We start from the raw sequence: 144,179 nt of genomic DNA, 5'->3' as shown, positions 1-144,179 counted from the left end.
GACCCAATCATTAATTATCAATGACATTTTTTCGACTTAAACAACTGTTATTTTATCGATTCTCTTATAATTTTATATTTATTAAACTACTTATTTTTTGTAAATATCAAATGAGAAATTTGTTAAATTCTGGATACTAATTACGGTTTTGGGTTTGAGTCTATAATAAAATAATGACATAATTAATTCCTACAAGACGACAGATGCATAGTAGTGTTTGTATAAGCAGTTAATGTCTTGTCTAAATTTTAAAAGACAAAAGGTTAAATTATCTATTACTAATAAAAATATAGAATATTTCCACCTATTGTTGTATGTTTCAAACATATATTATACAGGTATATATGAATTGGTTAGAAACAAAAGACATTTTCTACTTTATTAAAAGTTATTTATTTTATACAATATAAATACAATTAATTTATCATTATTTCATTAAGTTGTATTAAATATTGTATTATTATAACTTGAATTGTTGCTGGCATGAGTTTCTAATATAATAAATATTACTTTTAATCTGTTAAAAGACCGTTCTAGTAGCAAAATTTGACCGTAAAAACATGCTTTCGTACTTCCCATTTTCCTCAGCTCTCGTTAGCCGTAGAAACATGATTTATACAAAGATTATGTTAATATTGTATACCTAATTATAATTATATTAGTTATTATTGCATAATTATCTCACATAATAGAGGTGCTATTCATGAATCATGTTGTAGATTATGCTTAATTTAATTGTTGTAATTTGACCTTGATTGTTATTTTCCTAATGAAATAGTAACATGATTTTGTCTGAACAACCCAAAACTTTCCTAGAATTAACATAAAGTTTAAAAATAAAAAATAATTTTTATTATCAAATTTATTGAAAGAGAACATTAATATGTGAAAGATTGAGATTGACAGAAAAAAAAATGCACAATTTAAATTAAATTTAATGAAGGAAAGCAAGGCAAATAATTAACAAGTCATACCGACTCAACTCAGTTCAATATGGTCTATGGACCATGATTATGGCTCGGGTTGAACACATTATTGGGTTGAAGATTATAGCATGTATGTAGGCTGGTATATTAACCTTGATTGTATTGTAACTAACTTAAATATTTTTATGAACAATTTGGCAGTTATTGGCAATAATCCATTGTTCAAGGTCAGTCTTTTAAATGTTTATGTAACAATATAAATCTAGCTAAAATTAAAATTGGACAGTAGTTTTGTTTCTAAAAGGTTATCAAAAGAACAAACATTATCATAAAATATTGTGCAGCAATAAATTGCATTGTCCTATGTAAGCATGTAGCAATATTTAACCTGAACAATAATTTTTACAATTACATTAAAAGAATTAAAATACAACAAAATATCAAAAAGGAAAGTACCAACTAGACAAAAAAAAAAAAAATCTAGAACTGCATTTTAGCTTGAATTAGATTTTTTTTAATTTATTTAATTTTGAATTCATATTGGTTATATTATACAATAAATTATATAATATTATACTTAATAGTAAACATGTTCAATTTCATCTAAGAAAAAATATGTTAATTTTAATATTGAGTAACAGAATTACATACAACATTGTATTATTTTTGTTTTGATTTACATAATATAATAGTTATAATAGTTTAATAAAATAAATGCTGTCAATTCAGCAATAATAACAGTCTTTTTGTGCTTTTTCTTGATAGAATAAAAAAAAAAAAAAAATACAATACAACACAGAAATAATTCAAGACTAATTAATATTAAATTCTACTATAAAAAAGTGTTTTGAAATATTAAATAGTTTTTGGAATAATAATCCTAGTTAATAATTTTTATGGTTGCAATATTCACTTATTCACATTATTTAAAAAAAAAAAACGATGTAAAATACATATTAATATACAAAGAAATGTCTCAATACAAAGGTAAATAATTAAAGAAAATGTTTAACTTTTCAATGTCTTATATCTCTCCTTTTGATTCTTAATATATATTATTATAGGCACGAGGCATCTAAAAATCTATGAAAGTCTTGCTTCAAATTCAATTTTAATACTACAAATTATTCTGGAAAAAATGTGAAACACTATTTCTGAATATTTTATTCTGAAAATTAATTAAGATATCATAATCATTATAAATACAAACAAAAAATATAAAACAATTTAAAAATGCACATTAATACAAAAATTAAACATGATATTGTAATACTGAAAAAAATATTTATTAACTAGGATCAAGATTATCACAAAAGTAAATATACACTAACAAAATGAGAGCATAATAATAATAAATTAGACTAGATAGGTATTAAATAATACTATATAATATTAATACATTTTGTAGTTTGTATGTTAAGCCCAGGAACTTAATTTATAAGAATATTTTTTCTCTATGTAAAATTTTAACTCAATTATCATTTGATTAAAAATAATTGTTTCCTAAATATTATTTTTACTAACATTTAGACAAATATATACTATAAATATTATTGTATATTACTGGACTAGAATGGGAAAAAATATTTTAAAATTTATATAACTTAAGTAATTTACTACTGGTAACCATAATATTTCTTACTTATGGCTATATTATAATAATTATTACATTTTTTTTATATTATGATAATTAAATAAACATTGTTCATGAATATTTTGAATCAGAAATAATTTAGTAGTGAAAAATAAAAACAATTTTATGTTTTAAGTAATTAAGTCATAGAAGAATGCCGTATCTGTTTTTGTGGTCTTTGTTAATATGAGCGTAATATTGAAAATTAAAATTTAGTTTTATTAGTTTTAATATAACTATGAATTTATTTTTTATCAAATATAAAAGTTACAACATAGTTTGAAGTGTTATTATGGTACTTGTTTTTAAACCTTAAAAATTTAAAATATTAAAATAATGAGACAATGTTGTTATATTATATTTTTGTGTCATGTAGTTTTTTTTATTTCTAAATTTTTAAAATCGAAATATTGAAAAATTGCACACAATTTTAATAACTTTTAAGTTTGATAATAAGGCAATTAACTACAATATTGAAACTATTAAAGCTAAACACATATTTTTGAATTTTTTCTTTATATATTGGATTATTAAATATAATACATAATAGTCATTGATTATTGTTAAATACTTATATTTTTTTTTAAATACCACATGTAATAAATTATTCTTATTTGAATAAGTGTTAATTATATAAAGAACTTTCTGAAGATAAAATGTAATCGCCCAATGAAAATTATTTCAATGTGTATGTTAAGATGTAATTAGTGTTTTATTATACAGTTTTGCATAGATAATGTAATTAATTAGCCAATCTTACATTTTAAGTCATCTATGATTTAAGAATAAGTGCAAAAAAAAATTTAGAATGAATAATACAACTACAGATCATAAAAAATAAAAATATAAGTTATAAATCTTATGATTTTTTGTGTTCCTGGACTTGTAAACTGATAAAAATAGGATAGTATATAGGTAAGGTAGAATTATAAATAATAATAATAATATTAATAAATAGTTATATAGTGAAATTAATATTACTTGTGAGAATTTGATTTTGTACAATCAAATTGTTTCACCCTATCTGGTATACTAGCTCTTTCAACTGGCACACAATCATAGAGTTCATCTAAACTGTTGATGAAATGTATCTTGTTACCAAATTTTGAGCTTACAAATGGTTTGATCATTAATACAAGTGTTTTTAACCAAAACGTTGGATGAACCAAGTACAAAAACTTCAAATTTTTCCTTAATTTTCTATCAATCATTTTGTAACAACGTTTCAGCCAAGAGAAACCTGGAACACAATCCTTTGAAGTACCCCCTTGCAGATATACCAGAACATAGTCTTCTGTAACTAATTGATCCAATGTTGAAACTACATATGCAAATAGATTATTCATAACATAATTGTAGTCTACACGATCACGATGCGGTAAATAGCATGCACTAAATACAATAATAGCATTGTGTGAACCAGTTGTCATGTAACCACCATGTGATAGTACACATTTATAAGGCTCAATTACTTTCATATCAATCTTACTAACAACACCAGTTACCGTACAAGATTTCCAATTGCGCTCATCTTTGAGTTCTTCTTCAGCTGTTAATTCAGGTATTGATTTAGTTCCAAGGTCCACATTCAAGAATCTGTCAGTATTATCACTGAATTCACTACCAGAACTTGATTCATAATCATAATCATTAGCTTTATTATTGATAGGTATCAATCGACGTCTCCGTGATGGAAGATTAATGGATAATGGATTGTCACGTGTCAAATGAACACTTTGTAGATTATTTGTTAAAAAAGCACATTCTTCTTCTTGCATTTTAGAATGTTCACAAGAAGTATTACTAAATGACAATGAATGGTTTATGTCTAAATGTGTTTTACTTGTCATTTGAGAATCAACTGCATAGGTATGGCACAGCAAATCTGGTTGAGAAATATCCTCCATATTGTAATTTATTGATTGGCTGCTCTCAATGTCCTTTTCATTGTCCATAGTGTATGTATTTTACACGACTGAAACCAAACCATTCTTCATTAAATTCCATTTTGTTTTGTTATTATTTTATTTTTATATTTTGCTCCACTGAAAAATTTAATTGAACTCAATTGACAACGGGGATAGACAAATTAATGAAATATGTAACAAATGATTTATATATACATAATTATCTTTAATGGCAACCACTTTGTTGCATTTTTAACTAATTTCTAATTTTATAAATAATGTGCATTATATGTGATACGTTAAATACAAGTGTTATATTATATTTATCAAGTAAACTAAATGGACTTGGAATTAATACCTTAAATTTTTGAATAATTATATCATGTTTATACTAAGTAAAAATTGACATTTTGTAGTTTGTAACACTTTAGGAAACTGAATAAGACCTATAAACCTAAAATATTATAAATATAATTTAAATGCAAATAACTTTTAAAATTTTTAATTACTGTACATGTATTAATATATATTGTAGGCTAATAATAAATCACTAAATTGTTTGGTTTTTATTTGAGTTTGTAAAATTATTTAAAATAAATAATTTAATCTATCTATTTATATTTATACTAAGAATTATGTGTACTAGGGACTGGCTCCGGGTGGTTGTTTTATCATATATTTTTTGTGTCAAATAATTGCTTAATTAATAATCTACTAAATAATCACTGGGTAGAAGGTACTTTTAATTGTTAAATTTGTTTCTTAATAGTTTTATTATATTAAGTGGAAAATACCTTAATTGTACCAAATATATTATGTTTATAATTATTATTATTAAAATTATCAGTATGTATACAAAAACTATTGTAAGTAATTTAAATATGTTTAAACTACCATTGCAAGTATCATTATTTATTAGTAACCAACACTCGTAAAACATAATACTTCAGAGAATAAATATATATTAATTTGACAACAACTTAACTCTAAAACCTGATATTACCACAAGTTTTAATTTGACCTTTAAACATTTATTTTATTACTTAATAAAGATAGCTAACAAAGAAATCAAAATTAAAAAATTAAACTCAAAATTTAATATAATATTTTTATTTATTTATTATGTTCTACATTTTAATACAATTCTTACAAATGTTTCCAATTTATTTTATAATATATTATACAAAAAAATTAATAATAATAATATATAATATATAAATTAGCGGTTTTGTAAATGTAAAACCATAAAATTTAATTTTATAATATAATGATATAACTGTAGGTCTAAATAACAATTTTAAATTACAATGGTTGTTTATGTTGTAGTTTTTCAATAACCCATTCTATAGCTTGTCTTCCTTTTGCTGCATTGCCTGAAATTTTACTGGTAAGTATATTTTCTATATATCCACTACATGGTAAGCCTTCTACAGTGACATAAGCTGTTTGTTTGAGTAAAGTTTTTTGTGGATCATCAGGATGTGGCTTATAGGTGAGCTTTTCTCGTACTATGACAAATGGTCCCAATGATAAGTTTTGACTATCTAACTTTAACTGCCGACGATCTCGATTAACTTTAGAATACTCACTGGCATAAAATGTACTTATTGGACCCATTAATGCACATGCCCAATTTGGCAATGTCCATCTAGTAGTAACTAACCGATGTGAATGAAGTTCTCCATTAATTACTTGCCGATCAATAACATCTATGCCAAGGACAGCAGTGTTCATTGGATTTGGATACTTGTTCCAAGCTGCTTGAACCACTGTCTCCCATGGATAATTAAATGTGTGTTGAACAGTCCAGATTTTCATGATGAAGAAAGATCACAGGTATCAGCTTTTGCAATTTTGCCTAAATTAAATCACACCAATGTCTTTTGATGTAAAAAAAAATATTTAAGATAAAAAGTAAGTAATTATTTTATTAAAAAAAAAATGCAGATCATTAATGTGTCTAAATTATTTAGGTATAGTAAATACCTATGTATTCTTAATTAATTAAAAGAAATAATCAATACATTTCTTATGAGTTATGATTCATGGATTAATTACAATAAATAAGCATAGAGTGATTATTTAAATATGAAACCAGTCAATAATTAATATAGCTTAACTTTTATTAAATTAAAACATGAATGAATATAAATTGTTTAATAAATTAGCAACATAAAAAATATATTGTAATATTTTCTAATAATAACTTTGGAATATCATTCAAAAACCAAAAGTCAAAAGTTAATGCTCTATGAGTAAATTATAGTGTGGACTTGTCAGAACTTCTATAAAGCAGACAATTTTAAATAAGTATATATAATAAATTCTTCTAAAAATTATTGACAGATTCATGTAGTTGCGAATAAAATAATTACGCTATATATATATTAAGTATAATTTAAAACAATGTAAAAGTATTACCAATACTTTAAATTACATACATATATAACAAGAAATAATGTAGCTTATTTATTGTAATCTTTAGTAAATACATGCATTTATTAATAGTCAGGGTCACTTCAAGAAATATTTTACAAGCAAATTACACATTGTTTGCTCAAATAACCCCCTTGTCACTTTAAATTTTAAAAATAACAAATATTTTTGTCAATTTCAAATAGCCAGATCTAAAGTAAGTAATTTTTTTACTGAGCTCGAAACTGGATATTTTTCCCTTATAAATCTCAACCAATTTTAATTTTCATCACTAATGTATAATAAATAAAATCTTAAGATGCTAACATAATTCATATACCTAGGCATGGATTCCAGGTTTTTAAAATACCATACTATTAAAAAACCAATTAGTTGAAATAATAATAATTATTATTAATTAGGTTTATCTTCCAATATTGTTATGTTAAAAACATTGAACTTGAAAGTATACAAATACAGTCTTCAATATTTTATTGAGTTCATTTCCTATGGGGCAATATAATTATGCTCCACTAATATAGATCATTAAAGATAATAAAATGTTCATTAAAATTATATAAATAATAAGAAAACTTTAACTAAGTGAATTTATTTAAATACAGATTTAAATAGGTGCATAGAAACTAATACAATTGTTATTAAAACTTTAAAATTAAAAGATTAAAATCTTGTTCAAAAATATATATATTTTTTTTAATTAACATAATTATTTTTCTATGTATATAACTAACTAAAAATTGAGCTAAAAACAGATATTAAAAATAATTAGGTCTTAGGATTATGGATTTTAGATTAACATATTATAAAGTCATGCAAATTGTATAATCCACATTATTTGAGACATAAATCAAACTTCACGACCGACTATTATGTATGTCGATTGTTGAGACGTATTCTGTTTGAATTATCAAATAAATATAACTATATACATTTAAATTGACTAAACTGTGATAAGTAATTACCAGAACTCAAAATAATTTAATACCATATAGAAACAAGTAACTAAGTAAACTATTAAGTTTATACTGACTACCTAGGTCAATTTATTGGATTTATAAAGCAATATTTATAAAAGTCTAATCAACTAATTAACCTGTAATCACTAATTCATTAATGGTAGGTATAATATGAAAAAATTTAAATAATCTCCAGAAAAGTATTATTTTATTTCAAACACCTTTAGGCTTCTTTAATATTTTAAATAGACTATATAATTTTAGTTAATATTATTACATATATTTATAAACATATAATATGCAATGAAATATTGTATGCTTTCAGTCAATGACCATAAAAGAGTTTTATGATATTTTATCAAAATCTTAGTTCAGAGATCATATAAATAAAAAAAATGATATTAATGTGTCAATTAAAAAATAGAATAATTTAAAAATAAAACCAGAGATGACATATTACTAACTAATGTATGTTAATATGATTATATTACTATTAAATGGGTTAGACCAGTGTTTCCCAACTGGTGTTCCACGGAACCTAAGAGTTCATCAGCTGGTGCCAAGGTTTCTGTGAGAAATTTGGGAAAATATAAATAAATTAATAATATTTTTTATTTAAATTATGATTTGAACATAGAAAAACTCCAAAAATCATATGGGGGTTCCACAAAACGTTCAAGCTCATGCAAAGGTTCCGCGAGTAAAAGAAATTGAGAAACACTGGGTTAGATAGTTGTTGCGATGAATGCTAATGTAGAAAATGTACATTATTTTAATTATTGTGCCACACTACTAAAATACCACTGACATCGAATAAAGGTTTTAGAAAACGTCTTTAGAACAATGTTAGAGTTTTTGTTCGGAAACAAAATAATAATATAGTTAAGTATGTAAATAATAGTGTTATTATTAAGTACTATACAAGTACGTAGATGATCTTTCAGCTCACCTGGTACGTGTTTATAATATTATGGTCGGGCAAATGATGCTTGGACGTAATGATTTGAGTTTGTCGCAACGAAGGTGTATACGTTTGTATAAATACAATACGTATTTTAATATTATTTCATCGTCGAGCTTGTTCAACAACCGGTCAATAACACTCAGCAAGAGCGACGTAACAACTAAATGACACTAAGATATATCACAGACACCGGACGTATGCGCACCGTCGAAGACCAAATATGTATCAGCACACAGCACTCAATTGAACGTCGTAACCCGTAAGTAGATTCTCCCTAAAGACTATAGGAGATGAGAACCCATCGGAAAAAGAAAAGAGAAAGACGGAAGGGTCGAATATCGCCCCTGTAGAGGTGCCGTGGTGGGCAGATTATGTGAAAATGCAGTACAACCTTGGAAGAAAAACGTAAACGTGCTAATCTCCGATATCGATTTCGTCAAAAAACTACAAGGTGATTTCACGACTGTGTACTGCCCGCTTATCAACAGCCTAGACCAATTTAAATATCGTCAGTGTCCTGTGATATGAACAGCTGATACAATATGGGTGAGACCAATAGACCTTATAAGACCACGATGTAGAGAAGAGAAGGTGATAACACTCGGCTTGGTCAGGAGGAAAAAAGTGGCTTATTTTTCGACAGCAATTTTGTAGTTCAAATAATATCCACAGGGAACGTCACAAGCTTCGGAGGCCGGTTGTTTGAATAATTATTCAATAATAGCATTATAGCCACTATGCAATTGTGCATTAAATCTTAATGAATAAATAAATAAATTTTGTTTTGAAATGAAAAATACCCGTGTGCCTATGCATATTTATATAGTGTATATTTATATATATTCTTACTTTATTATATTTACTTTTGATTCAATACTTATACCTTATATTATGGGTACCTCATCTAATAAATATTTCTAAAATAATGTTACAATATTACAATAATGTATAATATAAAAAATAATATACATAAAAGTAAATAGTTATCATATAATATTTAATAAGTAGTTACAACATTGACTGTTCTGATAATTTTTTTTGTTTTTTGTTTTTTTGTCTAGTTGAATTTCCTTTATTGCACGCAAAGTGCATTCGGCATTAAGTATAAAATATTATTATACTTTGAGTATTTTTAGTTTTACTTATATACTAATAATATGTTTGTTTTTAATTTAAATTTTAAATGTTTCATTTGTCTCAATTGTGTACAATGTCCATGTGTATATAACATTTTAAAGTAAATGTTTATTATTCATGTAATTATGAGTGTTGTGACTAAGTGACTTATAAGTTATATCCTGATTTGGGTAGTATTTTTTACAAATGATGCAAATATAAATAATAAACTAGATTTATTACCAACATAAACAAGTGTGTTATTTAATTAAAATTATAATTATATCTTAATCAGTTGATAAAAATTAAAAACATAAAACTTAAACTTAGATATGTTATAGGAATTTTACAATAAAGAAAAATTAGTATACATTTTTACAAAAGTTTAAAATTTAATTAACATGTAGGTACATAATAGTTATTTATTATTTATAGTAACTATAATTAATAAATTAAAAAAAATTTTAATCAATTAAGTGTTTATCTTAAATTAAGCTAAAAGTTATAAAAGTATTGTATAATTAATACTACAATATAATATTATTAATAATTTTTATTCTAAATTATAATATTTAAAATAATAATATTAGTATCTTAAAAATTACTTAAAATGTAATGATTGTATGCACAAATTTATCATAGTATAAATTATTAGTACCATATAATAATATATTATTGTGAAACTATTTAGTAATTATCTACTTCAAATTTAAAAATAATCATATAATTTTTTTTTGTGCCTATTGTGGTCTTTGTACCTTTGGAGCTTGACACAATGTTATAATTTTTCCTTCACTTCCACTAGGATATCCTGATTTACAGCCTGATACAAAACATTTATTTGGCATTTTTAATTAGTGAATTTACTTATTAAACTTTTGAAAAAAATATAAATTATTGTTCAATAACTCAAAAGTCAATAACAAACGTTTAAATGGACAGTCATAGTTCTTACAAAAAATCAAATAAATTTGAAACAATATAGGGAGATGATTTTTATTTTAAACACTGTTTGTTATGACTGGAGTTTGGAAGTCTATATATTTATTTTATTAAATTGGTGCCTATATATAACATTTTTCTTTATTTCAACTTGCTAGTATGATAGAATCATATTTCATATAAATTATGAAATTTAGACAATAATATTAAATATTATTAATTATTATTAAATTTCATATTTTATTATATTAAATGCATTAAAATAGTAAATGTGACCGGCCTTCGAGTAATGTGGCGGTACCTGGCGGTATTTATGTTAACTAAATTTGTGTTGTCAAAAATCGTGCTGCTTTTTTCATGAAGTGTTATCATCTTCTCTTCTCTACCTTGAGGGAGACCCGGGACAATCTATATAACAAAAGTATAGAAAAAATGAATTATCTTTGGTTTCAGTCGAAGAAATTGGTTATTGAGGGTCGTGAATAGGGTTATGTGAGTTATCACTGTTCGTTTTACCCGCAATTTTATTCTACCATTTCCATAATCTTTTGTAACTATTGAGATTTAGATTTGGAATTGAGAGTATTTGTCATTTGAATACTTAAAACAGTCAAAACGGATATAATAGTAATATTCTTATTCTATGGTCAATTGAAGCTTAGTGTACTTGAGAGTTAAGAAAAGTGCAGAACAGCGTCAACAATAATCATTTAATCAAACTAATGTTGTGAAAATATAAATTAATTATTATTATTTTTTATTTTCTATTTAGTGCAATATACGGTTTGATATCTCTTACATTTTTTCGTAGTAGTTACAAAGACTTGTATTATAAAAACCGTCCAAAATATTAATTTTAAAGTTCTTGTCATACTGTTATGGCTCCTAGAGGTAGAAAGCCAAAAGTAAAAAATGAACAAGAATCCACAGTGTTTGAAAAAAATCGTTATATCATTTTACCAGGTAAGCTCTCCAGTTTGGTTGTTTAAATGTATTAATAATTCTATTAATGGTACAAGTAATATATGTATTTGTATTAGATGCTTTAACAAATGATAAAACTGCTGATCGACAATTGATAAAACTGCGTCATCCACAAACTAGTGAATTGGCTATTTTTGTGTATTCTGAAAATGATAAGACTCTGGCACAAATGCGATCTTTACCATTTAGTCATAGGTATATTTATATTTTAATTTTCTTTGTCTTCAATTTTCAATTAATTATAAAATTATTTTTACAGATCATTTTTTAAAGGTAATAAAGTCATTCCTATTGATAGGATTGATTTTGTAACATTAGTTGATCCTCTGTTTCTTTTTCTACCATATTTTATCAAAGTAAGTATTACTCTATAGCTTGTAACAGATATTTTCCATTAAAGCTATATTATTTTTATTTCGGTTCTTAAAGTTTAAACACTGATAAAATTGTAAACAGTTTAAGATTATTTAATAAATAATAATATTAAAATCCACATCACAATAAAGTAGCAACATTTAGATATTCATACCTTTTTAATTTAGATGAAAATAAAGTGTAATTAGAATTTCTTTATTGTCTAGTTTTTAATAGCACTATAATTTGAAAAGTTGATCAATTTCTTAATACTTTATGGCTTAATGTTTTTATACCATTGTACACCTGGTATGAATCTGTTATTTATTTTTATATTTCCACCTGCTTTTAATGATTTTACATATAAATTCAGGTTTTTAATTTTCAAGTAAGCCAGTGACCCGCTTTATTTACATGCACTTAAAATCTGTTATCTAGCCTTTTACCTGACTAGGGAAGTTATATTAAGAAATTGAGTGATATTTTTTTTGACAATTGTTATTAATTTTTTTTTTATTTTTATTATTATTATTGTTAATATTATGGTTTTTAGTGTTCTTCCATGTTCTGTCCCTTGGATCAAATTTTAGTGGATGAACATCTTCCGGAATTAAATAATCTTCTAATGAAATTATCGGAATTGGCAAATTTAAAACAAATTGCTACAAAAAAAGGTATAAACTATTGATTGGAGTATATTTTCAATACTATTTTTGTTAGATTTATTAATATTAAAACATTTTTTATAGAAGTTGGAGATTTAATTCTATGGCAATATAATGAAAATAATACATTAGAATGGCTTACACCTAAAATAAATAAAGTAGCAAAAGTTTTAATTACTCAACAAATAAATGTCAATCAAAACGCAGCCATTTCATCCTCATTTAAACTGAGTGAAACAAGCATAAACTCAACTGACGGTAAAATATTTCCATTAGAGTAATAAAAAGTACTAAAACTTTTAGTTTATGAATTAAAAAAAAATAAAAATACTTTATCAGGTTCTACATTAACTAGCCAAAGTATCTTCTGTTTCAAAGGAGTCCCTTAATTATATAAAATATAATTTTTTAATATTATTGATACTACTATACCTATATTAATGGTTTTGTCATTTAATTATTTTGAGAGTTTATGAGTTATAATGTAAAAAATAAATCATTTTCACAGTTATGTTTTTGATACAGAACAATACAAAAGATATGCATACGATATAATCTCGGAATATTTACATATTGATATTCAAAAATCATTATTAAAACATCTCGGGCTTCCAGAAATAGTAGAATGTAATAAACGTAAAGCTGATGAAAATAGTGATGTAAATAAAAGAACAAAATTCATTAAAGTTGATTATGAAGAAATGCCTCATAAAGTTGAAAAGGTTAATAGTTATTTTGTATTAAATTTTTTTTATTTTATATATTTATGTGTATATTATTCTTGTTAATTTTTATTCTTTTTAGACTATTACTCCTAAGTTAACTGCTAAAGACAAAGCATTAAAAAAAGCTGCTACAGGAACAAAATCAATATCATCGTTTTTTAAAAAAAGTATATAAATGTATGTCTATGAATGAAATATGATTAGTATAACTTTTTTCTTGTTAAAGGCAGATTGCTATACTATTTTGTATTGTATGTAAATTAAAAATAAATAGTTTTCTATTATTTATATACATAATATTTGTAAAATTAATTGATGTCATTTAAAATAAATTCAATATTTTAATTTATTTTATATTTATTTTTGAATTCATTTAAAATTTGTAGTTCTCAATTTAGTATTAGTCATGAAATAATAAACAAAACTTCATATTATATTTGGGTAGTTTGATGAAATATATAAAAAAAAATTTAAGGCTTAAAGCATCACTAATGATTAACCCTATCTGATAAAAAGTATTAAAATTATTAACCAATCTATAAATATTAATTTAATACATTTGAAATATTATTAATGTTATATAACAAAATGTTATTACAGTTATAATATAACCTAGACATATTTATCTTACACTCTAAAATATAAAAACTTATTAGTTTAGCTGATCAAGAACCTTCTGTAATCCCTCTGACTTCATCGTTTTCTAATGTATTAGGATCGTGTCTAATTTTGGAAACATGGATTTTCTTATTTGACACACAAACGGAATAATGATAATGTTGATATAAAACTATAAATAAATAAAATTATCAAAACATGAAATTTAAAAACTATTTAAATTTTAATTCGACATACTTGACATGTTTTGGAATTGTTCATCAGGCACGTATAAACTTTTACTTGTGCTAATTGTTTTTGATATGATGTCCGCAATTTTTTCATTATTCTCTAAATCACCACCAGACTGAACAGATCGATAAATGAGTTGTGTATACATCAAGGATAGATCGTTATTAATTTTTTAAACATATTTCTTGTATTTTTACTCACAGAAATCACAGCCCCATCCATCGTCATGATTAAATAACCCATTTGATCAGGAATCCTTTCCATCTCTGTTAATTGTTTGTGATTACACTATGCAACTATAAATCCAAATCCCTAATATCAAAAATATTATAAACACAAAGAAATTATAATCTAAAAATTCTAAACTATTAATTGTATTGTCTATATTATATCAGCCTTGCCACGGACTAAAGATATATCTGAGGACCGTACTATCACAAAAAAGTATTTTTGATACTAAGTGATAAGGAACTCTGTTGGATTGCATTCAATTACTTTTCGGGCTGTTACAAACCAGGCTTAATACAAATTTTATTTTTTAATTTAAATTTATAACTATTTTTGAAATTGATAAAATTCGTTTATAAACAATTATCTGAACATTATAATATGTATGTTATCGATCATGATAATTAGTAGTTAGACAAAATTTTATGTAAAATATTGTTATTTCATTAGAATATCAGATGGACACTTATTTCTGTTTTTCCTAACAATATTATATACCAAAGTATTATGTATAATATTGTCAATATTATATATTACAACTGATGTCAGAGGGTCATTCACCAAATATGTTCATCGCTCATACCACTTTAGATACCGAACCATAAATTTAATGATTTTTTAGTTATGTGTTGTTGACAGTTGTTTTTTTGTTTATCTGGTATTAGTCATCGTTAATAAATATCTAAAAATGTAATCATATTTTGTTTTTAAAAGCATTTAAAGTTCAAACAAACAGCGTGTAATTAACTTTAAATCTTTGTGTTTAAAACATAACACAGCGGAAGGACCAAAACAATCAAGTCGCTTGTCTATAGATCAAATTTTTAATCATACTGTGGTTTACGTTTACGACAACTGGCAAAGTATCGAGTGGCAAGCATATAATATGTAATAAGTATCAACTGGGCCAAAAACGTTGAAAAGAGTACTACATGTAATCATATACGGGCCAGATCAAAAACTTATAGAAAAAAAAAATATTTTACACAAATTTTTAGTAACTATCACTGACAAAGTACATAATATTATGTATACCACTATATTTATATATAATATATATATATATTTTACATATATGGACAAAATAAAATTTGTATTTTTTTATTGTTTTTTTCCTATAGTTCTGATGGCCACGGGCTACGTGTTAGCGCTTTTAACATGCCTGTTTTTTTAACTTGCTTTTACCTGCGTACGTTGCAATTCGCCAGCCCATAGACAATATTTTATGTTTATGCGCCAGCCGGTTCAAGGTTATTAAAAGTGGTTACGGTATAAGATCTATGTATATACCAGTCTATTTACCATCATTATCTCAATACAACTATCCCGTTTAGATATACCACGAGTTAACTATGGTGATTGGTGATTATATATTTATTATATACCTAGAGTGAACAGTGTGCACTGCTTTATTTCGACTATTTCGAGATTCGAGACAACACTACAAACATAGAACTAGCGTTTAATGTCCACCGTCCGGGTTTTTCTATAATATTAGACTAGCCGCCGGGTTTTAAACAGTAATTATAATTTGTTAATACTTGAGATACTTTTTTATTTTCAAATAGTTTAGTTTAGTGATTTTGTTTAATATTAAGACTAGGTAATATTATAACATACTTTTTTATAGATTTATATTAAAAAATAACTAGGTTACATCGTATATTAGAAAAGCAATCAGGTATTTAAGGTATTTACATAGCACATTTAATAATTATACTCACCTTGTATATTTCACATTATGTTAGATTTAAATGTTTGAAATCTTAATCCATCATTTTTATTAAAAATGTTATAGTTACATTAAATTACTATCTATTTATCAAGTTATTAGGTATACTTAGCTTAGATGAAGTAATTAAAAATAAAATGTTGCACTAATTATAATTCATGTAAACTATTTTTTTTAACGTTGCTTTAATTTTAATAATATTTCACATAATAGTATTGTTTGGTGACTTGTAGGTACTAAATACTGTGATTAATTGTCTATTATTTTTATTTTACAGTTCTTCAGTATCAACACTTTAATATGGCGATTCAACTTGATTCTGTTAAATCAGCTATTAAAGATTCATTACATGATGAGTCTAAACCTTGGTGTAAATTTTTCAGTTGGGCTGAAGCACAAACAGGAGTCAGTAGATTGAATTTATTTATTGGTAAGAACTTCAAGATAAACCATTATGTGCTTTTTACCAAGAGTCATTAAAATAATTAGAGGGAGTAATTTGTTTACAAATTGCTATATTTATTATTTAATTACTATCTGTACAGGTCTTTATTTTGACCAACTCACCTGTAGGGTGTATTTGAAACATTTTATGCTCCTATCTTATTAACTATTTGTGGAAATATATTTATTTTTTAGTATTTCATATATTTATATGTTTTTTACTTATTCAGAATTTTTAGATTGTACAATTGTCAATCAATATTAGTTTAATTTGTTACTTGAATAATTAAATGATGTTTCATATATTTCAACCACACCAATGTTTAATATGTTAAAAATTGTATGTTTAAACAATTTATTTTAAACAAAACCCCATTCATATTCAACTAAAATAAATAATGAAACAATATTTTTAACTAATTATCAACAAAAGTCAAGACAAAAAATGAAAAGTAAAAACTATATACCTACCACGGGGTTAATTTTATTTTAAATCCATAAATAATTTATTTAAAACTATATGTCCCACTGTACAATGTTAAACTGATGAAAACAATACCAATTTACATATAGTTAAAATTATCCAATATAACAGCTAACAATAAGTAATAAACTTCATACTTTTAATTTTGACACCAATAATCAGTTAGTCAATTAATGTACTCATAACCCTTTTAGTTTGTTGTAATTGTTATAATATTAAACAATTATAAATATGCTATTGGATTTTTTTTTTAAATAAAAGAAAATAATATTGTTTGTTATTCAAACATTCATAAAAAGGCAATGTCCATATTTTTATAGCTTATAGAATCATAAACTACTCAGCTAATTTTGACTAAAATTTCAGAGATTGTTCTTTAAGATATCAGAAAAATTTAAAAAATAGTTTTAATCATGTTCAAAATTTAACCAAATGCTATATTCAATACACAATGGACAGATTACCCATCATGATTGAATTAGTTTACAAAGCAAAAGTATACCAATTACGATATGCTTGTAAATTGAGGTACTCTGTACTATATTTGTTTTGTTTTTTTCTCGGCCAAAGTCTGGTTAGATAGTCTTAAATCAATAAACAATGCTTATATCACTGAATTTATGAGTAAATCATCAGTTATCTTTATCATATAATATAATTAGTGTTGATTTATGTATAAAATATTACTTATATTTAATATTAATATTGAGTTTCTGTATTTATACTAATAAATATTAGGTAAGGAATATGATTAATCATTGATTAATTTATTGATATGTCTATCATAGGTACTTAAAATAATATTTATTATTGAAAATTGATTTGATAAAATCTTAATGTTTTATAAATATTACTTATTACATATTTTATAGAATTTGGTTTTGGCTTAAAATGTAACATTCAACTAAATTTATATCTACTTTACAATAAATAAAATTAAAAACGCAAATTTTCTTTTTAATACAATTTAACAATTTGTTGTATTTAATGAATCAATAAAAATGCTTTTTAGTAGATAAGTTAACTTTTTTATTTGCCGTTAAATTGATAATAATTACATAAAGTAAATATTTTGCTACATTGCAATTTAAAACTGTTAACTAATAGATTTTTTAATTTCAAAATTATTTTCCTATTTACTAAGAATATTATTATTCATCATAATTCACTTGATTTTTATAACAAGTTATAAAATAAAACATATTAAACTTTTCGATATTTATTATATAAATAATAATATAAATTACAACAGTTAAAAATACTCAAAAAGAAAAATATTTGTTTTTGTTATTAAATACTTTGCTGAAATTATTAAAATAATATTTATTTGTAGGTTTGGCAGTGTTTCTTGTATTCTACTTAATAATTGGGTATGGAACCTTATTGTTAAGTAATTTAATTGGCTTCTTATACCCGGCATATGCATCAATTAAAGCAGTTGAATCTAGTGGAAAAGATGATGACACAAAATGGTTGACATACTGGGTGGTATTTTCATTTATTACTCTTATTGAATTTCCAGCTGCTATTTTACTTAATTGGATACCATTTTATTCTTTAATCAAAGTAAGTTTATGACATTATGACATATAAATATACTAAGGAATGAGAAGTTTAAAATAATTCTTATTGTTATAGAATTATAGAACTCATTTCAATTTTGTGGAATTTAATTTTATTTTACTGTATGGTACAATAATATTCATTCGACCACATCAGTTATTAACTATTTTTTCTTTAATAAACTAATAATTAGAAAAAATATCTGTTAAGTAAATCATTACAATTGTATAATTTCATTTTTAGACAATATTTTTTGTATGGTGTTTTATACCAATTAGCAATAATGGTTCTGTGGTTGTATATAATAGATTTATACGCCCATACTTTTTAAAACATCAAGGGAATATTGATCAAGCAATGAATGATCTTACTAAAAAAGGTACAGTAATAGCTTTTTATTTATTTATAGATTTATATTTTTTTTACGTTTATACGAATAATTAATTATTATTTTATAACTTAACTATTTTTTCCTTATTAGTAATTAATTCAACATTTAATTAATATATTTTTATACTTATGTAGAATGTGTTTAAGTTTTTTTATACTGTAGGCAATAATAAAGTTAATATTAAAATGTTTATAAGCATATACATTTACCCGAAAAATTCTGAGGGGCTGAAGCCCACCCAAGCCCCCCTCTAGTTACGCCTATGATTAAATTGTTGAATAACTTCTACGAAATATTCTTAATTAAATATTTTTAATAATTATGATTATTAATGGTATTTATTTTACAGTATTAACTTAATTTTTCTTTTATTCTTATTATTTTATGGTTAAAATATATCCAGAGATCTATAACTATATGGCCTTATTTAATTAGTACAAGATACAATTCATATTAGCAAATTAGCATTCAAATTACTTGTTTCTTGTATGGAATAGAATAGAGTATTTTTTAGACTGTTATTTTCACTTTCAATTTAATAAACATAATGGTAAAATAAACTATTAAAAAAATAATTTCTACATTTTTCACCTTAAATTTATAATTTATAACTATTACTTTTCTGTATTTTTACGTGGATGGTAAACATAGTATTTATCATTATAAGTTATTTTATATTTAAAGTAGATTAATATATTATGAATACATTTTTTTTTTATAGCTACTGAAGCAGCGTTTGAAAAATTAGTCACTGAAAAAATCAATTAAATAAAATAATTAGGTTTGGGCTTAAATTTGTTGAACATTATAAAGATTTTCATCAGTAAAATTGAAAAGGGTAAGCATCTATAATATGAAATATTAAACTAAAAAACATTTTGCTTTTAGTGATAAATAATAAGTATAAACTACATTATTGGTGTTTGGTTTTTTTATATACAAATAAAATCTACTATTTTGTATAATGCCATAATATTGGTATGTAGAATTTCTAATAGTCTCAGTCACTTCTGAGTTTAGAATAAATGATAATTTTAATGCTCTTCAATCCAAATGTTTGATATTTTTTAACTTAATTCATAAGAGTTATCATTATGTAAGTATTTTTTAAGATTATAAATTAAGAAGTTAAAATGTTTGGATAAAATTAATCTATTTTATATTTTATACATATTTCAACTATTAACATAATTAAATTTTTAAATATAAAATTAAACCTTTTAAGTAGGAATCTTCTTAATCCTATATTATTTTAATTGCATTCTTAACATTTAATTAAAAATACAGAACATATAATATCTATATAGTTTATGTATACATGTATTTTTTGGGGAAATAATGCACAAGCGATTTCTATGGCATTGTTGATTTAACCGTAAAAAAAATATACATATATTAGTGTTTTTAGTTGAATTCTGAAATTCATTAATCTTTAGTAAACATTTTAAACTATTAGATTACATGGTGGCAACAAAAATGTGCGCGAACAAAACGAGTGTTATATGGTCGAGTGGGCATTCTTATTCTGAATAGACTATAGTTGCTTATTTTACACTTTTTGCCACCATGCTATACTAGAAAGTCAAATTCAAGTTAAAATAATGATTGATAAATTATTTCATTGCACTGACTAAGATATTTTAATCCGTATTGTATTGGTATCTATAATGTAAAGTTAATGTTGTCGCAGCATTTGAAAATATAAAGTATAAGTGTTGCAGCGTACTACAGATACTTTTTCCAATTAATTATCATTTAGGGACACAAAAAATATGATTTATTCAACTCTTCTACCTTACTCAATTACAGGAGAGATGGAACAGGGAACCAAACTACGTCAAATATTGTAACTTGCTTTGGTGATGTTTGACGACCATCACCAACTATTACAAAAGAGAGTATTATTAATATTAGTATTTTGAAATAATAAAATCTAATATTTATTATACACTCAATTTTGCATTTAGTTTCAGTGTTTTTTCTTTACTTCTCACATAACACCAATTTTAACCAATAAACAACTCAACAACTAAAATCATTAAAATCTGTGTCAGTGTTATTTAATCTATAGGAAAAAATTATAAATTGTTCACTTGCACCTATTCATTTTTAATTTAAATTTTATTATTTATACATAAAAAAAATATTTTTATAACTTATAATTTTAATATAACAATTACTTGTATCATATAATTTTACTTAATTGTCATTAATAATAACATATAAATTAAAACTTATTAAAATCCCGTCACTCTTACAACACTCAGAATAATATTATTAAAGAATAACTTGAAATTAGTAAGGTAATAATTTACCCTACTCACTTGCTTAGAGTTAAAGAGACTTGAGTACATTATTGAAATTACAAAGAGTAGTGATAGTCCTAGTTTGATTTATTTTGAATGGAATGTTGAGTGTCGAGATTTCTATACTTGAATCAATTAATAAATTAATACATTTTTAAATATTTTAATTACTAATTATTTTGATACTAATAAAAACTTAAAAGTTGTTCAGATATTGCTTACACTGTTGTATTTAGAAGATATTTTAGTTAAAAGATTTTGGTTTGAATTGCATTCTCAGGAGGTCTTACTTGGGATGGGCATAATATACTGCTTTTTATGATAACAAATATTATACAAGTTATGTCCAGAAAGTAATTTCCATTGGCAATAAAAATAAAAATTATAATAATTTTACATGAAGTACAAATATTAAGCTATTTTTCAACATAGTACCACCATTATTTAAGCACATATTATAACGGGCTATTAATTGTTGTATTCCTTCACCTCATTTTCTTTGTTGAAGTTTTGGCCATCAAGAAATGATTTCATATGTAAAGAAAGTTGAAAATCACTAGGTGCCAGGTCTGGGCTGTAGGGAGATGATCAAACTAGGTTAAGCATATAGAGAAGTTAAATAATTAACACTAATACTTATAGCTACATTTAAAAAACTGTATGGTGCAATACAGAATAAGTGGCAAAGTATGCGTAGCCGCTGTATTGTTTTCATCCACAATAATCCCCACCCACCTAACTTCTTAAAAATTTTACATGGAAACAGTTAAATCATACCCCCTACAACTCAAACATAATGACTTTCAACCCCCTCCCCTCCCCCCAAAAAAACTCATTTCAATTCAATATCTTCTAGCTAATATATTTAATGTAAATATAATGGATGATATGCTAAGTATTAATCACTTGTTATATTCAGTCAGGCACGTATACAAAAATAATTTGGGGGGGGGGGCTTTACAAAATTTAGAAATACAAATTGTGCCACAACATAATAAAATAATTTTTTCCACATTGCTCGAAAATATTATGGGGGGGGGGTGAAACCCCAAACACCCTGTATACGTGTCTGTATTCAATCATTATTATTATTTATAGTCATCTTCAATTCATTATTAATATAATGTATTAAAAATTATAAACCTTTAAAAATATATACTATTACACTTCACGCCTTAACATATTACTTTTGTTTGATTTATAACTTAATTATAATTTCATAAAATTAACATTGTTGTATGTACTTGATGTCTCAATAATAAAATTATTTTAATTTTCAGGTACAAACCACTACAAACCAGAACTAATTTTATTTTCAATCTTTTATCATCAATTTTTATTAAAATACTACAACAACTGTTTAAACAATCAGTATAAAGTATCATTATATTATATTTTTTAAATTTCATTAAGTTTTCTATTACTGTAAAATATAATTTCATAAGTGTTAATAAAATATTTTTAAACCTTTCTTGTTAGTTGTTTTCATTTTTAAATGAAATGTATTATAATAAATAAGTTGATTATGTTTTAAATTAATTATGGTTCTAATTATTAGTATGGAGTATTTTTAAATATAAAATTATAATAATTATAATAGTCATAGTTTAGGGTACCTAATATTTAGACTTTTTTAGGAAATGTCATAAGTTCTATTTAGAACATAAAAAAACATAAAATTATGAAATTATTTATTATTTTTTCAACTATTGATAACATCAAAAACTATTATTTTATTGCTTAGTTCTAACACAAAGTATAATACCATTGTTGCTTTTATTATAATAACATTATGGTATTGGTCTTTAACTTACATTGAAGAACCTTATTGATCTATTATCTAACTCATAATTTTTCATTTATTTAAATTGTAAAATTATAATCTGAACAATTTATAACATATTTCTTATTGGTAGTAAAAAACTTCATTCTAAAACCTTTTGAAGCCTTTAATATGCATTTCTATGGCAAGTATTATTACTAGAGTCCAAATTTATATTCTGTTAAAAGTTTGAAATTGTATGTTTATATGCAACTAAAATTGGTGAAATATTCAGAAAATATTGATAATAGTAACTAGTAAGTAAAAAAAAAAAATATGGAATATCCTTTAATATAATCCAATATAACAGAAATATGCTAAAATATTCTATAATATGTACCATAAACTAAAATATTCTGAAATATTCTCTGAAGTCAAAATATGCACTAATATGCAAAAAAGCTTTTTGACAGATTCTACAGGTTATGAAATGCTAACAATTCTTACTCCCATCCAACAGCATACACTTGTTAAAAATATGTTTTTGCATACAAATCCGGACTAATTATTACTAATATTTATAATAAATGCAAGTATACACAAGCATGTGATATATTTAATATTTTATTTAATTATTTTATTTATACAAGTCTAATATTTTTAGACCTAAGTTAATTAATATTTATTTTAAAAATTTAAAAATACTGTACACATATTATATTTTCGTATAACTAACAAAAATATAACGGAAATCCAGTATAGCAGTATAGTTCGGTACCTATTATAATGAACAATTTATGTTACTTTTATTATAATTACGATATACTATTTTTTTTTTTAGTTTTGTTTAGATTGACATGCTTATAAATTAAATAAAGTTCATTGTTTATTAAAATGTATTTAGTTACAAATAAATTTTGATATTGTTGTTTTAATATGTTGTAATAAAGTATATGATTTTAAATGAAAATAAGAAAATATAAATAAATATAATAATATAATGTCTATAAACATTTTTAAATTTATAAAATAAATATTAATTGTATAAAATATTTGGTATTTTCGGACTTTTTGTCTGTCACTAAAAATGTACTCGAATTTTTTGTCCAACTATAAAAACTGAATCCGGATTTTGTGTCCAATTTTTTTTAAAACGGGACTTTTTGACCGATTATATCTAAATATATTGCAATTACTGGAAAACTATTCAAATTCATCTAATCAAATAATTTAAACAAATGTATTTAATTAATAATTATTATAAAAAAAACATAAGAATTACATATTTTGTACGCTATTTTTTTGACGTCATTTGAGAGTACCTGGGTGTGTGGTACTGTAGTTGCATCCCTTAGAAGGATCTTATAAGACCATTTCCAATATCTTCATTTCACTAAATCCCCCAATGTCAAAAAGCCAAAAAGCTTATATAATTAAATTTTAAGTGAACGACCAGTCCCCAAGCAGTAAGCTTAGAATATAGATATTTTAAAGCTATAAACCTTCAAATATCATAAAGTATTCAACTTTTTTAAGTGTGGCAGACCACACAAATCGTGATTCGTTATGAATATCAGAGTATCATACTCTTAGAAATTAAGAAATCTTTTTATTTATAGATAGCATGAATTATATAAGAAAGTTTACGACTTTTACATATTAAAAATACTATGATAACTAACTATATAGTTGGTAAAATACTAAATAATGATAAATGATAACACAGTTAATCATAAATTTGTAATTTTAATTTGTAGGTTATGATTTTAAAGTTAATGTTTTGTTTTGAAGTTTGAAATGTGAATTATTTGTGATTTAATAATTTTATATTTTATATTCATTTTTTCGATTGATACATTCATATTTCATATCAGGAAATAATAATAATATTTGAATATAATACATAGCCAGCCATTAATATTAAATTATATCGTAAGATGTTTATATCCAGGTATGGACTTCAAATATTAAGTAAGTTAGGACTTCGTACTAAAAGTTTAGCTGGAGTATATCCATCTTCATTAAAATTATGTGCACCGGTTACTAGTGCAAGTCGATATTATTGTATTAAATCAGAGGGTTCTTTGGATACATTAAATTATGAACAAAGTACATCAAAACTCTTTGATAATATTGATTATGATTCAATTACTGGTGGTGATGAAGAAACGTTATCAAAATTAAAACGTTTAATCCTAGAGATTGATTTACTGTATGAAAGTGGTGAACAAGTACCTAGCAACCTTAGAATAGATCAATGGCAAAACTTATTACAATTAAGTAGCCGGTCATCCCGAATGAAACAATTAAGATACTTGTTTTTAATAGAAAAAAAAAAAGAAAATCGTATTGTGCGCAAATTAGAAAAAAGAGCTGAGCGTTTAGAACGATATGAAAATGAACCAAAAAATGATCACATTGAGTATGGTTTAATGAGAAATAGTATGTTTCATAGAATTTATGAAAAACAAATGAATTCTCTTTATAATTACCGCTTATGTGAAGCTATGTTGTATGGACAAGACATTTTAATTGATTGTAGTTATGATGGACATATGTCACTGAAAGAACAAACAAATTGTGCTAAGCAACTACTGTTAATGTGGTCTTACAATCGTACACATAAGGATCCTTTTAATATAATATTTTGTAATGTTAATAAAGAAAGTACAGTATTTAAAGGTTTATCTAAGACAATACCAACTATTGATGACCCAACATTCCCTTTAAATTATACAAAACAAAGTTATTTAGATCTATATCCAAGAGAGAAGCTTGTGTATTTGACTCCACATTGTAATAAAGAGCTTAAAGAATATAATTATGATGATGTATATATCATAGGTGAGGTTTACAACAATAAAATTAATTTTTAATTAAATAATAATATAATTATGTTAATGCTTAATATTTTAAGGTGCAATGGTTGATAAGATGAAAGTTGAGCCTTTATCATTAGCTAAGGGTAAACGAGATAAAATAAGAATGGCCAAATTACCACTTGATTTATATTTAGATTGGAAACAAGGAACTAAAAATTTAACCATTAATCAAGTATGTGAACTATTAACTTGTTATTCTAAATTAAGATATAATTACTATAAGAATTTGGAAGAGTGTTTGATGTTTAATTCACTAAACATTCATAATTTTTGTATAAATTATATAATATAAATAATATTCATTATTTATTTCAGGTTACATAGAAGATAATAATATTAATTTTTTAATATTATGACTAATGAATGTATAATATTTATTTTTAGATGATTATGATTATGGCAGACTTAAAAATTAATAATAATTGGGTTGAAGCCTTAAAACATATACCTAGAAGAAAACTTTTAGAAGTTGATGCTTACCAAAGAGGACAAATTGGAAATAATCAAAAAATATCAGCAAAAAAAATTAGAGAAGATTTTAGAAGAAATTCTGTGTACAATTTATTAATAAAAAAGTAGTTATATACATAATACATTTATAGATATTTATTTAAATAATTAAATTAATTTACATTGGATAAATTTAAAATTTGACCAATTCATAATTTATTTTTTTTTTAATGTACTTACAGTTTGATATACATTAATACATTATATTGGTGTATCAGTGGTACAATTTATAGTATTATAAAGGCTGTTGATTGTTTCAATTATTTCAAATTTTCTGAATATTGAATTCATTAAATATTTTAGATTTAAATAACTTTATGTTATTAAATATACTCTATATTTTGTTTATATCTATTTTGGAGGTTTTCTCCAAATAATAAAAGTAAAAATAAATCATTTTTACTATTTATTGTTTTAAAATATGTGATATAAGAACATGTTATGTATAAAACATTTTAAGTGCTATTACTTTTTAGTTATTATATACATTACACATCAATAAAATTATAAAATACTCATACTTAAAATTTAATAAAAATAATATAGGTTTCCAAAAATCTAACAATCAATCAATCACAAATCAAAGTTAATTACATTTTGATAGTCTCACTATTTAGTATTTAAAAAAAATGTATTCAATTATAAATATAAAATAAACATAATAATTAGTAAAATTACATGAAGTACATATTACATGAACTAATGTATTGTTACTTAATAATTTCATATGAGGTAACAGTACATAATATTTATGGTAACTAAAATGATAATATGACAAAAACATAATAAATAATTTAACAAATTTTAATAAACTAATAAAAAACACAACTATTGCAGACTATAATAAGATATAGTTTCAGTTTTCATATATAATAATATAGTCTTGGGAAATTTTTATCATTCATTAATAACATATTTTAAAATATACAACATTTTTATTACAAATTAACAATAGTTTATACTATTCTTCGAGATTAATTTAATTCATAAAAAATGTCATTATAATTGGTATTTATTTACATAGAACTAAATATTATTCAGTACTACACAATATAGTTTAGACAATTGTTCCTAGAGTTAGTTACATTTAATAATAAAAGATTATCAACTGTAAATTTAGAATCATTATCCAAATAGTTTATTGTTATCTACTATCCATATTTCTGTGAGATTTTACTTTGATTATTAAGCCATTGAGCATTAATTGTCCTGTGATTATTAACAATTAATACATAGTATATAACATGCAAGTGTTTTGGTTTTAAAAAAAATTGTATGGTTAACTGATGAACAATTTTCATATTAATAACTTTAAAATACACAAAAAAAAAAAAAAATAATAGTACCTAGTTAAATTTAATCGAAGATAAAATATTTCACTAATATATTCAAAACAATACACACGTTTATAATAATGACTAGATGTGTAGAGAAAGGCACTATAATTATATGAGCATTAACTGAATTTTATTTTAATTAAACAACTGCATTGATAACCGCTTTGAGTCTTTTAGTAATATGTCCCTGAACATGTTTTTGTAAATGATCCCGACGGTAAAATGCTTTTCCACACTCTACGCAGACATGTGCTTTTTCTCCAGAATGAACAATATAATGTCGAGCTAAATGTTCATTACGCTTGAAGGTCTTTGGGCATGCTGCACAGGTGTATGGTCTCTGATCACTATGACTTAATTGATGTCTATCTAAGTGCTCTTTTCGTTTCAAACCAGCTCCACATTCCATACATATAAATCTACGCTCTACCTAAACTTAAAATATTGATTAAAACATACAATATGATAGTTGAATACTCTATTTAGGCTTTTTACCTTATGGTTGGCTAAGTGATGTTCCAAAACTGTTTTATCAGTATATGCCATTAAGCATTCAGAGCAGCAATATAGCCGAGAACCATCAGGTGATGTAACTATTCTAACATCACCTAGACCTTGTCTTCTTTTTCCTTCTTGTGGAGGAGATAACTATTAAAAAAATGTTACATATTTAAATTAATTCTTGAATTCAACAAAATAAATTGGATTCAAAACAAGAATTATTTTTAATTAAAATTTGAAATTTATTTTACTATATTACCTTAAGAAATTCTCTCAGACTAGTCAAGTATTCAGCAACTTTGTTGCCAGACTGTACAGCAGCAAAACCTTCCCATTGACCAAGTCTTTCTTGTTCTTCTATTGTTAAAGGGTCAGTCATAGTAGATACATCTACTGATATCCTAGTTTTAACTTCTAGAACCTGTGAGCGACTAGAATTTTTATAATAATTTGGTTTTGAAGGTAACTGTGTTTCTATAAACCTATAATTGTCATAAAACTCATTCTTCTCATGATTTTTAAAAAAATCCACATTACCATTGAAATGAGTATCTAATTTTAACGGGTTTTGAAGATCTAAATGCCTAGGATCAAATATGTTACTTGATTGATACCTAAAAAATGATAGTTTATATATTTTGATTTCATATCCTTCATAGGTAAAATTAGAATTTGTTCGTTATTACCTGACATCATTAACCATTTGTGGAAAAACAATGCGGTCAACAATAGTTGGAGTCGTTGGGTGGTGAAAACGTGGTGAATAATTTTTATTTGTTGGATTAGAAAAATGATTTTGGTGCATTGTGTTTAATGAAAGGATTTTATATTGATTCAAATAATTAATAATTGTAAGGAATCATTACATTTTACATAGCTAGTCTAAACTGTGAAACTTAACAAAAATATTGAGCCAAAAAATTAAAGAAATTTTGATTCTAATATTAATTATTCTTTTATACTAATATAAACAATAACAATTGTTATTAAAAGTAAATCATAGAAAATCATTAAAAATTAAAAAACTAGTATCAAATACAGACTATGAAATTTAACAATAAGAATTTACACATAAATGAAAATAAATAAATAATAATAAAATACCAAAATCATATTATATAATTTTAGTTACAATTTTTGTGTTATTATATTTAAATTTTTTTTTAAATATAAAGTATATTTATTAAATAAAAATTAATAAAAAACGATAATCGTATTATACAACTGATGTTTTATTTTACTGATAAGAGAACAACAGTAATGGCGGTATATGGTGTGTGTTGAGTTACCGATGTCATACTCTCCAATATACAATATTACAATGGTTTTTATTCAAATTTGAATATTACATATTATATTACAAAATCTAAGATATGTAACTAACTAATAACTATTTATTTTTTTATATTTGTCGATAAATCTTATTAATTATCTATAGGAATAATTAAATAATTAACATTTATTGAAATATTGTTTATTGTTTAAAAAAAAAACCTAGATATTTTATTAAAGAATTCATGCATGTATTAAAAATTAAAATCGGACACTTAATCTGAAGTATGTTTATTGGCCGAAAAATAAATATACTGCGATCCCGGATCCTCTTAATATACCGAGTGTTCTTGGGAACAGGGCGCACTTTAGCATTCATTATCCAGTAAATATGTTTCAATTCTGTTTTCGGGACGTTAATTAGACTATTGGATCATATATTTCTACGACATAAAATTTGTTTAACACATATATTTTGCGCACATAATTTTCATTTTTTTTTTTTTATGGCAACTATTTTGAATCACATTATCAAATTACTCAATTTTTTACAAGTAATTTTGATTTATTAATTTGGGTATCATTTTAAAAAAATGCATTAAATTTGAATTTTTTTTTTATTTGTATTAAATTTGTAATTTTTTCGTTCTAAAAATTATAACACATTAATACATTATATATACATTTATATATTAAAGTAATAAATTATTTGCTATTTTTGAGTTATTATTACACATTACTAAAAAATGAATTATAAAACTATGTTTTCAGAAAATAAATTACTATAAATCTCTATTTTTTTAACAAAACTACATTTTTATTCAGAATATTAAATTATAAATTAATAAATAGGTTAAAAATAACTTAATTACCTTTATGGATCGACTGCAAGCTATAACCCGATTCTTCATGTAGTAACTATTAGGTATATAACACTATAAACTATTAATTTGATATTTACGAGTAAATAGTCATGGTTTATAATTTCAGTTTAAATTGTTTTAAAATTGATCGATTAGTATAAGTAAATACAATTTCTGAATTTAAATCTTATCCAAGTCATTTTTACTCCCAATCCGCCCCTGGTAAATACTACCACTACTATTTTTAACTTTTTCGACAACTTAAGGTGAATTCGATGAAAACGTATTTACGACTCATAGTAATATTTATCCTAAAATTGCGAAAATAGATGATAGTATGATGTTTCAATGTAAAAATAAAGAAGCTTGTATTGAGTTATTTTTTTTGCTATACGAGATCGTTTTGTATTGCTTTCGATAATTTCATTTGAATTTAAACAATCTTTTTCCTGGCTATCCAAGATGTATTCAAGAATGAAGTTTTAGTACAGTTATGTTTTTATAATTTAAACCAGTGTATTTGGTGAAAATTTCAGGAGTTTGGTTTGGTTGTAAAATATAAAGAAGATAAAAACTTCAGTTTGGATGAAAAATGATTGCTGCATATGTATTTCTTCCCACCAATATGGTAAAAAAAGATAACTTTTTTTTTTTTTGAACGGGATTTTTGTTAGGTACACGTAGATTTAAGTTAACTTCTAATAGCGATGTCAATACTATATTACTATTCAATTCATTAAGAGCTTTTGAAGAATTCTAGGACATTTTGGTGTAATGGTGCAATAATATTTCGATTCCACTTACAAAACGCAACATATAAATCTATTTTAACAGACAAGATAACTCGCTATAACAGAATACGGGCGTCATTTATTTGGGTTAGAAATTAACAGATCGTTAAGGCGAATTTATAAATTATTGAATAATTTTATATTTGTATTTACTACCACGTCTACAACTCTATATTATTGTTATATCGTTTAGACTGATCGTTAATAACTATTTTTAAGTGTCAAAACCTATTTACAATTATAGATAGTGAACAATAATATGTTAGTGGCTTGGTGTGGTGCGATCGTACACTCAACTGCGGAAACGCTCTGAGTGTACGTATCGGCCGGTGTTGCTAGCTCCCGGATGGGTTACCATTTTAGTGACAAATCCTTGCCACGCATACAAAAAAACGTGTTTCAACCTACCGTTCCTCTCCCCCCCCACTACACATGAATAAAAAACCATCCAATGGCCTTTGTTGCCGCGGATTAATTAATAAAAAATAATTTGTTAGGTTGTACTAAGACGGAGACAAGACTGGCATATATTTAAAAATATTTAGTCCTACATAATATACTATACGTATTAATAAAATATATAAAATTATAGTCATTTTATAAAAATTAAAAATTAAAATGTATAGTCTAAATTGACAATTGTATAAAATGATTTGACTTCGCTCAATAAATAGTTTTACAACAAAAAGTATTCATACCAGTTGGTAGTTAGAGTTAACTGAGAATCCTACTTAATAGTCTCTAAAAATGGGAAGGAAAACGTATATATAAAGTCTGTATAAATTTCATAAATATCTAAGCTCGCCCAAACAATGTATTAGATACATTAATCGCAACTAGTATGCAGCCTTTCATTTGGGCGAAATTTACACGAAACCCTAGCTAATTTATCGGCTGCATACTGTTTGCAGTCATGGATGATTTTTGAAATAAGCACATATAACAGTTGCGGTCGGTACAATTGTGGGTAATGTCTAAGTTGAAGTCACAGCAAAGACTGAGCTTTTACACTGATAATAAAATAAATAAAAAATTTAGAATTGAAATTATATATTAGTAGTAACTAGTATGATATTATAATGAGTATCTAAAAAATGTAATTTGAAATTTGAAGCTGACAGCTTTTAAGTAGTCCAATCTGGAAATGTTGTTGGTATGTACCATGCTTTTATATTGGATTTAACTTTAGAGCTATTAAATACCATTTGATGTAAGTTTATACTATATTATAATGTACTGCAGAGTAATCTTAAATGATTATTAACCGTCACCGTAGTTTGTTAACTGAAGTCGATCACTGTTGTTTTTGAAACATAAAAATACTATACATTTAAGAAATATTTATATATTTTTGTGCTTTTATCACACTATTGAGTTATAAAAGCGCAAACAGTAACCGCAATTAGTAGGTAACCTTTTAATTGGTTGACCGCAACTAGTACGTAATTTTTGATTTTGACCGCAACTAGTAAACACCGAAATGAAAACCGTCTCAGAATATGGTACAATTCGTTTAGTGCAGGGGTCGGCAACCTGTGGCTCTTTCGATCTAAAGTTGCGGCTCTTCAGTTACAAAAAAAAATATTTTATGTTCAAAAACAATATTTTATAATATAAAAAAATGTATATTGTTTTTGATGCTTTTGAAAATATGAAATAATACACAACAAAAATAATTTGATAGTGCCCGCATGGAGCACAGTCTATCATTGTAACATGTTTATTATAGACTATAGTCCTGTTATACATGCTGTTAAAACCGACAATCGCGACGCTATCTACAACTAATTAGTCATACGTCGTTACGCCAAGTTAACAATGCGAACAAGAAGCTCAAAAGAATACGATGTCGTTTGGAATACTGGCAATTTTCGGGTCAACATATACGTGTGAACAAGTGTTCTCTTGCGTGAATACAATAAAGTAAGAAGCCAACTAACAAATAAAAATTTAGAGTCGTGCTTGAAAAGCACGACTCATAACTACAAGGTATAAGCCAGATCTAAAAGAACTTTGAAAAGACATGTAAAGCCAATGCTCTCATTGATGTAATTCTCTATTATTAAAAAAGGTTTTTTTTATTATATATTTATTATTATTATTAATTAATTGTATTATTATTATGGCTATTCAAATTTAAAAAAAAAATTACGAACATTTTTAGTGGCTCTAAAATCTGGAAAATGTTGTACATTGTTACATTTGGCTCTTCCGTCAAAAAAGGTTGCCGACCCCTGGTTTAGTACGACACCCGCCAATTTTTTTCAACGTGTGAACCGTGTACAAAATATGATAATTATAGAACATTAGAACCAACAATGTGGCAAAGGGGTTTAATAATAAATTTAAAAACATTAAAAAAATTAGATATTTAAAATCTATATTCGTATTTCATATTGAGTATTTACAGATTTCAATAAATCTGCAGTGACAGTATTGATAAAAAAAAAAAAAATTAAAATTTGTCAAAGAAAACTAATAATTATGAGAATATGTATTATAATGAATTTAAATTTAATAACGATAATGACATTTTCCTTTTTTTTAGATAATTAGCATTTTAAAATAAATAATTATAAGTACTAAAATTTCAATTTTATATTTTTTTTAAATAATAAGTGATTGTGAAAATAGTTCTAATATATTATTGAAATTTAAAATTTAAAAGAAATAGTGACGATTGAATATTAAAACATAAAGAATTATGTAAGTATATTATATTTTTATATAGTTCAGTTATATCAATTAAAATTATTTTAAGTACAGTGGACCAAACGTCCTATGGTTAAATAACGCTTAACTACAGGGGACCAAATGTCCTTTCATAATAATTGACGGGGACGAAACGTTCGTTTACTGATTGCACAATATTGTAATTTTTAGTTTTATATATTATTATCTTTATTATTAAAAAAGTTTTGAAAATTATATAGTTTTCATGCATTTTGTCAAATAAATACTATGACAACCAAACTATAAACAGTATAAACAATTAACAGTTAATATGACTATATAATATTACCTATTGTAAAATAAATAATTATTTTTTTCCGTAATTTTAAAATGGATAGAAAGAGAGTACAGATTTCAGATGAAGAGCACACATTACAAAATAAAGAAAAAATAAGAGAAAAAAACAAGAGAAAATATGAAGAGTATGTGTATAATTTTTTATTCAGAATTATTATATTAGTTATCGCCACATAAATAGTAAATATTATACGTATATTAAATTTAATATTTATATCTATGATTATTACATTATTAATTACGAATTTACGAATGCTACGATGTAGAGAAGTTACAATGTCTTGAGTCTTCTCTACATCAGTCTCCTGTTAATCATGATTAATTAAATTTTACATAATAATATAACGATATTATGAACCCCGTAAACAACATTCTGGCAGTATATAGTTATATACTATTTTTTTTTATAGCACTACGATATCAATATACACTTTCTTAGTTTCTTATCAAGTATTCAAATATCAATCATGAATAATTATAATAATATTATGTCCAAACTCCAAAATGAACCTAGTAACGGTTTTAATAATAATAAATAATAAATTTACCTTATCGTTCTTGATTCTCGATCTTGATCTTTCCATTGTGGCTAGTAGAATATATTTATTGTAGTCTATAAATGATAATATGATTTATGAAATGACGTTTGTTTTTCCACAAGTTAATAAATAATAGTATCGTAATTACATTAATTATTGACTTATTTTAGTTTACGAAGTATCTTAAAACAACTTCTTAATTCTTATAATATTATAGTTATTTTAGGATGCTGAATGGTTATTTACATTGTTATAGGAAAGTTAATAATTCTTAAAACTACACAATTAAAACTTTATAAGCAGAGTAAGTGTACATCAATTACCTATTATCATTAATATCGTACAAGTTTATTAGGTCATTTACGTAATAAATTTAAACTTTCACAAAAATATTGACCTTTTTATTATTTAAATATTTGTTTTTATAATAAAACTAATAATAATTAAAATTATATACTTATTATTATTTTTATTGTTTATGTAGATGTTCAATTTTAATCAATATTATTGTTTATAATGTCTGAATATCTTATTTTATATTTTAATGATATATTAGATGTTGCATATTTATTACTATAACAGATATTCTCATTCAATATTTTTTTAATATATAATTCTTAGGACGAAAAATTTAAAAATTGATATCATGGAAAATAGTTTATTGGAAGCAATTAAGTCTGGCAATATGGGATGCCATTCAGAGTTGACGATCATACCTATATCACAAAGTTCAAAATCCAACAGTCAATATGCAGTTTCTTCTACTTCCCCGCAAAGTACAGTATCATTATCACTAGTACCAAATACTAGCGGTGGTAAATCAAAAAATAAACACTCATTGCCCTCAAATGCACAAGGAGGTGCACCTCGCAAGCGTGGAAAATCTAGTATGCCTCAATTAAACCACATGGTCAATGATATGAACAATTACAATCCACTCTTAGACCTGACAATGAATCGCAAACATCATAACTATCCTAATTATAGTGCTCAATACGAACAACAATGGCCATTTAATTTGCCGTTTAACTATCCTGAATTATTAATGAATTTTAGTCAAGTTAATAAAAGAAAATCATATGCATATGAACAACCTAAAGAAAAGACTGCAGTGAATTACAATAAAGAAAACACACAAAACAAAACTAAACATTATAAGCATGAACATATGCCTCCACCATCTACTACTGCAGACCGGATATCTGGTCAATTAGAAAATGTTGAAAAAACATTTGATATTGATTCTTTAAGTAGTGAAGATGGCTGGGCTAAATATAGAGAGTTATTAACAGTTATTGAAGAAATGTCTGGGTCGATACGACCAATTTATACAGGTTGTAAGAACTCTACTGAAAGGTTGAAAAAATCAATTCATAAAGCTAAAGCATTAGTAAGCGAATGTTTAAAAGAAGTTGAAAAAGTATCTAGACAACTTTAAATATCATACATTTTACAGAGAAATACTATAATTAGTAATCAAATAACTTAAAACAATTATTGATTTTTTTCTTTTTATTTGAAGACAGTAGAAATTAAACTAATTATTTATAAAATCACTGTAATAGATCAAAGAGATTATACCTAACACTTACATATTTTTAGTACCAATGGTTATAGATAACAAAATATAAATAAGTATAATTTAAATAATATGTTTTTACTTCATAGGAATTTAGTTTTTTATTTTTGAAACTAAAATGAACGTATATTCTTTTAATGTATTTAGAATATTTTATGTAGCAATAATTTTACAAAAATTGAAATTTCAAAGTTTTTCTAAATATCAATGTGTTTTCTTGCAAGTGTATGTAAAAAACAATTTTATTAATCAAGATCTTATTAATTTAATGACTGACAGTAGTATAATTAAGGGGTAGTATTACTAGTATTTTTCATATATATATAAAAAAATATGTTTTCAACATAATGGTAACAAAGTGATAATGATATTTTCTGAGGCCTTTAAATTTAAAATCGCATTTTATTCTACCAGGGTATCTGTTCAATTTTCATTATTTTTTGTTAGACTATTTATGCTTAAGAATCAAATGTTATACAAATATTTTTAAGATTTTAGTTATTACATTTATTTGTATTATTTTTTTAAACTTTTATGTATATTATACAAAATATTTTATTTAACTGTACAAAGTTTATACTAAACGGGTATTAAATTAATTATTTTGTAATGATCAGGCACTATTTTAAATCATATTTTTAGATACACAATCTGTATTTGATCATTTTTTAATTTAATTTTGGGTAGGTTTATTATATTAGCTAATGTTTATGGGATGAATCATAGATTGTTTCGTTTTATCAGTAAAAAAATGATAATATATTTTTACAACTATGAAATTAAGTATAGTAATAATACATATATAAATATTATATTTTAAAAACTTTCTCGTATACAATTTATAACGTAAATTACAATATAATATAATTCATCAATCAATTTGAAATGTAATTTTTTAGTGTGGTAAATGCCTTTTAGCATAATATGAATGTTTGAAAATAGTATTTATAGTTAATTTAGATACCTAACAGGGTTTACCATGCTTTAATTTTTAACGAAATGTCAAAAAGGCACTATTGAATTAAAACATAATTAATTAATTTTATAAATGTTCTATAATTTGTTGTTTCTTTGTTGTATAAGAAATTTTAGTAAATAATATTTATAATTATTTATTCCGTGTAAAACCAAAAAAAAGAGTAACTATTGTACAAAATTAATTTTGTATTGATCAGTATTAATTAATATTATATGACATACAATTATTTTATTGATACCCAATAAGTTTTTACACAATTATAGGTATTAATAAAGTAAATGTTTTCACTATATTCAATTTGTTTATCACTTAATTGTATTTTGTATTATATTAATATATGAACATAGTATAAAATTTGAAATTGACTAGTAAAACTATGTTGATTATTATGTTCTTTTGTTTTCTTTAATGTGATATTTCCTGTCATTTAAATCCTTTTCACGGTATATAATTTTTTTTTTTTTGATATTATGCCTAATGAATAAATCAGCTATGTTTATACCGAAATTAAAAAATTATAAATTTTTTTCTATTAAATTTTTCAAGTATTGAGTAACATATATATATTAACAATTAATATTGATATTTGGGTGTTAACTTCATTGGATAATATTTTTGTTAGCTACAATGTGTAATATAGCTAAAATTGGTGACTCAAATATTTATTCTTTATACAATTGCAATCGTAAATTGTCTTCGTTCCAATAGACAAATGAAATTTCATTTATTCTGTGGTTCCACTAAGAACAATGTTGATGATAACAATCATTTCATATACATTAATAATAGTATTTTAAAACAGTAATTCGTCACTTCAATATTTTTATTACGAGTCGTGAGATTCAAAATTTTTGAGCAAAAAATTATATTGGAATTATTGTAGTTATTTGATATTCCGATTCATAATTTTGTATCAACTTTGTTAACACTGATAAAAGGTTCGATGGTGTGAATGTGAACATTAGGTACTCATTCGTCTTACAGTTTAAATTTTTTAAGTGTATGTTTATCACTATCACATTTCTTATTTATTTTGGTTAAGAAATAAATTTTTTTTTAAACCAATTGCTCTTCAGCCTCCAGGTACTGAGGTAATGTATATCTAAATTTACATTTGTGTCACATAGATACCGTAACATTAAACTCGACAATGGTGCGACGTAACTAATCATTATGAAAATAAAATATGTAAACATAATTATAATATTATATATGTTCATAGTACAAATATAAAGACAAGTGTCAACGTCAAGTACATTAAGTACAACGGTCAACAAGTAGCAAGTAAACAGTAAATAATAAATATATTAAATACTGTTTCAAATGGTCAATTATGATTCATAGATAAAAAAATGGGTTTTGATGATTAAAATATTTGATACTTGATAATAAAATATTTATAATATATAATTAACTTTAAAAAAATAACAATTACTTATTTGTGTTTACTTTCAATTTTACATTAATTTCTTTTATTATTTAAAATAAAATGTTCAAATGTTTTAAGTTTTTACAAAACGTATCTAACTTTGTCTACATAATTGGTAATAAAAAAGTGTAACAAATATTTTAGTGTTGCTAACTTCCTATACTAATAACAATGTTTCCCGCCATTTAGTATTTACCATTAGCTATCATTTGCTTTGTTTGGAAATATTAACTAGGACTCGAATTTGCTGAATTAATTTACCGTATTAAGTGTATTAGTTATTATTCGTCAAGCGTAAATTTTGTAAATCCGTAAATGTGTAATGTGGTAACTATTAAAGTATTAACTCATATACATTTATAGTATTTATATTAATTATTAATACGATTACTACCATAGTGGCACAGTATTATTTAAAATTTCAGCGTGTCGGTGTTCAATCTTTGCATAATTTTTGTTTTGACTGTTTAAATTAAATTAAATTTCAATTTTTTTATTTTGTCAAATTGTGACGTTTTTTATAGTAGTTTTACTAAAATTGTCTAAACTTTATTAAATAAATATGGAAGGATTTGATACACCTGGTATATTTTTCTCTGATACATTCGGTGATGATGACAATTTGGCGTCATCATTGTTAAACGCGAGATCAATAAAAAAATCTTTCAAAGAATTCCTAAAAACATACAATGAAGAAAATTTTAACTATAAGTATAGAGATACATTAAAGCGAAATTGTAACTTGGGTCAATATTGGATGGAAATAAATGTCGAAGATTTAGCTGGATTTGATGAAAATCTTGCTGATAAATTATACAAACAGCCAGTCGATCATTTGCCAGCATTTGAAGAAGCTGCGACAGAATTAGCACAAGAATTGCTTGCATCTGATAACTTGGAAGATATTGAGCATATTCAAATATTATTGTCAACAAATTCACTGGCTTCTTCTCTGCGTTCTATTAAATCTGAGTCAGTTTCTCGGTTGGTCAAAATTCCTGGTATCATAGTATCGGCGTCAAGTATTCGGGCTAAAGCTACACAGATAACATTGCAATGTCGATCTTGTCGTAATGTAGTACCACATTTACCTGTAAAACCTGGCATGGATGGTTATATTTTACCAAGAAAATGTACAACTGAACAAGCTGGCCGTCCACAATGTCCTTTAGACCCGTATTTTATTATACCAGACAAATGCAAATGTGTTGATTCTCAAATTTTAAAATTACAAGAATTAAGTGACTCTACACCTCAAGGAGAAATGCCTCGACATGTACAATTATATTGTGATCGCTACTTATGTGAACGTGTAGTTCCAGGAAACCGTGTTATGGTAGTTGGTGTTTATTCCATAAAAAAGGTAAAATTTATATAAAAAAATTTATTTGATTTGTTCATATATTTTAGTTTTAAATCAATATACTTTCAGGTTAAGACTTCAAAAAAACAAAAACTTACTGAAAATTCTCGTACTGTGGTTGGTGTGCGTGCTCCATATTTAAGAGTTTTAGGATTTCAAATGGATGATCAGGTGGGAGGTTTTACTACTTCAATTCCAACTTCTGTTGAAGATGAAGAATTATTCAGAAAATTGTCATCATCTCCTGATATTTATGACCGTATTGCCAAGTCTATAGCACCATCAATTTTTGGGTTTAGTGATATAAAAAAAGCAATAGCTTGTTTGCTTTTTGGAGGTTCTCGGAAAAGACTTCCAGATGGTTTAACTCGTCGTGGAGACATAAATCTATTGCTTTTGGGAGATCCTGGTACAGCTAAATCACAACTTTTAAAATTTGTACAACAAGTTTCACCTATTGGTGTATACACATCTGGTAAAGGTTCTTCAGCTGCTGGACTCACAGCTTCTGTAACTCGTGATCCAACATCTCATAATTTTGTAGTAGAGGGTGGAGCAATGGTTTTAGCTGATAGTGGTGTTGTTTGTATTGATGAATTTGACAAGATGAGAGAAGGTGATAGAGTTGCGATTCATGAAGCTATGGAACAGCAAACCATATCAATAGCTAAAGCAGGCATAACAACTACTCTTAACAGTCGTTGTTCAGTGATGGCTGCTGCAAATTCAGTATTTGGTCGGTGGGATGACAGTAAAGGCGAAGATAATATTGATTTCATGCCTACAATTTTATCTAGGTAATTTGATATATTGAGCAATTATTATGTCTAAGAATAAAAAATATAAAAATATTCATTTAAAATCTCAAAAAATTTACTGTCAAAAAATCAAAATTTAAAAATTATGAAAATGTGGGTACTGGTAAAAACAATTATTTTTTTATTATATCAATAGTTTACTTAAATTAAAAATAATTCATCATGTTAAAAACATTTAAAAAATGATCTTATAAATTAACAATGTCAAAATTTAATTTGTCAATACTAAACTAAAAATATTTTTTCTTAAAAGTCCATGTATATAAATTTATTATTAATATTATATTGAATTAATTTGTATAGTTAATTATCATAAAATTTATAAATAGTTATCATTAGCTGTACAGCGTTCATTCTATAAATAAATATTTTTTTTTTCCAGGTTTGATATGATATTTATTATTAAAGATGAACATAATCAAAATAGAGATATGATATTGGCTAAGCATATCATGAATGTACATTTAATGAATGGTCAAGCCAAACAAGAAATTGAAGGAGAATTACCATTGGCAACAATCAAAAAGTTCTTGAATTATTGTCGTCAACGTTGTGGACCTCGGTTATCTGAAGAAGCTGGTGAAAAGCTTAAAAGTCGTTATGTAATTATGAGAACTGGATGTCATGAATTGGAATCTGAAAAAAAACTTGCCATTCCGATTACTGTTCGACAATTAGAAGCTATAATTCGTATTGCAGAATCTTTAGCTAAAATGCAATTACAACCTTTTGCTACTGACAGTCATGTAGATGAAGCATTAAGATTGTTTCAAGTATCTACTTTGAGTGCAGCTACATCGGGCTGTTTATCTGGTGCAGAAGGTTTTTCAACCGAAGAAGACATAGATACATTACAGAGAATTGAAAAGCAATTGAAACGCCGATTCCCAATTGGATCTCAAGTTTCTGAATTTAGTATAATTCAAGATTTTTTGAGACAAAAATATCCACAACGAGCTATAGATAAAGTTATATATTTGATGATCAGGAGAGGTGAAATACAACATATTATGCAACGTAAAATGTTAATTAGATTAAAGTAATTATGATGTAAATTTTAGAAATATTTGCCATTTTAATGTACTGTATCAATTAAAAATATATTTCATATTGTGTTGAAATTCATAAGAATTATAATAAATAATCAATATTTTTTATTTTTTATTTGTTTTATATGGAATAAGTCATATTTTTACACTAAATAAAAGTACCTAAAAAGTAATATGATCATGGTCATATTAAAATTTTTATCATATTAATCCTCTTATAATTCTATTGATTTATTTCCTATGATAATATTTTTGTAATTTGTAATTTAGTATCATACATTTTTTAAATGTATTTAAAATTCTAGCGAACTAAATATCACTATAAATTTTGATAATATAATTAAAGTATTTTCAGTCATGAGAATGAATTTTTAATTAAATTAATATATAAAAATGTATAACTTATTATATATAAACTATTTTATTACATTTTTTTTATGTTGTGTAATAGAGTGGCATTTATTGACAGGGTGTAAATACCTAATTATGGCTCTGCTAATTGATAATTGATACAGATGGTGTTCCCTTCTTAACATATTTAGCTTATAGAATTTTAAAATACTTTTAAAAATAATTTATTGTCTTAATTACTAAAAACTAGAAAAATAATTAATTAATTAAATTAATAGATTGTTGGTTTTATAAAAAAATACAAAAATTGTGGATACATTTAAATAAGTTATGTAGGATCAGTATGTCCCACAACATGTACTTCTTGTATTATTTTATTTTATGTATAATATGTTTATTTACAGCTTTAACTTATTGTTTATAATTAATTATAGATTGTAAGTTTCTTAAAATAAATATAAAAAGGAATTGACATGTAGTTCTTTTTTTGAAATAATTTTTTCCTTGAGAAATTGTAATATAAAATATCTAACTTTAGAAGTAGTTATAAACTCGGGATTACAACTTAACATTGCAGTATATATTATTTAATTTTTGTGTTTAATCAACTCATATCTGATTGATTTATTATTTTAATCCCAATTTAACTTTTAATATTGTATTTGTTGTATAAAACAAAATATTTTATATATTATGTATTTAATATGTAGTGTACATTTTAAAGGTATAATATTGTATGCTAATTTGTTTTTATTATTTGTATTAATTATTATCAATGAATGGAATCAAACAAATTCTTTTATTTGCTCATTGAAAGTGCATAATGTTAGAATTTAAATTATAAGAAACTTACCGCAAATGCTTTTATATTAAAATGGTTCTTTTTTAGTATAAGAGTAGCTGATATTATCCACTTAATTCCTGAGCTGTGATCAGGGTTGACCTAGGTATCTGAGGATCCAGGCAGGAATTATTTTGTGGGGCCAATAATTTTATACTGTATTTTGGGGTAATACAGTTAAAGAGCCCAGGAACTAATACAGCAAGGGATCCCAGCCCTTCGACCATGGCCAGGCCGACAAGCTGTGACTTCTACACACAAATTAAAATATGGGGGGCATTAACTAGTTATAAAGTTTATTTTAATTTTATTTTCTGATGTAGTTAATACATTATCTAATCATCTTGTGAACTTAACTAATTTAATAAAATAATTAAAATAATAATTTTTTATAATAATTTTGAAATAATTTAACTTTTTTGTTAATTTATTAGATTATAAAATTTTTTGTTTTTTTTAGTTATATATATAAATATAAAAATTAAAATTAAAAGTAATCCGATACTATAATAATACAAACATTTCTGTTATTTTTTTTGATAAAATAATTATGTAGGTGGATTTGATAGGCATCTAAAGACATAACATATTCATAATAACAATATTATTATAATATGTTTGTAGTACAAATTTTGAAATGACCTTGTACCTTATAAAATAATATAATTTTATTATAATAAATGTATTAAAAATGTTATTTTGCATATTATAGTATATATGTGCTTATAAGTGCATATTTAAGATTTTAGCTAACTTATTTAATGCTAAAACTTCCAAACCCAGTTAATAATATTATTACAGTCAAATTTTTTTAGCAATATCATTGTTAGTGTTATGATCATTTTGTATAAGATTATTAAAATTATAGAAGATACTTATTTGAAGAACCTCAATTGAGTAAATTTAAAATTGATTATTTCATTTTATGATACTATTTACAGATGTCTATGAATTGTAGTGTGGATCATTTTGCATCATATGATACTATTTATCCTGCAGATACTGTAGAGTGGTGTCCAATACCAAAATACAACAATGTGCTTGTGTGTGGAACTTATAAACTTGATGAAGCAAACAAATCAAAAACTGGCACTATTAATTTATTCACTTTAGACAATCAAAATAAGATTAAATTAGTTCAGAGTGTCTCTGAAGATGCTGTGCTAGATTTAAAGTGGAATCCTTTTATTGTTTCTGGACAAATATTGTTAGCAGCTGCATTGTCAGGCAAGCATGTTAGTATATATCGCTTGGGTGAGTTTTCAATCAATAATAATCAAAAGACAATACATTTAGTTAATTGTTATAATCTTTAGATGAAAAAGGTACAGATTTATCTTTAAATTTATTCACTAGTTTTGATCTTCCAAAAACTGACGGTGAATCTCATATGAGTTTATCAATTGCTTGGTCATCCCTTTATGAGAATGGATCACAAAGTATTGCATTTAGCGATTCTTGTGGTTATATCACTTTAGTCAATTTAAATGACAAACTCATACGCAGTTTCAAAGCTCATAATTTTGAATCATGGATTGTTACCTACAATTATTGGGAACCCAACATATTATACACAGGTAAATTTATTATTTGTATTATAAATTATTATCATTTTGCTTAATTATTATCAGGGGTATCATTTGGGTGATCAGGAGGTGCAGTTGCACCCCTTTTTTTAAAAATATTTTCAATTGGCTTACACCCTGATGAAATAATGCACAATTATTATTTATCTCTTTCAATTACATTGGTTATAAGCAAATATTTTTTTATACATTTTTATCATATATTAATTTTTACTATTTATGTTAATGTATGGAAATAATTGGAAGCAGGATAATGTATATAATATATTATGTAGTATATCTATTTTTATATAGCCTGCTTGATAGTTGATAATTAATACCTTGTACATCCTAATAAAAACCTGAAATGACACGACACCCTTGATTATTATCCTTGAATATGTAGTCAAATTTTAGTACCTAAATAGTATTTTAAATTTTAAAATAATGTTAAACTATAAAAAAGTAAACAGTTTGCATTATTTTAAAATTTAATGTGGTTTGTAAATATATCATGTAATTGAGGTAATTAAATTATATATTTATAGGTGGTGATGATTGTACATTTAAATGTTATGACCAACGTTTACAATTTGACAAACCTGTTTTTGAAAATAAAGAACATGAACAAGGAGTAACAACTTGCTCATCAAATAAAATCCGAAAAAATATAATTGTTACAGGAAGGTAATTTTTTTTAAATAAATAAATAGCTGTATATTAATGTTATTTACCAATTTTGTAGTTATGATGAAAATATAAGATTGTGGGACATACGTAATATGAAACATAGTTATAATAATGTAAAAGTCGATGGTGGAGTTTGGAGATTGAAATGGGAACCTAATAAAGAAGAATATCTTTTAAGTGCTTCAATGTTTAATGCTGCTCATATTATAGACACATCGTTTCATGTCGCTAATATTTGTCAATCTTTTGGGGAAAAAAACAATAGACTTTACTATGGAGCCGATTGGTGTCACCAAAACGATACTCAATTTCAACATGACACAAAATCAAAAAACAAAAAAATAATTTCTACATGTTCATTTTATGACCATAGATTAGATTTATTTTTTGTCAATATGAAATTATAAAAATATATATTATAAATAAAAGTATTGATAAATATTATTGTATTAATTTTATTTTTTCTTATACATTACAGAATAAGAATTTTGTTAACATTTTTATGTATATATTTTAAATTGAATATTTACTTATATTAAATAATGAGTACACAAAATTTTAATGAAATAAAACATAACATTAGAATTAAGAATTATTATCACAAAACACAAAAACTATCTACAAAAATTCATCACACCATGCTTTTAAGCATGCATGGCAATCTTTTGATTGTTTTGAGTTAGCTTTCACTGTATCTTTTAACCAGTCACAGAATAATTCTTGATCCATTTCTAAAAGAAGAAATTGACCCAATACGTTGTAAGCCTAAAACAAAACAAAACTCATTTTTTGGAAGTGAGAATAAAAAAAATGAATTACATTAACTTCATTAATTAGTGATAATAATGTAAATTATACATCATGTTATAATAATTAGTATCTAAAACATATATTTTTAAGATGTGACAGTAATTATATAAAGTATGATAGATTATATACAAATGTATGTTAATTAAAAAAGTTCTTGTATAACATACTTTGTTAAATCCTTGTTCTTTTAATCTGTTTGCTAATACAGGTCCAATACCAGCAAGATCTTCAACTGGTTTGTCTCGCATAGGCTCCCCAGAGAATGCTTTGTGTTTTTGACTGGTTGTAGATGATGGAGTAGTCATAATTACGATTTATTTTGCAATCTGAGAAAAAATTAACATACAAATAATGGTCCAAGCAAAATCCGTATCAGATTATAAATAGTAATGGCATTAACAAAGTAAAATAAAATAATAATAATTTTGAATTTAAAACAAAATCCAGTAAATATAGGATACACGAAAAAAGATTAAGTGTTAGCTGATAAGATAAAACAAAATATGTATACTTGTAAGCCTAAAAAACGAATTTTCATGGAGTCAAATTTAAAAAATAAGAAAATAATTACTTCAAAAACTTTGTTACAGTTTTAAAAATTGTTATTTTAAAACGATATTGTCGACTGATGCAAAAAACATATCAATACATTATTATACAAATATTCAAATCAAATTTTTAACTGTTATATTCTAAGACATTAGTATAATATAATGTCCAAGGATATATAAATTGTAGTAAGATTAACTTACATTTTAAGTAAAATTCCAATAGGTTAATCAGGTTAAAAAAATCATTCATTTAAAAAATAAATTATTATTTGTTATGTTTATCAAGACTACCAATTTTTTTTTTAATTACTTTTATATAATCGTTGAAAACAGGGACATCTGACAAAGTTAACTTAAACTTTTAATTGTATTGTATAATGTGTAAGTGTGTAACGTATGTAATATGTGTAATGTAATTAAATACTGTATAATGATTATTATAAAACAATTTATAATTTAATAATTTCAAATCATTGATTTGAGTACTGTAGATCAGATATTTAGAGGTTACCGCCTGCCGTTTCGACATAATACACGCCTGGTGCAAACTGCAAACAAGTGGTTCACCAGTTATGAAAAAAATACAAAGACGTTGTAAATTTATGAATCTTCACATATTATATATTATGTTAAATGTCCTTGAGTTGTTCAAAGCACCTAACCTACAAATTCCGAGACAAGAATTGCTATATTCAAAAAAATTCCTTTTTTTGAGAATTTCAAATTGGTTGGAGTCCTCATAGTGCATAATTAATTATAATATATTTACAATTAACATTTAGTTCGTTATTTTACAAATTTACATATTAAGGGTAAGTACAATTTTTTGGTTTTATAAACTTGATATATAATAAGAAATTGTGTCAACTTAACTTAAGTTATTGTTAATAATATAGGTATGTTTTACATGGTAAAATTTTTTTTTAGTCAATATATAATATATATATGTGTGTGTGTGTATTTTATTTCAGATTATGCGTATATAAATTTGATTGTGAATATAGTACGTCATCAAATTACTTAAATATATAATGAAAGACAAAGAGAAACCATCAATATTAAATGTTCAACATCGTACAGTTGAAACAGTCGGACCATGGATATTGAGATATTTATCAGGCTCAACTGTTCAAGATAAATGTTTAACTAATGGTGAAGAAATAGAAGATACAAATGAATCATTTATCGATGAAGAAAGTCAAGCCGATACAATTTATCTAAAAACTTTAGATCCTAAGGAATGGAAAGATCAAGATCATTATCAGTAATTATTCAATATATATACATTTATTATGAATAATGATTAGGATATATATTTTTAAAAACAGACTATAAACAAGTAGTATGATGAATGAATTTTTCATGTTTCATTACAAAAAGTTTAAAATCTCAAAATTGTATTCAATTTCTGTTTCCAGGTTGTAACTTACAACAGTTATAACCAATATTTTACTTAACATATTAGTCATAAAGAGAAACAAACAATAAATTATTTTACTATTTTCTTTTTAATCAAATATATTATAGTATTATACCATCAATTTTAGTTAATATACAAATCGGATAATTTTGTTAAATTATGTAAACATAAAACGTTAGCTCTTTATAAGTATAATAAAAAAAAATTGCAAATTTTGTTTCTGTGCCTACTGTTAATAATATGCTTAAATAGGTCCACGTAAATCATATTAATTATTTAAAACTGAGTTTTTCAATTTTGCTATTATTAACAATCTACATATAAATGTAATATAATATTAGGTACACAATTTTTATTATGAATATTTTGCTCGTGAGCATTTTTTTACAATATTTAAAAAATCCTAACAATGGTGAGATCTGAAGTAGTTGAAATCAAATTTGACTATTACATTTTTATTGTGCTAATATTTGTTGGCTTGTACTATTTTCAAAAATGAGTGCAAACTTGTTGTAATTCAAAATAATTTTTTTATTTTATCTAGTGTTTTTTTTTTTTTTATCATAATTAAATTGAAATTATTGTTTTTTTTTCTTATCTGATTTCAGAGTTTTAGGACTATCAAAATTACGATATAAAGCCACTGAAGCACAAATCAAAACTGCTTATAGGCGTAGAGTTCTTAATCATCATCCGGATAAAAGAAAAAAGCTTGGCGAGAAAGTTCAAGGAGATGATGATTATTTTACATGCATCACTAAGGCTTGGGAAACTCTTGGAAATAAAACTAAAAGACGTGCATATGATTCAATTGATCCTAAATTTGACAATAGTATTCCTTCTAAAGAAACAGCAAAAAAATCTGACTTTTTTGAACTATTTGGACCGGTATTTGTTCGTAATAGTATGTGGTCAGAACAAAATTCTGTACCCCTTTTAGGAGATATAAATAGTAGCCGTGACCATGTTGATCGTTTCTACAATTTTTGGTATGGTTTCAATTCATGGAGAGAATTTTCATATCTTGATGAAGAAGATCGTGAACAGGCCTCAGATCGTGAAGAACGAAGATGGATTGAAAAACAGAATCGTGCAAATCGTACTAAGCTAAAAAAAGAAGAGAGTACTCGTATTAGACAGTTAGTTGACTTAGCATATGCTAATGATCCAAGACTTTTAAAATTTAAAAAGGAAGAACAAGAACGTAAAGCAGCTGTGAAACAAGCCAAAAAAGATGCAATAAGACAAAAACAAGAAGAAGAAATTAGGTTAAGAGAAGAAGAAGAAGCTAAAGTACAAAAAGAAAAAGAAGAACGTGAAGCTGCAGAAAAAGCACAACGAAATGCTCTTAAGGCAGAAAAAGATAGTCAAAAGAAAGCTTTGAAAAAGGAACGTAAGCATATAAGAGATTTATGCAAAACAAATAATTATTATATACAAAACGGTGACAATGTTATTGAAATAATGTCTGGTGTTGAAAAAATTTGTGATCAACTTTCTGCCATACAGCTTAAACAATTGGCCGGTGCTCTTCAAATAGAAGGTCGTAAAGCATTAATAGAAAAACTTAAACAAATGGAATGTAGGGTTGAAATGAATAATGTTATTAAAAATGATACCAAAATTGTTGAAAAAAATAATAATGATTGGGAAACAGATGATGTTCAATTATTGATAAAAGCAGTAAATTTGTTTCCAGCTGGTACAAATCAACGTTGGGAAGCTGTTGCAAATTTTATCAATCAACATAGTAAGAATGGTGAACGAAATGCCAAACAAGTATTAGCAAAAGCTAAATCTCTTCAAAGTACTAACTACACTGATAATGCTTTAAAATCTGAAATGAACGCCAATGCATATGATCAATTTGAAAAGGAAAAAAAATGTGAATCACAAATACCTGAAGTGGTTTCAGAACGTCCAGTTGGATGGTCAGCAGATGAGCAAAAATTATTGGAACAAGCTCTTAAAACGTATCCAAATGCAGTAAAAGAACGTTGGGATAGAATAGCAGAATGTGTTCCAACAAGAACGAAAAAGGAATGTATGAAAAGATATAAAGAAATTGTTGAAATAGTAAAAGCCAAAAAAGCTGCTCAAGTGTAAAAGTTTATTAACTATTATTTTGAATACATGTTAACAAAACTTAATGATGTTTTTATTTAAAATTTTTTTTTTGTTTTGTTAATATTTTTGAACAAAATTAAATTTTTAACTCAATATAGTTTTAATGGCCATTAATTATTTGACACAGTATAACTTGTAAAATGTATTCATTTTTCTTAAGGTGTAACCTATTTATTATAAAACACATAAAATTTAGTTCTGCGAGTCCCTCATACACTACAGAAAAGATATTGATCGAAAACAAGTGAAATTACTTTATCATTTTTAAAAATGTATATATACATTATGAAGTATAAATATTATTTTTTTATTACTTATGTTCATATTACTTACAATCCAAAATTAATTAACAGTTGAACATTTTGAGGAGTGGAAGAAGTTTGTCAATAAAGCAACTATCTGTTAATGTTTGAATGAATTTTTTTATTAATGATTTTGATACCTACATACATAAAATATTATAAAAAATACACATATCATTAATAATAATTAAAACAATAATTATTAATGATCTGAAAAAAAGTATAATCTATTGAATAACTTAAATACTACGAATTGTGGTTGTTCCTGTAACTATAATTTGCCCCAAATCTTGCACTTCCTTAAGAGCATCATTAAACATATCTCGGGTTACTTGAAATTGAAAAGCTAATTTAGTTTCACTTAATAATTTTTGGTAGTTAAATATAGTAGATTTTGGTTGGCTTGATATCACTTTGGCCAAATATTCTGCAAGATCATGTCGTCTTTGTCTAGCAGCTGAACTCAATCCTGTTGTCAATATTCCAACATCAATTTTTCCAGAAAGAGGATCTGTAGCACTTTGCTTAAGTGCTTCTCTATATAATCTCCAAGCTTCATCAACATCTTTAATTTCCACAATGTTTGAATATCTCATTTTAGCATGAGCTTCTGATAACCGAATCAAAGATTCTAACTGTCTTGGATATGCTGATACTTGTCCTCTACCACTTCCAACAGTTCTCATGTTTACATAATACTGAATAAGTTTTTGCCTGCTTTCCTCATTTAAAATAGGTTGAAATGTTTCTCGTCCATAAGTTATATAATCTTGAAGTAAGCTAGTATCCATTTGCTCATCACGTTCGTAATGTTCGTTTTTGTAATACAAAGATACCAAGTGATTGGCTAATCTTCTATCATACTGTTCATTTTGTGGATCTAACATTAAAAATATTAAATCAAATCTGGATAATAGAGTGTGAGGGAGTTGTATATTTTCTATTATAGTCTTATTTTTATTCCACTGTGATTCACATGGGTTTGCTGCAGCTAAAATGGAAGTTCTAGCGTTTAATTGACAAATAATACCTGCTTTGGCAATACTCAAAGTTTGTTGTTCCATAACTTCATGCAATACACTCCTGGCCGATTCGCTCATTTTATCGAATTCATCAATGCAACAAACTCCATTGTCAGCTAAAACTAAAGCCCCGGTTTGTAAAACTAATTGTCTGGTTTCTGGATCTCTAATTACATAGGCCGTCATACCGACAGCTGAAGACCCTTTACCGCTAGTATACTGACTTCTAGGTACAATATCATAAACATAAGATAAAAATTGTGATTTACTTGTACCTGGATCACCACATAACAGTATATTTATTTCAGATCTTAAATGATTTTTCTTTTTAGAGGTTTTTCGAGTACCGCCAAATAGTTGCATAAGTATACCTTTTTTTATATCGCAATTTTCATATATAGAAGGTGCCAAAGTATTTGACAGTCTATCGTAGATATCTACTGTCTTAGATAATTGTCGTAATATTTCAATTCGTTCCTCGCTTATTTTATTTTTTTCTTCAACAGCAAATGATATACGGCTATCATTACTTTTTAAAAAATGTAAAATGTCAATGTGAGTCCTGTATACACTTCGGAAGTTTCTCATTCTAGGATTTACTTGCATTGGAACTGCTCGATAAATACCAGTAACAGATACTCGGTCACCAGCTTGCACAGTTTCAATAAGCTCATTATAGGAGTATAAATTTACAGTATGTGGAGTCTGACCAGCAGGCATTTCATCAGGGGATTCTTGAAGTTTAGTCAATTGTTTATCAGTAAAATTAGATTGATTATGTATTAATTCAAAACAATGATTAGTATTACAATGGGGGCATAGAGTTGGCTCAGCAATATTACCACGATCAATTTCTACAATAGTTGTATAAGAACATACAATACATCGGAAAAATGCATCACGCATTTCAGGTATAATATCACTACATCGAATTACCATTCCTGAAACAGTTATTAGCTGATCCATATCTTCGGGATTAAGAAATCGCATATTCTTAGTTTTTTGTACATTAAAAGGACGCACTTGAAGAGCCTTAGTGACATGTGTCAAGTCAGCAGCTGGATATTTAGTGAAAAATACTTCATTAACAACTGTATCAAATACTGGGATAACTTCTTGCGGATAGCATATTAATTGTTGATAAAGTTCAGAATCAAATTGATGTAAGTGAGCACAATTAATATCAACATATGGGATTTCCATTTCCAAAACATTACTTAATTTAGCCATATAATGAGGCAATTCAGTTTCATCGACACAAAATGTTTCAATGAAATTTTGGAATCTTAAACGGCATTTATCAACTACAACATCTGTACCCCATATGACTAAATTGGGAGCAACATCTTGATTTTCATTATCAGGACGAGGAGCTCCATTTTCATAATTTGTTATATCCACTTGCCTTTGCCGACGATTAACTGATAAGTTATTTCTTTGAACTGAACCACCACTACGCATTGTGAAACCTGTAGCACGAGAATCTACAGAACTTAGAGGAGAGCCATAATTTATAGGAGAACTAAGGTCTACTTCACTGGTACGTAAACCTTGCAAAGGACTCGTCATAAAACGACGAGCTGGTGAGGATGCTTCAGAGACTATAGCACCTGAACGACGACTGGAAACAGAACCAGGTGTTCTAGTACGAGGTGAACGACCATTAACTCTTGGAGTCATGTTATTTCTGGAAGGAGTCCTTCCTTCACTTGGAGTAGTAGTACCATTTCTTGTTGGAGTTCTGCCACCTCTTGGAGTAGTGGCATTATTTCGAGGAGTTTGTCCTCTTGGAGTAGCAGCACTATTTCGAGAAGGAGTTTGTCCTCCTCTTGGCGTAGTGTTACCATTTCTTTGGGGGGTGCGACCAGACATATCTTAAATTATAATACAATTAATGAAACATAATATTCTTCAAGAAAGTATAAGTTATATAAATATAGTTGTATTTACCTGAACCTTCAAGAACCACAAATTAAAATATAATATTCAGTGCTATTGTAACTATAAAATAAAGTGTATGCTAATATTATAATTTGTTAATCGGCAAGAATCATAAAAAACATGAAAATTATGAAATCATTGTCGCAAATTCGAGTCTTAACGTCTTGACCTCAGTTGTCTTCAACAATAACTAAACATACATAAGACATAACTAACAAAGTAACAATAATAAATATTAATATATCAACAAAATTGGCGGCAAAATAAAGAGAAATTATAAAATCATAGATGATATTTTTAAAGGTTATTAATCAGTTTAGCCATTTATCATACCATCACAAATCTTATCAACACTTATAAGACACATACACTGATAAAAAATAAAAATTTCAATTTATGTTATCTGATAAAAATGACTGCTTAACTGTCAATTTCCATTTTTTGTTGAGTAATGGTATTCGGTTTAAATATTAAAAAAATATTTATGAAATTTAAATTGTAAAACTGTGAATTATATTTTGTTTTTATATCTTACTTTTTAAACTTTTTTTGATGTAAGTACAACTATAACATATGTAGTATAATAATATGTTTTTATTTTAACTTTTCAATCCATAGTTACTTTATTACACGATATCTGAGAGTTTTATAACTCAGCGAATAGTTTTAATTAGTATATTATTCTTGGAAAATATAATGAACTGGCAGAAAAAAAAGTATATATAATTAAAAATATTGGTTAGGTATGAAATAATAAATATTTTATGGTTTTAATTTACACACTAAACAGTTATATATTACATATTTTTAATTTACTTTCTATTTTCTCTTAGTTAATTTCCCTTTGCATAGTTATGAAAATTATGTATAATTAATTTTCAAGAGTTAATAATTTCTATATACCTAGTTAATATGAAAATCTTGACCAAAAATAATCATTATTTTACTTAATTCTAATTAGATTTTTTTTTAATACATAGATATATAAATAGAGAATAGTGTATGTAAATGATTATTATATCAGCCATACACAATCTAAATAATTTATTATGCTCCAAATAATTATATTTTTCTAATTATTTTAAAGTAAAATGAAACAAAATATGGTTAATTTGAGTAATTTAATTCAAACAGGATGTATGATTTATATGAAATTCTAAGCATATGTATGTATTTTTATTTTGACAGATTGAGTAAGTAAATATATTAAAATTTAAATATTTCTATGTCAACAAATAGAATGGCATCAACATCAAAAACTACGGGTACAGAAAAATTAAATCTTGGAATGAAATCAATAATAAGCGAATTTCAAGTCAGTTGTGATAAGGTCAAGCAATTGAAAGATAACAATGAGTTATACAATAAAATGGAACATATTGTCAACACATTATCCAATGAAGAAGAAAACAATAACTATGCTACAAAAATTTTAAATTTCAAAGAATCCGTGGAAAATGAAAAATTGTTTTTCTCAAATAAGACTGGAATTTCTCTTGATTTTTTATCAAAAAATGTGCAGTTAGAATATGCAGCAAACATTCTACAAGAAACTGGTATTGATGATTATAATGCAAATAGCATATTCACTAAATATTTGTCAGTTATTGAAAAATGTAATAAACAAAAAGAATTAATTGATGACATTGATGAATATTTAAATAAATTAAAAATAGTAATCGAACAACAAAATGATCTTAAATGTGAATTATCTAATATAAACTACTTACCTGTAGGCTATATAGCTGAACCTATCAATATTAAACCAATTGAAAGTATACAAACTGTGGACGACTGTGATGCGATAGTGAAATTGGTCAAAAAAATAACAGACATTGAACAGAAACAAGAAAAAATCTGTTCAGAAACTTCTGAATTAAAATCTGCACAGAAAAAAATGTACCATGGACTACCACCAAATATGGATCAAGCAATGATGGCAGTACAAATAGCAGAGCAAACAATGAAGTCCATAACAAAAAAATTAATGGAAAAACTTTAGAAAATATAATTTTGTAACTGATTCAACATAATGTATCAAATAGTGTTATTTTTATTATTTATATACTTTTGTTGTAATTAAAATTTACACTATTTTTAATTACTCTTATTATTTTTAGTAGCAATAAATGTATATACATATTTTTTAAAACTGTGTTTATATCTATCATTTTTTGTCAAATTGGTCAAAATATTGAACCACAAATTATTATTGTAATCTACCTACCTAATGATGAGTTGATAAATAAATATTATTACAAAATATTTTAAACCACCATTTTTAATTTTTTTCTTTTTTAGTTATTAATTCATTATGAACGATGAAAAAACAACAATGGAATATTTATTTCAAGTAGAAAGACAAGCAGAAAAAATACTTCTGATTAAAAGTGAAATGGTTGCTTTGGATAAAAGTAGAAATAGTAACCGAATGGCTATTAGAGCATTAACAAACTCTGAAAAACCTGAAGACAAGATATGGATGGCAGTTGGATTATCCTTGGTAAAAGTTTCTGTTGAAAAAGCTAAAAATATGCTACAAGCAGGTATACTTATATTGTTTTATTAATTGATAATTTTTTTACCCAAAAATACAAAAATAATTTTCAGATCAAGTTACTTTAAATAATCGTATGAATATTCTTAGAAGCAACATTAAAGTTAATGTGAATAAATTGAATGATATGGAATATAAAGAACCAGTGAAAGGGTTATTTTTAAATCCACTCACTAGAAAGGAAATGCAAGCAATGAATCAAGTTCTTGGTATAACTGATTAAAATATAAGTGTCTTATTTGTAATATATTAATTTAAATGAAAATAAAATGATTTATTTGGAATATAATATATTAGTTTATTTATATTTTAACGCAGTCAGGTAAATTTTTATCTAAATAATTAAACGAATATAATATATAGTTTATATTATGCTATTTAAGTATAATTCTTCTATTAAAAAACACTGATTATTTCAACAACATTAATAGTTTTATATATGTATATTCTTACATAATATAGTTTAAAACATTTTTGAAAAAATATAAAAATTTAAATAATGATTTGGGTAATTATTTAATATTTTTACTATCACTTTTTAGGTTTCTTACTTACTGATGAACTTGTGTATGATAACATTGTTATTAATTTCATATTTCAAAGTATATTCTTTTAAGTATTTCTATTTATAAAAATCATATTGCATTCTGTGATTATAATTTATAAATGTATAATCAAATTTTTAAATATTATAATAAAACACAAGATTGTAATAATATTTACAAATAATTTAAATTATTCAATACAATTTACTTTAATATATCATTAACAAGGCATACACCATCGTATAAACTTTTAATATAAATAATATACATAATATATACTATAATCTTTTATTCTTCCTCTTTTATACATTTTTCCACTACATCTCTTAAACTAGGGTTTTCCATTGCAGCTGCAACACGTTCCTTATCATTTATTTGTTTGTTAACTATAAATATAATGACTTAATGTATTGATAATTTGTTACAAAAACAAATAATAGTTAATAAACATATAATTACTTTCTTCTTCAGTTGTATGAGCACCTTCTTTAATGTATATATCCAATTTAACATTCTCTAAAATAGATCTTATAACTTTAATCCTTATACTAAGGCCAATTAAAGTAGCTAAGCTGCAATGTGGTACTGTAGGATTAAATTCAATTCGAACAGTATATAATTTTAAGTTTCTTTGATTAATTACCTGTAATTATTATTTTCAAAGTTGTCTTTTTAGTGATTTCCAAATGTTAACAGGTAAAATTATTCATTAATATAATGATTCTGACACATAAAAATAATCAATTTGGCTAGTATGGCATAATTATAAATGATGAATGTTCAATAATTCTTTTATAGATATTAATATTATACATTTATACATATATATTTTTTAAATTAATAGTAAGTTATGTTATAGTACAACAACATGAGAGTAATTAAAGGTTGATGATGGAGATATATTTCCCCACAGAGCCTTATTTTACTAATACTTTTCAATATTTATAATTTAATAGTAATCCAACTATAATATTATAAATAATTGTGTTTTCTTATTAGAGTTTACTAACATACATCATAGCCAAATTTTGTCCAGTAGAACACATTTTATAATGTTAGCTTTATTATTAGAGTAAATTTACTTAGTATCAAATTTATAGCTAAGAATATTGTCTAAAAAATGTCATATACTTTTATTGATATAATGATTTTAAAGTGAGTTATAGCTATGTAAAATATTACAACTTTAATTTATATACTAGATAATATTCTTAGCTTCAAATTTTATAATAGGTAAATTTACTCTAATATTAAAGCTAACATCACAAAATGTATTCTGTTAATGCAAATATGGTATGATGTATGTTAGTAATACAGAGACAAAATATGCAGGTATAACATCCTCTTAACTTATTTTACAAGTGGTTCACTTTTATTTACTAAAAAAAAATGGACCCTCAATGAAAATTCCTAATTATGTCACTGATTTAATATAATATTTTTATATTCAATCCTGCATAATGAATTTGTATAGATTCATTGTTAATTCTACATTTCTACCAGTCTGGTATTTTAAAATATATAAATAAATGTAATGATTTGTTTTACTGTACATTGAAGAACAGAATTAAGTAAGTATTTTAAAATTTTATTTTTTTTTTGTCCACCACACTTGGTAGTTATGCTTAATAGTTTACTTAGTAATTTTCCACAATAATGACTAATCCCATAGAGTTGGGTGTGTAGTGCAAAGAGATTATTTATATGCACAACTTTAAGTGTCACTTAAATGAATGAATAAATAATCATACCTGTTTACCAAATAAAATCACTATTTTGAATACTGACCTCTACTCCATTTTCATACACAACGTTAAGGTCTTCCAGTGTAGCTGGTTTTTCTGGATCCTTGATTGTTCTAATAATATCTGTTTGTTCAAAAACAATTGTTAAACCAATTTGTAGTATGTGTAAGTATCAAACATTGAAGATACCTACCAAATATTTGGTCCTTCAATTCTTGAGTTTTTTCTTCGAGTTGTTCATCTGTAGCCTCGATTTCAATCGTGGTAGCCGTCGTATTTCCACTGTCATTTTTTAAATACTTCTCTTGAATAATTTTTTTTGTTTGTTGCATGAGATTAGCAAACATCATCAACAAACTACTTATAGTCAAAATCATGAGCAAATATTTTTCTTTAGACTTCGGTTTCGATAAAAATAAAAATATTATGCACAAAATTGTTTTTATAATTAGACAGTGTTTTAAATTTTTTTCGTTTCGCACATAGTTAGCATTTAGTGATTACTGATTACAAATAAATCAAATAATACAAATTAATAATTATACAATACAAATGATTGTATAACCATTAAGTATCAACAACAATAACTGTTGATAAATGATAACTATATCAGTGTTCTTATATATCGTCCGTGATATCGTCATAAATCATAATATTTGTTTGCGTACTCGTCAAAAAAACCAGTTTTGAATAATATGAACTTGGCAGTGGCGTATGCAGGCTTTTTTTAAGCGGAGTGTCTTAAAAAATAATTATATGCATGAATAATAAAAAAACCTTTTTTTTTTTAGTAATCACTTCATAATTTAAACAGATACTTAGATACTTATTTTTAAGCGGGGTGTCATATCTCCCTGACACCCCCCCACCCATGCGTACGCCAAGGGAACTTGGAGGCGGTAGTCTTAGCAAGTCGGGGGTAACGAATGTACGAATGTAATCGAACGTTGCCATAATAAAAATGGAGCAGCACCCAGTGCACTAGTCGGTTTAGTCGGTATAGTAACTGTATGCATTTTTCTTAAAAAACATAGTTTACACGTTCAACTCGTTCAAGTAATATGGGCTACTGCAATGCCGTACCCAGGATTTGTTTTCGGGGGGGGGGGGGGGGCTTAAACATTCATACTTAACTCTATAGGAAAATAAGAAATAATTTAAAAACATATATATACACATTTTATTTAAAATAAAAGATTTCGGAGTGGGCTTAAGCCCAAAAGCCCCTCCCCCTGAATACGGCACTGGGCTACTGAGTTGTTTTATTATAAGAACTAGAGCACCAGGCACGTATACGGGGAGTTTTTTGGGGTTAATCCCCCCGAAATGATTTCGATTAACGATGGAAAAATTGTTTTATTATGTTGCGGCACAATTTGTATTACTACATTTTGCCCCCACCCCCGAAATTTTTTTTGTGTACATGCCTGTAGAGCACTAGAGATGTACCTTTATAGTGCCTTATACATACATTAAAAACACTTATAAACAAAATTGTAGAGTAGATTTTTTTTTAGTTCCGTAAGATATCCGATTTTTGATATATTTAAATTTTATGAAATATAACATAATTAATGAAACCCGTTTATTTATACTTTTTTAAACAGTTATTTTTAGGACTAAAAATCATAATTTCAAAAATCGGCCTTTTACGCAACCAGATATAAATCTCCTCTGTCATTTTCAAATTTTGTTCATAGGTATTTTTACGATAAAACCACTCAGTAACCCATGTTATTTGAACGCATACACATGTTTTTAAAGAATTTTTTCAAGTGACACGTCCTCTTAATATTTGTAATTATTGTTAGTTGCTACACAAAAATACAAATACTTATTAATTATAAATTTGTATGATACATTTTAATATTTTTATTACTAAGATTTTCTAGAAATTTAAAATGTTTAACTTTTTTTTAACATTTATATACAAAATTTATTTTTCGATTAAAAAATTTAATGACATATTCCTAATTAGTTTTTTCACAAGGATTACAGTAAAAAAAAGTTGAAAGTAAATCCTCATTTAAATATTATAGGTATGAGCGTTTGAAGATAAAGTTTTGATGATTAAGTACCTAAAAATCGCAAATTATTTTGTAGTCATGCAATTTTTAAAAAATTGTATTATACCTAGTACCTATTTAAAAGCCAGTTTTTTCATAAATCATTCTAGGTATAAAATTTGAAATTAGAATTATGAAGAAACTCGTCAAAAATCAAAATCACGAATTATTTTGTAGTTCAAAATTCATATAGTTTTAATACCGAAATTTTGAAAATTTAATACATTTTTCTTTCTATAACTTCAAAATATATTTTAGTAGAATTTATCTATAGAAATTGAATAAGTTAAATCAGCGGTTCCCAAACTGAGAGGCGCGCATCCCTTGAAAATATTTACTGTTAACTTATATTGCTATAAAAATTAAAATGTTTGTATATTATAATACTATACATTTGTAATTTAATTTTTTATGGGAGGCGCAATTATTTTTTTTCATTTTTAGGGTGGCGTGAACTAAAAAAGTTTGGGAACCGCTGAATTAAAATTTTATAATATTAGATATTTAAGTTTAAACAATAAAAATGAGGGCAAGTGGGTACTGTCATGCTGCAGCTGTATAGTATTTATCGGTGGGTTCAGTGGTGTATTTTGAGTAATTTTTCGGGGTTGTCCAAAATATTTCCAGATTCCCTCATGATCCGGTGAAATTCGAATAATTTCTAGATATTGTAGATTAACTGTTAAGCCTGTGAACTAGCTTAAAAGTTAAAAAATAGACTTCGAAACGTGTCATCGGATCTAATAAAATTAATTTCACTTTTCCAATTTGGATGTAATTATTTTTAAAAGCATATATAAAATACTAAATTACATAGGTATCCCCGGGAGGGGGTAAGACAGGGCACTTGCCATTCCCCCTAGAATTTTAAATTTGTTTTCCAAATCTGTACTTAACTGTAATAATGACGAAACAAATTCACTTCATCACGCCTCTCATGAATTTCGAATTTTTTTTTAAAGACGTGTTTTTTAACACTGTTTCTGAAACTGAATTTTTTTACGGAAACCATTATTTTGAAAGTTATAGGTTATAACTATCATAAAATCTGCCGCTCTGGGGTTTGCGATTTTACGTTTGTACGCATACACGCCACACTACTGCCGCGCGGAGCGCCTATAACATATTTAGATTATTTTTTTACGTGTACAATTTTAAAATTTAAATTCGTGGTTAACCTTATCTAAGCTATATTGAGTTATTTTGCAAAAATATTAATTAAAGTAAAATAAGTATATATAGTACTCCCTTCGCCTAGCAGCTCTGGCAGATTGACTCGCCACACCTACTCTCTCTAATTCTTTTAAATGTCCCTCACACCCTCCTCGCTTCACTCCAAGGCCGTTTGTTTTTAATTTTTATAACTAATTATTCTAATTAAACCTGCGCTAGTGTGCTATCTACTATACTCTATTCAAAATGAGATCGTGACTCCAGACTCGGCGGCGACCACTCGAGACTTGACCAGTTTGTCGAGCGGGGGTCAGACCACAACCGTTTGTAAACCCCACCGAGACAACTATCTGTACGCCTGATGTGTAATAAAGCCACGTTGGCCGCCGAGTCACGATCTCATTTTGAATAGAGTATAGTGTCATTGGTCACTTTAAATTTGCTGACGATTAAGTTCTATAGACAATATTCATAACTATTAACAATAATCATTGCTTCCTCATCAATTCTCTACCTTTCTTGAAAAATGGTATAAGGAACAGAAATGAAAATCAACGAGTCTAAATCCATACATAGTATTTACTACTTTCACTTTCCAGAATGAAAAATACTTTGTCAACTGTGCATTGTATTTGCTATCTGTAGCCTATAGGCATCACCAATTTATTAACACCTACTTGGTCTCCACATAACCGAAATACTCTTATTCATAAATTATTTATTTTGTCTTCTTCATTCTTTTTTAACCTACAAGGCTACAACCATGTAATATGACTAAATATGAAAAAAATCTTAAAAATTTCAAACACCAATCGCATTTAGTGTTTCTAATCATAAACCAAAGCTATTGGTTATAGCTTAAAAACCAATAAACCAAAGCATCTTATTATGTTTCAAATCAGTTCTTACATATCTAATGATCTCCCAATTTTTTCTGTCTTCGATGCAATTAGAATATTTTTCAGACTATTCAAATTAAATCTTCCAAATCATACAAAAGTAAAATAAATACACAATAATCCTCAAAAATGTTGAATGGTATCAAGATCTATTCATCTAATACCCAAATATTTGTATTAATAGCATTTTAATTGTTCATTATGTAATCACTTTAATTATTTTAATATAGTATAACTTAGATTATCATGTAACGTGGTCAGGAATGATTGGTTAAATATAAAATATTCACAGAATTTAAGATTTTATCCTAAAAAAAAGTGTAGTTATGGTCTAATAATTGTCAATAGATAAAAGTTTATTACTACTTATGAACACAGTTTACCCTAATGTGAGCTGTCATGGAGTTCTGGTCAGTATGATGGTAATCGTGGAGAATTGGCGCTCTTACGTATTGGTATATGGCCATAGTCTTACAATAATAAATGTGAGACAAAGCCGGAGGAATTCATATCTAGTCAGTATATTGTAAATGTTATGTTTATAAGATATAGAATGTATAATATATGTTTAAATAATTTTTACTTGGCTATTGTGCATATTATGTTTATAAAATATAAGCAATGATGTAACGATCATTAAAATCACTTAGTACTTACACTTAATGTTTTCATATGACCGACAGAGATATTGTGGTTAAAATTATGAAGAAAAATATTGGTACATGATTGGAAAAAATAATGTATGGTTAATAAATAAATGTTTTATTCAAATTTAGAATTTAAATGATATAATGTATTTCAAGTTTGTTTATCAATCAGTTATTAATATTTTTTTTTATAAATATACTTGAGCATGTTTTGCTATGAATAATAATGATAATGATTCATATTTAAGCAAAATATTAATTAATACCAAGTCTTGATTCTGATAAAATATTATTATAATAGGTATTACCTAATAAGATTTTAATATACATCTATACTCTTATATGAATATAGATATTGAAAACAATATATGTATTTAATAAAACAATTTTATATAATTATAAGAATAAAAAGCAAGAAAACTATTTTCGAAAAGAAAAATAATTTTAAAGACAGTGTAAATTTTAAACAAAAATAATACAGAACAAACATTTTTCACATGATCAATACTTTTTCCCTTCTTTCATGTATAATAAACACATATTACCCTTTGTTTGTCACAAAAAATACAATTTAATTTAATCAAAAAGTTGGTAAATATTATTATTTACTAAAGAGAATGCATAATTGCATACAATAAAGTTATAATAAATAATTATTAGTTCTAATAAAAGTATATATATATAAAAAAAAAAAAAAAATGATTGACCATGTTTCACTGTATAATTGTAGTATAATTTTCTACAATGTTCCAAAAAATAAAAATGTAATACATCTACATTGTTTCAGAAAAAAAAGTTTTACAATTGAACAAATTTTGTGAAAAAAAAAATTATACATATATATATAGACATATAGTGAAAAAGTAAATGTATTTTTAGAAACGCAACAAAGACCTAATATTAAGAAATATTGAATTACTTAATGCTAATAAAAAAAAAAAAAATGACAATCATTACCGCAAACTAATGCTCTTTTTTTTTTTTACGAGATACGACATATTCACCAACTTTACCCTTAATCTGATACCATTTAAACAGCCATTTTAATAACACTGTGATCTTTTTCTTTAATAAACTGCTGGTTCTCATGGCTAATAATTGTGGTATTTATGTTATTTTTATTATTAATAATATTATTGTATTTTTTTTTTTATATATTTTATTGGTAATTTATAAATGACAAACACACTGCTAACCCAGCTGTGTAGTTTTGTTCATTAACTCGTTTAGGTTTTGCGCGGTCAATGATTCAATTTGTCGTAGTAATAGTATTTTATTTTCAATTTATCCCAAAAGACACCATCAAGTGCCTTTAATTTTAGTTTTTCACACCCACGGTGTCCAGCCTTCATACAGCAATGCCAAATTGTCTGGATTTATGGCTTCATTTATCACCCAATTAACCTAATAAGTGAAATACAATTTACAATATATTTAATCATTTTACTCACTGAATAATATTTAAATATAAAATAATAGTGTTATAAGAATTAAGAATGGATATTTAACAGCCAAACTTTATAAACTACAAACATTTTTTTTAATAGTGCATGATAAATAAAATTACAAAAACAATAATGTCAAAAAATATGATTATGAGAACATCATGCCAAATTTGTTGTTTCTGTCTAATAAATGCACAACATATCAAATTTGCATTCCACAGAATCTATTTTATTTCATTAGTATGGTAAATTATCCTATTGTCAAATTTAAAGGTAAAAATATTATCTGTGTTTTCATTTTCAATTATATACATTATACATTCTAATAACTTAATAAAAATATAAAAAAATTTATATAGATAATATATAGACAATATTTTTAATTTTTAAAAATAATAATAGGTATATACTGTAAAATATTATAACTAACAACAAAAAGAAATCTACTGAACAAAAATTTACCATGTTGTGTGTGTTTGTAAGACGGAGACAACACATAGGCATCACATTCAATAACATTGTTGCTCGAATTAAATATAAAATACTTTTTTATAAATATTATATACTTTGTTAAAACATTCAAATTTTTAATTTATTAAATAAATCAGATTTTTTAAAAGATTTAATTAAAAATGTAATAATGGTGCATTTATACATTTTTTTCAATTATAGCAGCATTTTTTAATAAAAATAAAGTAAACTACAAAGTTTTAAGTTGGAGAAAAAGATTAGTTTCCAAACACTATTACTTAGATTATTCAATTTTTATTACCTGTTCAGTAATAGTTGATCGTCGACCGGGATCTGGATCCCTGCCTTCAAGTTTCATTCTTACACGTCGCCAAACGCTAACAGCATATGCATTACATTTTTGAACAGCTAAAAAAACATTGAATAGGTATAATTTAACAATTATCAATCAAATTGCATTGTTTAAAATTTAAATACCTTTTCCTGTATGGGGATCTCTTGGTAATCCTTTTCTTGGTGACAAACAAATACTATCTTGACGTACTAAAGGTGGACGTTTATGTTGTTTTATAAGTAATCCTTTTTCACCCAAGATTGTTAATAAGTCATCATAAATTTGTGCTGAAAATAAAATATAAAAATTAATATAACATTTGTTTCGTCTAAACAATGATATTTATTTACGTGTTTTTGTGTGAAGTGATTGTATTGATTTAAGTAAAACATTTACATGTTGAATTGTTGGTTCATTAAATGCTGTTAATTGTTCAATTAAAGACACAAAATGGTCTAAATAAGAACAATATTTTGTTACATAGTTTATACTAGCTGTACCAACATTATCAATCTGAAAAAGAAAACATTTAATCAATTGTACATTGATAATTACTATTGTATAATATTAATTTAAATAATTTTGAATAAAAATAAATATTTTACAGTAAATAACAAAAATAATTAAATAATTTAGACAGAATACAAATTTATAAAATGAATAGTAAAATAAATAGTATTGTTTATTAAATGTATGGTATTAAATATTTAAACATACCTTTGTCAATGACTTTAATAATAACCGAACGTCAGATATTATTTTATTATGGGATGTCAAAGTGGATTTAAGAACACTCAATTGTTCTTTTATTAATACTTGAATACAAGCAATTTCTGATCTAAGTGGTTCTTGGGCAGCCATTAGTTGTTGAACATTTTCTAAGTAAAAAAATGTACATAAATTACGTAAATATAATACAAATTCAAAATGACAATGATAACATTAAAAAAATTATAAATGATATTATTAGATGATTTACCAGAAATTATGCTGACTGTGTTGCTTAACCAAGTCCACTCAATAGGTCCTTGCGGTATAGAGACTACTTTAATAAGAGTTTCTTCTTCTGGCGTTATTGATATACCAATATTTGTAGCCATGTAACATGCTTTTTGATAATCTTCAACCAACTATTATTGATAATAAAATTATTCGTATTTTTACTACACATTTATTGGTGTTATAAGTATAATAAAAGGTATGTTTCTTGTTAGAATAACTAGCAACTACAACTTAAGAATGTATTTAAAAGTTTTCAAAGAATTATATTGTAATATAAATACTTGTAAAAATGAAATATCAGCAGAAATAGCTTCTGAAGTACGAGTAAATAATGATTCTGTTTGTAACAGAGAACTGACTACTGATAGTATAGAACTGCATAGGTTTTGGTTGGTGTCTATCATTAATTTTTCATGTTTCATTCTGTTTCCAAAATTATTAGCCATCTAAAACATTTTTATGTATTAAATAATATTATAATTAACAACTTATAACACTTCATTTCTATATTATTGAACAATGAATAAGTCTTATAGTATACCTCTACTACAGTTGGATTTGCCCCTGAAGCCCATTTTAAACGTTGATCAACACTTGATGTTAATGAACTTCTGTGTTCCATGTGTTCATTAATTTGAGATTGCATTACTGCCAATGGTGATAATATATTATTCAATTCCATTAAAATTGTGCCCCGATCTTTAAAAATCAATGAAAAAAAAAAATTAAATTCATTCAACATTATGAATAATTATGTACTTACCAGGAATGAGCAGGTTATCTAAATGTCCAGCAGCTGGAATAGCATGGAGCCAACAATGGGCTGCATATTGTATGGCCAATCTTTGTGCACCGATGTCTGATTGATGAGCTCTGATTGTTAAATGAGTGTGTCGTTCAATTTTTCTCCAAACTTCTTCTAATTTTGTCAATGAAGATGATAAATCCATTGATTGTCCACGACTAAATTTACCAACTTTAATTCCTTCTTCCATGCACTTTTTACAAAGTTCTTCTAATGGAACTTTACTATCTGCTCCAAAATCTCGTTTTTCTAATTCAGCTGCAGAAAATAAAAAATAAATATGTGGTGTTTGGTCAACATATTATCAAAGGTAAAAAATCAGCAGCATAATAAAATGTAATATAGATAAAACATTAAATAGGTGTAAAAGTAAAATTAGGAGTGCTTTCACTATGTTCCAATTTTTTTCATACATATAATTTATTAGAGTATTCATGAGTCATAAACTCATAACCATAGTGACTCTACTAAGCGATTCTTTTATCCAACAACTATCATTATTTAAATATTTATTAACATTTTTGAAAACAAAATTTAATCATATTTTAATTTCATATTCTGAAACAGAATAATTTGAAAGTAGTTTTAAGTAAAAAGTATTTAAAGTTTAGGTAAGCAGATTAGTAGACCAACATTCAGAGTATTTCCATATCATTTCATTCTACTAACCTAAAGTTTAAATACTTATAACAGTTTAAAATTGCCTATCAGCTTTTCAATTTTTATGTATCTAAATATATAGATTTCAAAATAATAAGTATTGTTAGATATAAGAATTGACCTGAATAATAGAATTTTTATAAGCCTAGCTAATGTCATAATATGTATTCATAAAAGTATCCATATATATTACAGTGATGGTGGTTAATTTCTATTATCTTTCCCTGCAGCAATAAATTATTATTATGTTTGCCCACATTTTAATACCAACAATGCAGTGGGGGACCTTTACAAAAAAATTTGCTTACATTTTATTTATTGATGTAAAAATGTAATATATTTAAGAGTCCTGTGGTAGTAGAAAGTATGGTGATAACTAATATTAAATATTAAGGGTATTTATATTTTAAGTTTTTTTTTTCTATAAATCTATATATGTATATATTATTATTATTATTAATATTTAATTTTAAATAGTCATGCTCACCTTTACCTTATATAATGGTAAAAAAATGAAATTAATATTTTAAGCTAAACTAATAACTTTTTACATTTAAATTACAATTAACTATTATTCAGGCTGTAGGCACATAATATTAGAATGGATTAATCTTTATACTGAGTTTTGTTTTCCTAACAATGATATTTTTTACTGGAATATGTTATACAACTCAAAAAAATATTTATTTAGTTTAAATAAAAATTATATTACCATTGATATTGAAACCAGTATGTTGCAACAAATAGCAAATATTAACAGCCACTGTGTGTGAAAAGAGTCCTAATAATCGTTTTGTTAAATAATCAGCAACGAAACATCTCACTGGCTTGGATATCATATCTTCATTATAGCGAGAACCACTAAGACATTGTGTATTTCTACCTCCAAAGTTAATTGCTACTTCAGCACACATATTAAAAACCTCTTTCATAGTAAGAAGAGACTTTAAAAACATTATATCATCTAATATGCTGCACGGGCCTTCATCCATAACAGCTCCCTATGAATTAATTAAGTATGTAAATAGTAAGTAATTCATTAAAATTATCAATTGGTACACCTTACAAGTAATGATTTTGCTTCTCTAATTTGATCAACAGTTTTCCAAGCTGTGGAAACCTTGAGCTTGGATGTCATTTTTATGACATTTTCATTAGCCAAAGATACATCTTCAAAAAGACCATTGAAGCCGATTAAAAGCATTTCTCCTTGAGATAATACTACATTTTCTGGTTTTTTTATCAATTCAGAAAACTTTATTCGTATTTGTTGTACAACTGTTCGACAATCTTCATTCGGAGACTGAAATTAAACAAAGAATATAATATATATGTAAAGTTTATCATCCATATTTACAGTTAAATAAAAAAAATCGAGAGAAAATTTAAACTTGTACATTGTATAGTATAATATTGACCACATCAGTATTTTAATTACAGTATCGTGAGAGATATCTTATCTGTATTTAAAGTAACTTTTATTATTATAAAATTGTTATATTTTAAGACATTCAAAGTGATTTTATTGAACAATACTGGAAATAACTAGGTTCATTTTAAAGGAAGTTTTGGTAGATATAAAGGACAAAATAAATTCTCTTGATTGTTAAAACTAGTAAATCCTCCTACATCAACATAATTACCTAAAACAAATATTTTAACTCTCTTTTAAATTTTATTTTGGAAAAGTTTATGTATTCATACTAGCTGCAATAATGCCACTATTTAACAAAAAAATAGAGAATTTTGCTTTGTATTTTGTTCTGACATATTTATGGAACATATCACAACAATGTGAGCTTTAACATCTTCTATTCTTCAACTTCAATAACAACAATGTGAATTCTTCTATTCATAATTGTCTAATAGCTATCTAACTTTACTTACATTTATTAAGTTAGGTTGTTTAGTTATAAAAATGTCTAAATATGTACATACAATGCAACATTTTTTTTTGTTATTTTGTATGTCCAATGTTCATAAAATTATATATTTTTTTAAATATAAAATATAACAATATTTACAATAATCATATAAAATCACAAAATTCATTATATAGAGATACATTTACTTATAAAGACATAATTAACTGTGAAGGTCTTTGTTACCAAAAATATTAAGTTAAGCAGAACAATTTTATTAAATAGAAGTTATACTGTACTTACTACTATTCTGTACATACTACAGGTCTACAAATATAAATACAAATATACTCACCCCACTTAAATTTATAATACTGGCACTAAATTTTCAATGATTTATAATTTAACAATGAAGTGTTTGGTATTATATTTCACAAAACCATTAATTTTTAAGAGAGTGTAAACCTAATATTACTCTTATAATATCATACCCACATACAACATAGATAAATAACATTCATGTAAAATCATTTTTTAATGATTTTTGATGGTTTGAAATATCAGTTTTAAATTTTATTATTATTTGACTTGAAAAATAAAAATAAATTAAGTAAATTTAAATGGATACTAAATTATTTTGAGCTAATATTATAAATAAACTACAAAAACATTATTTTCTAAAATGTTGTTATAAGTGATTTTACTTCAAAATTACTCAAAAATATTAAAATAATGATAATGTGTGAATTTGTTTTGTCTATGTTGCATATGGGATAGAAAGCAAAAAACAAACAGTACACTGACATAATATTAAAGAACTATACAAATAAAAACCTAAACAAAAGCTTTTTTTTTATACACCGTATGTCCCAAAAGTCTCATATCACCCTTAATATCTCCATAGAAAATCAATATATTTAAATGCGGTTTTTTTACAGTACTAAGTATAGAAATTCTGATAGAATGGCATAAAATTCAAAAATTTTTTTATGCATTTAAGAATTTTAAATTTTTAAGATAGCCATTTTGTTGAACACATTTTTTAAAAAGTTCAAAAAAAAAATATTAAAATTCAATAAAAATTGACCAAGTTAGAGCAAGTTATATTTTTGAATAATTGTAATAAAAAAATCAATTGTTTCAATAATAAAATAATGCGTAGGTATTATTATTATTATAAATCGCATTAATTATAACTGTAAGATTATGTCCAATATCGTAACTTTAGGTTCACTTCATGATAATTAAAATACTTAAAAATAGGTAACCAGTTTCGTTGTTCAGCAAATGATAAGACACAGCTATTTTTAATTTCTATTCAAATAAAAATTTTAATTAAGTATGTAAAAGTATTGTCATGCTGAAATAAATATTTTATTATTGACACAATTGATTTTTTTATTACAATTATTCAAAAACATAACTTGCTCTAACTTGGTCAATTTTTATTGAATTTTAATATATTGTTTTTTTAATTGTTCTAAAAAATGTGGTCAACAAAAAGGCTATCTTAAAAATTTAAAATATAAAAATTTTTTTGACAATTTTTGAATTTTTTAAAAAAAAATTTGAATTTTATGCCATTCAATCAGAATTTCCATACTTAGTACTGTCAAAAAAACCGTGTTTAAATATATTGATTTTCTATGGAGATGTTAAGGGTGATACGGGACTTTTGGGACATACTGTATACTATATGAAAATAGTTTTTAAAAAAAATATTTTAGTGGTCAAAAATTTGTTGTTGGTGGACAATTACTTCCATGTTTAAACATAAGTTTCATTTCAGTATTTCACACATGATGTCATAAAATTAACTGTCAAACAGTTTGTATTAAAAATACACATGGTGATAATTATTTCATACGATTAAGAAAATTATAGAAAAATAATTATTGGACATACATGTATATAGTTATAAAAGTATATTTTGAAAAAGGTAATACAGTTTATCAAATTTTCATATTATTGCTATAATATTTAAAAATGTTTCAAGGTAATTTATAGGAATGATTAAAAACAGAAATACCAATACAAAATAGTATTATGTATAGTTTTAAGTTTAAACTAATACATAATTATAATTTATAATGTAAAAATTGAAATAAATAAGAAAATAGTACATAAATTCAAATAAAAATTATGGTTTTGAACTATTGTAAGTATGGTAGGTGTATTGCAGTATAGGTAAACATTATTCATGTATTTTTGATACGCTTCCAGCTGGATGGTGTGATTTTATAATTTCGTATAAAAATGCGCCTTATAATTAAACATAGGAATAATAATTGTTTGAAAATATTTAGACCACTAAAATGATTCATTTTTAAAACTACATTTTCATACAATAACCAAAATAATTTTTTTTTTAGTTGTACAGTTATGATGAATAAAAAATAGTAAATTACCTTCATTCCCATAATCACATGTCTAAGATGAATGTTAAGTTGTTCTATCAGATCATTGAAGCTTATTGAACAATTGTTTATTATATTATTCAACTCCTGTGATAATAGTTATTGTACTTGGTTCTTCCACGCATAATTTTTTAATTGTTTCAGGCATAATAATATCCAAAAAATTGTAGTTCATTTTCTATAATTAAAAAATCAATAGACTTAAATGTATTGTCATTTAATATGACTAATATTGACCAAATTGTGTAGTATTTAGAAGTATTTTAAAATATTTCAAGAAATTGGATTAATCTAAGTTTCAATCAGTAAGAATTTAAATCAAAATTATTAAAAAATAATTTAACTGTCAAAAGCAACATAGAATATATTAATATTAAATTATAATATAATAATAAATGTTTGAATAATTCATTATACTTGTCATAAATATGTTAGTAGGGTCATATCAAATAATCTTACTTGTAGACTACAATAAAGGTTTTGTATCGCACGTAAACAATTGAAAGCAAAGGCTAAATCATTATCAAATTCAACATTATCATTATCATTCAAAACTGATGAGACCATTTTAACCGCAATTGTAGTAGTCATATACATATCAACCAAAACCCATTCTCCATCTTTTGAAGTCATATCTAATAGCTGTGTCCCAGCATCTAAATATACAAATTATTGTTATTAATTTACTTTACATCTTCGATTACATTTGGTGAACTTACTTGATGTAGAAGTCTCCATCATTAAAAATTTTTTATTTATAGCACATAAACCAATAGCAATTACAAATTCTAGGCCCCCATTTGAGTTTTCATTTATTTTAATGATAGAATTTTCATCATTTAATAATGAGCAACTTATTTCATTTTCCGTGTCAATTATTCTGATTCTTTCTACAATTTTAGCAGTTCTACGACTTGCTTCTAGAGCGGCTTGCTGTAATTGCATATTATATGCAACTGTTTGCGGTGTAGGGGGTTCGGCATTAGGAACACCTAAATATAGCATTTTATGTTCTTCTTTAATTTGATCACACATTGATGTAGTTGGACAATCCATTAGCAATTGTAACCATTGTCTATAATATGTTAGACGATGATTGCGAACATGTGATTTTGGAAACAGATTTAACAAACATTGTACATCATAAAGCAACCTTAAACACAATGTGAGCAATTTGCTTCTTTGATGGCATAAAAGTGTTAAATCATCATTTGATTGTATACACTATAAAAAATATATTATTAAAATATTATACATTAAAAAAAAATGTTAATATCAAATATTACTTGTTCAATTAAAATTGGTTGGCCAGCATTTTGTAAAAATTCTTTTACATCGTCAAATAAAAGATTGTGAAATAATTGAATTGACTTTGATTCTTCTTGATCAATTAATATACGAATTTGACTACTTCCGAGAAAATGTACAGCCATCTCATATTGTGTCAACCGTGAATCACAGTCTTCAACTTTTTGTCTTAGTGACATTGTAGCACCAATCATCATATTCTGTGTTTGTTGTAATGCAAAGTATCGTTCTGGTAATTTATATAGTGGATGCTGACCAGCTGGTGATGCTTCAGCTTCTTTTACCAATGCCATAAGTTGATGACTTTCTGCTAAACCTTCTTCCATCTTTTGCAATTTTTCTCTTTCCAATAAAAATTTATTTAAACTTTCCATAATATTGGTCATTGATTCTAGCATATTTTCTCTAAAAAAATTAATTAATTTTAATTTTGAGCAGCATATGATGTATACTTTTTATATATTAATTTTTTGTATGATCCTTTTTAAACTGTTATAAGCATTTAAAGTTTAGGTAAACGGGATGGAGTGAATACCCCACAAAATGTTGGTAAAGCACTCTGCTCACCTTAACTAAAAATACTTACATCACCAAAACTACTCGACCGAATTAAAATTTTTATGTATCGAAATATTCCAAACAATATTCTGCTTCAGAATATGAAATTAAAAATATATGTTGTCATTCAAAAAAGTAAAAACTTAAAAAATTATAACAATAAAAATATAATTTATATTTGAAAAAAATGTTTATTTGGACTGGAAATTATGTAAGAAAAATATTTACAAAATCGTTAATAGATTTTGAAATAATGAATATTTAATGATAAAAGAATCGTCCAGTATGTCAACACAAAATATTGATGTCTATGCTCAAAAATTGTTTTTCATTATATACAATGATTAATACATCTCTATAGCCTAGTGGTATATCTGCTGTATAGCTGATCAATATTTTATAATTAATATTTACACAATAATTACCTATTATTTAACCAATCAAATTTTGCTTCTGTAATGCGCACATTCAACATAGCCAATGTAATTTCTTTTTCTAACTGTCGTCTATTTAATCGATTTTCCATTACAATTGATCGACCTCCACCATAAACAGCACCTGTATATCCAGTTTCATTACCAGGAGTCCAGTCAATAAGAGGATCATAAACAAATGCCTCCAACAATGTTAATAAAGTTTCTTTGTTTTTTCTCAATACTTTCATCACTTGTTCACATGTTAAACGGAATTTACCCTAATTAGAAAATGTATTTTTTTTTTTATAATTAAAATAATAAACAATAATTAATTAGTAATATATTACTTCAATCCCTGTAACTCCGAGAGCTTCCTTTAGGTTTGGAGTTAACCTAAAAGGAACTTTTTCAGGCACACGTAATGTTTTACCTTTCTCAAAACATACATTATAATCAATGTGTACTACCTGCAAATTCCATTTTTATTAATTAAAGTATTTATAATGTAATTAAGAAATTGTAATTTAATACATTCTAAGCTTTTGTTTTAGATTAAATATCACTTTTAATTTAATCTACACATAGAATGTTAAGTGTATATAAAGTACATATAGCACATTTATAGTTTAGTCCCATCAAGGTTGTTTATTAAGTAACATGGGCAGAACTACGGCTTGGGTCAACTGGGCCATGACCCAGGCTAATTGGCTCTGTAAATAATGTATACATTTGCTAAGAACATATTATTTTAAATGTAATAAAATAAATTACTTAAATTATACATTTGTATTGAAATAAAAAACATTGGTGTTCCCTATCGCCCTTCCTTTGAACATGATAAGTGCAAAATGACTCATGAGTGGCCCAATCTAATGAAAATGTCTAGTTCTGCCTATGTCAAGTAATATTTTGATTTTTAAAATAAATTACATTATTGCAGATATCTTTGAAATATTTAAGATATATAACTACTAATTTTTATCTATTAGTAGTAATCAAAAGTATTAAACATATAAATAAATAATTAAGGTAAACCTTTTAATCAAAAATTTGGTTTGTACATAAGTGGCATTTATGTAGTCAAAATAATTTTCTGTAAATTATGTGCATATATTAAGGATATGATTCAAGGTATGGTTAAAATATTACATAATTTTATAAAGTAATTTGTGCATTATATGATCACAATACAATATAATTTATTAGTAATTTTAATTAGGATACTTAAAGAAAAATCCATCACTGTTGAACTGAATCTTTAATATTAAGAAATTAAGTAAAATTTAAAAATATACAAACCTCTCCAGTTTGTAGATTAACAAGTACATTATCTAAATGTCTATCACCCAAGCCTATAATGTATCCAATAACAGACATGACAGCCAACGAGGTTGCATATAATGATGTAGATTGCCACCAAGAACCAGAATCAACACTTTGTGTCCATAGTTCACTAGAAAAAAAATAGATTGTATGTAGTGTGTACCTACATATTTAGATAAAATAAGATGTTTGGGAAAAAATCTAATATAGATAGATCTATAATAGGATACTATTCCTAAAATTGTGTAGAATTATTTATTATAAATATTACATATTATACTTCACTTGCAACCTATCAAATTTGTAAAGCAAAAATTTAAATTACTACACTAGTTTTCTAAAGATTATAATAACCAATTAGGTTTTATACACCCAAAATACTATATTATTTATAAAATATAAATTTAATGTCATATAAACAATGTAACCACTGAATAATAACCATGTAGTTATTATTCTTAAGCTGTTTTGCATTCCTAACAATGTATGAAAAACAATATGAAAAACAATTAAATTAAAACGTCAGTCCCACTTATAATATAATTAGGATCATAAATACTTTTTTTTTAAATAGATAAAGATTTCAAAACTTAAAATAAGCTTATAATTTACAAACTTTATATGAAGGTAACATTCTACTAAAAATATTAATATAAAACTAATTAAAATCTTAACAGAAATATTTCCAAAAATAAAACAATAATAATAATAATGAAACGGAGAACTTTTATTTATTTTTATAATAGAAATGAGTATAATACTATAATACAAACAATATACCTAATATAATATTTGAATTTATACTTGAATATAATAATTATATTATAATTTATTATTGTAAAGAAAAATAATTTTTTCAGAAATTATTACGGATTTGAAAAAAAATAATAGCTATATTTATTTTGTTTTAATTCAAAAATAAGTACATATGAAAGAAAAATTATTTCCTAAGACCCTAGGATATTTTTAGGAATAACACCGGAACTATTATGAATTATTACTTTATTACTCATTTTATTATTATAATATCAATATTTTTATAATCTCCTATAGCAGTATAATACAATTTTTTAATATTTGTATTGTTATTTTAATTGTTTGTTTTGTCATAATATACTATTTGACAAATCATAATTTTATATTTTATATTATAACAAGTTATACATACTTTGAAAGCAAATTGTTCGGTGTTTCATTCATCAAAGTCGTTAACACATCCTTTAGGATACTTAGTGGCCATTCTTTTCTATTTTCCATATTGACAATTCCTTTTTCTTTCAACAATGGTGTTAATTTAGAGTTGAATAATTCGGAGGGACGCATATTTACCCCTATAACAAAATAGACACATAAAATTGTAAATTCAACTACAAGAGCTTTTAATTATTATTTATTACCATCATTGTTAGAAGCCTGTCTTTGTTGCCATCTCTTATATAACATAAATATAGGTACAACACCATCTACCCAAGATATCAACCCAGATCTTGGTCCCAATGGTATGACTGGATAATGGTGAGCTCTATAATGATCAGAAGATCCACTAAGTAATGTATTGGTAATACATAAAAGTTGCATTATTCGTTCATCTAAGTGTAGATCTTCTAATCCTTTAAACAAGTATGTATACACTTTGCCATCAGATCCATAGAATATTAATTTCTTTGGTTTAGTAAATGTAGGTAAAATCGCCACATTATTATGAATTGAAGCAACTGTAACGACTCGTTCAACACCTGGCATGGCAATTTTAGTATCTTTAAGATTGGCAAGAATGGGACTAATTGTTTCCATTTTCAAAGAATATGACCCTCTTTTGCTTATACGTGCTTGAAGATTACTCTGTAAATTTTTTATAGACTTCCATACTTCTTGTACATTTATGTTAACTGAATCTATGGGTCTTCGTAATTTATCTAACATATGAGTGATATATGATCCTTAAAATATAAATATTCTCAAATTAATAATTATTATTGTTAAATATAATTTGTAATAAATTACCAAATTTATCTTGAAACCATTCTTCGTGAGGTGTTTCAGCTTTAACAGAAGTAATTGCATGTAATTGTTCAAATATAAAAAGAATCTATAAACATTTTAAATTAATATTATTTAATATACTTAATTATTAAAAATTATGAAAATTATAAAATTCAATATATTACTGGTTTAAGTAACATGGTGTATTTTTCAACAGCAATATGTTCTTTTTCTATATCTGTAAGATGTGGATGATTTTCAGTTTTATTCAGCTCTGTCTCTAGTTGATTAATACGTCTACTTATATCAGTTTGACGTTGAACCAATGTCCCTAACCATAATTCATCCCACAATAATGTAATTCTTCTCAATTCAGATACTAAAACCCGTACTTCAGAAATCATTTCACCGGCCTAAACATACAATTAAATATAAGTTACTGGTTAACATAAACTATTTGTTGTAAACAATTTTAAATACCTGTTTTGATAGTATATTGACCATTGAATGAAAACAGTCTTCCAGTACCATAGCCTGTTCATCTTGTCCAATTTTTAAATCTTCATCGTCTTCTTCATTACTATCAAATTCTTCATGTACTGAATTTGTTTCATCTCCTACCTCTTTACTAGATTTCAATAAGCTTGAAGAAGGCATTTCATTTATAGTGCTAAGACCAGTATCAGATCCAACAACTGCAGGGAATGTAATCAAATGAGGAACATCAATGGCTAAACGACAAAGTAGTTCAGACACAGTACGTCTAACGTAAGGTTCAGGATGAGAGAGTCTTGAAAATAATTGTGGTATAATGGAACGCCAGGGTTGTGTTGGAGTATTGCTTAGGCCTTCTTCTAATGAACCTTGAAGCTCAAGAGCATGTTTAACAGTAAGACGCAATAACCTCAATGTTGCTGCAATTGACTCTTCCTAAATATAATATTAAAATAATTAATAAGAAATACCAATTAATTTATACATTTTAATATTGTGAATGTTAATGTTAAATATTTTTATATAATATTCAATTTTAATTTGGCTTAACAGATATTTGCAAAATTTGAATAGTAAAATTAATTATTATAGATTATTATGGTAAGATATAATACAAACAATTTCCATGTGAATAAACTTTATGATTACTGCATGTTGGTTAGGTATGCATTTTAAAAAATTGACCTATATCTTAAATTTATTTACCTGATGATTATCACATAACTGTAAATATTTAAAATAAGCTTGAGCAGATAATTGATAATATCCATAAATTCTCGAATGAGATTTTCTCCACCAATCAATCAATCCAGACAACTCATTATCTTCAAAGTGTAAAACATTCTGTAATTGAAATTCTAGTGTTTCAGTAGTATAAATATGTTCACTCTGAAAATAAAAATAATAAAATTACTATTTAAGTAAATAAGTGTAATCAAGTCAACTTTTTTTAAAGAATTTAATAAAAAACAAAACAACAACTAACAGAATAATTTATAAGTTGATAAATTTATATTCATGTTCATAAATATAAATTGTAATGATATGTAATTATAACCATTAAATTCATATTAAATATTAAACTAAAAATAGTTTTTAACTATAGAAGTACAGTGGAACCTCGATAACTCGAAGGAATGCCATGGCCCCTGCATTTCAATTTATGATAATTTGAGCCTCTATAAGTCGAATTTTATTTTCACCCTCTACCGATTCGAGTTATCGAGGTTCCACTGTATATATTATAAAATATATCATACACCAATATCGTCATCATCTTGCGGTGAAGATGTAACTACATTAAGAATGCCATATATTTTGTCACGATCTTCTTGTGTTGCATTGGAAGGAATATAAGCATCTACAGTAGCCATTTCTGAATCATTTAACAAATACGTATTTCGTTTATATGCTTCATCTACTACTCTACGGCCTAATTTATAACACCAGCCTGCTAATTCATTCCATGCTTTTGCCATTGACGGACAATATGATACTGAAATCCTTAAAAGTTGACCAATCATCAAAGTCTGTTCGTCCAAATCATTTGATGATGTATAATCAGATTCTGTGAAATTAATATAATTGTAGAAATCATTAAAAAACATTATTCAAGCATAAAATATAAATAATTATATACTTATGACTTCACGAATTAACTGGCTAGTTTTTGATAAATTTTCATTTGAAAAATTCAATAAACTATTGGATTTTTCGATTGATGATTTAATAAGTGTCTTGTCAGGAATATTATTTCCACAATTTAACCATTTTCCTAATGTAATTAGAATTCGAGAACTATCTTCTTTAAGATTATTGTCATTCTTTAATTGTGCTTGTTCTAATAACTTAAATGCCGATTTCATACACATTTCTATCCCCAATTCTTGTGATACGCAACTAAAAACAAAATAATAACTCAGTTAATTTTTATTTTTAAGCATTCAATTTATTTGTATTACTGATGGACAAGTTTAGAGAACTGCCTCACTACTAATGCATGATTATTTGGCCATAATGATGCATTTGTATCATCTACAAGAAGTTCTCCAATTTGTTGTAGCATACATGAAATAGATTCAGATTTGTTTCCCATAGAAGGTAAATTTATGAAATCATATGCTCTATTTGATCGTAAGTATTGAAGCATTCCTCGGGTAGCAAGGTTTACATTGCCTTCTTTACGGGCTACATGAGCCAACTGAAAATGAATAACATAATTTAAGGTTTATTTTGACTAATTTTAATTTTAATAATTTGGATCTTACATTTAAATATAATATTGATGTGTCAGATTTTGGTTTATTTATTTGTTGAATACTGTGCTCATAATCTGGCATTTGATTTTTAATAAGTTTACTCCATAACAATGCCTGACATAGTAAATCAGATCTCACTGATTTATTACTTATATCATTAACCTGCATAAAAAAATAAAAAATATAAATAAAATAAATAGTCAAAATAAATTATATTTAAATTTAAAACATACTAAATTAAATATTATAGGGCTGTTTTCTAAGAGCGAGTTTATTGCATAAGATAGAACAGATAATTCTTGTGTATACTCCAAAAGGCTATCTGTTAAACTTTCTTGAAGAAGATTCTGTACTACTTCTTGACAGTCTTCAACAATTAATTTGTTTTGACTAAAATGAAATATTCAACATGATTTACCAGTATAATATTAACATAAGCAATAAATTTATGTAACATACTTATCTAATTTTCCTTTAGAAATATTCATTTTCAATACAACATACATCAGTCGACTTTTAATTTGGTTTATAAGATCATAACAATTCCAGTTTGTTTTTATTATTTTAGCATTTTCGTTGATAGACCAATTAACTAAATCATCAATACAACTGTAATTTCCTTCTTCAACATCATTAACAATTTGCAAATCATTAGCAGAGACATATCTCTAATTAAAATATAATACGATATTAAAATTATTCTTAATATAACATTTTATATATAAAATAAATATCAAATCCTTACGTTTTGCCAAAAATATTTATCTTTTGCAATTGATGATATGATGTTTTCTTCGTTTTGTGACCAATCCATTAATGGTTTCCAGTCACAAATTGACATATAACATTCTTTTAGCTGAAAACATAAAATGTTAATACTCAATATTTTAAAAATCAATATGAGAGTATTGATTGCATGTTTTGGTTTTATATATTTTTTCTGGTTTTGAAAATAATAAATAATATTAACTTAATTATTTTTAAATTAATTACTTGTTCAATGATGAATTTTTGTAAGACTTCTAAAGAACCTTCAATATTATTAATTGAACCACCTCCGCCTTTAAGGTATATTATTATTTGATCTGGGTTTGTAGTAAGCATATTCATATATGATTCAGCTGCTTCTTCAAATCTTTAAAAGTATTAACGTTTAAACAAATAAATAAGTTATTCAGAATATTATATTTAAAACTTACTTTCCATTAGCTTGATCAGCAAGAATATTCAAAAATGGTAGTTTCATATGAGCAACTTCTTTAGACCATACATAAAGTCCACGAATGCAATCAGATTCTTTAAGTTTACAATAAGCCCAAGCTAATTGAATAATAGCTGAAATATACTCTTTAACTGGAAATTCACTTTGTTTTGTTAAATGTTGAACTAAATATTGACCATGGCGAATAGCTGAAGAGCTAAGACCAGAATTTAAGGATACAGCGAGCATTGCACTGCGTATTGTTGAATTCCATTCATAACAAGTATTACGATTTGTATGAAAAAAATGTCTAACGGGCTATAAAATAAATAAAATATTTATAATTAACTGAATTTGTAAATATCTTCACATTTGAAATAAAAATTTGAACATAATATTAGTTTAGAAATTATACATATCATTGTAAAATAAATTCATTGTTCCTCTCAAAATTCTAAATGTATTTGTATAGTTTTAACAATTTGGGTTTGAATTAATCATTATTTTTATAATATAAAATAGTGTTTAAAAATACAAATAATTCATTAACAATGTATTAATACATTTTAACCAGGATGAAATATCAAGATTTTAAAATATCTAATAATTAAAATCATAGATGTAACATTTGTTTTTTAAAGAATAAATTCGAACTTAAATACTTAAATAAATTTTCTAGTTCTATATTAACTTTGATACTCTTACTTTTTGTGCAGCAGGTAGAGCAGTGGCAGTACCATCAATAGAATTGCAAACAGATTTTTCTAAACATTCTATGAATGCTACTAAGTTTCTAGTATATCTAAGGTTATTTAATTTGCCTTCTGCGTGTTTAACTTTTGTATCATCATTTAATGTTAATATTGAATCTCGTGCCCAAATTTTTATTCCACCTAAAATATTTAATATATATTTGTATGTTGATCAAATAAAAAAAATAAAAAATATAAAATACATTATTTAATTTATTACCTTCAATGGCTCTAAAAGTAGAATTAGGCTTCCCAAATGGAGTACGAAGACGATTCATAACACAAAAATTAGCTGCCTCCCAGTTAATCCAAAAATATAATAAGACACGACAGTGTTGAGCCTGAGATAAAAGTTCAGTCTCATCACTATCAATATCAAAAGAACAACTGTTTACTACATCTAATAACCAATCGCTGGAAGAATCACTAAAAAAATACCAACAAATCAATTTTTAATTCAAAATAACAATAATCAAAAAATTATTATTTAATTACTTATTATTGCTATTAAGTTCAATCATTTCACACATATAATTTTTAAAATACTCAGTTTTTAACGTAACAACAGCTTTTCGTCTCATATGGGAACTCATCATTTGTTTAATTTTCTTATTAAATTTGCTTTTGTTTTTCTATTTGTAAAAATATTAAGTACAGAAAAGTAAGTTATTTTATTGTTGAAAACTAATAAATATGAATTATATTCAATTCAACATAATATAATTTCTAGTATAATACTTACCAACGAGCAGATTGATACATTTTGTAAAACAGTAATCAATGATATTTTATGAATTAAGGCATAAAATTGTTTACTTATATCTTTTTCAGTAAGATTTATACATGAAAGACACAAATTTAAAATGTCAACAATTAAAAGTGGCTGCAATCAAAACAATAAAATAATAATAATAAAAAAATAACTAAAAAAAATAAATACAGTGAAACTTCCATTTTATGACATTTTATGATTAACAAAATATATTTAAGAACTATGATCTTCATTTTTAAATAAAATTACATTTTATTTAATAAATTTTTCCATATTAAAATTTTTTTTGTTGCTTATTCGACTTTGTTAAATGGAAGTTTCACGGTATTATTATTTCAATAATTTAAAATTACCTTCGATTGACAAAATGTAGGATTTCCAAGAACAATATTTAATATTTGTGCTATGCCTTCAAATAATGAAATTTCATTACGTTTTAATGCTATATATATTAAAGAACGAACAATATTAATCATCTCTGGTGAGATTAAAATTATGTTCAAGTAACTAGCACTATCAGCATGCATCAGTAATTCATGAATCCATTTCAAAACCAAAAGCTTACAATCCACATTTACATTCTAAAAATTATAATATAATTTATGAAGTTAATATGTTCTAATACTTTGCATATTCTATTATTATAAGATATATTAATAAATACCATTTTCAAAAATTTTTCAAAAATATTTAATATTTTCACTAGGTTTCCACTCTTATGAGAATTAATTTCTACATTTTGTTGAGACTTTTCACTTGTTCTTCCAGCTGTCACTAATCGACTACTTGCAACAAAATTGTTGTGCCTAGAAAAGTAACAAGTAGAATTAAAAACTACATAAAATAAATTAGAAACTAACTATAAAATTATATAATATAAACTTGTTTATATATATTTATTCTGTGAAATAGTTAACACTTCAGTCTATTTCATGAGAGAATAATTAGTCTGCCAACCCATTTTTGTCAGCATTTGAGCAATTGATCGCATTCAAACGGCAATTTCGGCGTGTACTCATGTCAGCGAAAAATTTGATCTTGTTTAGGATTCTTGGAGGAACAATAGGGGCCTGACATCACTGATGTACTAAACTATCAATTCTCTCATGAAATAGACCATAGATATAATTTAAAAAAATGAAGTATATAACTATTAATTATTATTAATATAACTTATTAATAAATGTATAAAATGTTCTTACTTTTTACAATGAGAATATAACAAAAACATTAAAGAAAAACGCAAAGGATCATTCATTTTGATAATAGTCGGATCTAACTTTGTAGACAATAATTCAAATATGCTCGGTTGTAATGCCCACATACCAATAATAGAATTGCTGTCATTGGCTATTTTAAAAAATAAATATTTAAAACTTTATTACAAAATACAAAAACTAAATTTATGTTAAATCATATATTATAATATATAAATGTTACCTATAACTGTTAGGCATTTAAAAATTATATGAACAACAATAGATGCTTCTTCTATTGAATATTCTATATCTTTAAATGGATTATCAACACAAAATGATGGCAGATTAGAATCTAATGTTTGACAAGCTTTTTCCAAATCTCCTGTAATATACCTACAAAAAACATGTCATTTTACTTTGAAGATTTGAATATTTATTGGCAATACATTTTAAAAATTAAAAATTAAAAAACAAAATACCTGTAAACTATAAGCACTAGAGAAACATTTTTCATACTCAATAAACTTTGGTAAAGTGCTATATTTGAATCATGTAATTTCACGGATGGTAAAAATCTCAATTGACGTAAATGTGATTTACCACATAATAACATTTCCACAAATTCTTTAGATAGATTTGTACTTCCTTCTCGTATAACCTAATATATTTTTATAAAATTAAATCTTTAAATTTGTTTGATTAATCATGTTTAATAAATAGTCAAACCTTTGAAATCATTCTAAATATTGAAACAATAACAGTTAGTTTAAATTCGTCAATATGTAACAATTCTTTTTCAATGACTTTAATCATTAAGTCATTAATTGAAGGCATTTGTGATTGAAGAATATCCAGAATCAACCAAATACAGTTATTAGCTATAAAATATTTAAAAATTAATAAATATACATAACAATATAGGTATTAGTTATTTTTTACCTGCTTCAATAATATTTTCATCAATAGTTACATCTACACATTTGAGCAGAGTCTTTATTATAGTCATTAATGCATTACTTAAAAATGGCCAGGACACCACAGATGAACTTTTAGGACTTAAATGTTTTCCAACACTTTCAGCCACAATACTAAATACTCTAACATATGAAAAAATAAAAATGCATACATTAATAGTAGTAAGTTTTCAATTAATGGAAATAGTACCTGATAAATGCTAAAATTTTATCTAAATCTTCACTTAGTTGTTTTGTTTTATTATTCTCCTCAAAACCGTCAGATATTGAAGACATATCTTCTAATAATTGTTCAAGTAAGCCAAGAGTGAAGCTCATGTCAGCAGTCCAATAAGTTGATAAACGAAAAATGCATTGTGATATACGTTGATTTGTTTCTGTAGACTGAGAAGTATCAATGTGCCAACCAACTAATATATCCACTGTATCCTGTGAACATAAAAAATACAATATAAATTATTTATTATTATATTAATAATAATAACAAATAAATACATTTATTAAAATTAGATATATTCATAATTGATAATATGTACACAAATACTAACCTTAAAGTAGGGTTCGAAAGCTCGGCAGTACACATGTGAAAAGTTTATAGCAACATCAGCAGTGACTGTAATTAATTCAGGTGAATCAATTGATTCTAAAGTCAAGTACATGTTCTTCAGTATAAGCTCAAAAACGAAAAAAAAAAACGTATGCAAGTTAGTTGAGAAGCAAAATATTTAGATGAGGTAAGTAACATAAAATCAAATATAAGTTGAACTAAATTAATGACCTTAATTATTAGTTATAATAACAATTATAAAAAAGGAAATTATTTTTAAAAAAAACTGATAACACAACAATCACTTAAATAAAAAAAAATAATGGATTTCAAAAATGTATGTTCATGGGTAGTTTTTATTATTAGATTATAATATTATAAAAACAGTACAGTACAATTTTTTTATATTAACAGCAATTACTGACTTTATAACTAGGTATAGTTACAAATAGTCATTATTCAGTATTCACTATTGGTATAAATAAAGAATTTTAAATAAAAATATTTATGTTTTACCTTGTATAAGGTATAAGTGTAAATGTGTAAGTCATAAGTTGTTCTAAAAGAACATACAAATCTCAAAAATACATATTTTTTTTTTATAGATATTTAAGTTTAAATTTGGATGAAATTAAATACTTAATAAAAATATCAATATTAGCTATTTTTATAATAAAAAAAAAAAATGTTGGACCAGAAAATTTTCACTACCACTTACTATAATATTATTATTTGTTGTGAACAATGAAATGTTTAAGTTATTTATATTATTAAAATTATTCACACCATTTTACAGTATGAAATTATTCACTTTTAAATTAATAACAGCTAATAATATTTTATAATAAATAAGATAAGCTTTTTTCATAAATTATAGTTCTATCTATCATATAAATAATAGCAACATAAATAAATAATACAATTTTCTTTGAAGTATGGGACAACAGAATTATTCATTGACATAATAACAATGATCTATCATTAAATTTAAATTTAACACATTCATTACCAGTAATATACTCAATGACAAGATACACTTGATACCAATATACAGCAGAGATTAAACCAACTTTTTAATAATTAAAAATTGATATTAAACCTACTTAAGACCATACATTTTTTTTATGTGAAATATTAAAATAAATATTTATACAAATTTAGGTGTATTGGTATAAATGAAATTTATTTGATAAGCATAAAATATTGTTAAAATATGTTATTGGTATTTAAGTAATATTTAATAAACAGTAGAACCTCGATTATCCTAACTTGCAATTGGCTTATCCAAACATCAAAATTATCGGTCAGTTAACCAATTTTATCATTATCTTAATTTATTATTAACACATTACATACATTTATTTGTATGAATATTTTGTAAATAATTGACACAATGGGCTAATCTAAACAGTGTTCTCGTGCTCTATTTGTCAGTCTAGTTTGGTTTTCGACTGTGTATAGATCCTTTATACACATCACGAGTATCAATTATCTACGATGTCGAATAAACGTAAAAATAATGTTTTACAATGAACAAAAAATGGAAATTCTTACAAATGAAAATGAATTACTTTGTCAAAATGTTCCTATAAATTTCTAAATAATGTAATTCAAATATAATAATGCAACTTATAAGTTTTTTTTTGTGATATGAATGATTATAATAATACTAAATATATAAGGTGTAACAAGACTATTTGACAAACTTCCATTACAAATGTTACTATATTTGTTTAATAGTCCCGTTACATCCTATATATCAAGATGTAGACACAAACATTATGGGTATGTATTTATTAAAACAATTTCCAATATTCGAACTTTTGTGTCTCGAACTAAATGTGGTCCCAATTAGTTTGGTAAATTGAGGCTCTACTATATTAACAACCAATAATGATGGATGCTAATTTTATGATAATATCTAAATACTAATCAAAATTAAACACACAAATAAAATACATACCGATGCCAAACTTTCCAAATATGACCGTTTTTGATCAATCATTGATAACTTCAAACATACATTACAATTAGATAATAATCAAATAAATTAGAAAATATTTTTTCAACTCACCTCATAGAATGCCAGCATTATCAATGTTTTAACTTCTTTACTACGCTCTGAATTATACTTAATAAACATCAAATCAATAAACCTAAAATAATATAATTAAGTTAATATACAAAATGTTGATATGAGTTTTCAAAAGAAATTATATTTCTTATACCTTTTACAATCATATTGTAAAGCATGTCCAAATTTTCCTAAACATTTAGCAACAGCGCACTTTCCATTGTATGAAATTGTAGTTGAATGAAAACATACATAAAGGTGTTCAACTATATTATCAACAGAGCGTCTAATATATTTTTTATTCTCAGGCAGAACAAATACTTCCTATAAAAACAAAGAATTAAATTAATGATAATAATTAAAAATATAAGTTAGTTTTTAATGTAGTTTAATATAAATACTTGAAGTTGATTGCATAATGATATAAGTGTTCTAGTATCTTCCTCATTGAATATTTTTCTAATAATTTTTGAAATTTTTGAATCCTCAGATGGTCCATTATTACTAAAAGAATCTAAAATTGTATAATATAAATGATAAATAATAGGATATTTATTTTTAAAAATTTACAAAGAAAAAAATTTCAATAGGTAAAAAATTACAACCAATATAAAATCACAAACAATAATTTGAATACCTACCAATAGAAAGAAAATAAATGAACAAATTTATATTACATTTTTATTTTTTAAGTTTTCTATGTAAGATATTGTATACTTAAAATTAACTTTTCAAGTCTGATAAAAAAAAAATAATAACTTTTAAATTTTAATTTTTAAATGTCATGATAAACCCCCTAACTTGGAAATACCTGAAAGGAGCGGTCTAAATACACCACTGACAATAATATATTGTTAATTTAAAGTGTTTTGGCAAATTCATAAAACAAAAATAATGTTTTAATGACAAATAATAACTCTTTTAATAATCTATTAAAAATATAAAAATAATATGTTAGTATATAAACATTGAACATTTTAAAAGTTACTTCATAATACCTACCTATATGTTTCTGTAAGACTAAACCACATTGGTATTTAATTGTTAGTAAATGAAAAATAACAAAAAGTGAGTGATTAAATATTAATAATATATGTACCATATCATAATTAGGTGATAAAAATAAATAACATATATTAGTTGGCAGTACAAATAAATAAAAATAATTTTTTTAATATTATTTTTATTAATATATAATGAGTATCTATTCAATAAAAACCTAATTTATTTGAACTCCTTTTAAGGTCCTGCATAGGTAAATGAAATTAAAATCAAAGCTACTTAAGTAGCTTTTTTTATTTTATTTAAAAAAAAAAACCACAAAAATAATATTGCTAACTTATCTAAGTAGGTGTGAAATCAATTATCAACAATTTATTTAACTACTAGTATTGTAATAAATAAATATAGACTAATTCTAGTGGTTAGGTAAATAAAAATATATTGAAAAATATAAACATAATACTTTTTTTTTATATTACAACTAGATAAATTCAAAAGGTTTAATTATATGAAGTGATAATTTTTCATCCTATCAATACCTACATTAATAAACAATTTAAGGATAATTTAATGTGATCTGAATTGTGGTTGTACCTATAGTAATAATCGATAATTAAACAATTAAACTTCAAACAAAAAAATGAATAGGTTAGAATAAGTATTTAAATTTCTTACCATTACGATAACTGGAATAATACATGGATCTAGAGTCAAATGATTCATCTCGTCTTTTAGGAATGTCATCATTATATTTACGTGAAGTAAATCCTTGATCGCCACTATAAGACCTGTTCTTCATTAACACTCTATTGCTTCTGTAATATGATCCCGTGGTTTTGTTACGATAATCATCTTTGTTGTAGGTACCATTCTTTGTATAATGATCAACAGTAGTTACATCGTTCTCCAACTTATTTGAACTGGATTCTGGTCGTTTATCAATGGAACCATTGACAGCCACCTTATTCGAATCTGGTTTACCCTTAGATTTTATGGTGATCATCGTTGGTAACTTAACATCGCTCATAGCCAATATAATGGACAATGGTCAATCAGAAAGAATAACAATATTCTTTATCAAGGAGACGAGTTGAGAATGCATCGCGCCAATCACGAATTCCGTTCATGAAAAAAAACATCATACTTACATTGAGAACTTTCATTCATTATCATTGAACCTGCGCACATGTATCACACGAATTGAATGAATAGGGGTTCAGGACTTCGGGGGTTGACAAAAATACAGAATAGGATGAAAGTTCGAGGTTCGAGCGGTTATCCCTTATGAATGAGTGGTGGGTAGGAGTGAGTTCAAACGCATGCGCTATCATGTTTGATGATACCGAACCTACGTAACCGAAATTATATAGTATTGTATACCATGGTTTTTATATTTTTTGTGTCTGTTATTATCAATATAAATTGTCATATCATTGATATACAATATTTTTACATTATTTTTTACTGATTATGAATTTTTCTGAAAAATTTGAATTTGAGATTTTGAGACAATACAATGTAATAAGTTTTTTGTCAAAAATCTGAAAAACCGTAATTTTTAATTGGTGTTTTCAAAATGCCTTTATTAAATAAATGTATGGTATTATGTTAGAATAAATTATTAGATTTTTAATTAGCTTAACATTTATTAAATAAACAATGATTATATAATAGTTTGTGTAAAAATGAACAATATTTTAAAAATATATTTTTACATTTTTTACATTATTTTATTTTATAGTTGTCATTTTTCTTGTTTAGTTGTTAACGTAAAAGATCAGGTAATTTTTAATAAATTAATTACTATAAATTTAAAGTAAAGATAATAATATAATATGCATTAATTTTTTATGAAATATAAAATACAATTTGAATTTAATGCTTTAATTTAAATTATACATTTTCTAGTTATATAAATTTAAAAAATACTTGATAATCAATAATGCAATAATGTTTATATCAATATACTCGCACACTTTTTAATAAAAATTATTATTTTTGTATAAAAGTCTTTTTAAAAATTATAATAGTAATAAAATTCAAGATACTCACTTGTTCAAAAAAAATATTTGTATCTATTTTGATTATTTTCTTTTAATTTATGAAATTAACATAATATGTACTTATATTTATAACTTATACATTATACATATTAGGACGGCGGCGTTATAAAAGAAATTATAAATGCAAATATAACAGATGATACGATTACAGTTGAATTACAACTTCCTGACTCTACATTAATCACACAACATATTGATTTTACAAAGGTATTAATAATTTTATATGAATATTACGTTTGTTGTAGGTACCTTATTAATGAACGAGCGATAGGTACATTTATTAATGATGCATTAATTTGTATTAGGAAGTGCAAATAGTACAAGTGTTGTTGCTTGGAGAAGAAGAACGTGGTCAAAAGCCATATCAAATACTTTGTTTTGTGAATCATGTTCAAGCAAATGAATTTATTTCACCAGATGCAATGTCAAAACTCAGACAAGTAGTCTTATAAATAAATATTATTATAGTTGTGTCAATTACTATATATGCGTATATTACAAACAAAATATTTTTTTTTTAGAAAAATCCAGGTACAATTCGAGTTGCAGAAGATAATAAAGGTTTATTTAATATTTCAATAGATATGAAAATTAAATTAAAAGATAGCATTTATATATCACAACATGTTGGATCATTATGTTCTGAAGCACTAGATACAACTTTCACTAGCAAAGTTGACATTGATAAATGGGCTACTGTACCAGGTAACTAAAGTTATACAGTATAAATTATACATCCAACTGTTTTTATTTTAAACAAATTATATAAATTTATTATATATTTATATGTAAAAATAATTATTTTTTAAAAAATATTAGAAAAATTGAACTAGGCTTTTGCATACCAAGCAATATTTATAAATATAACTCTGCATATTTATGATAAACTTAAAAAAAAAAAAAGAATGTTTATGTTTTACCAAAATTTTGTCCTGATGTGTTGGTAATAACACTTAGTACATTGTAAAAATTTGACTATGAAATGCGGAGTTAAACTTAAAATATTATGAACTTTTAAAAATACTTTGTTCAAATTGATTAATGATTACAATGCAACAATAAAGAACATGCTCCCAAATAAATAACTCATATTTAAGTATTAAGGTTAAATTTTCAAAGTTTTGAATGGTGAAAATAATTTTACAATGGTTCTTAATTAATAATACATTGTTGATAAAAGTTTAAACTCTAAGAAAATATATTTAATTATATTTAAGCATTCAGCTAAATATCCACACTCATACAAAATATAAAATTATCTTTTTTGGCTAACACCCATTCTAAGATTCTTAATTTATTTTATTTTTACTAATTGTTATGCTTTATTTATTTAGGCATGTATTTGGGAAATTTGTTACAAGCTGTTGAATATATTAACTATAAAGCACCAAACTCTAATTTAAAACTATGTCGAGATACAGGAAAAGTCTGGTCACACTGTTTATGTACAATGAAAGTTAGCATTCCTTGGTACCCTTGTGCATTAAAATTTTGCAAAGATCATATTGGTAAAAAATCAACAGCAGTTGACAGTTATCGGTGTGGTATACAAACTTGTGGTAAAATTATGAACTTTATGTACAGTGTTAAACACAAGCAGCATTGTTTGACAATTGAGTAACATATTGTACCATTGTATTATTGTCATGTATTAATAAAGTAATTTAAACTTTTCTGCTGTATAGTGTATATAAATAAATAAATAAATTTTGCATTTAAATCTTTTTATAATCAATATATACAATTTAATTGAAAACAAAACAATCATACTTTATTTGAATGTCAATAAAAATTATTTTTAATTATTAATATAACTATCATATTATAAAAAAGACAAGCAAATACTAGAATTTAGTATGGATAGTGGATACAAAGATGGCAAGTAATATGACACCAAAGCAAGCCATGTGACAACAAGTAAGATCACATCATACTTGATTTAAGTATTTAGAAACATAATAATTTATTCTGATAATTCTGTGATCAAATGCAAATGTCTAATATTTAGGCACTTATAAGTTATGTATCATATATGCTTGTCAGCCTGTCTATATCAAACACTTCACCCCAAGTTTTATATTCTTAAAATTCCAGTATACTAAATTACGGAGAACTTTGTATTACATTTTCAACCTTTATTATAAAAATTGTACTTTTTATACATTTTCAACTGCAAATCAATTAGTTTATCGAAAAATGTGTCAACATTTAAATTTCAAATGTTTAGAAAATTAAATTGTGTCTTTATATTTTGAATAATTTTACATTTTTAGCACCAACGTATTTTAAACCTAATTTATTCTTATTTCTTACACATAAATTGATTTAAGTTCAGACATCTATTATACTTATACACAAAAAAACACATATTATCGACGTTAATTAAACACATTTTTTCCACCGAAAATATACGAATATGCATCAACGTATTTTAAACCTAATTTATTTGTGTATTACACTTAAATTGATTTAAGTTTGACTAACTATTATACTTATACAACAACAAAATAATACGTATAGTATTATCGACGTTAATTAAACGCATTTGAACTTAATAAGACTTAAAAAGGTCAAAAATCGGATATCTTCTTAAGTACTTTTTGGTAACTTAGAAAATATATATAGGTTTTTAGTTGAAAAGGTTATAAGTACCTAAATGTTGTTATTTGTCTCAATAAAAATATTTAACATTTTAGTAATGTATGCAGTGTCGGACTGGTCTGGGGTGCGATCACTGCGACCGCACTTGGGCGTAACACGATTGCGCACTTTTTACCTTTTTATATTTCAGAAAATACGACAGGATTGCGCATCTTTTACATTTTTTCTTTGAATAAACATAAATATTTAATTCAAAAATTCTACCAATATTAAAAAAAAATAATAATACACCACACTAACGCGTCATAAACAAAAAAGTTCTAACTAATAAGTTTCTAACTTTTTAGCACAAAATCATAGTTTTGAGTTAGATTACAATTAGATACTTATATATCATCTGATGCCGCTTTTCTATTAATTGTATAGGCAGCTGAACCTTCAACAGAAGCAAGCACAACCAATTGACAAGAATTTTTCCATAGCTACTATAAGTTTATAACGCTCAGTTTTATACATCTCATCCATCTACTTACCAGTTATACATATTTTATTGGATATTCAAAATGGTTCTTATTTAAAAATATATGATATAAAACAACAAAATATTAAAAAGACTCATAAAGAGCAAGAAGAAATTATTGTATTTATAATAAATACTCGGAAAAATTATAAAAATAATGAGATATCTTTAAATAATTATTTGCTGACCCCAATAATACACGTATGATCGACGTTAATATATTACCTTTACCTTCCAGCTACCACAAAATATAATAAAATAATAAAGAGTTACAATTATACAAATACAGTAAATAGAAACTTCAAAGTCTGTAATACATTTGTCAAGCTAAAAATAATTAAAAATTATTTGAGAAGTACTCTATCACAGCACAAGTTATTTGACCTAGCTCTAATTAGCATCGAACATAATATTTCCGATTCTTTATGCTATACAGTATATACTATACGACGCTAAATTGATACAATTGATGTGTTTACAGCAAAAAAAGCTATTAAAAAAGGTTTTTATAATTGTATGTATTAAATTATGTAATATCTATTTATTTTTCAAATAATAAATCAATTTATGTTTTTTATAAGAATAAATGTTGATTTTTATTAGTTTACATTAACATTCAGTAGCTGATTCTCAAAATTTTTCTGTGGGAGTTCCTAAAAAATAATATGTATTTCAAATGTATTATTTTTATTTTTATAAAAACAAATGTATTATATTATAAGTGGACCTAAAATTCAAAATTTACAAAATAAAATCTAGTTTTCTTATATAATTATATATGTATACATCAGTGTCGTTAATCCGCCACTGTTAACATTTAAATTTCTATCATTAGCTTTATTAATTTTTATCAAATTATTTGGTGCCCTAAATAATTCTGCACCGGGCATCAATAACTGTAGGCCGAAACTGAATACAATATACATATACCAATTACCAGTAATAGTAGTCAATGGGTGTATAGGTACCACAATCGTGATCCATATATATATATATATATATTTGTGTATTTATGGTACATTAGCTCAATAAATTTATATCAATAACTAATAAAAATATCTATAATTTATATGTACTTATTAATTTATTATTTATTATTAGTCTTATTATTACTTTATTAGGAACCTAATAAATAACCCCAGAAATTTAATCCTCGAAAAAACAAATCCGTAAAAAATAATCTATGTATTAAATTCTATGTATGAAATAAAAATATTCAATTTTTTAATCATAATAAATTTATATTACAATGACAATAACATCATGTAAAAAATAAAATTATATATAATGTTAATATTTCATAATTGTTTTCTTAAATATGGGGTTATTTTTTTGTGATACCAAAATATTCATAGGGCATAGGCCAAAATTAAGTAGCTTAATAAACAGTTCGTTTAGCTGTGAAATTATAAGACTTATTAAATATGAACTTCAACGTAGGTAATTGATATGTATAATATACCTATACAGTGAATTTTAGATTGAGCTATTTAATTTGGATAGATGTTTACAAAACATTCAATTTGTGTCATTGCAATAACATTAATCAAATAGTCATTGTATATTCGTAATTAGTTTTAGGTCATTTGGCATACACACAAACTCACTATATTTAGATTTTATAATAATAATTTTACATGATAAGATGTTTATTTTATATTACTTACTTAGCTATTGTGGTATAAAACATTTTGTCTTATAGTATTTTTAAATATTATAATTGCATGTTTTTTTTATCACTCTTAAACAAGCACTCTTCTATAAATATTCTTAACAACAATTTTAACAATATTTAAAATAATATATTTATTTAAAAACATGTTTTATGGTACCTCTTGTTACACTCCATATTATTACACTTTTATATAGTTATTAGTTATACAGTGTAATAAATAAGTTACAGTTTATCAAATACGGTTAATTTCAATAAGGTAAACTAAGTATCCAAGTACAACATATTTCAATTACCTATCTAAAGGTTCATCGATGTATATAATTTTAGGGTTTTTAATCTTTTATAAATTATAGGATTAGGGTATAATTGTAAACATTACCTAAAATATATGAAAATTTTAGTAAAAATAAAAATAAATTGATTTTTAATAGTCAGAATTAGTTAAGTGACTAGTATATAAAAAAATATAATTTGTAAATATGTTATAAATATATAGATAGATAGGTACTTATGTACAATAGCTCATATATATTATAATAAATTATATTATGAGTTCACGATATTCAGGATGTGCCAATTTTACTCGAACACTATACGTACGTCATGATATCTTGAGTTAAATGTACAATTAGAATGTCAGGTATTAATGGCTAAAAGCCAAGAGGTATTCTGAGATTAGAGTATCCTAAGTGGATCGTCAATATAGGTACAGCTAGAATACAAATCGAACGCATGGCTGAAAGATATTTTACGATGAACTTGAAGTTATGTAAATCAATTTATAGAATTCGCTTGACTGTCATATAAATTACCTATACGTTGATAAATAATTTTCTTAAATTAAATTCATATTATTATAAAATGTGCGAAGACATCGAACTTCATCGATACGACGACACACCTTGGGGATTTCGACTGACAGGAGGCCATGATTTTGGAATTCCTCTTACTGTCGTTCGAGTAAGTCTTAAATTGAAAATAAAGCTTATCGGGAAAGACAATTTTCTAATTATTATTAATAACTGTTAAAATAGGTGACTGGAGGTAGCTTAGCCGAGGAAGCTGGCATGTGTGTTGGAGATATGATTATTGAAATAAATGGAGATAACACAGCACAAATAACTCATAGCGAAGCTCAACAATGTATTTTAGAAGCTGGGAATACTATAACTTTGTCGATTTTGCGGTAAGTAAATATACTTATTTTAAACACAAACGATGATATATTGTATCATAAAACACAAGATATAATATAGTATATAATAAATAGTTTTTTAAGATTTTAAATACAAATACTTAAAGACCTGCATGTTTTCAAATTCTTTAGATTTTTTTATACTACATATTTATAAAGAATGTCTTGTGAAAATACAAACTTCTGTATTTTTTACAAGAACTCTCCCATTTTCTATTATATATTTAAATTGTTAAATTAAGTCGGTATATACAAATTTTTAAAAGCATTATCCACTAAATAATGTACAGTAATTTTGTGTAACTGGATTTGTAAAAAATTCTCGTTTTTCCGTTTATTTTGTAAAACTCTAGGAATTTTTAATTTTGGCTTCTATACATTTCCAACTATATATATATATCATATATTCAATTTTCTATTCAAACCATTTTCAAAGTTGAAAATCGAATCATTTTTCATTTTATATCATAGTTTAAATAACTGAAGTGGGTGGCTAATTTTTCTAAATGAATCTTACTTTTATATATATGTTCTTACCTACCTACTCGCCTACTCTATTAGGATTGTTAAGTAATATATGTTTATTGTATCTTGATGTTTAGATTGTATAATTTTTTAAATTAAACGTAAAACAACCAAATTTAATTATTAAAATAAGTAACTATATGTAATTACTTTTTTTATCATAAAATTAAAGTTCTATTTTCATTTACAGAGGAAGTCCTGTACCAGCAATTACGCCGACTAGAGGATTACACACACCTTCAGTCATTGAACGTGCAACATCTTCTATTGGAAGTTTAACTGAGTATGAGCATAGAGACAATGTAGTATCAGGCAAGTTCAAGCTGTAACTCCATAATTTAAATTTATAATATTTATATAATAATTATATGTTACAGTATCAGAATCATACGATAGTGTTCATGAAATGACTGAGGAAGAAATAGCTGAAAAATTATTAGAAAGTGCTGAAGTTATTGAAAATAATGGGAAAAATGTTATAGGGTAAATAGTAAATGTATAATGTTTATATTTAATTAAAATTAACATATTTTAAATTTTGATAGTGTCAATTTTAAACGTTTTGTGCCAAAATGTGATTTTATTAAAAATTCACTGGTATTTCAAACATTACAAGAAGAGCAAATTTTTGACCAAAAATCAGAGGAAGAACAATTAAAAAGGTGTCCAACAAAAAGGTTTTCAACATTCTTGACGCCACCAAATAGGCCTAAAATCAGACCACCAGAGAAAAAAAAACCTGAAGAAGTAAAACAAATTGAAGAGGAGGTGAAATATATATTAAAATAATACATTCTTATATACTCTATCTATAAATTAGTAAACATTAAAGTAATATTAAATATATATTATATACATAGACATATAAACTATTGAGGTACACATATAACATAGGTGCTGACTATTATGGCTATTATACTAAAATTAATATATTTCTGAAATCTAGATAAATGAATCTGAAAATCAGCTTGTTGAGGAAAATAAATCAAACACTTGTGAACAAGTATGTACTAATTGTAAATGTAAATTAAGTGATATAGAAGATTGTATTGTATCTACTGATACAATAACAGAAAAAGAAAAATATGATAGCGATCATAACGTAGAAGATCATGAAGAGAGTTTGGACAAAAGCATTAAAGTCGAAATTGAAAGAGAGGAAGAGCCTCAATATGAGATTGACCAAGAAAAAATAGAAAATATTAATACAAATGAGGTAGATATAACAATTTATGCATTTTAATAAATGAGTACCTATAGTTACTTATACCCAAAAATGTTAAGTACTTTAATTTCACTAATTAGGTAATTTAAATTTGCAAACATATGATTTAAAATAAAGTAGGTATTCATTGATTAATAACTTTTAATGCTAATGTAATAATTTGTTCTAATTTAAAATGTATGTCTTTATCTTTTAGGATTTAATTGAGAAAATTGAAGAAACTTTTGAATCAAAAATTAGTGAAGTGAACAAAGAGCCTGAAAATATATTTGAAAAGAGTATATTAAATATTCAAAATCAATTATCTGCTATTCGAGAATTACCACTACAGATACAAAATCATATTTCATTGTTAGAAAAACAACTTTCAGATATACTCTCACATAAAATTCAATCAAATGAAATATCTGAAAATAACCAAATTAAAAACATTAATAATGAAGAAGAACAAAAAGAAAGTTCAATCGAACAAGAAAATATTGATGACGGGTCACAAGAGACATATGATGATGAAGTGTTTGAGCCAGTTGATGAAAAATTTGAAGATGTGCAAGAATTGGAATCTAATGGAATATCTGAAGACCATTCTGATGAAGAAACCGAAGATAGAGAACCCAGTGGTAGGCCAATGTACCCTCTTACGCCATTACCAAGACCTATTGTATTACCAGGTGGTCGCAAATGGAGATGTCCCAAAGATGCTTACAATGAAAAATTTATTGCTGAAACATTGATATCACAAGCTGAAGTTTTAGTCGGTTCTACATTGGGGTAAAAATTGAATTTTTAAAATCTACGATTTATATATTTAGACATAGATACCTACCTACCTACCTATTTCCTTATGTAGAATGACATATCTTTTGGTCTTAGCATATTAATATATTAAAATAGTTAAGTATAAAAGGTATAATATGATGTAGGTATTCTTATATAATCTTTATATATTATTGGTTAAAAAACCTGTATTCAATTTTCAAATCTTAGGTATAAACAGAATTTATTTTTTATTTTTAATTACTTGTATTTTTCCAGATTTTCTGATTTTCAGGAATATTGACAAAATTTAAAATTTAAATTGTTATAAAAATATTGTAAATTGTAAATTTTTGATTGGGAAATGAACCATTTATTAGAAACCTTGTATCTATTAAATTTTAAAACATTTTTACCTATTTATACATTTTTATTGACATTTATAAAAAAAAAAATCAATTATTTCAATTATCTATAAATAGCTTTAAAAAATTGAATATTAAATAATTCATAAAAATATTTTGAAAATGATATCATTATAATATTATACATAGAAAATAATAATATAAACACACAGTGAAAATTTTAAGTTTCTGTGGTTATTTGTTATTGAGTTATAATAAAATAAAGAAATCAATTTAGTTATAAAATCTGGTTTTAGTGTAAAAATTCACGTTTTTGTTATAGATTACATATATATAAAAAAAATACTCAGTTTTTAATTTTGACATTTCCAAAGTACAAACTAAATCTAATTTAATACCTATCTAAAACCACCCTCAAAAGTCAAAGTTAAAAATCGAAGCACTTTATCGACTACTTATTGTGTACTTACAATTTATACTCACATATATATTTGTTATCTATCAATCTATCATAATATATATCATTACCTGTGTCTTGAGTTTTGATTTTATATTTGGTAAATTGGAAAATTCCCTAATTCCAAACATTCGACATACGGACACAGTCATGATAAAGGTAATGAGACTGTTTCCAGTCTGTTGGATTAGATCTTAAGAGTAGGTACGTGTTTATACGTTTGTTTCTTTGTTTTCAAATTTTATTTTATTTTCGCAGTTCACAAACATATTAGCATTAAAAATATGGAATTAATTAATTTGAATAAATAGTACCCTCAGGTTGCGTATATGAGAATTTTGATTAATTTTCACCGAGAATGCTCTAATTTTATTCGTTGGAGGTATTCAAAAAATAATTCCATGTTTTTTAAAAATTGATTTAAACATAACTCATCCAACTATTTAGTTTTTTTCCTGAGGCGTAGCCAGGATTTTTTATGGGGGGGAGCTAAATATTTTTAATTTGAATTATTGAAAATCAAAAGCACGTTGATGTTGTATTTACTATTTTAAATAATTAAAATTTATAAGACAATTTCCATTTTTAAATTTATAAATATTGCAAAACAATATAAAAAATACGGCCAATGGTGGTGGTTATATAAGCCTTTAGCCCCCTTGGCTACGCCACTTAATTTTTTTCTTCTTATGTTAATAATACCTAACATTTTTAATTTGAATAAACTAATCCTTAACATTTTGTAAATTGGATAATTTATTAAATGCTATCCTATTTAGTATTTTAAATGAAATAGAATATTATTTTAGTTCCTTAATTTTTTTCTGTTTGGTATGCTTAACGGGTGTTGCATGGCAGAATATGATATAAATATATTTTTAAATAATGTAGGTACCATAGTATTACCTATCTAATTTATGACAAAATATTATTGATTATTTTGTTCTTTATGTTGATGTAAGTATATCTATATTAACTTAATAAATTAATAAAAAAGAAAATTTTTCTTAATATTAATGCGTATCTTGATTTGTAGGGTAAATTTTAGAAAGTATGAACCACCAAAATTTGACTTGTCTAATTCAGCGGTATACAAATTAGTACATAATATCGAGAGAAAAAATACTGGGGGTATTGAAAATAGGCCTGAAGTAGTTGCAGCTGAAGAAGATTTCTACTACCATAAACCAGTAATATGAATATTTTCACAATTTCTTCCTTTTAAATAATATTAATAACTTGTAATTATGTGTATTTAGATCGATGCAAGACAATTCTACTTAGCTACACTCCCACAACCTACTACGGTAAGTAACTAATAACTAAATTTACCTAATTACTATCTATAATTACTATTACTTTATACTTATTAAATATTACTATTTATAATGCATTTTTAAGGTTACCTATTACTGTAAATTAAGCGGGAAAAATTATATGTTCTTTTAGTGTTTGTTACTGAGAATATTATGTATAGTTCTAATTCTGGGTTTAAGCGTTTAATTACTTATTTTGATTTTTAGGTTCCAGATTTTGAAACAGATAATCAATATGGTCATTAGATGTAAACTATTTTTTTTTTTTTTTTTAATCCAAAGTAGTATTCCATCTTAAAATTGTATTTAGTATAAGTTAATTTATTATTCGTTATGCCTATATTCAAAATTTTAGGAATTATTATAAAAAATGTTAAAATATCACATTATGTACCTAAACCTTTTAATTGTATTAGGTTTAAATCATATTTTTTAATATATTAATAATTTAATGTTAATTAATTCTTAAATGTTTGATCTTATTATTTTTGTAGATACCTACCTATATTATGTTAGAACTGTAAAAAGTCTAAAAGTAAAATATTGATTTTTAATTTTTAACAGGTATCTAACGAAATACTGTTTTTATAGTGCCAAGTTATGTGTGAAATGTTTTAAATTGGCTTGAAATCAATGATTATAACAAATAATAAGAACAAAGAATATAGTACCAATTTTTAGCAATTCTAATTTTTAATACTTTATCTGACTATGTCAAATACTTAAAAACTAATAGATTCATTACTAAATATTTATTAATAATTAGTTTTTAATTATGAACTTATTTAAGCTTAAATTCTTTAATAATGAAAAATAGTTTTAATTTGAATTAAGTTCAAATATATATTACGAAGATGAGCTATTAAACTATTATAAACTTATAAAACTTTAATTACTTATAAATATTTTATATTAATGTATAAAAATATAAAATAAAATACCTAACCCAGGAATGAAACAAAATTAACAAATTAGTTCAGTAGATGAAAATTTTGCTTGGTTAAAAATTTAAAATATAACTTATAATTATAAAGTAATAAACCATGGTACTACAAAATGCACCAACAAATAAATTTAATCAAAACTTATATAGTATTAATTAATTATATTACAATCATTAATCTAGTTTAATTATAATAAAACAATTTAAAATTATGAAAAAAAAAAAATTGTCAAAAACCATAGAAATAAATAATAGATGTATTTATTTATTATTCTATATAATTATGCATAACTTATCACAGGATAAAAAAAAATTAAATATATGATTAAAATTATTGTCGTTTTTCTAAACTTTTATATTTTGCTTCCAACCTCTTGGCATATGCATCCAACTTAAACGCTGCTTGTTCTAGCTTTGAAACACTATCTTCGATTTGGTCAATTTGTGAAAGATATGGTTCTAACGATTTATCTAGATAAAATAAAAATAAATAAAAACAACACGTAAGTGAATAGGAATTAAGTAGAAGCATTTATTTGTAACAGATAAATACAAGAAAAAATTATAAGTGATCATGAGAAGATGGAATGATAATGAAAGTTAGAAGCATTTTTTAAAAATGTAATAAAAATACTATATACATTACATTTTTCATTTAGTTCAATAATTTGTTTGCCAACATCTGAAGCAATTTGTCTATAAGATGCATATTTTTGCATAGTTACTTTATTCATTGTTTCCAATAACTTATAATCCTCCTATATGTAACAAATATAAAATTTCATTAGACATACATTATTTTTTTTTAACAACAAATATCATATACCAACCTCAGTAATATTAAGTTCCCCCATCAAATATTCAGATGTTTTTTCAAACATTTTAGTGGATAATAAGCTTAAATTAGGATCATGAGGATCATTGCGTTCAAAACTACTAGTGCTAGTCGAAAGAGTTGGTCCTAAAAATAATAGATAATTTTAAACTTGGTTTCATAAATTAATTACAATAAATAATAAATAAATAATTATATGTTATTTATTTTGATGGTAGTATGGTACAATTATTTAGAGATCATATAATATATCAGGAATTTATTGAATTATAAAAATTGAACATAACACAATATTATTCTATCCATAAAATACCAATTTTACTGCAAAATAATTCAATTAGAGTGAATTTTGAGTATGTTTTTTTGGAATACCAAATATACATCTAAACTATCCACGATAACACTTTCTTTAATTGTTTCATTATTTTTAGTGGAAATATTTCTTTGGTGCATGTTATGTACCAACAATTTTAATTCTTAAGTTAATAGTTTGTACATTTGGCATTAACAGTAACAAATTCAATAAAGTAATTAATGTATAAGTCATAAATTAATGTTTAATTTATACAGGATGACTACTTTATTTCTTTTTACATAATTTTCAGTCAAAATAAAACAAAATTTTTTTTTAAATAAAATTATATTTTTAATTTTATATTCTAAAGCACAATATTTTTTGAAGTATTCAATACATTAAAATTGAAATTGTAACGAGTAGTTTATAAGTCATAAATAATAAATATTTAAAATTAATGTGAATGGAGTAGTAGATCAACATTTTGCGGGATTTCTTTGTATCACTCCATTCAATTTCCCAAACATTAAATACTTTTAAACTCTTAAGTCATAAACTACAAACTGAATTTCAAGTAAAATAATTACCTAGTATATTCATAATTAAATATGACAAAATAGGTATGAAAAATTCATAATTATAATTTTAAATCCTTTGACATTTAATAAGAAAGCTCTCTTTATATATTAACATTTATAAACATTTTTTAATAATTATTTCGTATTAGATGAATATCAAAACCAGTGGATGTTTTATTTATATTAAGAGTATTGTGCTAAAATATAACTTATGTATCACTAATTAATTTATATACATAATCATAAAATTAAATATTTTTAAACAGTATTTATTTTTTATATTTAAAGCAATGTTTAAAAATTATTAGAATAAATTCATTATAGCAGCTAAGTACATAAAAGAAATTATACCAGTTTATTAAATAATACTTTTTTCACCTCTTTTGGGAGATTCTTCAACATATGCAAAGTCTTCAATTTTGTCTTCCTCAGACATAGTTTTTTTTTTTTTAAATTTATTACTTAACTAGTTAGGTAAGTATTAAACTTTTAATCTGTTGGACCACAAATGTTTTTTTTCTTATTATCACGCACGAGAACTGTAAATAATAAATTTTTATATCTCAATCAAACCATAAATATGCCTGAACTAAAAATTAAATAAATGTTTTTGTGATATGTAGCATTATTAATGTTATTTAGAGTATTTTCTATAATGTAATAATAATATGATATAACATAGTCATTAAAGTTTAAATAAAATTAAAATATGAATTTTTAGAATTACTTTTTAACTTTTTAAATTGTGTAATAGCATTAGTTTATAATTTGTACCAATTAGAATATTATATTTGAACTTATAAATTAAGATTTAGACTATTCAGAAACCTCAAAAAAGGTAAATCTGAAGTTTAATGTATTTTATTCGTATCACAGTACTATGGCTAAAAATGATAATAATATCGTAATACCATTATCACAGAATAGATTAAATTAAAAAATTGTAATTAATAATCTATTCTGTGCTATTAATCTATCATCACATAGTGATATTCTATGTATCATCACGGCCTTAGAAAATTAGAATTAAAATAGATTTTAGAATCTTCTACGGTTTGAGATATGTATTAAATATTTTTACATAATATTATATCACTATGTACAAAAAATATATTTACATTGTGACATAAATATTTAGAATATATATATATATATATATATATATATATATATATATATATTATTCTATTTATTTGTGCATTGTGATGATAATTCGTAGAATAATAATATGTTGAATAAGTGTTATCATTTATCAGTTATTACTATCCACAATTATTATTAAAATTAAAAATTGAAGTAGGTATTAATAGTTCATGCCGTTCATGATATTAATTATATTATAATAATATTACATATTTATGTGGAGTATGTAGTACTATGGACTAAGATAGTAAGACATATATTACAATAAGAAACAATAATTGTCGGGTAATTATTACGCATTCAAATAAAATTAGGAACTTGAGTCTTGAACTAATAAGAATTATATATAATTATATTTTAAACATTTGTTGTATAATGTCCAGAAATTGTTTTGTTCCTCATTGTCATGAGGGTTACAAATCTCAAATGAAAAAAAACAAATTACTTGGAATAAAACATAAAACAATGTTTAAAGCACCGAAGGTAAGATACTAAAATCTAAATTATATTTATTTTAATAGTAGCTACTTATGCTTACACTTTTACCTACCACCTACATAATTTATAAATATATTTTGTATTTTAATTATTAATTCTATTTATACATTTTAAAATTTAAATATATTATTATGGTATAGGATGTACTTCTTCTGGAGAAATGGTCTAAAGCAATTCAACGAACTGATAGAGAATTACGTCCTGGGATTGATAGTGTATGTGAAAAACATTTTGATGAAGCTTATATATCTAGATATTTTGAAACTAAGATGCCCGATGGGTCAATTAATCGGATAGAAAGGGGTAGATTATCATTAAAAAAAAATGCGGTTCCATCAATATTTTCAGATTTACCACAGAATATAACCATTATTGAACCGATTAAAAAAACTAAGCTGAATAATGATTCAAGTACAATTGATAATATAACTGAAACTTATAATAATTTAAAAGATGCATTAAAAAATATGAATTTACCAACTGAATGGTTTTTTTGTTGTGCACATAGTTCATTGTTATTAGGTTATTTAGATTCTAATTATGAACTAATAAAAAAAATTATAATTTCAAGTAATGACCTAAATTTAAAGGTATGACATTTAACATTTAAACTAAAATTATTATCAATGAATAATATATTATAATATATTTTAGGTATTTATTAAAAATAATCAAGTAAGCATAACACAGACACTGGTTACATGTATTGACGATATTAAGAATATTCTAAAAACTGTTGATGATATTAAAGTGTGCACCGAAACTGGAATTGATAATTGGTATAATTTTTAAAATTGTTAATTCTTTTTTAAATGTTAAATTATTGATTCTTTTAACTTTTAAATTATATTATTCAGTACAAAATCTGATCAATGTTATGTCGAATGCTCTAAAGAAAGGAAATTTAATATGGATATTCAAGGAATACGTAAAAAAAAGAATAACAGAAAACCAATTACAAACATTTTTATAAAGAATGTTTACTGTAATAAACAGCGTAATATAAAGTTTGTTTAGTTAAAAAGGTCAACCAGGGAAAGGGAAAGTGGAGAAATGGGATTAATGATAGAAAAAGTTAGGGTAAAATTAACTTGGTAAAGTTAAATTAATTAGAACAACTAAATGTGATATTAATTAATTAAAATTTTATTTTTTTTATACTTGGTATATAAATGGATACTTAAAGTAATAAAATATTTATTTTTTTGTATCTTAAAACTAGTTTTTGAAACAAACAAAAAAATAAAAATGAATTAGTTATTTACTTACACATTTGTTAACAATAATTTGATAAATTTGTTTATAATAAGTTTACAGTACACTAAAGTAACTAGTTAAGTAAAAAAATATACTGATGTAACTTAATAATTATTTAATGTACATCCTTTAAATAGCAGTAAATTATATACTGTCAATTGGGGAAACTTCTTTGCTCATCACTCAAGTTTTTCAGTCTCAACTCAAAATTTAAAATTCTCCATAGCAAAACATAAAAAAGGAATTCACTATAAACTGTATAAATAAGAATAAATTAATAATTAAATTATAAATCTGTACTGTATGATATCGATTAGTATAAATGCATGTAATAAGTGTTATTACTGATATTATATTATTATATTTTATAGACATAATTTGATATAAAAAATAAAACTGTTTTAGTTATTTTTATTGTAATTAAAAAGTATTATTTGTTGGAATTCGAAGCTTCAAACTTTTTACAATAACATTTTTGAAATATTTAGACAAATCCAGGGTATATCATATAAATATTTATACAGTTTTATGGTAAGTCAGTATTGATTAATAAGTTAATAAAAATATTAATAAAGCCTATACCAGTGGTGCTCAACTTTTTTTGATCTACAACCTTCCCCCTTCCTACCAATATTATGTAAGTGTATTATATATATTGATTTAATAGTATACATAGTATATAACTTTTTCATTTGGTGTAAAATTATTGGTGACCCCTAGGTTTTGCACCATTGGCGAATACAAAAGGCCCTATAGGTTGCAATTTAGGGTGAATGTATAAATTAAAATTTGTTATTGTTTCTGAATTCTACATGCCTATGTCAATGTTATTCAATATTAAATATCCAATCATTTTGTCCTTGTGTAATAGAAAATTAAGGATATAACTAAAAAAAAATGTTTAGGGGATCTAACATTTTTTTAATATATATACTTACACGCTGCTCTATATTATACCTTATATTCACCACTAAAATAAATAAAATTTCTACTTTTGAAATATACTGTTTAGCAGAATTATCTCGTGAAAGAAAAAAAAAATTGTAGAAATGAACAACGATGAAGAATAACTTCAGTAAATTACTGCTATGTATGTGAAGTCTATAGATACACATTTGATGTAATTTTATGTAAACTAGGTGTTAAATTTAGTTGTTCTGAAAACATCTTAACTCTTAAGAGAGTTTTCATTAATATAAATACTATTTATAATTAATGATATTATCTGAACGCTTAGAGTTAAACAAAGACTCCTCAAATATATTTGATTAATAATATTGTCTTATTTGCTTCTAATTAAAAATAACTTATTACTTATAGTGCTATAGCAAATGACATAAAAATTCAATCTAAACATACAATTAATTCAAATGATTAAAATGGTACTGAGAGTGATGCTTCTGAAGAAACAAAACATATTAGTATATTTATACAGCCATATACTCTGCACTATGTAAAATGGGAATGGTGTTGATTTTCTCAAATTTATTCATGGCTTATAAAGGAGTTAGTACTTTGTCATTAACATCAGCAACTGCAGAATGATGTTTTTCTAAGCTTACACTTATTAAAATCAAATTATACTCTACTGTTAGAGAAAAAAGGATAATTTAATGTAATCCTAATAAAAAAGTATCAATTGAACATGCTATTAATAAATTTGCTTCAACTTCAAGTGTTTTGCAGAAAGCATTATAAAAAAAAAATGTATTGTTCACAGTGTTCACACGTTTTATAAAATTATGTAAATTGACTATTTATAATTTTTATTAAAATGTGTTAATTAAAAATATATCTAAAAATTATATATCTATATAATTATTTAAGAAGATAATGAAATACAGTAGGCCATGATTAACCTTAACTTTTAAGTTAGTTAAACATGCACATGCTATCCCAGTGGTTCCCAACCTTTTTCATTTCTACGACCCCCTTGTAAATTTACTAAAATCTCATTCCCCTCCTTAAATTAGAGTTTAGGCGAATTTTTTTTGTGAGTGGTATAAATAAATCATACAAAATAACTATATATTATAAAATATTCAACTATTTACTCTTATTATTATCATAATTTAAAAAAAAAATATTGAATATAAAAACAAAAATATTATATAAAATTTAAATAACTAATATAAGTAAATTTAATGAGTAATTTGAGACTATATTTTTCTTACCTTTCCTAAAACTAATATAGTAATTTCAATTTTACACATTGTAAAATAACATAATTGATTTTGTAATTCCATCATCAGTATATTCCCTCCGACCAGACTAAAAACCCTCCGGTTTGGAACCGCTGTGTTATCCGATAGAATGATTGATAAAACTAATTTTGTCTTATATCCATAGGTTAGGTCAACTTGTTCATTTGGTTATTTATAATTCGGTATTTATTATATTAAATTATTGAAATTTTTAAGCAAGTTTTACTATAAATATTAATTGCCAAAAAAAATTTAAAATTAAGTAGGTAAGTTTTTTTAGTATGATTTTTGAAGGTAGGTAGAGGTAGCCAGTTAGATAGGTGGGTGAGTGGTAAGTATCTATTAACTATTTTTGAACCATCAACTGATAAATGTCAAACCGCCTCTAGATCATGCACAATTATATGTGCATAATCTAAGGGTATCAACATCCTTATTAGAAGATCATTTGTTGAAAAGTTAAATCGATTTAAAAGTAGCTACGTAAAAAAAACCTCTTAAAACTGGTGGTGCCATGTACTTGGATGTTGAGTTTTACTAACAAACGGGGTGCATCAATGGTTCCCTCAATAAGTCCGTTTAAATGATAACTGGAGATATTATAGTGTTTGAATAACGATTAACGATTTAAAATTTAAATCTAAATATATTGCTGATAGAACTATAATCGTGGGATGGATGGGTAATATTTCGACAACTGGAAAATTAAAAACTTTTGGTAGGTAGTTATTTCTAAAGCGTCTTGCAATTTTCCTTGAATTTAATGATTCTAATATCTAGTTCATTTATTTATATTCCTATCTAAAGATATATAGTAAATACGTAATTTATTTTGAAACATCTGTCTTATATCGGACTTATCTGCACTACGCTCTTGTTTATTGGACATGATAGTATAGTACATTAATACAACAACACTAATTAATAGCAAACATAAAGTGGGTTAATTAAAAATGTTTTACAATTTGCAATTTTAAAAATAAAAACGAAAACAACTAAGTTAGTCTATAATCAATAATCATTAGGAATAATTTAGGATGATACAAACTAGTAAACTACAGTTCTATTTTCTATGGAACGGTCTAGTACAGAAACCTATATTGTATTGGTTTTTCACCTTAGTAGTATTTACCTATACAACGTATTGTTTTCAGTGGTCACGACCGTTGGTCTACAGGTGAGGTTAGTTTAGGTTGGTAATGCAATCCGGTATAACGCTAAAAAACAATTTGTTTTTAGATTCGTAGTTGTAAATAATTACAATTTCAAACCATTAAACTATATATTTTAGATTCTGAACGGAGTGATGAATGTATTTTAAAATTAATTTACATGATTTGTATAACATAGATATATTCTTTAAAAATATATTGTTTTCAACTAATATCGTCATTTGTGGAAATATAATTGTCCAAAGGTAAAATTTATAGAATCTCATTCAATAATATATGGCTCTAAAATTACTCAAAAAATGTTCTAGATCAGCACATTTGCATTTGCTGCCTCCATGCATGCTTATTCTGGAATTATCATTAACCAAAATTTGATATAAATTAAACTGTAGTATAATAGTATAAAACTATCAACTATAAAGTTGCAATACACCACTGTGACTGTCTAATCTCTATAGGTACCTAGCAGAGCTGTGCCCTGTGCCGTACTGCCGTTATAATTTGGCGCCTGGAGCAAAATATTCACCCTCCTCCATTACCTAACTGACCTGTCTAACCTAACTTTTTGGCGCCCGGGGTATAGTCCCCCTTGGCCCCCTCTACGGCACGGCTCTGGTAGTTAGTAATATGGATTTTAAAATAAATGTTAGTGCTTATACCGGCTTTATCTTCTAAAGTATTATAAAGAATATGTATTTCATTTAGTTTCTATATTACATCAAATATTCCTATTCGTTCCCAACGACCTAGACGTAAGTAATAGATAAGTACTAATAATGTAATTTCAATTTGTATACTTAACTGATTAATGATATAGAGTAATTGCGAATAGCAATGCAGTTTGATTTAGTAAACCGCATATTTAAAAATTACTGATAAATAAATAATACACTGAAATTTTGCTCTAATCCGACGTTTGGTTTAAACTAGACTCCGGTCGTTCTCCTAAATTACACATTAAATGTCTAAATTCAGTTGGTTTATCACCACTATATTTTAAATCAATTAAAATCACAACACACAATTTTAAACTCTTATAACAGATTTGAAAGTTGACCATAAAATAAGGATATAGAAATGGAAACCGCCATGATAAAAGAAACCATTACAAAATTCTCTTCTCTAATATTGATTAAATCCTAAATATTATATTATAATAGTCTTTCGAAAAAAAAAATGAAATAAAACCATCTGATGAATTTATTTGCAAAAGTTTTGCTGGATACTGAACAATTTAAACTAATAAACTTAATACTACTTTTTTTAAAAAATAGAAACATTTTAGTGATGGATAACGTTTATTGACTATTAATTCTCAGTATTTATACTTAAAAAAATATTGGACCCCCGAAATTTTTTTCAGTTATAGCCTTGGCCCTAGGTATAGTGCCTTTAATTCCTATGCGCTAAAACAACTTATTTTACACTAATTTGAATATTTCTTATCTCTCGTAGTTAGTATAAAGCAAGATAATTGTAACAACAACAAAAAAAAAAAAATCGTAGCCACACATTTTATATTTGTAGGCCTCAAAAATGTTCGTAGGCTCTAAGTACAGTTATAGTCGAATGTTTTAAATTTCTAATCTCTTTTGAAATACATTAAAATATTAAAAATGTTAGAATGAGTCAATGAGAAATTATTATTTTACCTGTGAATATTCAATATCATCAAAAACTTAGATTCTATCACTCATAAAAACCATATGTGACATTACTTAAGTTAACTTTTTTATTGTATTCCCGTAAACAAATAAATAAACAAATTTATGAAAAATCTTATACAATTTTAAATACACCTTATGTAGGTGTAAATTTTCACAACAAAATAATTTCAAGAATATTTTCAATTTTGTCAAAATTCTAACTTAAAATTCTCATATAAAATAATGTTAATTAATTTCAATTCTTTTTATTTCAGTTAAAACAACTTATGAGGAACCTCATATTAAATTTTAAAGTTTTTTTTACCAAGCATAAATTTTTTTCTACCTCCCGAAAGGAAAATCGAAGCATTTTTATTAATTCTAAAAGTATCCACATAAACATTTTTAATATTTTTTTTTTTTTACTCATCGTTATAAAACTAATAATTTATTACACCACTTAGAATTTTAAAACTATTAATCTAGGATTTACGCGGTATATATGTAGTATACCAATATTTAATTTTAATATGTTCTTAAACAACTAATTACAGACGAGAATTTGAAATAAAAAATATGATATAAAAGTGAAATTCAGTTGTTTAGTAATTTTCTAAAATTACCAAACAAAGTTTATTGTTTTTGTAATTTTTAATTTAATTTTAAAATGTCCTTATTTTTTTTTTTTTGTAAGCCAGTTAATGGTACTCTCACTATACTAATATCTTCATTAGTCATCACATAGAATACAAAATTATCTACTCAACAAATATTTTAATAATAATATAGGTTCTAGCCTTCTTGGTGTTCTAATTATTGCTGATGTTTGATAGTAAAATCTAATTTGTAAATTTAACCGAGTTGGCGCCTCATCAATGTTAGTTGTTACATACCGTGTGGTTAATAATTTTTTGAAAATTAAAACAATAATTTATTTATTTAACTTACTTAAAATATTGGCGTATATACATAATATATTATGTATACACTATACGCCTAAAATATGTAGGTACACCGTATGGCGGATAAAAATTTATTAGGTATAGTCAATAGACCATGATTAACTAAGTTAGTTTATCATGCAATAGACATTCAAGTTTGTCATACATTAACAAATGACATGTTAATGAAATATTTGGTTATTTTTCCATAGCATGTTATTATTTATTATCTAAAACTTAGTTATTTTAAGGTACTTAAAACATTTTTTTTTAAAAATAATATCAGTTTCATAGAATTTCATGGTACCTAATTAAAATATTTTGTATCATGGCCCGATGAGTGATATTATTGCACAATACAGTTAATATTTTATTTAATTAGTAGTTTATAATATATTTACAAGACTATCAAAAAAATAAAGTTTTAATCAAATTAAAAATCATTAGTTGGTTATGATAATAAATATAATAAAAACTAAATTATAATATTTTTTCTATTCTAAATAGGCACCTATCTATTATTTATTTTACTTTGTTAGTCAACTATAGTAATTTAGAAAAACATTTATTTTAACTTAACAAAATTGATTTTTTTTCACTAACTTAGCTAGGATTTTTTTTTAAAACAACAAGATAGCAATCTTTGAATGAGTACCACCAATTTTGATCTTTTTTTTTATTCATAGATACTTCAAGCACACGGTATACAGTAGTTGCCCTGTCCTTCCACAATGACATAATCTGCACCGCGCTCTCAGTTGATAACGTGAAAGAGGATATGCGCATTACGGTCGAGTTGTCGTCGGTACTGGCGCATTTTATATATCCGGAGAAGCTTCAAAAATAAAACGTAGAGTTTAAACACGCGCGCGCGCTCACGTCTCTGTTCTAAAAATGCATTAGTCTTGGCTCACGTCGGTTGAGTGTTGACCACTATTATTAACGTCGGGAAATTATAAACGAAAATAATTAAACACATATTTAAAATAAATAACGGCCAAAACTCATAATAGATCGTTATTTTGTATTTCCGAATTAATTTTTTTACGGACGTACTTAATAATTTTTTTGTGACATCGCGGATTTATTCAAATATTTAAATGGCTCAGCTAATAAATTTGAAATTGTCCAGGAACGATCAATCTTCTCCGTGGGGATTTAGATTACAAGGTGGCAAAGATTTTGGAACACCATTGCTTATACAAAAGGTAAGATTAAACGATTTTTTATTGTATTTAATTGTTTATTTATAATTTAACGATTAATGTATAGTGGTTAGGTAATAGTAATAAATAACAATAATTGTCCATTCAAATTAAAAATGTTATGATTGTATTGTATTAACTTTGTATAAGAAATTGTTACTTACATATTATAAACAAATAATATATTTGCAATTAATTTCAGAAAAAAATATAATTATATAATGGTTATATTATGAAATTAAACAATTAAATTTTAAAAGTTTAGTTTTGATGATATGCTAATTAACATTAACATAGGTAGGTATATATACTATCAAATTAAATCAGATCAATGTTTAAATATTAATTTTAGTAAATAATATAGTATAAGTATAATATTATAGTTTAAACATTTTTGCACATGCCTAAATAAAAATGATTTCATTACTATTATATTAAATTTAGTTTAAAAATTATAGCATTTAAATATAGTGATTTTTATTGCATACCCATTTAATGAAAATTTTTATTGAAAATAATACAGGCGGATGTACAAATTAAAAAAAAATTAAAACATAGAAAACATAGAATTTCGATATTCCAAAAATATGTACAGATATAGTACTTAATTTATTTTTTAAAAATAAGGTTAAGCTCAAACATCGTATAAATATAAATAGGCAAAGTGAAGGATTATTAAATTATGAATGAATTTGAGTAATCTACTTTTATATTACTTTATTTCACTTTATTTAAGTGAAGTATCTATTTGGAAGCATATTAAATAGATATATTTTACGGCAATTTAAATTGACCTTTTAATTGTTTTTCTACAGTTACTTACTATGTTAGTTATTGTGTATTAATGTATTATTATTCGTATTAGTATAGCTACATCCCATTACTTTCCTAGTTAATTATTTAATTTTTTTTGTTTTTGTATTTTAATAAATTTATTATTACTCCGGTATCTTAATTTCCAAGTAAATGTGCTTATCTATAGTTTTTCCAATAGAAATGCCATTCAATAAGACTCGAAGCATTGAGAGTATTGAAACCATTCCACTAGTATAAGTTACCATACGAGTATTGAGTCTTTTCTATTTATGTAGCTATGCGTATTAGCCTTCTATTATTTGGGCAAAGTTCCCACTGTCACAAGTTGTTCAATTGTTATAATCGACAATCATGAAATCAATTCGAAATCAAATCAATTTACCATTTAATACTGATTACTGATCATAATTTATTTTATTATATTCAAACTTGAAACTATGTATTTTTGGTATTTTTTATTGCAAAATTGAGAATATAAACTTTATGGTTCAGAGGATTAGCACGGATAATTATCTTAGATGTGGTGTATTGGTTTGGCAGTCAAGCAGAAACAAAATAACCGAAAAAATCTATTATGTCCGTGATGACATTTGCGGCACTGGTACATCACGATTCTCCCACGATTACAATGACCTCTATAAGCTGTGTATAAGATACATCTAACAATATTATGTTAAATATATACGTATATATATTTATATACATAATTTAAGATTGGGTCATAGCTCATAATACGGCTCTATGGGCTATTTTAGATAATTGAAAATAAATGCAAAGTATATTAATTATAACAATATTGTGATTATATTATTTATATTTATTATTATACTTTGTTTTTTTGTTGAGGATGTTAAAAATTAAATTTACTTATAAACAATATACATAGCTAATGGCTATGCAACAAATGAAATTTTTCAATTTTTTATACAGATACCTTTAATAATTAAGCTTTCTATAACTTCTAAGAAGTTTCGGTCCTATGGGAATAAAAACGTTTCTGTTTATGTTAGTATTAATATTTAATAGTTTACTTGTAACAGTTGTAACCTATAGCTGTGCTATGTGTAGATAAATTATATTTAACATATATACAACTAAATTTATAACGTACCTACTATTTTATATGATAATATTATGTTATAATTTACATATTCTGATAAACAACCATTTGAAGTTTATTATATAGGTAATAATAATACGAGTATTAAAAATTATTGTTTAAACTATTGAAAATCTTTTTAGTAGGAATACCATAATGTATCTAAAAACTAGTTCCATGTACTTACTTAAATTGTAAAACATAATAATAAATTGATTTGAACTTCTAACCTAAAATATTCGTAATTTGAAATATGTGTGTTAGATTGTTAGTTACACTGTGTGGGTATATAGAAGTTAGATAGTATAAATAAGATATTTAAAACTTAAGCATACTCGATCGATAGTTGATTATAACTAATATTAATTAGATATTAAAATATTTTATTAATTTTATAAGTTTTAGGATAGTTGTTTATTAATTAATTAAATATTTTAAACGGTATAAAGTTTATTAGAAATTAGAATATAATATCTAACAAAAATTATTTCAACTTATATTCGTTCACAAATGGTAAAACACTTGTTTAAACAACGACACTTGTATATATTATTATTATTACGTTAACACTGTTTACTTGTTGTGGACAATAAAAATTACAAATGCGACCTTTATTTCCTATGTGTTAAAAAATGTATTAAATGACTATTAGATGTATACCTATTAATTTTTGTAGTATAAAATAATACAGTTGTTTATTTTGGATTTCAATATAAGGAGATGAGAGTAACTATATAGCTAAAATTTTTTACAAATATTTGTTATAAATATTTTAACAATTTAATTATAATTGACAATAATTTTAAAAGTAAAGTGGGTCATTTTAAATTTTCAAAAATAAAATTATGTTTTTATTTTGTTATGGAGAATGCATTTACAATATAAAAAAATCTTTTATTTGCGAAATCTAAGAATTTTAAAACTATTTTATAATGTTTAATTTAACATCGAAACATAAAAAATTCCAGGATTTTAGTTAAAAAGAGTATTAATACTATTAGAAAGTATAGTAGATATTTAGCGTAGTTGATAATGAGATATTAATTATTAATTTAGTTAATATATTGTATATTTTTCTCAAAGTGAGACAGAGAATAGATATTATTATAGTTACTATTAATACGATGGACAATATTTTTTTAATGAATAACGAAATAAGGCAATAGTTAGGTTTTAATATAACATATTACATAACAATGCTAATTATGGAGATTTAAAGATGCATTGTTTTAGTTTTTAGATGTGTTCACATTTTTTCAAACAAATATATGATTTACTTACTCTTTTATTACAAATATCAGCAGTGATCAAAATAAAATAACAAACAATAATATATAACTAAACAATTAAAATATGTCTTTCTCTCAAAATACAATAATGAGTGGGCAGGTATTTAGTATTTACACATTTATAATACGTTAGGCACTTTTGATTATAATGGGTGATTCTAATATCAAACAACACTCATTATTTTAAAAAGTATTGATGTTTTTGAAAATATTTTTTTACATAGCTTCAAATTGTTAAAAAACAACGTTTTTATTAAAAAATGATATTTTTAAATATTTTTATCCTTATAATTTTTTAAGTTTTTACTTTTTTGAATGACAACATAGTGTTTTAATTTCATATTCCAAAGCAGAATAATTTTTTGAGTATTTTGATATATAAAAATCGAATTTAGGGCGAGTAGTTTATGAGTTATTCGTATTTAAAGTTTAGTTGCGCGAAGTTGAGGGTACGGGGTTACCCCGCAAAATGTTTGTCCACTACTCCGCTTGTCTAAACTTTAAATAAGTATAACTTATAAACTACTCACTCTAAATTCAAATTTTATGTATCAAAATACTCAGAAAATTATTCTACTTTGGAATATGAAATTAAAACATGTTGTCATTCAAAAAAGTAAAAAACTTAAAAAATTATAAGGATAAAAAATATTTAAAAATATAAATTTTTAATAAAAATGTAGTTTTTTAACAACTTGAAACTATCTAAAAAAATATTTTCAAAAACATTAATACTTTTTGAAATAATGAGTGTTGTTTGATAAAAGAATCATTCTGTATATAGAAGGACAGCAGCAGTTAATATAGTCCATACCTATTGCTATAATATATTTGATTATAAAGTGTTTCTTATATTATATTAATTATTGTTTGATTTGTTAATACTCTTGAAAATCATACTAAGCTGAATATTAGTTAAATTATATACTTATGTTTAGCGAAAATTTAATTTTAATAGGTTACTCAATTGAGTTTGTCAAACGTATTATATAAACATTTAAACGAATAATGTTTATAGACCTGTATATTTGTGAGTTCGCAAGTGATGTAGTGACGTCGTTAATGATAGTAACATTTGAATGTTTATAATATGTTTGCAAAATATAATTTCCGTTTGATGTCATTCTGTTACTTACATCGACCCTTGTATATTGTTAATTTTACGATAGTTCGCTAAAAAAAAAAAAAAAAAAAATGATATTGGATGGTTTGTTTATTGTATAATATAATAATCATTATATGCATTTTAACGGAATTAATAGTTTTAATATTTTACATATTAAATTAAATATAGAATAAAAGTGGGGTATATTTTAAAATAATGTTTTTACTTAGTTTGAAGAATTATCACATTACATATTTAAAATTATTTTGAATTTTTAAGGATTTAATTTATAATAAATTGTAATCTGGATTAAAGTAAAAAATATACTTAAAAAATATTTTATATTATATAATCATACAATAATATTTTATTTAAAACTTATCATCAAATAAAGTTTAGATTAGAGAAATGAATAGTGTTAAGGGGAAGGTAGTAAGGTACTCACTACGTTGGAGTAGTGTACGTAGGTTCTACAAATTTGGTCGAAAACTATTGTTTCATTATTTAACATGTATACGAGTTTGTTGACATTTTCATAAAAATATTCAGCTTCAAGTTACGAAATAATAATAATATATAAATAGAAACCTTTAAAAAATATATATATTTGAACATTTCTGCATGTATATACTATATTGAATATATTAAGTACATATTACTTATAAGTTATATACTTATATTAATTTAAGGGAATTTGATTGTTGTATTTCAAAGTTGTTTCAACTACTATAGGTAGGTAACAAGTAAAAAAATAGAGAATACTTTTTGATTCATTGGTTAATATAAAAGGTATATGTATATATATGTGTATAAGGTAAGTGAATATTAATTTAAACTTAACAGTTAATAATAATATTATAAACAGGTAATTTAATGATTTTGTTGTTAAATTGTTTTGAAGTTAAATGAAAAACAGTTTAAAATGTAGATACATATTTTTAGAATTCTGATTATGTTTATTATATGTTCCCAGAATAAGCAGGAGTATGATTATTTAAATATTCAATAATTTGCATGTATTATTATTATATTTATCTACAAAACTCACCAATGAAACTAAACCTATCTATAAACAATTATACAACTAATCAGTAATCACTATACAGATTATATATAATATGATGTAAGATATACTAAAATGCAATTATAATATTAAGTTAATTTTAAATATTTTGGAAATATATTTTTTTGGGTTAATGATATTAAGAAAAACAATGTAGAACGGTTCGAATGTTTGGGAGCTATGCCAGAAAGTGAAGTGTGCACAAATTTTGTTTTGGCAAAATATTGGTCATAGCAATTAAGTTTACAAGATCATAATATATTATATAACATAATTTAGCGGTTAAATAACCTCGAAATTTCTATCACATCAGAAAATGTGTTTAACTCATCATATAAATTGATTATTTGTTTTTATAATTTACGGAACTTCAAAAAATTATTGTATCTGCACTCTGCAGCTATCATATACCTACGAAAAGTGCTTTAACACCATTTGTATAGTAGATTTTAGACATCTGTGCTGTCAAGTAAATATTATATAAATAAATCCAACAATAAAATTCATTTGGAAATAGCTTAACAGAATCCTAGTAGATAGTTAAAAATAAAGTTTGGAATAAAGTTAAACAAAAACTAAAAATGGGTGTACTTTAAAAAAAAACATTTTTGAAATGATTTTTATTTGTTTTTAATGGGTTCACCTATTTGTATATATGATATATACGTGTTTATAAACAAGAGAGATAAAGCATACATAATATGTAATAAATAAATAACTTAGACTTTGTGTCTATATAAAATTGTTATCTTCGTCCAGACGCATTTACAAATGTCTCCTAACTCTTAAGTATTTGAAGTATATACTTATTTGTTTTTTAAGTAAATATGTTTGATACTTTGATAATATTAAACATTATTTTTGTTAATATATTTTTTTTAGCTTAGTAAATTGAATTATATAAAAAATATGCAAATAAAATTTAAATTTGATATATGTGTGCATTTTAATAACATTATTCATAATATAAGATTAAAAAGAGTACAGTTTACTTTTGATAACTAGTAAAAAATATTAATACTTAGGTGTTAAAATATTATTAAAAATATAAGCAAATATTTTAAATACGGTTAATAATAATCATATCAGATATTAGATTTTATAAATAAAAATAAAATTACTTAAAATTTAAATAAATTATCTATAGATCAAGGTCAACAACAACAAATCTACCCTACCTCAACTTGTTAGAGTTAAATTTAAATTATTATTCGCACTATTTTTCTAAAACTTACATTGTGGACAAAAATGCTATGTTGTAATGCCAACAATCCTAAAAATAAAATATCTTCATTTGGTCGAATGAAGCCAAATATTTCATCATTATAAAACACATTATTTATCATTATTTATTCCAATAAAATGAATAATATTATATTTTTATGTTTCACAAATCATATTATTATTGTATGATAAATAATATTTCATTTAAATGAAATATTTTTCTATGAATTCTATGCATGCTTAATTAATTATTATAAGAGTATAAACATTTTTTAGATTCGTTGTAATAGGAAATAAAAAATCTAAAAAAAATATTTAAGAAGTTAATCAAATGATTCAAATATCTATTATAGTTTAAAAAAACAGCTAAAATATTTTGTGTTTAAAAAATCCAAATGGGTATAAATATTTTGTGAAAATTTCAAGTTGTAATGAATACATTTATTCATTTTTGATTTACTACAAAAACTAAATATTTTTTAGAAAATCAGTGATGTTTGCAGTTGAATACTCTCTTTTTTCGTAATATTTTTTTAAATTTTTTCCGATTATTTTGAAAAGCACCTTACCAATTTACTAGAAACCACCTTCAAATTAGAAAGTTTAAGATCAAATCATTTTTTTTTAATTTCAAAACGTGGTGACAGAAAAAACACATCATCATTATGATGTTATAAAACTATTACACTATTATCGTTCACTTCAGAATTTAAAAATATGTATAGTCAACTTATAACTTATATTATTATCGTTGAAGAATGGATAGTTAAAATAAATATTATAATGTATTAAAAAATAATATTTTTATGAAAATATTTACATTCAAAGATTTTATTTTCTAAAAGAGTGGCAGGGATCTTTCTTACTGGTACGAAACTTATATTAAGTCAGGATATACATTTTTAAAAAAACTGTCTTATTAACACTACAAATTAAGGTACTAAGGTATAATATATCATAAAAATATTTTATTTTAAGAGATTATTAATTTTATTACAGAATATGTGTTTAATTTTTTGTCTAAATGTTAATTTTGTATACACAATACTGAGTAGTATAATATATTATGTATGTAATTGTGGTATGTCTACATCTAAAACATTTAAATTGTGTGTTTAATAAATAATGAAAGTCTGTAATAGTAATACAGATTACAAAATATATTAAGTTTCTATAACAATGTGATTATTATTATCCATGATAATTATTTTTTTTTGTGTTATTATATTACACATTTACCTAATATATTAGGTATACGTGTTTCGTAAAAATACGTTTCTTAATTGAATCTATTATTGTTTTGAGCAATTATTGAGATTATGGCTTCTATAAATAATTAGGCATGCCAATTTCTAATTTTTATTGTATATAGATAATACGTATCTCTTTGTTTAAAATATGCACAGATCAAACATTTTACATGAATTTTGTTTTATATATACAATTTTCAGCAATAGAGATAGGCAATTACTAATTAGTAATACGTGACTCAAATATAAAGTATTAGAAAAACTAGTTGTTAAGATATAATCGCATAATTTGTTAAATTCCAATTGTTTTATTTATTTTTTGAAATTTTCAATTGAGTATATCTGCAATAAACATAATATTGTTAAATATAATATTAATTCTTTGTAAAAACAATTTATATAGATTTAAGATATTTATTCTACGCTTTAAATCGGTTAACACGCTTTGCAATAAATAATTCTCATAGTTGAATTTATTACAATTTGAGTGCTTTTAGTTGGATACGATTTATATTTCCAGTCTTGTTGAAAAATAAAACTCTAAGCGAATTTCTCTGAAACGTATTATAATACGTTGGAATTACTTTAACACCATAAAAATATAGGGTATTTTTAATTTTTCAATATTTTTTTTTCAACGTTAAAGTAAATAGGTAGTTTATTTGTACACTGTACGAGTATGTCACTAATTTTTGAATTTGAATGGTGATAATAGTAATGTAAACAGAGTACTACACTAATTATTTTATATTTTAATTTAAAATAAAATTATCATATGAGTTTTTTTATGCCTTACCTTAAAATTAAACCTTTACAATTTTTTATTTACTCTCTTATAATTGTTTAATCACATATATGTGATAACTTTTACATTACTTTCTTATAGTAAAATATTTTTAATATTTAGTAAGATAATTTCAATACACGCAATATGTACGATTTTTTGAAACCTGTCACAAAGCAGTGTCTGTATTTAATTAACAAACTGTCGTTGAAAAATATGGTTTTGCATTAAAATTGTTTTTTCTTATTTAATTATTTTTTTATTTATTTTTTTTTAATAGTATTAATAATTTTTTATTTTTGACCTCTCTATAATAGTACTAAGTAGATCCAATTTGCTTCTAGAATTACACTTGGAGTTGAAGATCTAAGCATTTTGTCTACTATAAAAAGTGTTCACAAATACCTACATAACACTTATGAATTATTTATACACTATTATATATAATCAATAATATCAAGAAATAGGATGAGGAAATGATGATGACATTCAATCAAAACATTATAATATTATAATGATTAGTAGTTTAGTAGTTTATTTAGAGTTTTAGTATTTAACATATAATACAATAGCGACTACAGTCGCGATACATTTCAAGTGGTTCCTAAAAAAACGCATTTATTAGCAAAGAATGTGTTAAGCTTATCTCCGTAATTATTTGGAAGTATAAAAATAAAAATCGATAACGATAAATCACATTGTCAACAATATTATAACTATAATTAATATGGACCATAATTGTATAATTTATATTGATTTATTATCATATTTTTACTTATCATGTAATACATATGATGACTTATTATAAAACAATTAAAATAATACTTTTGGTATTCAAATTTAATATAATAATATTATATATTATAATTATAAATATTTATATTTATCTTATTAATGGCCATTTAATAAATGATAACCAAATAAGTATGAAGTTTTAAAATCTATTAGTATTAATTTATATAAGTAATGTTTTGGTAATTATGTCTCTGTCTTGATCAAAATATAATTCATTTTCCATGATAATTATCAATTATCATGATAAATATTTTATGCGAATATAATTATATTCACTGGTAGATAATACTATAGTACATAATTTTTCTACTAACATTTTATTTAATGTTTAGATATTTTCTTATGTCCACTTTAATGTAAAAATTAACATTTGTAAAAGGTTATTGTGGTATCTACGTATTGTTAATAAAAGACATTACTATTACATTGATATTACTATATTAAATATTGAATAATTTTTTATTTGTTGTCCATTTTAAAGTAAAAAATCAAAAAATATATCAACAGGCATTAAAATTCGATTTTAAAAATATTTTAAATGAGTTTTAACTATAATTTGCAATTGGATCATAGATAAGCTGTATAATTTTTAATTGTATTTGTTATGAACTTTAATTTATTACATTTTAACTTGAATTACATTATAAGACGATACTAAACAACTGTATTGGAGGGGGGAGGATGATAAACTGCGAGGTTTTAAAATTCTATAATAATAATTCATAATAAGGTAAGTAGTTTTGTTACATTTGTAATCCAAAATCAATGTTTTATATCGAGCTATATATCTTTATCTTATTTAGCTTTGGATTTCTTTAAATTTCTATAATTTTTTTCCAAACATTTTTGGAGAGTTTACTAATTTCTTTACAACTTTCATTATGTTGCCTAGTTGTTTTATAATAAAGGAGGTTGTTTATGGCTATAGCTAAGTGTAAATCGAACGCAGTTTCATAAGCTTCTAGTTTTGATAGTATACTTATATAAATTTGTTTTGGTATTTTCACTTAATGTCGATATAACAGTTTGACATAGTTTAATTTATAATTGAATAATTTGATAGGTAATTAGTAAAAATTCGTGAAATTCATTATTTGATATTTCAATTCATATTTGTACTGAAAAATTATTTCTATAGTATAATTAATAATTATATATTATTCTACACAGATTTACTTGTTAAAATAGTTTTATACCTATTAATACAATTTATGGTTATCTAAACATAATTGAATATTGAAGTACCATAGTGATAGCACATGGTAATGGTACCTATTATGTATTGGTAACTGAAAAAAATGGCTATTCATATTCCGTACTTTTTAATTGTTTAATTCAAAATATAATTTATACGTTACTGAAATTAAAATTTCTATGAATATTTACTAAACGAACAAATGTATGTTGTTATTATATTCTCGGTCTATAATCTTTACTTCTTATCCTTACGTCCTTGATTATTTAAAGTAAAAGTTGGAATTATTATTAGTAATACAATCTGTTAAACTGTTGGTATAATATAGTACCTAGTAATAATATTTATAGCAAGCTATATAGTACCTATAGTTTGGTTTTGGTACATACTCATTAGTCATTATTAAAGGAGAACAATAGGCGTTTAATTACGTGCCGAGTTCGGTATGTAAATATTCAAACAATATCGAAGGTTTTTTTACTTGCAGTAAACCTAAATGAAAGAAAATTCTGTTCATTTTTTTTTTAACACATACAGCCATATTTACATATTAGACTAGGTATTTAAATTTAGACATATATTTGATAACTCGTGTATTTATAAAAACTGATTTTAAAACTAAAACACAGTATATTTAAAATTTAATATTTTGAGTTTAAAAATTTAGAAAATGATTTTAGTTCTTCAAGTTCTTGTATTCTTTAATATTAAATTTATAACAAATAATGACTTGAGGTACTGAAATGATAGTTAATTCAACAAATATTTACATTTTAAAAATAATAATAAATGTCGTTATGTAAGTACACCTACCTAGTTAATAATTATTTTAAATTTCGAGTTGAGTGAAGAATGTATTGATTTTATAATTATTATATATCCATTTTTGTTTTATGTATCTTTCGTCATATTTCGGAACTGTAAAAATGACGAGTGTTTTCTGGTAGAAAATTGGATCTAGTTGATACTGGGAGTGGATCATATAAATGGATAAAAATATGGAAAATAAGAATATTTATAAATAAAAATATTGAAATACCAATTTATAACCAAATCGAATTTGTTTTTTTGTTGTAATTTAAAAATAATTAACCGTAGAATTTAAATGTTCTCAAAATATTTATATCAGACACAATATAATTTCATTAAATGGTAAATGTTATGGATTTATTTAAAATATTAATAGACATATTACATTTTCAATTTGTTTTTTATTTTTTTATTTAGTTTTATTGTGACAGACATATTTTTTCTTGGTTAAAAAGCCTGAAATAAAGATATAAATACTAATATAAAGTTGTTCTTAAATTTTTGTTTAAGTAGTAAAACAAATACTAAAAATCTTTTTATATTTGCTGAAATTAAAAAAAAATAGAGTAAAGCTACATAAACATTGTTTATAAGCATTTGAAGTTCAAATGTTGTGACATTGGATATTTAAACATATATAAAACGGGTTATTCTCATTATCTGTATTATTTGTTTATAAATCAAAAAATTTTAATTGTAGAATTTTAAAAGCACATTATTATTTAAATTATTATTTTAGATAGCCCGTGATACTTTCAAAATATTTAGATTAATCTCAAGCTATTTATGGGAACTTGAAAATTTTTTTTTATTATATGTGTCGATAAAACATTATTAAGTTAGCTTAAAAATATAATAAAAAATTTCTATTTCCATAAATTATTTGTACAGTATTTGAAAAAAATATATAACGATGAACAATATTATTTTACTTAGATTTAGTCAGAATATATAATATATATTCAAATTTAAGTGAAAATTGTAATTATTTTGTTGTAATTCAAAAAATTAAAATTGTTCTTTATTATATTTAGTATTTACATAAATTTCAGGGCCTAAAATACATCTAATTTCAGGGGAGACACACTTATTAATTTAACTATTACCTTTGGGCATTGACAGATTTTTATAGCAAAAAAAATCTGTGGAGGTTATAACTCCCAAAATCTTCCCGCTTTTATATACCACTTACCTGTCACATCAATATTATTTACATGTATGATACTGGACTAAGAAATAAAATAAAATAAAATAAATACAACAATAAGTTCAAAATACTTTAAATTGTGTTGAAATTTCTAAGTATATGTTATTACTTTTTTGAATTACTAATAATATTATACATAAATTATAAAATATCCTTAGAAATAAAGGATGATATACATTAAATACTTTAATTCTCAAAATAATTTTTAATATACCTACAATGATTTATGGCAAAGTATATATAGGTACACTTAAAATCATTTTTTTTTAATAATAAACATACCTATCATACAGCACCTGTACATATTACATGTGAAATATAATAATTATATGTGTTTTATCTACTTTGTATTTATTTTATCATATAGGTGTACAATTTATATACATATGAGATATAACATATATATAATTTTATTTATGTCTAAAATAGCCAATAGGTATTCAGCAGAAATACAATTTAAAGTTATAATCTTTTAACCGTTTACGTCTAGGTATTTAAAGTATCTTCCTAAAATACTTATTGGCTATTACCATTGTTGTTTCATTCGAAATCTTTAATTACATATTATTACTTCAAAGACTAACTTCGAGTTAAAAAAATGTTACGATAACGAAGTCGCATACCTTAGGTCAACATAGTTATGTTTCTGTATTAATTATCAGCATTTTTCTTCGATTTACAGTACGACTATTTTATAATAATTGGTTGACAATATTATATTCTTAAAGAAAAAAAACATACTTCTGGAAAACCCGCTGTCGTTGTATTACATATTTTATTAATCAGCAATTAGATGAAAAAAAATCAATTTAAAAAAAAACAAATGTATGTATACGTATATTATATAATGTAGGTATAGATTTTTAACTGTTCTTATTTCAAAACAATATTTATGAAATATGAAAAATAATGTATCCTTTAAATGGCATGATATTTCCTTAGATGTTTTTTTTGTGTGTATATGAGTGTATGTGTGTGTATATATTATAATTTTACTTTCAGTTCTTTCATTTTGAATGTCTTCCAATATTATATTCTTTCCTAGGCATTCTATTTTTAATTTTTTTTATTTATCCTCATATTTTTTTCAGGCCCATTGAAATTTTATTTTAGTTTTATATTATTATAGCATAATGTAGGTATGCTCATATATATAATATATACAACACTTTACAGTGTTTGTTCACTGTATTATGAACATAAAACTATATGCTCATTTATCACATTCAGTGAACCACAAGTCAGTAAATGTTTATTCATATAGCCATATTTATCCATTAAATAATAATAATAATTTTTAAACAATATTTAACTTTATTAAATCTCGAGTAACATATACTATCTTAAACAAGTAGAAATGAAGTTGAATGACTTTTTTTAAACAATAAAAAATTTAATTAAGTTTAGTATAAAAATAAAATGTGCATTCATTTATGATTGTATTTTAAATAAAAGTTTATATATGTTTATTGAAAAGAATTAAATTTATTATTTTAATAAACTAAAATATACAATAATACAATTACAATAGTATACAAAATTAATAAATAATAATAATATTATTTACTATACATAGGTACACGTAATAGTGTGATATGATATATGATATATGATATTATAATATTTAATTTTCTGTAGACGAATTGTGTATTTTTTTCTTATGTGCATATTTATAATAATCTTGTATTTTTTTATATTTCTATTCTATTATTCGACTTTTTATATATTTTTTTCCACTTTTGTTTTATATTATTCAATACCATAATTTAATATATGAAGATAAACCACCATTTCTGGTACCACCATTCTATTTTAAAATTAGTTTCATCATGTATATTTTGTTTTTCAATCAACTTATTTTCTACTTTTTTATTTATTTATTTTTGTCTTTAATAATAATTATAACAAATACTTTATTTTATTTTATTAAATTATCTAATTTTAGTATTTTTGTACGTTCAGTTAATATTTGTTTATTAGTCGTCATTCGATCGTATATATAGGTACATTTAGTTAATATTTCGTCATTTTTATTGCATATTTTAATTTACCTATTCAAAATAATATGTAGATATAATCTGTGAAAAACATCTATCATTGCTTGTACATTTAAAGATCCCCAATCCGCTGCCTCATTCAACTTTCGTAGATATAAACTTCGTTTTTTTTTTTTGTGAATATTATACATTCCTTATTTAATATATAACGCATATTATAATATCATATGACCTATACCATTATTATTATCTATCTGACATGCACATTTTATAATGATTCTGAACTGCTGAAGTACTCTGTTCAATTGGTGGCTTAACTAAACAATGGTAATCTTAAACAAGTAAATCTCTATTGTATATATATATTTATATATAATGTATAAATATGACAAAGCATAATATTTTATAATTTTTACTATACCGATAATTGTCCACATATGCATAATACATCTAATAACATTGATCGTATGTTTTGTTTCAGGTGAATTTTGGCAGTTTAGCTGAGAAAGCTGGTCTTCAAGTAGGTGACGCCCTGGTCAGGGTCAATAATCAAGATGTATATGATGTGAAGCACAAGGATGCCCAAGATGTTATCCTGGGAGCTGGAAACGCTTTTGAAGTGACTATACAACGGTAAGGCATATCATAATTTTTAATACTCTGCATTAACTCTTAGCTATATTCTATTGTTGTCAAATCGCATCATATTGTAACGATTACATCGCTGAGAAGTTGTTCTGTTTTTTAATCAAAAATGACAACAACAATAGTCACCACTTATTTACTTTATAGAGTGATACGCAATGAAATACATTTTTATTATGATCTGAAATAGATGTTTTCTGGTTTTATTTTGTATAAGATATACTATATTAATTATAAAATGTAGGTTAAAAAGATAAAATCGAGAATATTGTAACAAATTAAAATATAGGTACATTGTGTGTTGTAACTTTCTATTATATAATTAAACAAATATTTATACTTGTAAGTAATTTTTTAAACTATGTTGAAAACTTAAGACGTAAATCTAAAAAGGTATAATAAAATGTATTAATTGGTGTTTAATTGAATTCAAACTTACAGTTTTTGCGTGACTTACTGATAAGTACCTAAATATTTTTTTTGACACGTATAAATAGTGTTTAATATTTTCGAGTAAATTATTTAAGAAACTAGGACCTATCTGTACTAATCATTAGAGAATTTAAATGTAATATATAGCATTTTTTTATGAATCACTAATGCTTTCCAATAACAACATTTGTTAAAATAAACAAAAAACTTAAAATTAAACTTTCATTTTCTGATCATTTTTTGTATATTTTATAAGAATGGACATAATTATTATAATTTGATGTAACATATATTTCTATAAAATATAATATCCCACTAAAACTAAAAAAAAAATACTAAATAAGTATTTTTTTTTTTTGCTTGGCTATATTTTTTTAATTACGTATTATGTTTTTAAAAATTATACATGTATGTACTAGACACATGCGGTAGTGACACTGGTAACTGCACACAGCACAACTGTTTGACGAACGACATTTTTGTCATGCACGTGCAGACTTCAGTCATATAATTTATAGATAGATGGCTTTATTTATGACTTAAATCAATCGCAATAATACAAAATGATGTAAATTTAAATAATATAAATAGATTTTTATTTAAGATTATATTAAAAGCAATTTTTAAGGGCATTTTTTTAAGCTTTGTAATACTATTAGTACCTTAAATCGTATATATCTTAGTCTTTAGGATATTTAAAAATCTATTACCTAATCATCTATAAATTAAATGATTCAGAATATAACATGACATTGATTTGTTTTATGTTTATATGTATGTGGTTGGTTTGATTCCAAATTTATATGTCCGGAGATATATTTTGTGAATTCTATTTCTAAAAGGAAGTAAACCATTAATGTTTCTTGTCAAATAATTCCTTTAAAATTGCTGAAAATAATACTTTTTTCGGATCATAGCCAAGTTTGGATAAATCACGCGGAAGAAAAATATTACATGCATATATTTTATAAATAATATATATGTTCGTGTTCACGTGGTTAATAATTAAAAAAAACGATACTGATAATATTTTTTTTTTCAAAAATGTCTTAATTGAGTTAAATTTATTTTTAATAATTAAACCAAGTATAATTTTCATATTTTTTAATTGAGGGGTTGTAATATATGGATACAATTTTAAGTATAAATTATATGTATGTAAGTATTGTAAGTATTTTTATTAGACACTATTGAAATTTAAATTTATTTAATTCTTTTGTGACGATCATAAAATATTAGTTATTTATATTACTATTATTATTTACTTAATTTCTGTAATAAATAATTAATTTTATATTCTATAACTATATATAATAATTATTAACATACTCGAAAAAGTTAAATTATTATAAGTATTAAAAGATTATTAGTAAAACTCATTAAGTATAAAGAAAGATTTACTTTAATGTTCTAGTGGTGGAACAAGTACATGGAAACCGTCAGTAACACCGGTTGGACCTAGTCCAGTGCCTAACCGCCTATCCCAATCTCCACAAATACTAACAAAAACATCGTTGGCCAAAGTTGGACCACAATCTCCTGCATTTGGTTCTTCACACAATTCTGTTTCACGGCCATACAGTGGAACTTCATCGCCTAAAGTAAATATAATTAATTTACGACTATATAGGTCTATTTTCATTAAGGAAATTTTCATAGGTTAATTCGAGTGGATACAATAATGATTCTGGAACTGTTAAAGCTATTGTAAATAAACAGTACAACACACCAGTAGGTATTTACAGTGAGGAGAATATTGCTGAGACACTTACAGCTCAAGCCGAAGTATTAGCTGGAGGAGTATTAGGGTTGGTGGATGTTTCACAAACTTAAATGCATAATAATTTATGTTTAAAAAATTACAGAGTCAATTTTAAGAAAAACGAAAAGAATTACGAAGCTAATAAAAGTGAAGTGTTTAAAATGGTACAAGAAGCCGATAAAGAACCAAGGGATTTAGAAACAGGTAAAATATCTATACAATCTATACGTAGCTACAGATAAATAAAGATATAAAAAGAAAATTCCGTTGTCGTATTCTTTCTCTGTAACGTTCAAAATGTTATATATGCAGAAGTTCATCAAAATGTTGTTATCGATACGATGAACAAAAATGCAACGCGGCATGTATCTGCACCTGAGCCAAAAGCACCACAAAGCGCTCCCAATCAAAATATTTGCGCCGATTGTGAGAGACTCATAGTGTAAGTTATGTGAAATGTTGTGTATTGTGCTTGGTGCTTATGGTGACGCTTTAAAAAAAACAATGTGGTAGGGTGGACAATTGATTTTGAAAATTTATTCAGTTTATTGTTATCATTTATATTTAGATAAGTTTGAAAATCAATGATTTTAATATATCGGAAATTAGAGGCTAAGAAATGTATTTTATTTTGGAATAATAGACCTACAATCGAAATTCGCATATTTCTCGGCTTCAAGCCATGCAATAGGGGGGCGTGCTACATCACCACGCCCTATAACACCTATAGCAGCAAACATGCATATGCCTGAACAACGAGATCCCTACTTGGGTTCTCCTTTGAAAGAAGTGGACAAATTCGAGGATAATGCTAAGCGTATTGAGTGCAGCGATTGCAGAAACGATATTATGTAAGATTCAATGGATTTTCCTTGATCATCATCTTTAAACCTATCCCGAAACCACTTTTTGCAAATTAACACGCGTGGCACTAATACATTTCGTATTTGTTTGTTATAATATTCAATTTTAGTTTTTATAAATAATAAATGTTCAACTTTAATATAGAGGTGTGTTCGTACGCATCAAAGATAAAAGTTTACACGTCGAGTGCTTTAAATGCGCCACTTGTGGATCGTCTCTAAAAAACGTGGGCTATTTCAATATCAATAACAAATTATATTGCGACATTCATGCTAAAATGGTTGCCAGACAAAATCCACCGACACCAAATTTGGAACCAGTTACTGTAGCACCGTAAGTAATGATTTATAATGGAATTGTTTTGTTTCGATAGTGTATGTTGTATCTCGATATTTTTAAATCCAAAAAGTAAAAATAATATATCAATAACTTTTCAAATATCAAATCAATATTTATTCTAGTTATAATTAATATAATTCCAAGGAGGTTAATTTTGTTTCTTCGGCTTACCAACAAATGTCGATATTAAATCTACTAATTACAGAATATAGATAGTTATAGGCTTGTTTTGTTTGTAGGTAAATTAATCAACGAATAAATGTCGTAAATAATGTAAATTAAACAATGAATCTATATTAATTTTATAAACATCTTTAAAAATATATTTTTTTTTTTAGGTTTATAGGAAATAATCAAATAAATCGATAATATTTTAGTTTTTAGTTTATTACGTTTAATATTGTATTTTACTTTAACATAATTAGTAATCACTAGACATAGACACTAATTCTAGTATAATTAACTTCAAATAATATTATAATTAAAATAATGTTAGTGATGTATCAATCAAATAAACCGAAAAATGTTACACGTAAATTTATTAATTACTATTTCTACCGATTTTTGTTTTTAACAGAGGCTCAAATCCACCATTAGGATCATTCAATATAATACCAAATAAATCAAAGGACGTTCAATCTGTACAATCACCACAACCAAGTACCTTATCGCCAATACCATTCCACGTAAGTTAAATTTTAAAAATCTATATAAATGCATATTTTTATTACAAAAGCTAAAACACAAATTTTTCTATATTTTAAAAATAGATCAACACTGTTAGTTAAGCATTCTTTATATTTATACAATTTAAATTTTTATCTATTGTTTTATATAGTATTTTACTATAATTATTTAGTTAAATTAATCTAGTTGTTATTAATAAAATCAAAATTACTATAAAAATTTATTAAGATAAAAATACATTGTTCATGTTCTTGTAGTCTACATTTTAAGTGACTGGATTAAATTATTATATTTATTAAATTTAATATATCTATCACAAAATATGTAAAGACATAATTACTTAAAATGTTGAGATGTTTAACTTTTTGTTATGTTTTTATGATTTTATCTATAATTCTTATAAATTTAAAATTTTTATTTTATGAAAAATATTTTTACTATACAGGCTCCAAAAGCTCCTAGTCATGTAAACGCCCCCAAACAGCAGGTAGACCAATACTTTATATAACGGGGAAAATTTCAATACTAACCGTTGTTGATAATAAATCAAGTGAAATTATTATTAAAACTTTTTTATGTTTGCATTTATTAAACTAAACAATGAGGTTTTTTATATTTTTTTTACATTTTATTTTTATAGTTAGTTAACTGTTATTATTTGGTTGGACGAAAATGTTTTTGATTATTGTTGTTGCTTATTGATTTACATCATACAAATGATATAGTTCTGATTAGTGAATTTTATGGTAGTCGTGAATTATAGTTTATCGTAGTGGCACAAAATTAAAAATAGCAATAATTATTACAAATGTGAAATGAAAGAAAAAAACTTTTGGTATAAATTTGTAATAAACATAACATACCAACACAAAAAATATAATTATTAATAATTTTTAGGGAATAGTTATGTTATACTTTAAAGGTTGCACAATTGCACTACTGCAGTTAAAACCTATACAAATGTAAACTGTGTTACCAAGCTTCGATTTTACAGTATGTCTTAAAAGCATCACCGTGTATTATTCGTGCCAGCAGTATGACATTGTCTGTATTGTCTGTAGTATATTTGTGTATTGTACAATTGTTATAATTGACTACAGGTTGTTAAAATATTAAAACACGCTGTATCTTTGTTATTAATGCTTTAAAAAATGCAACATTTTTCAAAAATGTTTTATTGCACACAATATTATTTTCCCATTATATTTACAACCCAACAAACTATTTAAATAAATAATTTTTCAGACTCCGTCAAAAGTTTTTTCAAATGCTAAACCATATGAAGCACAAAAACAAACACCAACTGCTCCGATATTCACTAGTGGATACAACCAAGTTCAAACCGGTAAGATATTAACTATTTCATAATGTATTTAAACTTTAATTAAAACTATATTACTTAGGGACGCTATTTGAATACGTAGGTGTTGAGTTTATACAAGTATAATATAGAATATTTTAAATATTAGAAGCAGTAAATAAATATATGAATAAGTACCTAGGTACTAGAGTATATTTCAACAAAATGAACATAATATGCTTATTGTTGAAGTATAAATTATAAAAACTAAATTCGAAAGTAAGGAATATCATTTATATTTCGATTTAAATTAGACATATCTAAGTAATCGTCTTGGTAATCTATCAATATTATTATTTAGAAATATCGAATTGTCCTAACTTATTAGTTATTACCTAGCAAAATAGTAGTGATTAAAAGATACAAAGAATCTGTCTACAATATTAAATATATATTCAAGAAATATTTAAATTTAGAAAATAAATATTTTATCTGAAATACACAATTATATGTGATTTTTTTTCGTTAGATTAAAATTAGAAAAACATAATAATTTTAATTCTAATCTTATATTAAAAAATCATTAGTGTCTATACGCCAAAACAAATTGTATGATTATTTATTTTGTAGGCTTCAAATCTCAATTGAAAAAATCTATTTCTTCAGGTAAAAATACTATTAGTTCTAATCATTATTTTTGATGTGCATAGATGTAACAGGTATAAAAAACCATTCCATAATTTATATTTTATGGAATTGGTTCTTTAATAGTAGTTAATATAATTATTATATTCTGACTGGGTAAAATTGGAACAAAATATATAATTAAAATCAATTGCTGTTATAGAAATAATTGTTCAAAATAAGCAAAAACGGTTTTTATATGTTAAAAAAATATAGTTTTTAATAATAACGAATTAAAGTATTAATGATTATTTATGATAACTCATAAAATATAATTCAAGTCTTATTATTTTCAATTTTTCAGACATAAAAACATTCAACTCTAAACCACGCCCTTTCTCTATTGTATTCACTTCTTAGATATATGTACAAATATTCTAAGCTTCTGTTTGGTTTTGACGATTTTAAAAGCTTATTTTTTTTTTAATTGACCGTTTTTGTTTGAATTAAATAATTTTATAGATTTTTAAGTCAGAACATAAAATTTATAAGTGTTTTTTTTACAATAAGTCACTAAGATATTAGTAACAGGATATTTGGTTATTGTCCTTTTAATTAGAAGTAGCTGGTGTAGATAATATTATCAAATACTTGCTTATGATTTTAAAAAATATGTAAATTTATTCTAAAATTGAAAGCAATTTAATCAATTTTTATTTTCATTGGTGTTTTGCCTTAATTTGCTAACTTTAGATGAACCTAAATACAAAGCTAACTCTTTACCAAGATTACCCTTCCTAAAACCAAAACTATTGATCGGTTCTGCTTTTTGTCCTGTGGTATCTAAGACAGTGTTATATGATTCTGGAAAACGCGCATCAATTTGTTCTCAAGAAGTATGCCGTACAATGACTGAATTAAAACACTCATTAAACGACTCAATTACAGATCAATTATTAATAGAATCTACTAAAAAAGGGAGACCCCATTCACCTATTCCAGATGATAAAGGTCAAGATTTTACTTCTGCTGAGGCACCTCATGATGTTCGATCATTATTGCCACACAATAATAATATGAGAGCAATTTCACCAAATCATTTAATCACCTTTCCTCCTGAAATTCCGTCTGAGTATCGTACAAACTCTAAGCCACACACGCCAGAGCCGAAAAATAAAACTTTTGTTATGGATGATCCAGTCATGACGAATGCTTTTAAAACTAAATCTCAATCAGAAAATGTTATTTCTCGATATCCAGATGATTATTCTGAACATACAGAACTCAACTGCTTACCTAGATTTCACGGTTCCAAAGGGCCAATAAGTATGGCAATGGAAATTGCTCCTGATCGACCATTTACACCAATTGCTCTTACTGAACCAATTATTAAACCTGCACCTTGGGTATCTTTACCAGTAGAAAATGAAAATAGACCAGAATCTCCGTTAGTAGCTGCATTAAAAACCGCTCCCGAAAGAAGTTATTCGCCTTTGCCAACTTTTATATATGCTTCTGAACTCTTGCCAACTCCAATGGTAGATCCCACTAATGAAACTAATAAAACAATGTCAAATTTTCAAACTAGGAATATTAATTTTGAATCAACTGATATAAAAAATTCAACAAGACCCATTGGAAATAATCCTGTTAGATACATGCATGGATATAACAATAAAACTTCTGAAATATTATTACAAAAAAATAAAGAATTACCTCAACAAATACAAAATGTACATTTTAAAAAAGAACCAATAACAGGTTTGAAATCATCTGAAATGTCTTTTGATAAATTATCGATTTCTGGCCCCTATGAACCAATTAAAAGTAAATCTAATTACAATGAGACATTTATTACTCAAGTGCCTAATTTTGAAGAACACAAAAAAAATCTACCCGAGTATAAATTTAATACATCAAATCAAAATCTGCTATTGAATCAATCACAATTTCAAAAAAACATAACAAAACCACCACAAATATCAGTGGCTGATAATTTATCAACGGCTAATAGGTCAATGGGGCCAGGGATTAAAAATAAAGTATCAACATTCACACCAAATACTTTAATAAGTGATACGTCATTTTTAAACAAATCTTCAAATAATTATAATAAAGTTGTATCAAATATTAATAAGTCCGTTTCAACTATGGATAATTCTTTCAAATACAAAAGTAATCATCCTAGTACTGTTAAATTGAGTAAGGCTATTCCATTTTTCTCTAATACCGCGTCTTCTCCTTCATCGCCTGAATTTACTAAAACGTTGTAGAATAATCTCATAAATCATGAAATATCACCACAATTCGAAAATATTATTTTATACCAGTTTTTGACTGCATTTAAATATTTTAGTAGATACTGTTTAACAATAGGTTTTACTTTCAAATACTTTAAAAAAATTAAAACGTACAATTATTTTTAATATGATTTGTAGTAGGCTTTAAAATGGACATTTCTAAAAAATAATTTAAGGTATGTACGATTACGTATGTATCTGATAAATATCACGTATATTGTATAGCCAATATAGGTTTTCTAATCAAAATGATAATAATTTGTTCAACACATTTTTATTATTTATAATTTATATTAGATTAAAAATTAATTTAAATGTTTATTTTGTGTTTTTACCTTAAAACACTAACCTTAGATGAGTCTAAAAGTTCTGTTAACTCCCAACCAAGATTACCTTTCTTAAAACCCAAATCTTCGACCGGTTCTGCATTTTGTCCTGTGGTTTCTAAACCATTAACTACGGACTCAAGTATGTGTCCTACATCGTGTGCTAAGGATGTATGTCGTACACTAAACCAATGCAAACAATCGTTAAGTGCTTCAATATCCACGCAAATGTTAATAGAGTCATTTAAAGAAAATAGGTCTCAATCACCAATTCAAAATTACAATGATCTAGAAACCTCTACCGCAGAAGTACCTCATGAAATTCGGTCTCTATTGCCACCAAATAATAATGTCAGATCCATTTCACCTACTCATTTGGTAATATTTCCACCAGAAATTCCACAGGAGTATAGAATTTACAGTAGGTCAAAAACCTCTACACCCCAACCAAAGCATGAAATGAATGTAGAAATCGAATCTCAGTGTTTAATTAATTCTACCGTTCATCAAGTGGAAAGCACAATTTCTCGTTCAACTGTTGAATGCTTAGAAGTTATTGAATCAAATTATGTTCAAAATGTTGAGTCAAGCAATGTTAAAAATGCTGATGAACATGATAGTTCAAAAACCAAAATATTTGATGTTGTACAAGATAAACCAATTTCTCATATTACTATAACTGAACCTAAAATCAAATCAAAACAACCGGTAATTGAATCAGAAGAAAATAGATCAGAATCACCTATGCTCGTCGCATTAAAAACTGCTCCCGAAAGAAGTTATTCTCCACTTCCCACTTTTGTGGACGCTTCAGAATTTATTACAAATCCAATAGAAAATTCTGTAGATGAAAAAAAACCAATGACTATGACAGAAGCATTAGCAATAGCTCCAGATCGTAGTTATAAATTAACCGAATCTAATATGCCGTCAAGACATGTAGGGAACAATCCAGTTCGATATATGCATGGGTATAATAAAAAAACTCCTGTGGTTCCTTTATTAATGACAAGATCGTTAATTTATTCACCCGCATCAGCTATAGATTCAGAGGAAGAACAAATTGCTAGTTTAGGATTAAAATCTTTTCCTCCTGTATCGGATGAGCTTAAATTATCCACAGCAGCAGGAGATTTCGACCGTGACGAATCTAGTTTTGACTATGTAGAAGAACTAGTTTTTGATGATCCCAAACTTGAAGAGCCTAAAGAACTAATAGATGAAGGAATAAACGAAATACCTGAACCTTCTAAGCCTCTACCTAGACATCCGTTCACCGCTTCAGGTCTCCATGAGCCATTTGATATACCACGATATCAACTAAGTATACCAGAAAATCCTCATAGAGTTACACCCTCTGAAAAGCCTTTAACAAAATTAATAGGTCCAGGAATCCAAGAAAAAGCATCAACATTTACACCAAAGGCATCTATAAAAAACGCTTCGTTTTTAAAACAAGAAACTCATGTACATTCTAAAGTTGCTCCTGCCTTAGGTTATGAGCCATCTTCTTTAGATGGTGGTTCATACAAATCTAACAATACCGATCCTAATGTTACGAAATCGAGTAAATCTGAACCCGTTTCATCTAATAGCACGTCTATCGCTGCCACTCCAAAATCTACTCCTACACTTAAATCCTATAAAGAATCTATACCATTAACACCACAAGTTTCAATTAATGATACTCTAGTAGAACCGGTCACTCCTATGCCTAAATCATCATTACCTGCCGCATTGTTATCTAAAAAATTAACATGTCTTACTAAAAAACAACAACCTAAATGTGTTCCAACACCTATACCCATACCCGATATAGGTGGTCAGCCGACTGGAAGAACTGGTGCTTCAGCGGGTCTTACAGCACCTAGAAGGGGTCGTGGAGTGCTGAACCCACAAAATTTGACCCCAGGTGCTAGAGTACCATTGTGTGGGCAGTGCAATTTGTACATAAGGTAAATAGTACTGTGATATATGGTATTTGTTTGTGTGTGTGCAATAGTTAGACATAGTTTTATTTTGGGCCAACTGGTCAAGGTAAGAAAAATAGTGGATATAAACAACTCAGCACCGGTCTTGTTTTATTTAACAATATTTTGATTTTTATAACACATCGTAATTGTTATTTGTATGCTTCTCACGGTTATTAATAATCTCCCAGGATTTGGAAAACTTACAATTACAGAAGACGCCGATAAAAATGTACCAAAGATCATTAAAAACCCCGAATGTAATTGTTGTCAAACCCAAATCACAAGGTTTGTTAGCTTTTTGCTTTGGTTTTTTTTTCTAGTTTCTGCACTTATACTGGAGTTTCAAATTACGTTTTTATTTAATATTTTATTATTTAAACAGAGGACCATTTATTACCGCTCTCGGAAAAATTTGGTGTCCGGAACATTTCGTGTGTACAAATGAGAAGTGCAGACGTCCATTACAAGACATTGGTTTTGTGGAAGAAGACAATGGTCTGTACTGCGAATATTGTTTCGAGCAATATCTCGCTCCAGTGTGCTCAAAGTGCTCCAAGAAAATTAAAGGGGTAACGTATTGATCTATTGATTGATTTTACATTAAAAAATAATTTATCAATGATTATTATATTATCATATTAGGATTGCCTGAATGCTATTGGAAAACAATTCCATCCCGAATGCTTCAATTGTACATATTGTGGCAAACTTTTCGGTAACAGCCCGTTCTTTTTGGAAGATAGTCTTCCATACTGTGAAAATGGTGAGTTATTATATCGATAGAAAAATAAAAATAATACTAACATGTTATTGTTATAATACAAATATTCTAATTATTTACTATATATATTGTAGATTGGAATGAATTATTCACGACTAAATGCATAGCTTGTGGTTTTCCAATTGAGGCGGGTGACCGTTGGGTCGAAGCTTTAAATAGCAATTATCATAGTCCGTGCTTCAATTGCTCGGTACGTGTTTATTTTTCATTTTTATTACAATTAGTCATAACTTGTTAATTAATAATTACAATTATTTTGTAATTTTTGTTGAAAATGTTAATAAATGTTTATAGAAATGTAAGATAAATTTGGAAGGGCAGAGTTTCTATGCAAAAGGAGGAAGACCTTACTGCAAGAGCCACGCACGTTAATATTAATCGCATACATCAATTGACCATTGTGAATAATCATTGATAATTTACCAAACAATTTTTATTGACGTATACAACCATTTCATTGTAAACCATTTATTTATTTTTAGTTTAGTTTTAGCTTAAATAATCCATACATTTTTAGACTTTAGACGATGCTTGTTTTAATTTAATTAACAAAATTGTACCAAAAATTAGTTTAGGCATAAACTTAATCATTTATTTATTAATTATTACTTATTATGTAGATACCAAAGCCAAATGTATACTTAGGTAAACACATTACAATTTAAAGTTATATAACAATATTTTTAAAATAACATATGCAAGCGACATACATATAGTTTTAGTACTCAAGGTACATTTCACCAATTTATAACGTTATACTTTGTAATCCAATAAGTTATCTTAAATAAATTGAATATTTCTTTATTTGTTAAAAATATTTTACTATAGAGAATAATTTTAATTAAATTATGGTATTATATATTTTTAAACTACTAAAGTACTGAACTCTATGCAGTCTAGCTTGTTATGTGTGTTACCTTTAATGATTTATTTAAATAATTGTTGTAATATTCTTATTTGGCTTTTACCTAAACAATATACACGTTACCCATTTAAATTATTATATATAGTACCTAGGTATGTATCTACCTATTTATTTTTGTGTTGTGATAATTTATTTACCCACTCATCTTTTTCATGGTTGTATCTACAATTTTTTTCATCGGTTAATGAAATGTTATATCCTAAAAAAAAAATCATGGGTTCAAAACCTACAAATCCATCCACCCCAAATGCGATCTTGATCATCTTGGTTTAAAAAATTAAAGCATGTACCTTTAAGGCATTTTATCCAAGTCTTTTTTATATAAAAACCTACATTTAAAATATATTTTTTTTATAATTAAGTTATTTAGACGCATTTAGTGATCAATATCAATAATATTTCAAAACATTCATTTGGTAGCGTTCAGTTTTGAGCACAGTCTGGTACGTTAAGCTTCATAATTTTGTACGAACACATATTTATTTACATAATATGTGAATATTCTGATATTGGACATTGATTAAAAACAAACAAATTACATTATTATATTAAGATTTAAAATTGTAAATTCTTTGTATGGTATAATTTTATCAGAAGTGTTAACAGAGTACACGCAGTTTGAACGTGTTAAATTAATATTATACTGAACCTGCATAAGTTGATACGCTGATTCTGAATTATACTATAATATTATTAATAGATTGACTAAACATAACATTTCCTTTTTTGTTTAGTAATAAAAAAAATAATATGCTTTTAATTCTTGATAGTTTTTAGTGACTCAAAATTGAAGTGTTATTGTACGAGTATGTAAATCATTAAATGATTTACAAAAGAAATTCGTCGTATTATTACTTTGTTATTATTACTATCGGCTGGGTTGGCGAGAACTCCGCAGGAAACAACTATAAATTGTATAATATTAATACATATTAATATATAAGATATAAGTATATACTTTGGTATCCAGTACGGCAGTACCCAACTTTGGTTATTTAATATTTTCTATCGTCTAATTAAATAATAAAATAAAATAAAAAACAAATTTTTAATAGTATAACTAGTATACGTAACTACGTAAGTGACGCATATATTAAATCATTTACACAACGGACAATACTTATTAGTTATTAGATTAATTACGAAAATGCATACGTGTGAGGCGTGAATATTTTATATTAGATAGAATTAAATTAACAAATCGATCTTTTTTTATTATGAGAGTCAAACACCTTATAGGCTATAATCAATTTATATAATTTATATAATATACATATTTATTTATTCATAAGAGTTACTGGTATTAAACATTTAATTCATATGTATTGATATTCATTTTTAAAATTTGGAAATTATTTGTCTGATTATTTATCTATAGTATGGCAGAGTTAAGATGATTACTCGTTAGGAGACTTGAGTAAATAGGTTTTGCCCAAAGTTAACTTACATTATTTTAACTTGGTTAGTGGTTACAACATGTATTACAATACTCTAATTTATTATTGTATTATTTTAAATTCTAAGCGTAGCGATTAATGCATTGATTTTATTATGATGTTTTTTTTTTTTGTATATGACTGTATGATTACATTATTTACATTATAAGTTGTCAATAAAATCGGTTTTGGATACCAAATTAGATCCAAATTGTTTTTTTAGTAGGTAAAACTTAAAAATAAAAATTACACAAGTAAACAGTACTTAATTTTATAATTGAAAAAAATAAATAAAAATGAAAGAAAAATAAGAAATT

At 24.8% G+C, this 144,179-nt stretch overlaps 22 protein-coding genes across 44 annotated transcripts; 13 read left to right on the top strand and 9 right to left on the bottom strand.

Annotated features, from left to right (window-relative positions):
• Positions 1–3,229: 3,229 nt before the first annotated feature.
• On the bottom strand, positions 3,230–9,285 carry LOC113554477 (protein prune homolog 2-like). The gene is made up of 2 exons (XM_026958353.1): positions 8,808–9,285; positions 3,230–4,534 (listed from the first exon to the last, which is right to left on the bottom strand). The coding sequence occupies exon 2, from the start codon at positions 4,512–4,514 to the stop codon at positions 3,537–3,539; it is 978 nt and encodes a 325-aa protein (XP_026814154.1). The 5' UTR covers positions 4,515–4,534; positions 8,808–9,285; the 3' UTR covers positions 3,230–3,536.
• On the bottom strand, positions 5,769–6,284 carry LOC113551107 (protein slowmo). Its single transcript, XM_026953146.1, has one exon. The coding sequence runs from the start codon at positions 6,282–6,284 to the stop codon at positions 5,769–5,771; it is 516 nt and encodes a 171-aa protein (XP_026808947.1).
• A 2,089-nt stretch (positions 9,286–11,374) lies between the features above and the next one.
• On the top strand, positions 11,375–13,907 carry LOC113554478 (ribonuclease H2 subunit B). The gene is made up of 7 exons (XM_026958354.1): positions 11,375–11,843; positions 11,921–12,059; positions 12,124–12,220; positions 12,772–12,892; positions 12,968–13,141; positions 13,409–13,605; positions 13,688–13,907. Exons 1-7 carry the CDS (start codon positions 11,759–11,761, stop codon positions 13,781–13,783), a joined length of 909 nt encoding a protein of 302 aa, XP_026814155.1. The 5' UTR covers positions 11,375–11,758; the 3' UTR covers positions 13,784–13,907.
• Positions 13,908–14,020: 113 nt separating this feature from the next.
• LOC113554481 (ragulator complex protein LAMTOR4 homolog) lies at positions 14,021–14,887 on the bottom strand. Its single transcript, XM_026958361.1, has 3 exons — positions 14,659–14,887; positions 14,464–14,572; positions 14,021–14,398 (listed from the first exon to the last, which is right to left on the bottom strand). The coding sequence occupies exons 1-3, from the start codon at positions 14,719–14,721 to the stop codon at positions 14,274–14,276; spliced, it is 297 nt and encodes a 98-aa protein (XP_026814162.1). The 5' UTR covers positions 14,722–14,887; the 3' UTR covers positions 14,021–14,273.
• Positions 14,888–15,998: 1,111 nt separating this feature from the next.
• LOC113554480 (receptor expression-enhancing protein 5-like) lies at positions 15,999–23,076 on the top strand. 5 transcript variants are annotated; one of them, XM_026958358.1, is made up of 7 exons: positions 15,999–16,205; positions 16,316–16,366; positions 16,695–16,847; positions 18,679–18,911; positions 19,152–19,287; positions 20,021–20,137; positions 22,886–23,076. In XM_026958358.1, exons 3-6 carry the CDS (start codon positions 16,718–16,720, stop codon positions 20,065–20,067), a joined length of 546 nt encoding a protein of 181 aa, XP_026814159.1. In that variant the 5' UTR covers positions 15,999–16,205; positions 16,316–16,366; positions 16,695–16,717; the 3' UTR covers positions 20,068–20,137; positions 22,886–23,076. The 5 variants fall into 5 exon arrangements, with proteins under 5 accessions (XP_026814159.1, XP_026814161.1, XP_026814158.1 ...); XM_026958357.1 differs by having other exon boundaries at positions 16,000–16,205; positions 16,338–16,375; XM_026958356.1 differs by having other exon boundaries at positions 16,001–16,205; positions 16,316–16,375.
• A 2,098-nt stretch (positions 23,077–25,174) lies between these two features.
• On the top strand, positions 25,175–26,866 carry LOC113553591 (mitochondrial ribonuclease P protein 1 homolog). The gene is made up of 3 exons (XM_026956983.1): positions 25,175–26,211; positions 26,285–26,421; positions 26,634–26,866. The coding sequence occupies exons 1-3, from the start codon at positions 25,305–25,307 to the stop codon at positions 26,826–26,828; spliced, it is 1,239 nt and encodes a 412-aa protein (XP_026812784.1). The 5' UTR covers positions 25,175–25,304; the 3' UTR covers positions 26,829–26,866.
• A 1,253-nt stretch (positions 26,867–28,119) lies between these two features.
• Positions 28,120–29,522, bottom strand: LOC113553834 (zinc finger protein 120-like). The gene is made up of 4 exons (XM_026957377.1): positions 29,284–29,522; positions 28,857–29,211; positions 28,592–28,744; positions 28,120–28,526 (listed from the first exon to the last, which is right to left on the bottom strand). The coding sequence occupies exons 1-4, from the start codon at positions 29,400–29,402 to the stop codon at positions 28,236–28,238; spliced, it is 918 nt and encodes a 305-aa protein (XP_026813178.1). The 5' UTR covers positions 29,403–29,522; the 3' UTR covers positions 28,120–28,235.
• A 4,966-nt stretch (positions 29,523–34,488) lies between these two features.
• Positions 34,489–37,830, top strand: LOC113553189. Of its 2 annotated transcripts, none has more exons than XM_026956382.1 (2): positions 34,489–34,678; positions 35,714–37,830. In XM_026956382.1, exons 1-2 carry the CDS (start codon positions 34,587–34,589, stop codon positions 36,528–36,530), a joined length of 909 nt encoding a protein of 302 aa, XP_026812183.1. In that variant the 5' UTR covers positions 34,489–34,586; the 3' UTR covers positions 36,531–37,830. The 2 variants fall into 2 exon arrangements, with proteins under 2 accessions (XP_026812183.1, XP_026812184.1); XM_026956383.1 differs by lacking the exon at positions 34,489–34,678 and adding an exon at positions 35,189–35,396.
• Positions 37,831–38,572: 742 nt separating this feature from the next.
• LOC113552881 (diphthine methyltransferase) lies at positions 38,573–46,163 on the top strand. The gene is made up of 5 exons (XM_026955875.1): positions 38,573–38,741; positions 44,443–44,755; positions 44,818–45,078; positions 45,615–45,753; positions 45,812–46,163. Exons 2-5 carry the CDS (start codon positions 44,443–44,445, stop codon positions 46,161–46,163), a joined length of 1,065 nt encoding a protein of 354 aa, XP_026811676.1. The 5' UTR covers positions 38,573–38,741.
• Positions 39,184–42,997, top strand: LOC113552880 (DNA replication licensing factor Mcm5). Its single transcript, XM_026955874.1, has 3 exons — positions 39,184–40,442; positions 40,512–41,239; positions 41,643–42,997. The coding sequence occupies exons 1-3, from the start codon at positions 39,642–39,644 to the stop codon at positions 42,301–42,303; spliced, it is 2,190 nt and encodes a 729-aa protein (XP_026811675.1). The 5' UTR covers positions 39,184–39,641; the 3' UTR covers positions 42,304–42,997.
• Positions 46,164–46,204: 41 nt separating the features above from the next.
• On the bottom strand, positions 46,205–47,619 carry LOC113554926 (barrier-to-autointegration factor). 4 transcript variants are annotated; one of them, XM_026959025.1, is made up of 3 exons: positions 47,319–47,389; positions 46,734–46,892; positions 46,205–46,521 (listed from the first exon to the last, which is right to left on the bottom strand). In XM_026959025.1, the coding sequence occupies exons 2-3, from the start codon at positions 46,869–46,871 to the stop codon at positions 46,375–46,377; spliced, it is 285 nt and encodes a 94-aa protein (XP_026814826.1). In that variant the 5' UTR covers positions 46,872–46,892; positions 47,319–47,389; the 3' UTR covers positions 46,205–46,374. The 4 variants fall into 4 exon arrangements, with proteins under 4 accessions (XP_026814826.1, XP_026814827.1, XP_026814825.1 ...); XM_026959026.1 differs by lacking the exon at positions 47,319–47,389 and adding an exon at positions 47,138–47,277 and having other exon boundaries at positions 46,263–46,521; XM_026959024.1 differs by lacking the exon at positions 47,319–47,389 and adding an exon at positions 47,428–47,619 and having other exon boundaries at positions 46,264–46,521.
• A 150-nt stretch (positions 47,620–47,769) lies between these two features.
• Positions 47,770–51,072, top strand: LOC113554924 (dnaJ homolog subfamily C member 2). The gene is made up of 3 exons (XM_026959022.1): positions 47,770–47,929; positions 48,089–48,381; positions 49,146–51,072. Exons 2-3 carry the CDS (start codon positions 48,149–48,151, stop codon positions 50,641–50,643), a joined length of 1,731 nt encoding a protein of 576 aa, XP_026814823.1. The 5' UTR covers positions 47,770–47,929; positions 48,089–48,148; the 3' UTR covers positions 50,644–51,072.
• A 3-nt stretch (positions 51,073–51,075) lies between these two features.
• On the bottom strand, positions 51,076–54,155 carry LOC113554923 (DNA replication licensing factor MCM4). Its single transcript, XM_026959021.1, has 2 exons — positions 53,939–54,155; positions 51,076–53,862 (listed from the first exon to the last, which is right to left on the bottom strand). The coding sequence occupies exon 2, from the start codon at positions 53,858–53,860 to the stop codon at positions 51,206–51,208; it is 2,655 nt and encodes an 884-aa protein (XP_026814822.1). The 5' UTR covers positions 53,861–53,862; positions 53,939–54,155; the 3' UTR covers positions 51,076–51,205.
• A 200-nt stretch (positions 54,156–54,355) lies between these two features.
• LOC113553302 lies at positions 54,356–56,777 on the top strand. The gene is made up of 3 exons (XM_026956566.1): positions 54,356–54,483; positions 56,231–56,475; positions 56,540–56,777. The coding sequence occupies exons 2-3, from the start codon at positions 56,244–56,246 to the stop codon at positions 56,707–56,709; spliced, it is 402 nt and encodes a 133-aa protein (XP_026812367.1). The 5' UTR covers positions 54,356–54,483; positions 56,231–56,243; the 3' UTR covers positions 56,710–56,777.
• LOC113553301 lies at positions 54,655–56,188 on the top strand. Of its 2 annotated transcripts, none has more exons than XM_026956563.1 (2): positions 54,655–54,672; positions 55,118–56,188. In XM_026956563.1, the coding sequence occupies exon 2, from the start codon at positions 55,155–55,157 to the stop codon at positions 55,929–55,931; it is 777 nt and encodes a 258-aa protein (XP_026812364.1). In that variant the 5' UTR covers positions 54,655–54,672; positions 55,118–55,154; the 3' UTR covers positions 55,932–56,188. The 2 variants fall into 2 exon arrangements, with proteins under 2 accessions (XP_026812364.1, XP_026812365.1); XM_026956564.1 differs by lacking the exon at positions 54,655–54,672 and adding an exon at positions 55,062–55,095 and having other exon boundaries at positions 55,169–56,188.
• A 489-nt stretch (positions 56,778–57,266) lies between the features above and the next one.
• Positions 57,267–59,363, bottom strand: LOC113553347 (MIP18 family protein galla-1). The gene is made up of 4 exons (XM_026956644.1): positions 58,970–59,363; positions 58,820–58,899; positions 57,491–57,674; positions 57,267–57,417 (listed from the first exon to the last, which is right to left on the bottom strand). Exons 1-4 carry the CDS (start codon positions 59,151–59,153, stop codon positions 57,320–57,322), a joined length of 546 nt encoding a protein of 181 aa, XP_026812445.1. The 5' UTR covers positions 59,154–59,363; the 3' UTR covers positions 57,267–57,319.
• A 5,060-nt stretch (positions 59,364–64,423) lies between these two features.
• LOC113551042 (serine/threonine-protein kinase SMG1) lies at positions 64,424–90,706 on the bottom strand. Its single transcript, XM_026953051.1, is given in 52 exon segments — positions 64,424–64,965; positions 65,779–65,885; positions 65,955–66,098; positions 66,162–66,324; positions 66,529–66,689; positions 66,791–66,941; positions 67,095–67,259; positions 67,355–67,512; positions 67,577–67,876; positions 68,991–69,279; positions 69,345–69,581; positions 72,549–72,644; positions 72,646–72,735; positions 73,017–73,213; positions 73,277–73,781; positions 73,844–74,270; positions 74,849–75,117; positions 75,187–75,306; positions 76,139–76,292; positions 77,331–77,493; positions 77,560–78,102; positions 78,167–78,251; positions 78,331–78,558; positions 78,626–79,075; positions 79,346–79,528; positions 79,900–80,207; positions 80,280–80,539; positions 80,602–80,840; positions 80,908–81,060; positions 81,132–81,288; positions 81,358–81,566; positions 81,644–81,754; positions 81,892–82,033; positions 82,098–82,417; positions 82,805–82,992; positions 83,072–83,277; positions 83,347–83,483; positions 83,594–83,734; positions 83,977–84,204; positions 84,288–84,429; positions 84,826–84,973; positions 85,064–85,215; positions 85,302–85,480; positions 85,549–85,700; positions 85,762–85,919; positions 85,987–86,225; positions 86,345–86,470; positions 88,307–88,354; positions 88,418–88,499; positions 88,572–88,741; positions 88,819–88,931; positions 90,095–90,706. Coding segments are annotated over 52 exon segments (10,323 nt in total). The 5' UTR covers positions 90,447–90,706; the 3' UTR covers positions 64,424–64,887.
• Positions 90,707–91,104: 398 nt separating this feature from the next.
• On the top strand, positions 91,105–93,154 carry LOC113553522 (out at first protein). The gene is made up of 5 exons (XM_026956890.1): positions 91,105–91,200; positions 91,576–91,689; positions 91,788–91,922; positions 92,004–92,187; positions 92,817–93,154. The coding sequence occupies exons 1-5, from the start codon at positions 91,105–91,107 to the stop codon at positions 93,101–93,103; spliced, it is 816 nt and encodes a 271-aa protein (XP_026812691.1). The 3' UTR covers positions 93,104–93,154.
• A 3,759-nt stretch (positions 93,155–96,913) lies between these two features.
• Positions 96,914–102,465, top strand: LOC113552352 (membrane-associated guanylate kinase, WW and PDZ domain-containing protein 3-like). The gene is made up of 10 exons (XM_026955210.1): positions 96,914–97,238; positions 97,313–97,464; positions 98,189–98,310; positions 98,376–98,481; positions 98,544–98,766; positions 98,945–99,214; positions 99,420–99,994; positions 101,838–101,991; positions 102,061–102,108; positions 102,325–102,465. The coding sequence occupies exons 1-10, from the start codon at positions 97,140–97,142 to the stop codon at positions 102,361–102,363; spliced, it is 1,788 nt and encodes a 595-aa protein (XP_026811011.1). The 5' UTR covers positions 96,914–97,139; the 3' UTR covers positions 102,364–102,465.
• An 836-nt stretch (positions 102,466–103,301) lies between these two features.
• On the bottom strand, positions 103,302–105,651 carry LOC113554011 (biogenesis of lysosome-related organelles complex 1 subunit 2). The gene is made up of 5 exons (XM_026957648.1): positions 105,496–105,651; positions 105,147–105,307; positions 103,891–104,021; positions 103,707–103,818; positions 103,302–103,531 (listed from the first exon to the last, which is right to left on the bottom strand). The coding sequence occupies exons 2-5, from the start codon at positions 105,202–105,204 to the stop codon at positions 103,392–103,394; spliced, it is 441 nt and encodes a 146-aa protein (XP_026813449.1). The 5' UTR covers positions 105,205–105,307; positions 105,496–105,651; the 3' UTR covers positions 103,302–103,391.
• Positions 105,652–106,058: 407 nt separating this feature from the next.
• LOC113554445 lies at positions 106,059–107,578 on the top strand. 2 transcript variants are annotated; one of them, XM_026958310.1, is made up of 5 exons: positions 106,059–106,196; positions 106,295–106,394; positions 106,550–106,999; positions 107,064–107,188; positions 107,267–107,578. In XM_026958310.1, exons 2-5 carry the CDS (start codon positions 106,338–106,340, stop codon positions 107,424–107,426), a joined length of 792 nt encoding a protein of 263 aa, XP_026814111.1. In that variant the 5' UTR covers positions 106,059–106,196; positions 106,295–106,337; the 3' UTR covers positions 107,427–107,578. The 2 variants fall into 2 exon arrangements, with proteins under 2 accessions (XP_026814111.1, XP_026814110.1); XM_026958309.1 differs by lacking the exon at positions 106,059–106,196 and having other exon boundaries at positions 106,207–106,394.
• Positions 107,579–114,449: 6,871 nt separating this feature from the next.
• On the top strand, positions 114,450–142,537 carry LOC113554444 (PDZ and LIM domain protein Zasp). Of its 13 annotated transcripts, none has more exons than XM_026958294.1 (16): positions 114,484–114,837; positions 129,950–130,101; positions 131,960–132,146; positions 132,205–132,353; positions 132,411–132,511; positions 132,951–133,158; positions 133,316–133,504; positions 134,088–134,196; positions 134,643–134,684; positions 135,443–135,542; positions 136,128–136,163; positions 138,776–140,702; positions 141,103–141,289; positions 141,363–141,483; positions 141,576–141,691; positions 141,796–142,537. In XM_026958294.1, the coding sequence occupies exons 1-16, from the start codon at positions 114,730–114,732 to the stop codon at positions 141,871–141,873; spliced, it is 3,810 nt and encodes a 1,269-aa protein (XP_026814095.1). In that variant the 5' UTR covers positions 114,484–114,729; the 3' UTR covers positions 141,874–142,537. The 13 variants fall into 13 exon arrangements, with proteins under 13 accessions (XP_026814100.1, XP_026814097.1, XP_026814099.1 ...); XM_026958297.1 differs by lacking the exon at positions 132,951–133,158 and adding an exon at positions 132,620–132,749 and having other exon boundaries at positions 114,487–114,837; XM_026958300.1 differs by having other exon boundaries at positions 114,496–114,837; positions 140,567–140,702.
• Positions 142,538–144,179: the final 1,642 nt, after the last annotated feature.

Source organism: Rhopalosiphum maidis, chromosome 2, assembly GCF_003676215.2.
Source record: "Rhopalosiphum maidis isolate BTI-1 chromosome 2, ASM367621v3, whole genome shotgun sequence".
Classification (NCBI taxonomy): domain Eukaryota; kingdom Metazoa; phylum Arthropoda; class Insecta; order Hemiptera; family Aphididae; genus Rhopalosiphum; species Rhopalosiphum maidis.
The sequence above is the reverse complement of the archived record's forward strand: the minus strand, read 5'-3'. Positions and strand labels throughout refer to the sequence as shown.

Coding starts and splice junctions, on each gene's coding strand:
- LOC113553302 (XM_026956566.1), top strand. CDS start 56,244: ATGAACGATGAAAAAACAACAATGGAATATTTATTTCAAGTAGAAAGA. Junction 56,476..56,539: donor TAAAAATATGCTACAAGCAG/GTATACTTATAT, acceptor AATAATTTTCAG/ATCAAGTTACTTTAAATAAT.
- LOC113553834 (XM_026957377.1), bottom strand. CDS start 29,402: ATGCACCAAAATCATTTTTCTAATCCAACAAATAAAAATTATTCACCA. Junction 29,212..29,283: donor CAAATGGTTAATGATGTCAG/GTAATAACGAAC, acceptor ATCATTTTTTAG/GTATCAATCAAGTAACATAT. Junction 28,745..28,856: donor GTCTGAGAGAATTTCTTAAG/GTAATATAGTAA, acceptor TTTTTTTAATAG/TTATCTCCTCCACAAGAAGG.
- LOC113553189 (XM_026956382.1), top strand. CDS start 34,587: ATGGATAGAAAGAGAGTACAGATTTCAGATGAAGAGCACACATTACAA. Junction 34,679..35,713: donor AACAAGAGAAAATATGAAGA/GTATGTGTATAA, acceptor TATAATTCTTAG/GACGAAAAATTTAAAAATTG.
- LOC113553522 (XM_026956890.1), top strand. CDS start 91,105: ATGAACAATATTTTAAAAATATATTTTTACATTTTTTACATTATTTTA. Junction 91,690..91,787: donor AACATATTGATTTTACAAAG/GTATTAATAATT, acceptor AATTTGTATTAG/GAAGTGCAAATAGTACAAGT. Junction 92,188..92,816: donor TAAATGGGCTACTGTACCAG/GTAACTAAAGTT, acceptor TTATTTATTTAG/GCATGTATTTGGGAAATTTG.
- LOC113551107 (XM_026953146.1), bottom strand. CDS start 6,284: ATGAAAATCTGGACTGTTCAACACACATTTAATTATCCATGGGAGACA.
- LOC113552881 (XM_026955875.1), top strand. CDS start 44,443: ATGTCTATGAATTGTAGTGTGGATCATTTTGCATCATATGATACTATT. Junction 44,756..44,817: donor TGTTAGTATATATCGCTTGG/GTGAGTTTTCAA, acceptor TATAATCTTTAG/ATGAAAAAGGTACAGATTTA. Junction 45,754..45,811: donor AATATAATTGTTACAGGAAG/GTAATTTTTTTT, acceptor CCAATTTTGTAG/TTATGATGAAAATATAAGAT.
- LOC113554477 (XM_026958353.1), bottom strand. CDS start 4,514: ATGGACAATGAAAAGGACATTGAGAGCAGCCAATCAATAAATTACAAT.
- LOC113554480 (XM_026958358.1), top strand. CDS start 16,718: ATGGCGATTCAACTTGATTCTGTTAAATCAGCTATTAAAGATTCATTA. Junction 16,848..18,678: donor TAGATTGAATTTATTTATTG/GTAAGAACTTCA, acceptor ATTTATTTGTAG/GTTTGGCAGTGTTTCTTGTA. Junction 18,912..19,151: donor CATTTTATTCTTTAATCAAA/GTAAGTTTATGA, acceptor TTTCATTTTTAG/ACAATATTTTTTGTATGGTG.
- LOC113554445 (XM_026958309.1), top strand. CDS start 106,287: ATGTCCAGAAATTGTTTTGTTCCTCATTGTCATGAGGGTTACAAATCT. Junction 107,000..107,063: donor GTAATGACCTAAATTTAAAG/GTATGACATTTA, acceptor AATATATTTTAG/GTATTTATTAAAAATAATCA. Junction 107,189..107,266: donor GAAACTGGAATTGATAATTG/GTATAATTTTTA, acceptor TATATTATTCAG/TACAAAATCTGATCAATGTT.
- LOC113553347 (XM_026956644.1), bottom strand. CDS start 59,153: ATGATTTTGACTATAAGTAGTTTGTTGATGATGTTTGCTAATCTCATG. Junction 58,900..58,969: donor ATTGAAGGACCAAATATTTG/GTAGGTATCTTC, acceptor TTGAACAAACAG/ATATTATTAGAACAATCAAG. Junction 57,675..58,819: donor TGTATGAAAATGGAGTAGAG/GTCAGTATTCAA, acceptor TAATAATTACAG/GTAATTAATCAAAGAAACTT.
- LOC113554444 (XM_026958294.1), top strand. CDS start 114,730: ATGGCTCAGCTAATAAATTTGAAATTGTCCAGGAACGATCAATCTTCT. Junction 136,164..138,775: donor GAAAAAATCTATTTCTTCAG/GTAAAAATACTA, acceptor CACTAACCTTAG/ATGAGTCTAAAAGTTCTGTT. Junction 141,692..141,795: donor GTCCGTGCTTCAATTGCTCG/GTACGTGTTTAT, acceptor AAATGTTTATAG/AAATGTAAGATAAATTTGGA.
- LOC113554011 (XM_026957648.1), bottom strand. CDS start 105,204: ATGTCTGAGGAAGACAAAATTGAAGACTTTGCATATGTTGAAGAATCT. Junction 103,819..103,890: donor GGGAACTTAATATTACTGAG/GTTGGTATATGA, acceptor TGTTACATATAG/GAGGATTATAAGTTATTGGA. Junction 103,532..103,706: donor TATTGAACTAAATGAAAAAT/GTAATGTATATA, acceptor TATTTTATCTAG/ATAAATCGTTAGAACCATAT.
- LOC113554924 (XM_026959022.1), top strand. CDS start 48,149: ATGAAAGACAAAGAGAAACCATCAATATTAAATGTTCAACATCGTACA. Junction 48,382..49,145: donor AAAGATCAAGATCATTATCA/GTAATTATTCAA, acceptor ATCTGATTTCAG/AGTTTTAGGACTATCAAAAT.
- LOC113552352 (XM_026955210.1), top strand. CDS start 97,140: ATGTGCGAAGACATCGAACTTCATCGATACGACGACACACCTTGGGGA. Junction 97,465..98,188: donor ATAACTTTGTCGATTTTGCG/GTAAGTAAATAT, acceptor TTTCATTTACAG/AGGAAGTCCTGTACCAGCAA. Junction 101,992..102,060: donor ATTTCTACTACCATAAACCA/GTAATATGAATA, acceptor ATGTGTATTTAG/ATCGATGCAAGACAATTCTA.
- LOC113554481 (XM_026958361.1), bottom strand. CDS start 14,721: ATGGAAAGGATTCCTGATCAAATGGGTTATTTAATCATGACGATGGAT. Junction 14,573..14,658: donor TGGATGGGGCTGTGATTTCT/GTGAGTAAAAAT, acceptor CGATCTGTTCAG/TCTGGTGGTGATTTAGAGAA. Junction 14,399..14,463: donor ACAATTCCAAAACATGTCAA/GTATGTCGAATT, acceptor ATTTATTTATAG/TTTTATATCAACATTATCAT.
- LOC113554923 (XM_026959021.1), bottom strand. CDS start 53,860: ATGTCTGGTCGCACCCCCCAAAGAAATGGTAACACTACGCCAAGAGGA.
- LOC113553591 (XM_026956983.1), top strand. CDS start 25,305: ATGTTTATATCCAGGTATGGACTTCAAATATTAAGTAAGTTAGGACTT. Junction 26,212..26,284: donor TGATGATGTATATATCATAG/GTGAGGTTTACA, acceptor TAATATTTTAAG/GTGCAATGGTTGATAAGATG. Junction 26,422..26,633: donor AAAATTTAACCATTAATCAA/GTATGTGAACTA, acceptor ATTTATTTTTAG/ATGATTATGATTATGGCAGA.
- LOC113552880 (XM_026955874.1), top strand. CDS start 39,642: ATGGAAGGATTTGATACACCTGGTATATTTTTCTCTGATACATTCGGT. Junction 40,443..40,511: donor GTGTTTATTCCATAAAAAAG/GTAAAATTTATA, acceptor ATATACTTTCAG/GTTAAGACTTCAAAAAAACA. Junction 41,240..41,642: donor ATGCCTACAATTTTATCTAG/GTAATTTGATAT, acceptor TTTTTTTTCCAG/GTTTGATATGATATTTATTA.
- LOC113554478 (XM_026958354.1), top strand. CDS start 11,759: ATGGCTCCTAGAGGTAGAAAGCCAAAAGTAAAAAATGAACAAGAATCC. Junction 12,221..12,771: donor TTCTACCATATTTTATCAAA/GTAAGTATTACT, acceptor TATGGTTTTTAG/TGTTCTTCCATGTTCTGTCC. Junction 13,142..13,408: donor AAGCATAAACTCAACTGACG/GTAAAATATTTC, acceptor TTTTTGATACAG/AACAATACAAAAGATATGCA.
- LOC113554926 (XM_026959024.1), bottom strand. CDS start 46,871: ATGACTACTCCATCATCTACAACCAGTCAAAAACACAAAGCATTCTCT. Junction 46,522..46,733: donor AAGAACAAGGATTTAACAAA/GTATGTTATACA, acceptor GTTTTGTTTTAG/GCTTACAACGTATTGGGTCA.
- LOC113553301 (XM_026956563.1), top strand. CDS start 55,155: ATGTCAACAAATAGAATGGCATCAACATCAAAAACTACGGGTACAGAA.